The 104,886-nt window shown below is 40.5% G+C and overlaps 5 protein-coding genes across 8 annotated transcripts; 3 read left to right on the plus strand and 2 right to left on the minus strand.

Moving 5' to 3' along the window:
* Nucleotides 1–403: 403 nt before the first annotated feature.
* heca (hdc homolog, cell cycle regulator) lies at nt 404–21,583 on the plus strand. Its single transcript, XM_033647785.2, has 5 exons — nt 404–845; nt 5,687–6,749; nt 11,915–12,081; nt 18,505–18,659; nt 21,054–21,583. Exons 1-5 carry the CDS (start codon nt 704–706, stop codon nt 21,216–21,218), a joined length of 1,692 nt encoding a protein of 563 aa, XP_033503676.1. The 5' UTR covers nt 404–703; the 3' UTR covers nt 21,219–21,583.
* Nucleotides 21,516–30,887, minus strand: mtif3 (mitochondrial translational initiation factor 3). The gene is made up of 4 exons (XM_033648100.2): nt 30,740–30,887; nt 29,193–29,652; nt 25,059–25,210; nt 21,516–24,853 (listed from the first exon to the last, which is right to left on the minus strand). The coding sequence occupies exons 2-4, from the start codon at nt 29,647–29,649 to the stop codon at nt 24,608–24,610; spliced, it is 855 nt and encodes a 284-aa protein (XP_033503991.2). The 5' UTR covers nt 29,650–29,652; nt 30,740–30,887; the 3' UTR covers nt 21,516–24,607.
* Nucleotides 30,888–31,909: 1,022 nt separating this feature from the next.
* LOC117270542 (adhesion G protein-coupled receptor G3-like) lies at nt 31,910–68,552 on the plus strand. 3 transcript variants are annotated; one of them, XM_033648210.2, is made up of 22 exons: nt 31,911–32,442; nt 33,178–33,364; nt 34,331–34,472; nt 34,557–34,655; nt 34,836–34,958; nt 38,293–38,340; nt 38,451–38,594; nt 38,696–38,728; nt 40,644–40,676; nt 41,781–41,861; nt 42,059–42,206; nt 46,618–46,777; nt 48,528–48,659; nt 48,763–48,873; nt 48,981–49,017; nt 51,684–51,784; nt 51,988–52,109; nt 60,186–60,454; nt 60,547–60,640; nt 60,717–60,991; nt 63,820–67,758; nt 68,191–68,552. In XM_033648210.2, exons 4-21 carry the CDS (start codon nt 34,601–34,603, stop codon nt 63,999–64,001), a joined length of 2,148 nt encoding a protein of 715 aa, XP_033504101.1. In that variant the 5' UTR covers nt 31,911–32,442; nt 33,178–33,364; nt 34,331–34,472; nt 34,557–34,600; the 3' UTR covers nt 64,002–67,758; nt 68,191–68,552. The 3 variants fall into 3 exon arrangements, with proteins under 3 accessions (XP_078030040.1, XP_033504101.1, XP_078030039.1); XM_078173913.1 differs by having other exon boundaries at nt 38,296–38,340; XM_078173914.1 differs by lacking the exon at nt 38,696–38,728 and having other exon boundaries at nt 31,910–32,442.
* knstrn (kinetochore localized astrin (SPAG5) binding protein) lies at nt 67,524–70,947 on the minus strand. Its single transcript, XM_078173915.1, has 8 exons — nt 70,848–70,947; nt 70,063–70,126; nt 69,825–69,960; nt 69,095–69,124; nt 68,905–69,004; nt 68,696–68,810; nt 68,548–68,609; nt 67,524–68,259 (listed from the first exon to the last, which is right to left on the minus strand). Exons 2-8 carry the CDS (start codon nt 70,082–70,084, stop codon nt 68,176–68,178), a joined length of 549 nt encoding a protein of 182 aa, XP_078030041.1. The 5' UTR covers nt 70,085–70,126; nt 70,848–70,947; the 3' UTR covers nt 67,524–68,175.
* A 124-nt stretch (nt 70,948–71,071) lies between these two features.
* knl1 (kinetochore scaffold 1) lies at nt 71,072–92,993 on the plus strand. Of its 2 annotated transcripts, none has more exons than XM_033649088.2 (32): nt 71,072–71,312; nt 72,525–72,559; nt 72,761–72,797; nt 72,902–72,961; nt 73,140–73,222; nt 73,309–73,355; nt 73,444–73,465; nt 73,613–73,653; nt 73,756–73,808; nt 73,995–74,766; nt 76,034–76,086; nt 76,659–77,268; nt 77,710–77,762; nt 78,016–78,661; nt 78,865–78,914; nt 79,460–81,718; nt 85,005–85,134; nt 85,243–85,301; nt 85,391–85,489; nt 85,568–85,683; nt 87,800–87,890; nt 87,988–88,104; nt 88,194–88,281; nt 88,415–88,477; nt 88,578–88,617; nt 88,721–88,825; nt 89,092–89,192; nt 89,288–89,353; nt 89,639–89,748; nt 91,786–91,907; nt 92,272–92,397; nt 92,601–92,993. In XM_033649088.2, the coding sequence occupies exons 2-32, from the start codon at nt 72,531–72,533 to the stop codon at nt 92,695–92,697; spliced, it is 6,345 nt and encodes a 2,114-aa protein (XP_033504979.2). In that variant the 5' UTR covers nt 71,072–71,312; nt 72,525–72,530; the 3' UTR covers nt 92,698–92,993. The 2 variants fall into 2 exon arrangements, with proteins under 2 accessions (XP_033504979.2, XP_033504980.2); XM_033649089.2 differs by having other exon boundaries at nt 71,072–71,199.
* Nucleotides 92,994–104,886: the final 11,893 nt, after the last annotated feature.

Genomic DNA, 104,886 nt, shown 5'->3' on the forward strand with positions numbered 1-104,886 from the left:
TCATTGTCTGTTTTTCTCCTTAAGTTGACGGCTTCTTGACCTCTCCTTACACATTTTTTTTTTTTTAACCAATTGGATTTTATGCAGTTTTAGGTGTGTGCAAATAAATAAAATAAAATAAAACAAAACAAATTAGAAAAAAAAATAGAATAATAAAATAATTCGGCTCATGATAATAAATAAATAAATAAATAAAAACGGAACATTGAACACTGAAGGTATTTAAATCTGGAGAAATTTCAGCGGGTTGCAGACATCAGTCCTCACTGCTAGACACCACTTTCTCTCCCTAAATCTCACACAACGGACCTTTAAATAGTGAAGCTGTAAAGTTCGAGCTTTCCCACAGCACATGAACGCAGCGTAAATCATCGACGGCCAATGCGGGGGGCGGGGTCCCCGTGACGTCAGGGGGTGGAAGAAAACAGCAGAGCAGGAATCAAAACAAGAGACGGACACGCCTTCGTTGTTAAAGGTTACAGCAGCTTATTCTTCATAACTGCTGCTGTCAGGGCTGCACAAAACCCCGCGTGTCGTGCACGAGGACACCCAAAAAACAACAACAACAACAACACAAAGGGGGAAAACACTGCAAACAAAACAAAGCACCTCTGCAGAAATGGAGTCCACAGAAATGTCAGACAGCGTTGACAGCAGCCGCTGATAGAGGTCGAAAATAACACTGACATCCGAATCGTGTACAATGCCCAACCAGAAGAACAACAAGGGCAAGAAAAGCAAACGCACTAACAGTAGCGGAGATGAGCAGGAAAATGGAGCCTGTGCGGCCGCAACAGGAGGCGCGGCCGCGGCGGCTGCTGCACCCAGACACGAGCGCTCGAGTGGTAAGAGAGAGGAAACGGACACAGATGTAGAAGTTTGGTGATGCTGCCTTCCTGCCAGGGGAGAAGCTCTGCTCTGTCTTGTCTCTGCGACTGTGACATGCATGCACTGCGACGTTGCAAATGGCTCTAACCCCCCCCCCCCTCTCCACTTGTCTCCACTCACCGTGCCAAAGTTCGATTCAAAAACGTATCAATTTCATGGTTACTTGATTATCGGCACATATTGTCTGCACTGGTCGATCACGACTTGAGGCCTTGCATGAATGGGTTTTGTTTGGTCGCTTATGTGAAGCTGCATGTAGCTTGCACTCATCTGCATTGAAATCTCGGTTTGTGTAACTGTTTACAGTGATTTTGAGAGCCACTGTGGTTTGTTTTAGTGCAGGAAGATTGTGGGTAGAGCAGGCAAACAAGTTGAATTATTACAGAAACGAGTGTTGCTTGGCGTGTGGGACGCTAGCCGAATTGAAGAGCGCTAAATTTTATTTCATAATCAATCTTTAGTCTTGTTTTAATGCATCTTAGTTTCACAAGATAAGCTAGAAATCTCTAAATTGCCAGATTTATGAATGGGCTTTGGCGCGTCGAGCTGGTCAGGGGAAAACAGCAATAACACCGACTAAAATGGTACTCCTTGAAGTCAAATGCAGCCTCAGTGAGTCTTAATGACACAATGCAGCACTTTCTTTGAATGCCATCACACCCACGGTAATGGTCGATGGCTGCTACATGTGGTGTGTAGGCTACAAAGCAGGCCTGTCTTTTTCCTGAAGCGCACCTTGTCCATAGTTTTGGGTTGTGGCCTTCCTCAAGGGTAATACTGACACCTCACCGCTTGTCTGCGCACTCAAGTTCAACTTCATCCCACACAGACTAACAGCAGCTAGGGGAAAAGTTACCATGCACTCTTAAATGTGGTACACATGTGGTTTGATGCAGACTTGGATTTGGAGAAACAGCAGAACCAATAAGTGTTTGCACTTTAGATAATAGTGGTATTATATGTTCTGAGTCACTTTATTTCATTGTTATAACACTTAAACTATGAACTTACAATACCTATGTTGCACCTGAGAGGTAGAAAAAGCACTAATTTTGTATATTTATTTTTCCAAATAGTTAAGCATACTTTTTTTTAGTAATTAGAGTTGATATTCAGATGCTTAAAGCTGAAACAATTAATCTATTAATCGAGCTACTAATCTTTAAACGCAAAAATGCCAAACATCAAAGGTTTTTAGCATCTCAAATATAAAGATTTGATGCTTATTCTTGTCTTAAATTATAACAAAATTATATTATCTTTAGGTTTTGGGACTATCAGTCAGACAAGGACAAAGACTAACCTCCTGAGACCCTGTGTCCTCATATGAGGACATCACATTTAGGTTTGCGCAACCTTATACTTGATTCTGCTTAACTTAGACCTGTTGTCCTCGTCCGTGGACACTTTTTGTGCCATCTAGTGGCAGTAAGGGCACAATACACTATTCCATGTAAAAACAAGATGACAGCCATCTCTGCCAAGTCTGTCCGCAGCCGATTCCGACAAAGTCCAAAACCTGATCACATTTTATGGTTTATTTATGATTAATAATGTTTGTAGTTTGATATGGAAACAAATTTGACCAGTTTTAGCAACAGTAACAAGCTAAGACACTGTTAATTTGGAAGCACTTGTTTGAGGACATTAGACTAATTATCGTCTCGTTTGAGGACATTAGACTAATTATCGTCTTGTTTGAGGACATTGGGACTTTATTATCGTCTCGTTTGCGGGAATTAGACTAATTATCGTCTTGTTTGAGGACATTGGGACTTTATTATCGTCTCGTTTGCGGGAATTAGACTAATTATCGTCTTGTTTGAGGACATTGAGACTTTATTATCGTCTCATTTGAGGACATTGGGACTTTAATATCGTCTCGTTTGAGGACATTAGACTAATTATGGTCTTGTTTGAGGACATTGGGACTTTATTATCGTCTCGTTTGAGGACATTAGACTAATTATCATCTCGTTTGAGGACACTGGGACTTTATTATCGTCTCGTTTGAGGACATTAGACTAATTATGGTCTTGTTTGAGGACATTGGGACTTTATTATCGTCTCGTTTGAGGACATTAGACTAATTATCATCTCGTTTGAGGACATTGGGACTTTATTATCGTCTCGTTTGAGGACATTAGACTAATTATGGTCTTGTTTGAGGACATTGGGACTTTATTATCATCTTGTTTGAGGACATTGGGACTTTATTATCGTCTCGTTTGAGGACATTAGACTAATTATCGTCTCGTTTGAGGACATTGGGACTTTATTATCGTCTCGTTTGAGGACATTAGACTAATTATCGTCTCGTTTGAGGACATTGGGACTTTATTATGGCCTCGTTTGAGAACATTAGACTAATTATCATCTCGTTTGAGGACATTGGGACTTTATTATGGCCTCGTTTGAGAACATTAGACTAATTATCATCTCGTTTGAGGACATTGGGACTTTATTATCGTCTTGTTTGAGGACATTGTGATTTTATTATCGTCTCGTTTGCGGGAATTAGACTAATTATCATCTCGTTTGAGGACATTGGGACTTTATTATCGTTGACAATGTTTAGTTTTTTATACTTATCTTCCTACTGATCCCCATAGCTAGGAGAAATTAAAAAAGCATACCAAGCAAAAGTTCACATCTCGGGAGGATGAATTATATTAACCAGAAATCCATAGATTAATCAAGAAAATAATCAACAGATGATGATGATTATAATAATAAACTTTATTAATAAAGCACTTTTCATGGCAAAGTTACAAACTGCTTTACATTGGTTGATCCCGGAGTTAAAACAATGTGGAATTCAAGCAATTAAAATCAGGCAATTCTAAGGAATACAAAGAATGATAAAAGTAAAATAAAGATAAAATACCATCGCTGAAGCAGATAAGCAAAGTTGGTAACCAAACAATCAGAGTAATACAAAATAAAAGTACAATAACTGATGACAACACAAGATAATCAGTTGAGACATATATAATAGCTGGATGCTGGCTCACAGGGGAGCAGCATCTCAACATCTGATAAATCTGTAGTTGTAGCCTTTAACCGAATGTATATGTATTACCTTAAAATAAGTAAAGTGTATTGTTAAGTCACCTTAATCTCACTATTATTCAACACTAGGTTTCTGTGCGTATTTGTCTCTACTGTGTGGTGACTAGAGGGAGAGAAAGAGAAAAATAAAACCACGCTGACACTGAGTGTACAGGAAAAGGAAGGAGGAAACTATCCCCCACACACACACACCCACAGTGTATTATCATGAGCTACTTCTTGTAGAGACTGTGTGCCCACATTTACTTGATTCACATCCAGACTTGACAGTTGGCAGAGCTTGAATAGAGGCGCTCACAGGCTTGGATGGCCTAGTTGAATTTCATAAATCGACGGCGATGAGACAGCGAGGACACTGAAATCACTCTTTGAATGTTTTCACGTCATGTTATGCTGTTTATATGATGTAACGTATGGTGGAGAGACTGCTTTAATGTCACCACTGTCTCAGACAAAACAACAAAAATGCTTGTTATTGAGTCTTTAATGTGAGAATGTCTTTGTCTTATGTTATAGTAGATTGATTATCTTTGAGTTTGGGGCATTTGACGTCACCTTGGGCTCCAGGTATCTCTCCAGGTATCTCAAGGTATCTCTCCAGGTATCTCAAGGTGACGTTAATGTCCAAAACTCAAAGGGAGTGAAGCAAGCAATTGATTAACCTACAATGAAAATAATCATTAGTTGCAGCCTTAAATTGAATAACTTTGGGGTTTGGACTTAGAAAATTAGCAATTTAAAGAGATTACCTGGTTTCTTTTGTCATATTTTTTGGCATCTTACAGAGCAAATGATTAACTGATTAATGAAAAATGAAATCGAAAAACATTTAGCGAGCTAGCTTCCCTGATATCTACAGGTAGTGTGTTCCATAGATTTGGGGCGTAATTGTACAAAGGCCGCATCCCTGATCTTCGTTCGGCTGTTGCTGGGAACCTCCAATAAACCACCAGCAGATGATCGCAGTGTTCTTGGAGGCAAATAGTTAACAAGGGAGTTAATGATGTAGCTAAGTCCCAGCCCATGTAGGGCTTTGTATACAAGGAGGAGGACCTTAAAATCAATTCTGATTGTAACAGGAAGTCAGTGCAGAGCAGCTCAGACTGGCCTGATGTGCTCTCTCCTCTTGGTTCTGGTTAATAGCCGAGCTGCAGAGCTTTGAATGAGGTGAAGTCTCTCAGTGGCGTTTTTTGGGAGGACAGTAATAAGTGTGTTATAGTAGTCTAGTCGACATCTTTTTCATTTAGAAATGGTCATACTTTGGCGATGTTTCTGAGGTGGAAAAATTATGTTTTCGTCACCTTCTTAATGTGGGACTTGAAGCTTAGATCTGAATCAAGGATCACACCAAGACTTGTCACTTGCAGAGTTTAATTCCCCAAATTATTAAGCAGCAGTTCTCTTTTTGTTAGAGATGTACTGTCGTGTGTCATCCGTGTAGATATTGAAACAAACATTGTGTTCTCGAATGATGTCACCAAGTGGCAGCATGTACAGTGAGAATAGTAAGGGACCAAGGCAGCTCCCTTGTGCAACCCCAAAACAGAGGTCATGTTTCTCAGACACATGACTGACGTAAAACTTCCTCCCTTTAATGTATGTTCTCAACCACTGTAACACACAGTCAACTTTTCAAAAAAATAAGTTAATAAATCTGACTTTTGTGGGAACTTGTGGTGACAACACAATAGAATCATCCCCTCTCCTCTTGTCTTTACACATCCAGAGGTCCAGTGTGCGACCCCTCTGGGCTGCAGCTTGGCCCGTCCCATCGACCTGGAGAAGGACGACTACCAGCGGGTGCTCTGCAACAATGAGCTCTGCCCTTACGGCAACTGGATGCACCTGCAGTGTTTCTACGAGTGGGAGAGCTCCATCCTCGTCCAGTTCAACTGCATCGGCCGCGCGCGCTCCTGGAACGAGAAGCAGTGCCGGCAGAACATGTGGACCAAGAAGGGCTACGATCTGGCCTTCAGGTTCTGCTCCTGCCGCTGCGGCCAGGGCCACTTAAAGAAAGACACCGACTGGTATCAGGTGAAACGTATGCAGGATGAGCGCAAGAAGAAGCCATCTGAGAGGAGCACAGGCAGGAATGGGTCCGGTGGAGGTGCTTCAGGATCAGGGGACGGGCTTTTTGAGGAGCCCAAGAGAAGTAAACCACCAGGAGCATCAGGAGGAGGTAAACTACCCCACAGAGCCTCTAGTCAGGAGTTACCTCGGAGACAATCAGTGGACCGTCAGAACTCTACAGAGAGAGGAGCAGCAGCAGCAGGAGGAGCAGTAGGTGGAGGACCCCCTGCAGGAGGACCCTTTTCTCTGGGGCCTCCTCAGAAGTCTCCATGTGACTCCCCAGGACAATCTCCCCCAACTGGTTTCACTTTCTCCCCCACTGCTGCCCTCGGAGCAGGATCTGGAGGGGCAGGATTGCGAGGTTCCCGTCAGCTAGGAGAGTTCCTCAAATCAGCCGTCCACATGGACCCGCAGAGGAAACACTTGCTGGTCGGGGGAGCTCTGGGTCGGGGCGGCGGCTGCTCGATGGGAGCATCCAGCGGTGGAGCTCACCTCGACCCCGGATCTGTAATTCCCCTGCCGCTGTCCTTCGCCCTACCACTTCACCACCGGCTCACCTCCGGCAGTGTGGGCGATGGCACCCACTCCCACCCAGTGCAGTTCCTGAGGAGGCTGGACCTCTCAGAGCTCCTCACCCACATCCCTCGACATAAACTCAACACCTACCACGTCCGCATGGAGGATGATGCCCAGGCAGGCCAGGGAGAAGAGCTGCGCAGGTACACGGTGAAACATGTTTCCCCTCTGCCTTCATATGTAAACTTAAAGGGACAGTTCACCCCAAAATCAAAAATACATATTTCTCCTCTTACCTGTAGTGCTGTTTATCAATCTAGATTGTTTTGGTGTGAGTTGCAGAGTGTTGCAGATATCAGCCGTAGAGATGTCTACCTTATCTTGAATATAATGGAACTAGATGACACTTGGCTTGTGGTGCTCAAAGCCCCAGAAACTCAACAGCAATGTCTCTTTCCAGAAATCATGACCAAGTTACTCAAGATAATCCACAGATCTTGTTGTGAACAGTTTCATGTAGGAAATATTTTCCTTCTACTATACACCTGCCAACTGTATCACTGCACAGAGGGAAGCGTGCATCTACTCATGGACAAGAGGCTCATAGACATTAATTAATGGCGTCCTTCTCAGCTGAGCTTTAACGCTAGGTAGCTCAGTGTTTTTACGTGAGCTAGCAGGATGCAAGCTTCCTTCAAGGTGGTATTACAGTTGGCAGGTAGGTCTTTTGAAAAAAAAATTGTTCCTACATGGATCTTATCACCGCCACTTTGAGTACCACAAGCCGAGTGCCATCTAGTTCCATTATAGTGGAGAGAAGGGAGACATCTCTACGGTCATATTGACCAACACTCGGCAACTCACACCAGAATAATCCAGACTGATAAATAGCACTACAGGTAAGTTTGAAAAAAAAGTTTGACAAGCATAAGATATGAAGTTTAATCAACAACTGTTCAGTTGAACTGACAAAGTTACAGATATTCTTAAATTTTGGGAGTCAGTTTTGACATTAAGAACTTATTGACGTGGCTGCTGGAGCTACTTTTCCACTTCATAGAGTGTTAACCTTGTTGAACTATAACTGGAGTGAAGGCTGAACTCCATACTAACCATCATGGATCACATTGTTTTTATAATTATGAAAAGAAACGACATGACTTAAAGGGATAGTGCACCCAAAAATGAAAATTCAGCCATTATCTTCACCCATATGCCGATGGAGGCTCAGCTGAGTCCTCACAACACTTACGGAGATCCCAGGGGAGAGGGGGTAGCAACACAACTCCACCTAATGCAGGCTGATGGCACCCCAGATTCAAACGTCCAAAAACACATAATTGAAACCACAAAATATCTCCATACTGCTCGTCCGTAGTGATCCAAGTGTCCTGAAGCCCCGACATAAAAAGTTGTCTGGAAAAACATCATTTAAACTCTATTTTTAGCCTCATTGGAGGTATTGGAGATATGTTGTGGTTTCAATTATGTGTTTGTGGACGTTTGACTCTGGGGCGCCCTAAGCCTCCATTAGGTGGAGTTGTGTTGCTACCCCCTCTCCCCTGGGATCTCCGCAAGGGATGTGAGGACTCTAAAACTTCATCTGAGCCTCCATCGGCATATGGGTGAGTAGATAATGGCTGAATTTTCGTTTTTGGGTGCACTATCCCTTGAACATGAATTAAAGACACAAAGTAGGATTCCATCATGTTTATGTCAAACCACAAAATAGAGGCATCTGTGGAGAGTTTTAACACTCAAACAATGCATGCTGGGGAGTCTACTAAATCATCAGGTGTCATTAGAAAAACTAAATGTAATGAGCTGAGTGAACTCTGAGCAGTACATTTTTTTAACTCATTTCAAGCCAAAAGACTTTATTTGATCAATATAATGTTAGAAAACAGCACAAATGCCAGTCACATTTTGTGTGAACCCAAGGTGTCCTATTCAAAGAGTTTATTTTGTCCAACCAACAGTCCAGAACAACTCATGTTAATAAGTAATAATGTCCTGTAGTCATCTACCAAGAAAAAAAGTTTTAAGTTGAATTAACTTGAAATGAAGTAAAATATAAAGACAGATTGATTCTACCTAATTCCTGTATGACTCACAGTGTGCAACCTCTGGGACATCTGATTGTTATTCTTGGTTAAAAAAAAAAACAGCGTAGTCTTACTGTAGCTTATAGTGTAGTTGGTTTGTTGTTATAAAACCAGATTCTTTGTCACAGTAATTGTCAAATATCTGATAAATACATATGTGTTACCTAGTAACATAAACTTAGAGATTAAATATATTTAGCTTACAATTAGAGGTTGACCGATTCATCGGGGCACCGATAGTGGCAGATAGCTGTAACCTCCGCTTGTCACGTGGGTATGGCGGTAAGGCTTTTGCACGGAGTACCCCACATGCAAATACAAGGTAATGTGTGCTTTAGATAATTTCTATGATTTAAATGAAAGTTAACTAATGTAGGACGGCTTTATTTCTTTATTAGGGGCATAATACAGTTGTTATAAAGCTGTTTATAGCAATGACAAACAAATCCAGTTTATTTAGTAGCTGTGTGGGTATACGCGTTGATGGCTGATTGTATTTTACTGCGTGTGCCTGTTACAACTTGTTTGGCTTGTTCAAAGGTGGTCTCTCGTAGCCCACACTGTTATGTTGTGTTCTTTATAAGTGTGTTATAGCAGCGGTGTCTCACAGTCACAGGGGTGTCTGTGTTGATTTGTGCACCTGGCCTATGATTTGTGTCCAGGTGTTCAGGTTCATGACATAATTCTGGTAGCATTGATTATTACTTTTAAATGAATTTCATGGTGTATGTTGTTAGTAGCAGTCGCTAAAATTTCATCGGCAGATCAATCGGCTCCAAACTATCATTATTATATCGGCCGTTAAAAATCCACTATTGGTCGACCTCTACTTACAATTGTAAGAGAGCAATCAGTTCATTCTGAAAAATGATTGACTCTGAAGTTTTTCAGAATCACACTCTTCGTTCAGCTGCTGTTTCAATACCATATATGCTTAAATTAAAACAGTGAGGTAAGGAAAGTTTATTTAAATGCCGTGCATAAAGCATAAAAGGCATTAAGACATATAGAAGAAACACAAAGCCGTATTAAAAGGGATATATTTGTATGCATTTAGAATACTAAAAGTAAAATTCAATATAATATAATGTCAAGCACAAACTGGAGAAGGACACACAGACTCTGATAAAAGTTCAGGGTCTTAAATCAGGCTCAGGTCAGTACTTGGGTTATCAGTGACACAGGCAAAGGTATCCAGTTCGACAGACGAAAAGGGTGAACAGGCAAAATTGGTATAAAACACACTAAGAAGTAACACTAGGAAAACACTGGAACTCTCACTCAAAAGTAAAAACAATCTGACAACAAAGGAGGAGAAGACAGGGCCTGAAATAACTAAGACAAGGGTGACAATACCCCCTTTTCCATCGCAGGAACTTTTATCAATTACCCAGAATTATGAAAAACCTCCGCGTTTCCACCGAAATTACCTGGGTAAAAAACTTACCCTCAACCCCAAATTTACCCTGGAAAAAGTACCTAGTAGGTGGGTAGGACTTTTCAGATTACCTGGAATTCTTGAGGGGTGGGGCCTTTTGCTGAAGAGCGCTGATCGGTGGAACACACACTTGCAGCGTTCCGCACTTCCTGGTACGGGCAGCCGCGGCAAGCTTTATTTAATTTCTACAAGCTTCACTTCGTTTGTGTTTTGATTAAGGATGGGTACCGAAACCCGGTACTGAATTAGCTCCGGAACTAAATTAAGACCGTAGTGTTGATCAGCGCTAACGGTATCTACACACACCGATGCGACACGATAACCGGTGAACAGCCGAGCGGCCGCAGCGGAAACAAAGTGAAGATAACTTGAAAATGACTCGAGCTTTGGCAGCTACACTCGTTACTGTAGGTGACATTACACCTTAGCAAGTCAGAAGCCAATGCTTTATCAATACATGTGTTCAGTAAGCATGAACATGTAAACATGTAGACAGAGATATGCTCGTCCACAGTCTCTCATCCACCGACACTAACGATATGTCTTACACAAGGACAGCACGCTAGTTCAGTTGATAGCGAATTGTTACCAATAAGCTAAAATGACAGCTGTCTGTATGTAGACTAACTTAGTTTGACACTTATCTTAAAATACTTTTAAACTTAGCTGCTGGCTGAGACAAACAGCCCCAACTCTCTACACCAGCATGTAACCAGCCAAGCTGGCGGAGCCAAATACAGGGCACACGCCAAATCATCTACGTCATCACGCTAATTTGAATAAATTTTCCGCAACTTTGAGGTGCGGTGGAAACGCAAACCACACAGATTACAAGGAATTCTTTTACCCAGGTAAATAAATTCTTGGTAATAAAAGTTCCTGGAAATGTTGGTGGAAAAGGGGCTATTGAGACAGGTGAAACACATCAGGGAAGGGCAAGTAATCACAAAGGAGGGAAACTTGACAGGACGTGGGATCTAAAACAAGACAAGACTGTCTGTGCTTTCCAATACCCATACTACCATACTGTATAGAATGTCAGAAAAAGATTGAGTTAGTCCCAATACATAGTATGTCAAATGCAGTATGTCAAAAACACCAGGATGTTTTACTACAGAATAGAATAACTGTCTGCCGCTCAAACATCACCTTGAAGCGTATTCTTGTGTGTTTAAATGCTAACTTTGAGCTCTGTTGCTCATAATATCAGATACCAGATGACAATGAAAATGTGCAGAATTTAAAAACAAACTTCCACATTTGTAGCAAAACTGTTGTCAAAAGATGGTGCAGCTATTTGGACCATCGTTTTTATTTGTGTTAAGTTTATATTCGTGGCAGCAACCACAATCATAGTGGCTTTGATGCTGCGAAAAGCCAAGCAGAATAATGGGATGAACTTGGACACCTTACTATTTACGTTATGAACATTATAGAAAAAATGCAAGAAGCGTAGCTATGAATACTTGACTCCATTTTATAAATCAAACCAGTACCTAACATATAAATCCTGAATAATCAGAGCTAAGTAAATGTTGGACTTACATTTGCCTGGTGGACACAAACATGACTTCTCCACACAGTGTCTCATTAGACATAAAAACTATGATTACAAAGAGACATTTTTATGCACTCATGTTGTCTGTGACTTGATATTTATTGGCAGTAATGAGCTGTGATCCAAATTAGGAGCTACTTACAAGATTGATTCTTAATTAAGTACAACTCAGCTTGTTTATAAAGACAGCTCTGATGAAACCATACCAAAGGAAAACCATGCAACACATAAACCTGCCATGTTGTTTGTATCCATGTTGTCCTGCAGGTTCATCCTGTCAGCCCTCAGTGCGAGCCAGAGAAACGTGGTCAACTGTGCGCTGTGCCACAGAGCGCTGCCAGTGTTTGAACAGTTTCCTCTGGTGGACGGGACTCTGTTTCTCAGCCCTTCACGCCACGACGAGATAGAATACGACGTCCCCTGCCACCTTCAAGGTCAGACCTGCTTTCAAGATCATGGCGTGAGACACAAACACTTAAATGTGTGGGGTTAACATAGCTCAAAATAGTGCTAATATTTTTCACATTTGATTCACAAATGGTAAATGGACTGCACTTTTATTGAGCCTTTCTAGTCTTCTGACCACTCAAAACGCTTTTTTACACACAGACACATTCATCCATTCACACACACACACAAGGTGCCACCTGCTACTCAGTAACCATTCACATGCTGTCACACACTGATAGAACAGCCATCAGAGGCAATATGGGGTTCAGTATCTTGCCCAAGGATACTTCGACATGCGGAATGGAGGAGCTGGGGATCAAACCCCTGGTCTCTGAAGTTACGCACTTTCATTTATCCCACGATAATGCTGTGAAAAGTGGGGGGAAAAGTTAGTACTGTCTACAGATAAGAGCAAGAGGGTGGAATAACCTATTAAACAAAGAAATATCTACTGTAAAACACATTCCAACATATTAAGGCCTGTCTCAATTAGAGGCCTGGTCTGGTTGCCAAGCAGGTACCAGGTACTGTAATCCTCGGGTGCCATAAAACAAGTTATCATAACTCTATCTCTGTCTCTAGTGGGGTTTCCATCCAAATGTATTGAAATTTTTGAGCGAATTTTATGAAAATGCGCAAAAGAAAATGCGAATTTATGCCCGTTTCCATTCGTTATTTTTTTGTGATTATTGGGAGTCAAGAGGAAGAGCAGTAGGTAGTGCTTCTCGTGAAAAATGAACAAAATAAAAACACCCCCGTAGAAGAGTGCGCCATGAGATGACGTCACAAGAGAGCGTCTTATGCCCACTGTAAACAACAACACACCAACTGACACTCAACAACTGACCATGGACAGATTCCTGATAAACCTGTCGACTCTTGGGAGAACTCTGGTTAGCATTTTGTCAGCGTTCACAGCGTACCTAACCATCTTGAAGAAGAGACAACAAAGAAGAAGTTTAATATTAAGAGTACTGTCGGAAATAGCTGGAAGGAGACCACCGCGTCATTCTCCGACTTTTGGGAAGTAACGTTAGTTGTCCAGCAGCATTTCGCTCACGAACTCTGGCTGAAACATTTCCGTATGTCAAAGGCCACATTTGAGGATCTGTGTGCCGGTACGTCATCGTTTATTCACAAAACCTGTTTCCATAGCAAAAAGTTGCATTTTCCTTTTATTGATACGCTGACAAATCCAACCCCTCCGAGCGTAAAAACGTTTTTGCGAATTTTCGGCCTTTTTTCGAATTTCTGGTGTTTCCATTCAAGTTTTTTTTTTTTCTGCAATTTTTGAAAATACGAATAAAAATAGGTGGATGGAAACCCCACTTCTGATGCCCTGTATGTCAGAGCTAGATCCTATTAATGATTCATAATAAATGTTTTTCAAAGCCTAATTTTTAAACAAGTAATATTCATACTGGTTTAAATAAACAGTTTCATCGTATTTCCCATCCAACAGTTTTGTGTGAAAGGAATTAAAGGCCTCTCCCTAATATAGGCCTGTTGATTTCAGTGATTTAAGTAAATAATAGCCTGGGCTACTAATTGAAGTTATACAGTATTTGGGGCGTTGGTGGCTTAGTGGTAGAGCAGGCGCCCCATGTACAAGGCTGTTGCCGCAGCGGCCCGGGTTCCAATCCAGCTTGTGGCCCTTTGCTGCATGTCATCCCCCTCTCTCTCTCCCCCTTTCACGCTTACCTGTCCTGTCCATTAAAGGCAAAATGGCCAAAAAAATATCTTTAAAAAAAGAAGTTATACAGTATTTGAAGATATTATTCACAAATCTCTCTCTCTGTCTCAAACTCAGATCAAACTATAATACTAGGCAGTGCTGATCAAATATAGACAAATATTCTGTTATTGTATTGTCTATTTCTCACCTAAAATGTTTTCAGAAACATATTTTAGTGCACTGTTTGGCTGTATTTCGAGAGTTTGTGAACAGGAAGTGAGGGCCGTACTGTTTCCTGCATAGTGAAAACAGAGACTGAAAAAACTTAGATCAAACAGTAAAACTAAGCAGTGCTGATAAAATATGAACCAAGATTCTGTTACTGCTTTGCCTATTACTCACCTAAAATGTTTTCAGAAACATATTTTCGCTCACTGTTTCACTGTAGTTCGAGACTGTTTATTACCAGCTAGCTGCCATATTGTTTCCTGCATCAAAACGGCCACCAGCAGGAGTGTTTATTGGTCTGGTGCATCTCAGTGTTTTCCGGTTGGTGTAGGTTTTTTACCTCTTGAGCAAAAACAAATGCTGCAGGTTTTCTCTGGTCATTTTTTGAAGACCATCTTTCCAGCAGTGAAATACTTCCGATGAAAACCAGCAGAAACACATGAAGCCAGTCGTGTTACCAAGCTCTGAATCTCCAGGACCGCTTGTAGTCAGAAAAAAAATTGCACATTTACAGAGCTGCAACCATTAATATTTAATTTGCTCAATTATGTATTCACTCTCTATTTAAAATGTCCAAGCTTTGCTTTCTTTAAAGACAGATTATGACTAGTTAATCCATCAATAAGCCCAGTTCGTACTGTGTTTATAGACATAAAAGGTTTTCTGCTGGCTTCTGCACAGTCCAGCATGAATGTGAATTAGCACAGCGGCCGCATGAAGCTTCTTTGATGTGCCGGCCCACGAGCTTTAATATGTATGGTCCTTGATATGCATCAGTGTGAAAGGATTATTTATTCAGTTTGTCATGTTATTGTGCGGCAGGCAGAATATAAATGTTGGCCAAAGAGAAACGGTTGACACTGTACAGTTAAAAAATGACGTCATGTCAATTTGTTTATTTAAAAGTAGCTGACAGTTAGGACCTTTTTTCCCTTAAGAAGGTGGAGTTTGGAGAAAATAGACGTGGAAATGCACGTGGGTTTTTACAACACAAGTTCACTGAAACACACCAGAACACCCGAATCATGACTCTCTGTGTGAGTGGCTCTGAACTCATTCGTGTTTACAGTGTTACGTGGATTATAAACTGCATTGTATTCCCTCCATAGCTTCAGTTTGATGAGGTTTGAGTGAAGCTGCAATGATTAATTATTTAGTTGACTTTTAATGCCAACTATTTTGGTAATCAAATAATTGATTTAGTCATTTTTAAGCTAAAAAACCCCAAACATGTTGGTGACATGCTTCTTAACTGTGAGAATTCAACGCTTTTAATTGTCAAACATGATTGTAAACCAAATAGTTTTGGATTTTGGAATGAGCTACACAGGGCATGCTTCACTGTTTCCTGACATTTCATTCACAAAATGATTAATTGATGATGAAAATAATCGTTAGTTGCAGCCCCTAGTTTAAGGCTCTGCTTGGGTAGCATAGATTTAAAACTAACACGCTAAATAAAATGACCTGCAACTGTTTTCCAAGTGTGGCTTTGTTTGTATTCACACAGAATTCGTACAGAGCTGGGAAAGTTTCATTTCTGGACATGCCAGGCTCTTCTTGTAGGAAGTGAAACCACATTATGGTAATCAGTCATAGTCAACTTTTATTTGTGGACAGGCTTGCTGACTGTCCATCAGCTCAGTCACCCAGGCTGCTGTGGTCTGTAACTGTATGACAGCATTGGGGCTTTTCCATGGACACTTTTGGCCACACCACGTCAAACCATGCCGCATTGATTTCCATTTCCATTTCCAGTTCATAACCCGAGATAGATGATCTCCAGAGTCAGGCCAAAGATCACGCAATCACTTCCAAGCAGGTTGTGGTGACATCAGGAGGGCTTCGTCATCATAATTCAGAAAATAATGAAATAATGCAACTAGAGAAACCGTCAGAAGTTCTAGCTTTAGACTGAGATAATTAAATAATTTAAATCACTGTGCTGCCCAAATACCCCTTTTCCACCAACATGGAACTGGTTCTGTTCTGGTTCTGTTACCTAATTTTGAACTGTTTGGAACATTTCCAAAAAAAAGTGGTTCAGAACCAGAAAAGTTTGTTCTCAGCTGGAACCAGAAAATATGAGGTCTTGATCTAAAGTGCGAACTGTGATGACATCAGTGGGCGTATCATATACAGACTGGAGAGAAAGGATGGAGAAGGCAACATTTGAAAAGTCAAGTGAGAAATCATCAGAAAAAATCGAGTGTGCAGTGGTCTTATTAATAGTTGGTCCTTGCTTGTTTTTTGGGTAAAAACAAATATCTGTGAAGCGCAGAGGAGCTCAGCGGTTAGAGTGGGGGTTCCATGTATAAAGGCATTGTCCTTGCTGCAGTGGCTGTGGGTTTGATTCCATCCTGGAGCCCTTTGCTGTGTATCATCCCCAGGCTAAAAGGCAAAAAAGCCAAAAGAATAATCTTTAAAAAAATATATATATCTGTAATAACAGAAGTTAAGTAAAGTTTGCAGGTAAAAAATGTAATCCGCCATTTTGCTTCTGCTGTTTACTTCCAATGTGCAGTGTGCAACGTCTTCCATTGATACATCCTTGATTATAATGGTTCCACTCAAAACTGATCGAAATGCAGGCTGGTCCACGAGATAGTACCAAGGTTCTCCAAGAACCCTGAACATAACTGGCTCAAGAACCAGAGCTAGTTTGGTGAAAAGGGGTAAAACTCTACTATGAGCAAGTTTTATGATTGAATTTTCATCGTAAATCAATCAATACACCTAAATGTCAACTGGTTACACTCCGTTTCCATCTTTAGTGTTACATTTAGTCCACTTTAACCAGTTTCCATGGGGTAGGGGGATTTGATTTTCCCTAACCTAGCCCTAAAGACCAATGTCTAACGTCAGTTTGAGTCCACACTTATGTGAAGCCATACCAATGTACTTGTTTTGAGGAACTTTTAACAGTGGAGCAAGTAAAACAAACTACGATGTCAGGCAATATTGAGAAGATGTCAGTTTAGAACAGCCTTGATAGCAGTGTTTATCCATTACTATCTATTACCCCTCATAGATTCTGGTGCACTGCTTGACAACATCTTGACAACAGTGTCCTTCCTGCACGTGGTGCTAATTGTCGAATGAGTCGTCCGGTGGCGTTCATTGGTTTTTCTTTATTTCAACCAAGAAACTGCTGTTTCATATCATGATGCCAGATGCCAGATGCCAGAAGATAATTCATTGGAGTGAGCGGCTTCAAATGTCTAGTCCCAGGAAAGATTTGATCTAAAGGGGCTTAAAAACTGAAAATGAATTTCAACTGGATTACGCAGCTGTGAATATTCCATTCCCTCACTTGGAGAAAAAAGCAGCAAAGCGTTGTTCTGGTGCGCTCCAGCAGCACTACACCGACAAACTGAGACAATGCAAGCAAGATGGAGGAGATGGGCATCTGGTGTGTGCTCAAGCAGTGCCGAGAGAAAATTAAAAACCCCGTCAACAGTAAGACAAAGTTGACGTTCAGATGGGGTTCACAAACACAAACATGTCATATATCTTAAAAACACATCTTCAGGTGGGTAGCCCTGTGTAGAGCTGTGTATGGAGATGCACCGAGTCAGATTCAGGTCAAGCCATGTGTATGGAAAAAGGCTGCATGATAATGGGCCAAAGATGCAATAAGAAGTTTAGGTAACACTTTACTTGAAGGTATCTACATAAGAGTGACATGACACTGTCATAACTATGACATGACACGGTCATGAACCTGTCATGAACATTATGTACATGTCATTAACGTTTATGACTGTTGTCATTAAGTGTCATTCGGTTTTTGTAATGACAAGTTGACACTGTTTGGGTTGTCTTGATTATGACAACTAAAGTGACATTACCAGAAGTTGTCTTTGTCATGACAAGTTGACATTGTTTGGGTTGTCTTGATTATGACAACTTGACATTAATCAAAGTGACATTACCAGAAGATGTCTTTGTCATGACAAGTTGACATTAAATTTGTTTGGGATGTCCTTATTATGACAACTTGACATTAACCAGGATGACATTACCAGAGGATGTATCTGTCATAACAACTTGACATTAACAAGAAATGCACCTCTTTTTGTGTTTGTGACAAGTTGACATAATGATTATTATTGTTTTGACAGATACATCTTCTGGTAATGTCATCCTGGTTAATGTCAAGTTGTCATTATAAGGACATCCCAAACAAATTTAATGTCAACTTGTCATGACAAAGACAACTTCTGGTAATGTCACTTTGATTTATGTCAAGCTGTCATAATCAAGACAACCCAAACTATGTCAACTTGTCATTACAAAAACCTAATGACACTTAATGACAGCAGTCATAAACGTTTATGACATGTACATAATGTTTATGACAAGTTCATGACAGTGTCATGTTATAGTTATGACAGTGTCATGTCACCCTTATGTAGATACCTTCAAGTAAAGTGTTACCAAAGTGTATTGATTCTACACTCTGACTTGTTAATCAGTAACTGTATTTCTTTATTTCTAACAGGCAGGTTAATGCACCTCTACGCCATCTGTGTGGACTGTCTAGAAGGCGTCCACAAGATTGTCTGCATCAAGTGCAAATCACGCTGGGACGGGAGCTGGCACCAACTGGGCACCATGTACACCTACGATATACTGGCTGCTTCACCCTGTTGCCAGGTAGGGACACTGATGAGCACACTACCATAAATAAGGTATATTCACTTTCCAGGAGAGCAGTTGTTTGTCAGACAATGCATAAAATGTTTATTTTTTTTCCCTTATCCAAAAAAGCTGCGTACAAGGCCAATGAAAATGAATATTCCACTAATGGTTGGTCCTGTTTATATGCAGCCGTGTATGCTCTGATTGAAATGCCCTAACATGGTGTCTGTCATGTTTAAATATAGAAAAGTGGATCGGCTGTCCAGGTATTTTTAACAGTTTCCACTGGTGCCAGACTTGTTTGACCGTGTGAACACAACCTCCTTCTGTCATTCAGTCAACCCCCTTCTTGAAACAGTTGACTGAATGATATTTGCTCATATTCAAAAACCTGTTGATATCCAAGCCTGTCATAATGTTTAAAAGTAGGTGTGTTTGTCCTTCTGACCAGAAATGTGGGCTTTTGTTTTGGTCATGCATCTCTACCTCGCAGCCTTGCAAACTGTTGGCTAGGTTTGTGTACAGCGTATGAATGACAACACACGCGGCCCTCACAGTCCCTCAATCTAAACATCATTAAAAATCTGTGGATAGACCTCAAAAGAGCAGCATTCTCACAGAGCTAGAAGCCTTTCGCAGTTAGAATGGGTGAAAGTCCCCCAAACAAGAATTGAAAAGCATTTAGATGCTATTATATTTGCCAAAGGGGGCACTACTGAGTACTGACCATGCAGAGTGCCCAAACTTTTGCTTCAGGCCATTTTCCAGTTTTGGTATTTTGAAACTGTTAACGATTGAAATTAAAAAAAACTTATCTTGCTTACAGTATTGAAGAAATGTGTCATCTTTAACTTCATGCCTTTTGGAAATAAGTTCATCGACAACTTAACCCTTTGAAACCTGACAGCAAATGATTTCTTTCAAAAACATCAGAAGACGGCAGCGAGCAACGAAAGAAGAAATGGCCAAAAAAAGTGCAAGAAATTAGTAAAAACATTTTTTTAAAAACAAGAAAATTAGTTTAAAAATAAATAAAATAAAGTTAAGATTAAAAAATGACTTGGAAATTCTGTGACATAATTTTTAAATGTAATAATATTACTACTACTAAATGCAGTAAATGTGTAATTTATGAATTGTTTGCAATTTGTGTGACATTTCTTAACAAGTTGCTCATTGCCTTTTCCCCCATGTTTTGGAAATAAATTGCAGCAGTTAGCTCAGGGTTCAGAGGTTTAATGGTGCGTTCGTTTTGTACTCGGAGTTCGGAAGTCGGAAGTGGGAATGACGTCACCTCCGAGTTGACAACAGTTTTTGCAGTCTAGTTGACAACGGTGGACAAGTCGGAAAAAACATGGACAATACCGTTCTACCTTTGGACTAGCTGTAGCCACTGTTAGCAATACCAGTTGATAACAACGCTCTGTGTGGTTTTTTGCACATATAGACAGCGTAGCAACATGCCCACGGATAAAAATTGAACAGTACTATGGGTATGGCTGATGTAATGTAAAACAGATAAGATAAAATTGCTATAAACAGTACTTTAGCAGTGTTTACTCACTATGTATGTGACCGGCAGCCATCTTGAATTTGTAAGTCGGGGCTAATGCGGTTGCTCCAAGTTTCCGTGTTGGAAATCCCATCTCAGGGTGCGTTCAAGTTTAAACTTCCGACTGGGAACTGGGAATTTTCGACCTCCGAGTACAAAACGAATGCACCAAGAATACTTGTGAAAGGCGCCTGAAAGTAGCACAAGAAAAGTGATGTCGCTGCACGTCTCGAGGGTTAATTAACCACTCACAGTAAACGAAATTTTGACCAGGGGTGCCAAAACTTTTGCATGCTGCTGCATTCCAAAAAGGCTGCATACATGTCCAAAGAGTGCTACTAAAACCCAAATAATACAAAGCCTGAGAGAGAGAGGGGATGAAGAGAAGGAGAGAAGGCGCTCAGTGTGTCGTAGGAGATCCCCCGGCACACAATGTTGCCATATGACTAAAAGCTATAAACACTAAAACAGTTGTCATGGTGCTCAAATTTTAGTTTCCAGTAAGTAGATGCCAATTAAGCGTTTTACAAAATAAGTGTGAGGACAATGAAGAAAACCCCCTTGAGTTATAGATGTTCCTTAAACAGTCAGAAACATTCCTTGTTCTGCTTTTAGTTTAAACGTCTCACTTTCTGTGGCTTGAGCCAATGGATATAAAGTTGCTCCAGGCTCAAGTTTGAACTTAAGAGCAGCTGGTGCAACTCAGGTACAGGGTCGTTACTGATTCACTAGTGTGCTGTTGATTTTGAGTTGATTATTTTGTCCCACATGATCAACTTCCATGCTCAAATCGTGCAGTTTTAATCCAACGTCCTGTTGATTGACCTGCGTCCCCTCTCGCCCCTGTGTGTCCTCAGGCTCGCCTCAACTGTAAGCACTGCGGGAAGCCGGTGGTGGACGTTCGAGTCGGGATGCAGTATTTCTCCGAGTACAGCAACGTCCAGCAGTGCCCTCACTGCGGCAACCTGGACTATCACTTTGTCAAACCTTTCTCCTCCTACAAAGTACTCGAGGCTTATTGACAAATGCTGTTTATGCAGGCTAGTTAAGCTGCTTCTGTTCTCTTTTTTTCTAACACAATCTAGGAAAGAGTTTATTTTTGGGGGCCTTAAGGTGATTTTATGTTTTCAAGTTCTCTTTCTTTTGGTTTCTTTTTTTATGTATAGAAAAAAGTTATGACTATAGTTAATAAAAAAATAAAAAGTTCCAAGACAGTATATCTCTGCTGTTAGAGAAAGGTGTTGATAAAGTGTGGAACTGACACATCAGTCAAGCAAACACATTTATCTGTGACAAGTGAATGTATCTGTATGCCAAAATTTGCTTTTATTTTTTATTTTTTACCAAAACGTAAAGATGAATCTCAAATAAAAGCAGAGACAGATAAGAGCTGGCGTTGGCTTGTTATCTTCATCCCATTTAAAACACTTTTCACAGCATTGTTGACAAGAGTGACCGCCTCCTCGGTGCAGTTTTGACACATAATTGTGAAAATCATCATCAAGCTATTTATTGATCAAGTATGTCCTGCAGATCCGTCAGAGTCATTATCAGTGTGTGTTGGAGAGAAAAACAGCCTTGTGTTCATCACATTTTGGGTACAAAAATGGTTTCACATGTGGGGACTCACCTCCCATCTAAGCACACAAATTAAAGGAAATAGCTGAATAAATGAAAAGAGAAACAACGAATGCAGATGCTTCCATATAGGAGTACTGCATCATATACTTAAGCAGTTAATTTCCTCACATACTCTGTGGCATGTGCAAAATGCTGTTAAAGCTGTAGTTAAAGGTAGGTTCATTCATTCATTTGGAGTCTATTCCAGCTGACATTGGGTGAGAGGCAGGGTACACCCTGGACAGGTCACCAGACTATCACAGGGCTGACACATAGAGACAGACAACCATTCACACTCACATTCACACTTACGGACAATTTAGAGTCACCAATTAACCTGCATGTCTTTGGACTGTGGGAGGAAGCTGGAGTACCCAGAGAAAACCCAGGCTGACAAGGTGAGAACATGAAGGCTCCATGCAGAGGGGCTCCCCCACCCTGGGTTTGAACCAGGAACCCTCTTGCTGTGAGGCAACAATGCTAACCACTGCATTGCCATGCTGCCAAAAGGTAGGTGATTTTTACAAAAATTAGTCTTTGCCATTGTTACGCCCCACCCTTAGGCGGCCCTATGGGGTGAACAAAACTCCAAACACTGAGCCAATAATAACCACATGAACACCTTTAAAACAATCAAATCCATGGGACTTCTTAGAATGAAAACAAGCAGACAAGACAACAAAAATCCCACGGTGAGAGGCAGCAGGACCAGGAGTCCCCACACCAGAGCCTCTCCCCTCTGCTGCTGGCGCAGGAGCTCTTCAACACCTCCTCCATGCCAGGTGTGCTGCACCTCGTTAGGTAATGCAGCACACCTGAGCAGGGAAAGGGAACAGCAGCACAGAGCACACATACAGCCCTAACAGCCATATCTAGTGAAACTGTCATTATATTCAAACAGTAGTACATATGGCAGATAATCTGTGACAAAAAATCATGTCCCTCCATGTAGTGCTTCTAATGGCAAGAATTGCCAGAATGTACTGCTGAATGAAAACAACCAATCAGTTGAGGAGTCTCTAACACAGCGGTCAATCATGTGAATCACTGCTTTAATAACTGCAGCTAGACTGTTAACCTCACAGCACTGATCATATATGAATCAAGATTCTGTTACTGCGTTGCCTATTTCTTGTTGCTGTTTCCAGAAACATATTTTAGTGCACTGTATAGCTGTAAAATGAGAAAGTTGGTCAGGCAGGTGAGCAGTGTTTGGTACATTAGTAGACTGTTTCCAACATTGCAGCTGGGTCACCAGCATTCTCATTTTACAGCTAAACAGTGCACTAAAAATGTTTCTGAACACATTTGAGACCAGAAACAGGCAGTGCAGTAACAGAATCTTGGTTCATGTTTGATTAGTGCTGCCTAGTTTGACAGATTGACAGCAGTTTACAAACAGTTACTGACTTGTTTTCAAGTGCAGTGGATTCTGCAAATGCCATTAGAAGCACTATAAGGAGGAGTATAACTGTCTGAATATAATGACAGTTTCATCAAATATGACGAAAGAAAGTTACCAGCTGTAGCGGGGTGTCTACAGGTATCAGACACAGTTAAATTTAATATTTTTAAGACCCTTGTAAGACACCTTATAACCAAATTTAGGACAGACTTTTGGACAAATCATGTTTTACTTATTTAAGCATAGCAGGTAAGTAGTATCCATGTGGTCTTGTGCAGGGTAAGTGTTATGGTTATTAGAGTTAGTTAAGTCAATCTGCATTCTGCCAACAGGTAAATGCAAGTAAACAACAGTATTTTAGTTTTGTTTTTTTTAAATATTTGTAACATTAGAAATGTGGACTTTTACATTGAAAGGTTTCACTCATTTTCACAAGAAGAAATTAAAACATGAATAAATGAAATTAGATAAAATACTTATTGAAGTTAAGACCTCAGAAATTCAAATTTAAGACTATTTGATGACTTTTTACATTTTTGACATTTTATGATTTTTTTTTTTTAGGACTAGTAGGCACCCTGTGTAGTTTTAAGGCCCAGCTGACCTCAATTTTGGATCAAGATGGCAAAAGGAAAAAATCTGACTGACTCAAATCTAAATGATTAAACATTTTTGTCGTTAATGGTTTGGTCTCTTCAGTCCATTAGAGGTCACCACATGTGGAGAATCTGTAACAAGGAGCATTAAAACTGTTGTGGAGGATCATGGTGGCCCAACACCTCACTAAGATACTGTTATTTTTTTCCTTTGTCACCAATTTGTATTTTAAGGATAAGATAAGGATAATGATTGGGGTAAGGCATGTGACAGTTCTAGTTACGGTTAGGTAAAGCTCCAGAGGAATAAATGCAAGTCAGTAAAATGTCCTCATGTGTTTTGTTTTTAGTGGAGAGATGACAGGTAACATGGTGCACCCCAAGTGTGTGTTTTTAGGGATGAAACCTTTGGATGGTGACCTGCACTTACCAAATAAAATTCAGTCATAACTAGGGCCTGTGACAGTGAAAATAAAAGCAACTAGCTAGCCAGTTATTCAGCTGATTATTGGCTGTGATATTTCAGAGTACAGATGTATTAAAAGTGAATACAGTGTTAAAATGAAAACTTCCCTCTGCACATGCAAAACATTTTGGTACCAGTGTAGCTGTGCCAGCTTTGAATCCTTCAGAGGACTGATGGTTAGCTCCTTCTGCTGGATGCATCAAGCTCTGTTAAATACCTACACAATACACTATGAGTAGAGTCTGCTGAAGGACTTTACACCAAACTGTGACATTTATGCACAGACGTCAATTCGTTTTTTGAGAATGTTTTATTTCCATCAGATCACTGCTGTATAGGCCCATCTGTCGTGTCCGTGTCGCTATCAGGAGATGTTTTGCTCTCGGTGGCTGTCGGATTTGAGTCAGCAGACTGCGAAGCTGCAGCCTCTTTTTTCATTTTCAACTGTTCTTTTGCTGAAGGTGGTCGGATGATGCACATGGCCGCTTGACCCTCTTGTATGAGTTTTGGCGTGGCGACAAACCCCACTGTCACCTCCAATTGTTGCACAATCTGCTCCAGAGCTTGGTCCTATGGGGAAAAAAACCACACACACAGATGTTTCAGATTTACTGTGTACATGTGTGAGGACATTTTGGGGGGAATAAGCTGTGAAGGTAAAAGTCAACAGAGCTGTTTGGGAAAATGACATCAAGGGAAGATGACAAGACAGAAAGAGTTAAGAGTCAGAGCTTGACTGAACATGGTGTTGTGCAAGGGTTTGTTCTGTTCTCACCAGGTTGTCTGCAGGTGTCCAGCGTCGTGATCGCAGAGTGATTCTAACATGGTTCTTCTTCTCCAGCCAACTCTCCACTTGTTTTAGCTTGGTGGAGAGGTCATGAGCTGCAATGCCGGATGAAAAGCTGACCTCTTTCACCTGCACAGGGGCTGTGGAGACAATACATATGCTACGGCTGTGTTTCACATACTGTGTGACCATTTTTAGACCTACTTCACAGAGTTACTGGGCCTTGTTTTGAAGGAACAGTGTGAAGGATTTAGGGGGATATATTGGCAGAAAAAAAATAATGTTATAGGTATATTTTCTTACTTGAAAATAAGAAATGCTGTGTTTTTGTTAACTTAGAATGAACCTTTTACATGTACGCTGGGAGTGGGTCCCAGTCCACACAGATTGCCATGTTGCACTGCCATGTTTTTTAACTAGCCCAGACCAAACAAAAACTGGCTCTAGATAGGGCTATTCACGCTTTCACGTTGCTCACTGTAGTAACTGTAGCAAGGGCATCGGAAAAACTGATTTTTGTTTATTTTTATGAGAAACTGCTTTCTTCTGTGTTTTTACCAGTTTAAATCAGCAGGTCCATTTGTTTTGGAGAGGAGACCTGTGTGGATAATTCAGCTCATGGTGAAAACCTCCTGAACATCTGGATCTTAAAGGGATAGTGCACTCAAAAATGAAAATTCAGCCATTATCTACTCACCCATATGCCGAGGGAGGCTCAGGTTAAGTTTTAGGGTCCTCACATCACTTGCGGAGATCCAAGGGGAGAGGGGGTAGCAACACAACTCCACCTAATGGAGGCTGACGGTACCCCAGATTCAAATGCCAAAAACACATAATTGAAACCACAAAATATCTCCATACTGCTCGTCCGTAGTGATCCAAGTGTCCTGAAGCCCCGACATAAAAAGTTGTCTGGAAAAATGTCATTTGAACTCTGTTTTTAGCCTCATTGTAGCCTGTAGCTCTAACCGCCTCTCTGTGCACCGCGCTCACATGTGCGCGCGAGACCAGCGAAAGCGCGTGAACACACATGAACGTGGTGCCCATGTCTCGCGGTCTCGTGAGACGTTTTTCCAGACAACATTTTATGTCGGGGCTTCAGGACACTTGGATCACTATGGACGAGCAGTATGAAGATATTTGGTGGTTTCAATTATGTGTTTTTGGATTTGAATCTGGGGCGCCGTAAGCCTCCATTAGGTGGAGTTGTGTTGCTACCCCCTCTCCCCGTGGATCTCCGCAAGTGATGTGAGGACTCTAAAACTTCACCTGAGCCTCCATCGGCATATGGGTGAGTAGATAATGGCTGAATTTTCATTTTTGGGTGCACTATCCCTTTAAGTTATCAAAGAAAAATGGTGAGAACACCTTAGCAAGCGCTGGGGTAACAGCCCATCTCTGACAAGCCTAATGGCATCAGAGAAACACTGATTTGTATAATAAAACTGCTTTATTCAGTATCTTTACTGGTTTAAATCAACTGGTCAAATTTTTTTGGAGAGGAAGAGACCTGTGCAGATAATTTGGCTCCTGGTGAAAACCTCCTGACTAATGAACACTAAAGGATAACCAACTGAGGCATTTCAGATGGTTGCAATTTGCAATCCTGACCACTAGATGCCACTAAATCCCCCTAAATCTTACACACTGTTCCTTTATGAAACATTTTGACTAGACTACAGATGGACATCATTTAATCAGTACCTCTAATTTCCAGAGGAAAATAATTAGTACACTCAACAGAACAACAAACGTACAGGTACAAAGGTACACAAATGCAGCTTCAGTTGTCATGGTTTTAATAAACTGATATCCCCTGAGATTAAAACTAGCTCCCAAACTGTGTACATTTATCAACAGCTGGATGAATGTGGTTTTTAGTGCTTTTTAACGATCGAGACATTCAGGAGGTTTTTACACCTGGTGATTTCAACCGGTAAAAACACTGACTGAAGCAGTTTCACATTAATAAATAAGTGTTTTTCTGATTCTGCTCATCGGAGGGGGTCTGCTGACTACAGTGGCTGACACAAAAAACGCCAATGGCCTTATCTAGAGCCAATGTTTGGTTTGTCCGTTCTGGGCTACTGTAGAAACAGCTAATTAAAAGGTAGGGAAAACACAACGATTCTTATTTTCTGGTGCTTAAACACACAGGAAATCACACCTATTATCCCAATAATTCTACACTAGACACTGGACCTTTAAATCACAACTTTTTTGGCCTGTTACCTTTTGAAACAAAATAAAGTTAACCTGCAAAGTAGCTGTGAGCATTTCACACAAAAAGTGATTTTCACCTTCTCAGATTGCTGGATTTAACACTGTCACTGAACATGTGAAAATCAAAGATATGAGAAATATAATCTGTCATCTTTTCCTCACTTGTTTACCATCTTAAGACCCCTTAAAGAGATCCTAACCCCCAGGTTGAGAGCCACTATATTAATATACAGTACAGGCCAAAAGTTTGGACACACCTTCTCATTCAATGCGTTTTCTTTATTTTCATGACTATTTACATTGTAGATTCTCACTGAAGGCATCAAAACTATGAATGAACACATGTGGAGTTATGTACTTAACAAAAAAAGGTGAAATAACTGAAAACATGTTTTATATTCTAGTTTCTTCAAAATAGCCACCCTTTGCTCTGATTACTGCTTTGCACACTCTTGGCATTCTCTCCATGAGCTTCAAGAGGTAGTCACCTGAAATGGTTTTCCAACAGTCTTGAAGGAGTTCCCAGAGGTGTTTAGCACTTGTTGGCCCCTTTGCCTTCACTCTGCGGTCCAGCTCACCCCAAACCATCTGGATTGGGTTCAGGTCCAGTGACTGTGGAGGCCAGGTCATCTGCCGCAGCACTCCATCACTCTCCTTCTTGGTCAAATAGCCCTTACACAGCCTGGAGGTGTGTTTGGGGTCATTGTCCTGTTGAAAAATAAATGATCGTCCAACTAAACACAAACCGGATGGGATGGCATGTCGCTGCAGGATGCTGTGGTAGCCATGCTGGTTCAGTGTGCCTTCAATTTTGAATAAATCCCCAACAGTGTCACCAGCAAAACACCCCCACACCATCACACCTCCTTCTCCATGCTTCACAGTGGGAACCAGGCATGTGGAATCCATCCGTTCACCTTTTCTGCGTCTCACAAAGACACGGCGGTTGGAACCAAAGATCTCAAATTTGGACTCATCAGACCAAAGCACAGATTTCCACTGGTCTAATGTCCATTCCTTGTGTTTCTTGGCCCAAACAAATCTCTTCTGCTTGTTGCCTCTCCTTAGCAGTGGTTTCCTAGCAGCTATTTGACCATGAAGGCCTGATTGGCGCAGTCTCCTCTTAACAGTTGTTCTAGAGATGGGTCTGCTGCTAGAACTCTGTGTGGCATTCATCTGGTCTCTGATCTGAGCTGCTGTTAACTTGCGATTTCTGAGGCTGGTGACTCGGATGAACTTATCCTCAGAAGCAGAGGTAACTCTTGGTCTTCCTTTCCTGGGTCGGTCCTCATGTGTGCCAGTTTCGTTGTAGCGCTTGATGGTTTTTGCGACTCCACTTGGGGACACATTTAAAGTTTTTGCAATTTTCCGGACTGACTGACCTTCATTTCTTAAAGTAATGATGGCCACTCGTTTTTCTTTAGTTAGCTGATTGGTTCTTGCCATAATATGAATTTTAACAGTTGTCCAATAGGGCTGTCGGCTGTGTATTAACCTGACTTCTGCACAACACAACTGATGGTCCCAACCCCATTGATAAAGCAAGAAATTCCACTAATTAACCCTGATAAGGCACACCTGTGAAGTGGAAACCATTTCAGGTGACTACCTCTCGAAGCTCATGGAGAGAATGCCAAGAGTGTGCAAAGCAGTAATCAGAGCAAAGGGTGGCTATTTTGAAGAAACTAGAATATAAAACATGTTTTCAGTTATTTCACCTTTTTTTGTTAAGTACATAACTCCACATGTGTTCATTCATAGTTTTGATGCCTTCAGTGAGAATCTACAATGTAAATAGTCATTAAAATAAAGAAAACGCATTGAATGAGAAGGTGTGTCCAAACTTTTGGCCTGTACTGTATATGGCCTGATTAGGGTCCCTGCCAGGACACCACATACCTGGTTTTGCTTTCTGCTTCTCCCGCAGTTTCATCTTCTCTTCATGGATCTGTTTGCCGCTCATCAGCTTGTAGACGGGAGGATCTTTGCTTCCACTGAGCAGCACCAATTTGAGACCCTGCGTGTCCATCATTCTGATAACATTTGCACGGTGCATGATGCCCAGGTTCTCGCCTGTCTCACTAATCACCTGTATCTCACGCTGTGGGATGCTGTGGCCAACGTGGCTGAGTGTGGCATGACCTCTGGGATCCTGCTTTTTTTTCTTTGGTGGCAGAGTCTCTTTTGTGTCATCTACAGCAGTAGAGAATGGAGAACATCTCCAGGAGGAAGTGATGATGTTGGATCTTCCGCTGCATATGGTAAATCTAGATGCTGGTGTCCAGCAGGCACGGCTGTCACCACATGCAGCTCTCAATGCGTGGCTTAGCACCCACCTGAGACAACCTACAGACATTTCCTAGATAAGAAAAGAGAGGGGACAATTTACTTAGCAGGCGTTTAACACAGCTCTGTTTGCTCACCATCAGTGTATGAGAATGTTGTGTATTTTAGGTTCATCAGATATAATGTGGCTGACGCATACATACGGTTGCTTTCCTTATATTTTCTCTTGCCTCTGTAGGTAATGTAAATAATGTCTTGTAAGGCCATATGTGAGTTTTATTTATTTTTCATCTAACTCTACAGGTTAGGCAGATCTGATAACACAAAAAAATAATTCATGAATGTTCAGTTAAATGGCATCTCTCCATCCCTAGCAACAGTACAAACACAATGCATCGACAGTCAGTTCATACAGTTGCGAAATAGTTTTCCAGTTTCCTCAGCACCCCGTCCAGCCAGCCTCCGTTAAAAAAGCGACCAATTAAAGTTTGCCTTATTTATTTGTCACTGCACACGTCACAAACATCACAAATAAGACATTTTTCAAACCCTCAGGGTACACTGCGGTATTCGGGATACTATATGCTTATTTAAAGACTTAGTTTTGGAAGTTTTACACACATTTACCTCTCACAGAAGTTGGTTCATCTGGCATTATGACAAGCGTCCGCAGATAAAATACTCAGGTGGTTAACCACTAGAAGTAGGTTGCAAAGCTACCATTTAATTAAAAAAACACCAGTAATGTTATGCCGAATTGACAAGCGGACCTTACTTATTAGTAAAATGCCTCGCAATGAATGCACCGTGTCGCACTTGGTTTTAAATTAACGGAGGAACGCTAAAATGTGAGATTTTCGATGGCAGTCTGGAGTTAACCGAGGGAGCTGTTTATCGTCATGTTGGTTTATTAGAGTCGGCCTTACATTATGGAAACAGTGTTATTTGAATAAGTGAGATTTCAATGTCATTGCCACTTAAAACAAGTTGTCCTAGACGTGTTAACTTGTTCTTACATTAACGTTAACGTTACACACAAAACGAAGTCCTGGGTTAAAACATGAATGCAGGCACAAATGCTCCAATACGCGATAAAAAGTAAATATCGCCAGTCAGTAAATTCCCTAAATGTGTCTTGTGTTTTTGTGCTTTTTACTCACTGTAGCTCAATGTCGTTATTTCACGCTCTCTGCAGGGTGACTGTTTGCTGTACCTTCTTCCGCCATGTTCTTCTTTGTTTAATTTAATTTGTGTCACAGCGGATGCAAAAGTCACGATGCCGCCATCTTGTGTACAAAAGCAGAAGTCGCCATTACTCCATCAGAGGGTCAGGGGATAATGGAGGTTAAATAAATTTAACTAGTAGTTTGATTAATGGTCAAATTCGTGGCTATGTAGGTGCTAACTGTTCACCAGCTAGGACTAGCTACAACTTCGTTAGCTTTGTCTGAATGCTGTGTGGTGCAGGTAGCAAACATACAGCGGGTTTATTAGAGGTTTTTCACTCAAATAATAAATGAGAGTGAACCAAAACAGTAGCGTAATATCGTGAATGTAAAACAATAACCTGTAAGATGGTTAAACACTCGGGTTTGTCCTACACCCGCAGCCAGTTAGCTTATCTTAGCTTAGCATAAAGGCTAGCTAGGAACAGGAGTAAACGGCTAGCCTGGCTCCATTCAAAGTGAGCCTTGTGTGAATAACACTAAAAAAAATCTTTTTATTTGTTCCACAATGGCAACATTTAGTAAGTAAAAAGTAAATTATAGCATAGTTCATAATAATAATTTGTAAATTGCACCATGTACTTATTGTCTTATTATCACTGACTAGTGTGACGGCTAATTTAACATCAATATGGTCAAATGAAGATATTGAAAATTAGCTGTTGATGCTCACTTCCAAGCAAAGCTTTTTCTGTTCATCATTATGAATTAAGACCCCATGTACATTTCTGTTAAATTGTATTGCTGAAGTCAGCCCACAATTCATACAAAATAAAGCCGCCTTTCCTCACTGTCACAACAACCCTCTCCCTCCAGCATCCTCCCTTAATCCCCTCTCACCAAATTTCACAAAAAGTCAAAAATTCACTAAATAAATTTCCCACAAGTAAAAAGAGGCTTTAGGTCTAAAATTCATTAAAAACTGTCCCCTATAGCCCCACAAACAGTCTGATGAACGCATCTTTTGATTCAGGCTGGTACAACTAACAAAATCCAGCTAGTCCATTAATATTTCTATAGTTGATTATTGTTCTGCACACACGAAGAGGCTGGGAACCACTAATGTAGAGCATAAAGAGCACATGCGATGGTTTTCTATTTATTATCAAAGTCTTTCAGCACTGTCCCAATCACACAAAGCATATTTGAGTGAATGCGACAAAATTAGATACAAGATAACCAAGCTATGATTAGCTGTGTAATCAATTGTTTGTAACAGTCATCTGACTTTTTCTCAGCTGTCTGAACGCCAAGCAGGGTTCACAACCCGATCTTAATTTTATGCACATTATATGAAGGTATAGTTCATCTATTTGTAGCAGGATGAAGTGCTCTCCCATGGGTGAGTGTGCTGCGTTGCTCTCCCCTACCTTATTAGCCAATCCGCACCTGAGGCCACCTTATTTAGGGAGGCAGTGTCCATCTCGCCTTCCTCTTGCTCTTTGGCTCTGAGGCCCACCCACATCCAGGTCGCCTCACTTCCTCCTCTTCGCCATCGCCTGTGCAGACGTCCGACGGGCGGACGCTGCGCCTGTGGGGTTGGCTCGCCGGTAATCTGCCATTCAATGCGCTATTGGTCAGCCGCGTTTGCCACTGCCGCTGGGAGACCTGAAGTGCTCCGACCCTCTCCAGTGTGTGTGCGTCATCGACGCTGCCTGATCGATGTTAATTGATATGCGGTGTGACGCTGTCTGAAGACCCGCTGCTGCTTTGCTGCATGTTTTGCTTAGTGCGCTGCTCGCATCACTCCTGTGCTGGCTTTAATCTGCTGGGCTCTGCACGTGCTTGCTGTATGCGTATGGCTGGGCTGGATGGGATGTTCTGTGCCCACCGACAGAACTTCTTCCCCCCTATTAGCTCCTCTTTCTTTTGCCTCAGCCCTGATGCAGCATGTGTTGGTTTTGATTTTCTTATGTTGGATTAATTCTTGTTGTTTTGGTTTTGTTTAATCAGATCTTATTTTCTTTTCAGATTAGTAATTAATTACCTTTGATGGACTGTAGCTCCTTTTTTTTTTTTTCTCTCTTACATTAGGATTACTTTGTGATTTGTTTGGTCAAGGTGCCTGAGTTTTGTAAATTCTGGTAGCGGGACTTTCATCATTTGATTTATTTTGTGTATAAATGTTATTCCTAGTAAATCATTTGTTTTTCTTTTGTTAGCTTATTTTGTTAACCATTAAATTGAGTTATTTTTGGCAGCTACAGTGACTATTTTGTTAAGTTGGTTAATGTGTAACCTTGGTTGCTGCCTATCTTTAAGTCTCATTTATTTATTTGGTTATTTTGCTTATTGGGTTGTTTTGTTTGCTTTGCTTGCTTGTTTTGGAGTTATCCCCTTCTTTAATATTTTCTTTTTCTTGTTTTTTTCAGGTGCTGGAAGCTTACGGTGGCAGTCCTGGTGTCCTGGTAGTGGGGTTCCCCCTTTTCTTTTGGTGTGTGTGTGTGCGGTGCGACCCCTCCTCAGTTATTTGGTTTTGGTGTTTGGGTGACACGAGCAAGTGGGGTGCTTTTCTCCCTGGGTTCCTTCACCTCCCCGTTCTCCTAGTCTCCCCCACTGGTAAGCTCCAGCCCTGTTTGTGCATTTCTTTCTGTTAAAGAGCCACATGCAAGGCTTCTTTTAATATATGTTGGTTTTATGAAATTTTGTAATAAAAAAAATATATATATATTTTTATAACTGGAACCACGTCTCCTGCTCCTTAAGTAAAACGAACCTGAGTGCCTTGGCATTAGCTCCAATAAGGTAAAACAAAACTATTTCCTGGGGTGAAATTCCCAAGGTGGCATTGTCTGGTTTGGTTGGTCATTCCCTAATACTTAAACCTCCCACTCGTATGCTGATCACCACATATTAAATCATCACAATCTTGGTAACATCAAATATGAGTCAGCTGAAGATAAAGTCAGGAACCACAGCTCCGCAGCATGTCAAAAATGCATTTTTATTTATGTTTTTGAAACCACTGAACTATCACAGACGCTGTTTTGAATACTTTCTCAGGAGAGATTGTTATCAATGTGATAGCGTGACAGCTGTGGAAAATGCAGTTACAACACTTTACAGGTGTGCAGGCCAAGTTGAGGTCAAAATGAAGGCCGAGGTCGGAGATGGGTTTGGTCTGGCCACAGGCACCGGAAATAGGGGAGTAGGAAGATGGGAAGGGGCCATTACTGTATGCAAGCCCATTCCTTACACGTTTTCTAAGTCTGATTATATTAATTACTTTTTGTGGCCCAGTCAGTGTTTAAATATTTAACTTAATGATTTAGATGTAAACTTTCTTCACTCTTTACAATGAAACTTTGCTCTTTGGCATTTACCACTTACACTTATGGCAGTCTTGTCTGAAAAATGATCAGGTATTCTTGGGGAGTTATTTGGTATTTACACATTTAATATAACTTTCTTACAACAAATATGCACACAAGCTACTGTACATCAAACCCACAACCAAATTCATTCCTTGAATTCACCGAGGCATGATGTTGCTTTGCATAGGAAAATGACATTTTGTTTTTTCAGGAACTCTGAATTTGCAAAACAAAATACTTGCAGCGGGCTGCCATGCAAAGTCAGGCGACAACATATCCATGTAGAGAAAGGCTCAGTTGCGTCCGTTTACTGCTGACGTTCGGTGCTTTGACTTTACTTCAGCCAGAGAAAGGTAAGAATTAAAATCCTTTTGGCCGATAATTCATATGGAGAGAAAAAAAAAGTATTTGAAATGATACTTATTCATCTACTGTAGCAGTGAATGGATCACACAACAAGACTTAATGCCATCAAACAAACATGAGCTGGATGACTTGGATTTTGTTTGTGAGCCTTCTTTGGATTTATTCTGTTTGTAAGTAAACACAGTCTCATAATGTTGAAGTCTAGTAGCCAGTATCACATTGTATTATTCTCCTTTAGCATGAAAACAGAGACCTGAAAAAGTCCTAAGATCTACCTTGGTTAATATAAGGTCTGAAGGTGTGAAGAATATGGTACTTTTTGTTTAATGTGTTATCTGATTTGATTAAAGGTATTTCAGACGCTGAAAAATGCCCTCAAAAATATAAAAAACTCAAATGTGTGAAGCAGCAGAAGACAAGTCTTGTCATTGGTGATGACTTCAGAGGCTTCTTCAATGGAGGCAGGAATCAGAGTGAGTCAAAACTATGACAAACTTTTTAAATACAGTTGTTGTTGATTATTGTTAGAGAGCAAAACATCATGCTAAGTGTGCGAGGAAGGGTGCACCTTTTAAGGATTTAATTGGTAACCTGTATGCAGGGAGGGAAAGCGAGAATGATTCCACTCAAATATACCACCTGAACACAGAGTATCAGTTATCCGAGTAAATTGTTTAGGGCCACTTATATAATGTTTTAGCTTCTTGGAATTTCAGAAAATAAGATGTCCATTTATTTTTTTGCTAAAATGATCCAGCCTGTTGTAATCTATGTGCACATTTGGTATGCTAGAAACAGTCCTTTCTTACACCACCTTTGAATGCACACAAATTCAATCATGTACTTTATGAGGCAACCTTTAACATAACCGTCTTTCACACGAAAAACATCCTTAAAAATATATCTTTTTTTATTTCCCCTTCAAACAGCTGTACTTATTCAAGTTTCTCACCAAAAGTTAAGGGGAGCGGGGCTGGGGGCCAAGGGGTGGCAGGAACCCAGAAAAAATGCCTGAGGCTTTGTAGTTATGTTGTTATGACCTTATGTAATATTTTAAAATAATAGTAGTAATAGTGTTAGCAAAAAATAGTAGAAGATAAACATTTTGATTTTTTTTTCTTCACCCATTTGTGGCGCCCTGATTAGTGGTGCCATATAGGGGAGAAAAGTTAGAACGATTTCAAGGGCCCTGACTGACAGGGGCCCCAGAAATAGGTAAAAATGAATATAAAATTATTAAACCATCATCATTAAGAATTTTTCTTTTCAATAGTAATAAAATTAATGATCTCTTTGTTTTTACTTGTTTTTGGCAGTAAAAATTAAATATCCCCATTGACCAAAAAGTAAACATCCATATTGACTGACCACCCCCCTGCATCTGCATGAAATGGTTTGGTCCTGCCTTAGCACACTGATGGTGATGGTGCCTAGTAGCAATCAGCAGTTGCACTAGAACGCTATAGTCCTCATCATGCTACCTGGTACTAAAAAAAAAATCTGGTTTTCACAAAAGGAAAGAGAAAGGAGAGAGATGAGAGGCAAAAGAAAGGGTGTCAATGTGTGAGCCAGTGTTTCTCCAAGAAAGGTGGGTAGCATGGGCGTGGTAGTGGGGGGAAAAGTGGACCTGACTACCCAGGGCCCGAGTAGGGAGAGGGGCCCATGAAAATCCTGACTTTTTTTTTTTTTTTTGTGGTGTTTTTATTTCGAATGAATTGGGCACTGCAATTAATTGGTGTCATAATTTATTTCAAATATATTGATAACATCAACTGAGAGAATGAACTTTATGTCACAGTCCTCCCACATATTGGACATTCTGGGGGCCCCCTCTTGGAGGCGCAAAATGGTTTAGTCCGCCTGACAGCGACCGGCGACAAGTGTAACGTCAGTGAGCCCAGATTGAATGACCTGGGGGCTAGACATCATGCTGCCCAAAAAGCATAAATAAGGGTATCAAAAGAAGCAAGAGAGGAAAGAAAAAGAAAGAAGGCAGAATGAGGGGAGGCAGCTGTTGACTGCTTTCTTTCCCAAAGGTGAACCGAGTTTGCTTGTTATGCAAAGTCCAATTAAAGTTAACATAGTCCACTCCAGACAGCTGCTGCTGATGTTTGTATGCTCACGTGAAGTCTTTAGCTTAGCTAGTTGCCAACCAGGCTGCTTGGGGCTGTAAGTATAAAGACAATTATGATTTTTGCCATACATTTTTGCTATATATATATGTATATATATATATATATATATATATATATATATATATATATATATATATATATATATATATATATATATATATATATATATGTATATATATGTATATATATATAGAGAGAGAGAGAGAGAGAGAAAGAAACATAGAAAAACAATTAGCTATTCCTCTCAATCTGGCTGAAAAATGGCTTAAAACATTTTTGCCTCTGCAACTTGCTGACCATGATGAATACTGTGTGTTATAGCAAATAATTAGGCTAGTCTAAGCATCAGTTGTAGGAAAGCATATCTGATGTTTACTTCACGTTGTACTTTTAATGAACATATTTGCAACCTTTCACATTATCTTTGTACTTGTTCTAAATGGTAGATGCCTCTTGTGGATTATTACCAGTTATGACTGTTTGGTTGACAGCCTTAGAGCTCAGCCCATAGCAACACAAAAATGCGCCCCATTTAAAAGACAATCTGTCAACATAATAAGCAATGCTTGGCTGTATGTTTCATTATTTTCAGCAGTTTATCTTGGACTGAAATGGCTCTAGAAATATAAAGTGAGCTTGCTTTAAAAAGTAGGTTGGGTTATTTGTATGTTAAGAGGCTAATACCAATTCTTTATTCTTGTAGATGTAGAGAGTTCTGCATCAGATGCTGAAGGCAAGGAATGGTGTAGCTTAAAACCCTATTTATGCTTTTTTATTTTAAATAAATACCCCTTTTTTTTCTTTTTCTTTTTTTTTTTTTTTTTGCTCACGCGCCTCGTGCACTGGCATGGATAGGGGCCCACTGACATTGAGAGTGTACAGGGTCCAGAATTTGGTGCTACGCCCCTGTCCCTTGTCTCTTTTCCCTGTTTATTTGGCTTAGCTATCAGTCAATATGTAGAGTCTATCCAATAGCTACTTTTACATTTTAAAAAATGTTTTCATCTTTGTCACCATGGATAATGTTTAGCTTTAAGCTAGATCAGGCCAGTTTGTTCATAATTGCTAGCAGTTAATGTTATTCTTACTTTCTTGTTCTTTCCTTTGTATATTATGAATCTGATCACTTCGGCCACTCATCCACAATTTGAAGGGCATGCCATAATTATATAATGTAACTTCTATGTTGTGATATGCTTTGTTTTAGTGTGTGTGTTGCTCAGAATTGCCTAATTTTGCCTTAAATTGCCCGGCCCCAACCATTGCTGCACAGCAGCTATAATTTTTATTACATTTCAGTATATTGATATATATTTATTTAGTATATGATCTTACCTGGTGGTTCAATACTATTATTATTGTTGTACATTTCAAACTATGTCACTACTGGCCACTCAGTGGACACAGGGTGTTAAATAATCCTTTGACATGCTGAAATCTACATTTTTTTAGCTTGCTATAGGCATTTTGTTTTAGCCATCAGTTGCATATTATGGCGCCTTTTGTTCCTCCCCCTGGTGGGTGTGGTTGTCAGAGTAAAGCAAGTAAGTAGGTAGTTTTTAATTTAATCATTTGAGTAACTCTGGTTTTGGATTACTGCTGTAAAAGTATGCAAGAGATGTAATATGAAATGACTACGTGACATGAAAAGACTGCTTTCTCTGCCTCTCAGCAGGAATGGGTTGCATCGTATTTCTAAGGAAAAACCAAACTGAACAACGTGAGTATCACCGACTTAACACGGAATATTGGATTTTTGTTTACACGTTTACATCGGCATTTCAGCAGAATAGAAACGATACTGACGGTATTTCTGTTTTTAATTAACAGAAGGTTTGAAATGGGGGTGGCCTCAAATGATGGCAAAAGATGGTTCTTATCTACTGCTTATCTCACAATGGCATATCAAGAACAAACTGCAACTGCATGTGCTGGAGGGGAAGCACTGCAACTCCACATCATGTAACGGCACAGGTGTGTGTGTGTGTGTGTGTGTGTGTGTGTTCTACCTTAAAGTCACAAAGATAAAAGTTGATAATAAGTTTGTGTTAATATGAATTTCTCTTATAATTCAGATTCAGCGTGTGTCTTCCATCACACTCTGACAGGTAAACTCATTTTTTACTGTTACAGTACCGAAGCACTGCAACCAGTGCTTAATTTGAGCCGGGACGTACTGGAACATATACCAGGATCTTTTCAGAAAAGGCCCTGGTGCGTTCCGGAACTAATTTGCATGGGTCTAGAACTTTTCACATCTAAAACCTACACACAGTATTGGCTGATGTCACTAGTGTTGCAGGGTGGAGTACCGTAGTACAACGGTGCCTCACGTACCACTACTGTGGGATAAGTTCAAAGTCCAATCACAAGAGTGTCCATGCGCCGTCCAATAACGGCGCGCGCTGGCCACCTGGCACTCAGTATGCTGCTGTAGTGGTTTGTTTTCCAGACATGTGAGTATCTTTGAGCAGTTATTATTTATTGATTTTTACTTGTCGGCAGTGATTTGTTTTCCACAGAGCTCTACGTGTGAGTATTTTACTCGCATTTGCGACTAAAATAGTTTTGTGCGAGCAAAATAAATCATTCAGCATGCTGTACGAGTACAGATTTCAACCAGCAGCAGAAACGAAAGGCAAATCCTCCTGGTTGTGGGTTGAACGGGGGTCACAGACAGGAACACGGCAGTCAAATAGCCTACGGCGGCTCCGCAGCGCAAGATAATGGTTTACCGGCGACAGAGAAGTCTGACTCCAGGTCCAGTAGCCTAATTTCCTCTTTCGTTGGTGTCATGACTGCCCAGTAGTACCTGGACAACCGAGCCATGGCGGCACACAGGTATGTGGTGTGTCAGAGGAGAAACAAGCCGTTCACATTTCTCTCTTTGTGGCAGGTAACGGTCCACAAACCTCACCGCACTGAAGGGACTGTTCTTTACTTATGAAGGGACCAGGGGCGGGCTGGCCATAGGGAGGTTCGGGAGTATTCCCAAACGGCACGTCTGTTCCAGTCCGAACCGGCCGGTGGACGCAACGTTTTTTTACCCCATAAAACGCAGCCGCGTTTGAGCGCAGCAGCCTGCCCTTGCAGCAGCAGGTGGCAGTGGCACAGAGTGGAACGTCAGACTGGGTCCATCTAATATTTTGCATATTAAAGGGGGGATACGAGCGGTTAGCAAGCACTGCCTATATGGCCCTATCATCCCAGACGGGTCGGGCCGGCCCGACAAACCTGACCGGACCCACGGGTTCAGGCCGAAAAAATATGCAAATGACTCGGGTCGGGTCGGGCCTCAGGCTTCCTTTTTTTCAGGCAGACAATTAGCCTAATGCTGGTGTGTCGGCTGCATCGGGTCTGGGCTTAAAAAGCCACAGGCCGGGTTGGGTCGGGTTGTAATTTTCAGGCCCATTGACAACTCTTGTTTGTGTTTTTGGATGTGTTCAGGGCACATAGAACATTAAAGGTAGCCTATCAGCAATGTTACACCATACGTGCATAAATCATTAATCTGCTTTATCAATTAAAAATAAAATCCATACTGGCTGACCAGAAAAATGCACAAATTTCTTTATTGCAAAAGAAAACATAGCCTATTTCAGGAGAGAGTCTGTGTTCAAAGTTAAAAAGATATTTGAATATATAGGCTATACATCCTGTTTTCCTGTTCTGTTTCTACATTAATATATGGACCGTTTCATTGCTATTCTGTTGCTAGGGCAACAACTTTGGTCCCTGTTTACTTCCTGTCAGCTTCTGCATTAACATACATTCAAACAGGAAATATAAAGGGACCCATGTAGAATGTTTATGTTGTCCGGTTTGAAACGGTCTATAGCCATTTTTACGAGCTCAAGAAAAATACATTAAAGTGAGTAATTCATTTACAGTGTGTGTGTGTGTGTGTGTGTGTGTGTGTGTGTGTGTGTGTGTTAAAAAGTAAAACAAAAGTTCTACCTTAAAGTCACAAAGATAAAAGTTGATAATAAGTTTTTGTTAATATGAATTTCTCTTATAATTCAGATTCAGCGTGTGTCTTCAATCACACTCTGACAGGTAAACTCATTTTTTACTGTCAAGTTTGGGAAAAAAAAATGATAACAGAGGTAATGAAATATAATTATATTTGTAGTAATGCAAGAAATTGAAAACAAATAGGCATTGATAAATCAAGTCCCTTTTAATTATGTAATTTAATATTAGTCAGAGATGGGCATAAATACATCAAAACGTACCTTGTTACAAATTACAAATACTCAAATGTATCAAAATAAAATACAAAATACTGCTATGAGAAAATGTTTTTAATTAAAATACAAGTAATTTTTAATTTGATGATACACAAAATACATTTCATACAAACTGATACTATCACATTTTAGGCATTCAGTAGCTTCAATATGGGCCTGACCTTAATGCCCCTACACTGAAAAAATGAGCTCTGCCAATTTCCTACATCACAGCCCTGAGCAGAGTGACTGTCCACCACTGACCAATCAACGGACTGCAGTGTTCACAGCTCCATCTTTTAGTACCAGATCTGTGTGCTACGTACCCCAACAGAGGGGGGACTGAGAATGGGGACAGTACGGAATGGTCCCATTGGTACCATTCACAACTTTTCACAGTGGAAACAGAGAAAAAGCATACTGAACTGAACTGTACCGGACCGTACTGCTCGGTGGAAAGAGGGCTTTATTATAAGGTATATTATAGTTACTTACCCCCAAAATCCCACCCCACTTGTTGATAAAAATATTTTAAAAAAACTAAAAATTCACAATATAATATGTCATAAAAAGTAAAGTAAAATAAAAAATTCTCTTAACTTGTGAGTTTAGCGTTTAGGTTTCTAAGAATTTTTCCTGGGGGTAATTCCCCTCGAAACTCACAGAAGGTGAGCGCAAAATACAAATTACAAAATACTCATTCAAATATGTATTATAAATGCATTTACTGAATTATTGTCCATCTCTGATATAATACTATTAAACAGTTTAAAACAATTTAGAAGGAAATTATTCACGATTATTTTCCAGTCATCTCTCTTCAACAGTTTGATATACTCTGACATTATTTTACATTAACTTTCTGAATATTGTATAGCTTTCTCCCACTTGGCTTTTATTTATTTTTTTTACTGTGTTTATTCGTTACTAGATTCTTGCCAGATTCGATGTGTGGATACAGGCACCATATGTAATGGATATAGTTACAGTGATAAGATCTGCAGTGAAATGGGTGAGTTCCCTTCAGACAAGCAAAGAATGAATGTGAAAATGTTTCTCCTGCAGCTCTCCAAACTTCTATTTTTTACACAACATAATGCATGCTGTGGACTCTGGCTCAAACTGTTACATACTGCCGTATATTTTACCTCACAGATGCTAGTTAATGCTTGAGATAAAGCTCCTTTCCTTATATTTTTTTGTTTCCAGGGGTCAAAGACAGTTACATCATCAACATCACAGCAACAAACAACAACTGTATCAACTGCAATGACCCAGTGAAAAAGCCTGAGCAGAAAATTACGTGTAATGCAACAATTATAACTGAAGGAGAAAAAGTCGACGCTACCAAAGCTTCGTAAGACATGCTCCATGGATTTATTAAGATACAGCTGAGAATTTTTGGGGGTGGGGGGATCTTTTATTTGTTTTCTTGCAGAGAGTGAGATGAGAAGATTGAAAATTGCTGTGAGGTTGATCACAGAGATGGGAAGATTGAAAGCACCGTCAAACCACCGACTTCACATTTTTAATTGAGCACAAATTAAGAATACAAGATACAGTGTGTTCAAGGTCTAGTGTTCGGGATGTAGAGGCAGAAATGGAATATGATAGAATATTTTCTTTAGTGTATGATCATCAAAGTAAAATTTATGAGCCATTTATATCTACATAGGGAGCGGGTCTTTGAATGTGAGATAGTCATGTCCACTACAGTAGTCCAGAACGGACAAACCAGTTCCATCTGTGTGTGAGAGTGTTAGGCCCAAGCCTAGTGAGTCAGGTTGGGCCCGATCATGCTCGCGCAGGGAATCAGACTTCTTGTTAGCAGTGTTAATTTTGTTGATGAAAACTAACAAAAAAAATGTAGTCAGCAGCCGTTTTTTTTTTTTTTTACGAAAACGAGACAATGATGAGCTAAAAACAGATCTTGAAAATAGATCTACCACCCTGTGGATGGTAGAGCTGCTCAATAGATTTGTGGAGTTCGTTAGTTGCAGCGGTGGCTGTTAGCAGCTCTGCCTGTTAGCTGCTGAATGGCAGCGGAGCAAGCAGCCACTGGCCACCGGACGTCATAGCTGGTCCACGTGGGACTCCACTCAGTTCAGACTCTGGCAGGTTTATGGATTGATTCTGTTTGACAGGCAGATAGGAGGCTCCGTTGTCAGTGAGTGTAGCTGTGTTGTACAGATTAGTTGAAAGATAAGAAAAACATATAGAAAACATATTGAATAAGAGTAACGACTGAAATGTCATGAATTTTCATCTACTAAAACCTTTTGAGTTTTTGTCAACCAACTAATAAGCATTTTCATCTCAAGACTAAGGCCTCTAGTTTTACCGGGCGAGGCGGAGGCGCAGCGCACATGCACTTCGCCAACTGTGTGTGGCCAGGCGGATTTTGCAGTTTGGCACATCGTGCACGCTGGCGCAGCTACTCCCCTTTCCCACCTCCGTCCCTCCTACCTGCGCAAGTCGGAAAGAGGGAGGAGAAAAGGTGTGGAGTGGGTTTTACACACATCACACCAATCAAATGAGCCCCTCTCCTCGTCCTTAAATGCGCCGCACGAAGGCGTAATGAGAGTTTACTCAATTCGCCATGGCAGAAGAGAGCAGCAGCGTCAGACGGCCAAACTTCTCCCAGGAGGAAACTGATGTTTTGGTCCGGGAGGTCTGCTCGCAGTGTCCGAATATACGGAACTGCGAGCAGACCTCCATGGGCTGATGATGCAAAGGTAGCCTGGGAGGAGGTCACCACAATTGTAAATCAATGTTGCGTTTCTCTCGTGCGCGCACTCTCTCTCTTTCTCTCTCGCAGTCTCACTCTGTTTCTTTTCTTTTGACTTTTCTAAGATGACAGATGCTGAATATATACTCCCTATCTGATGCTGTGGCTGTTTGTGGTTGGCTGAGAGGAATGTGAACTCATTAGTTTACAGCTGTGTTAATCAAATCAGGTTGGGTTTCCATTACGCGTGCCAAACGTGCCAAACGGTGCCAATCCCCTTTGATCTGACATCAAATGTGACGGGACAGTCGATATAGAGATACATTTATGTGCTGATTGCAGATAGTTGCATTGAATAGTGGTTTTTGTGGCTATTTATTGCATTGTTAATGTGCCTGATATTCTGGAAACCTGCCTGTGAGGTTTTGGTGATGTGTGTGCACTGTCCGCCGGTCAGCCGAACTTCCCCTACACCGGCTGCGCTCCCCCTGCGCTGACAGTAGACGTGGTTTCAGCTGGCGAGCTTTTAGCGCACCTTCGGCGAAGCCTTTTGGATTGAACTGGCACTGCGCCAAGCTGGATCTGTCAACACCTCCCCCTGCTGCGCCACCAAACCCATCTCAGCGCACCTCGGTCTGCCAAACTACCAAACTGAGCGTGCCTCGGGTTGCGCTGCTCGAAACTAGCTCTGCGCGGGGTTCGCCACCCTGCGCAACCCTGCGTTGCGCTGGGAAACTAGAGCCCTAAGACTAAATCTAAAACAGCTGTCAAAATTAACACTGCTGGTTAGAATACCATCTGTGACGATTGTATTGGATAGGAAGACTCCTCTGTTGACAATTCAGCTCCCAGTAAAAACCTGTGAACCTCTGAACAATTAACAGTGAAGGAGTTCTAACCAGGAGAAATTTCAGCTGGTCGCACTCTGCAATCCTCAGTGCTAGATACCACTAGATCTCCTACATCTTACACACTGAACTTTGATTTGTAAACTTCAGAGGTGCTAAAAGGCAGATTTAAAAACAGAAAAAAACAAAACAAAACTTTGAACAGTGCTCAGCTAGCTGTTTCCCCATGCTTCCAGTCTTTGAGCTAAGCTAAGCTAATCACCTTCCAGCTTAAAGGGATAGTTCAACATTTTGGCAAATTCGCCTATTGCCATAATCCCTATAGTCATTTGAGTAGGTACATTACCTTTAATTGTCAGTGCGTGCTGTTCTGAGATCGGTGGGGCAGAGCTGCCCGCTGAAATGGAGGTGAATGGTACAGGTCCCTCTCTCCCTCAAAACTAATCAAATACACCATCAAATGACTCCAAAACGCTCTAGTGGACAACACATGGCTTGCGCATTCCCCACGCTATGAAATAATAATTTAATATTACGAGACAGAGTTGTTTTGAAGCCAAATGCAGAGCCGGAACTACATTCCAGACATACAGTACTTGCTGGGCGGAGTGATTTCAAACAGCGTATGTTTAGTGCAGTTACTCCCGTCATCAGTACAACAAGTTTGTTGAGAAGAAGCCAGAATATACAGAGGAAGAGTTACAGGTTTTGGAAGAAGAGAGCAAGAAGAGAGGTTGAGGCTGCCGAGCAACCAGGGGCTGCAGGGAGACCCAGAGCCGGTGGTGTAAATGTGGGGCTTACTGGACACTTTATTAGGTACACCTGTGCAATATAAATATAGAGTACGTCTCAAAATAATCACCGGAACACGGGGAGAACATGCTAACTCCACACTCATAAATCACCACAACTCCTGAAGGAACAACAACATAAAATGTTCCCTAGCAGTCTGTTTATTATGATTTATTATCCATAACATAACCACAACAACATTTGCATTTTAGCCTTATTTACCATGCTTGGGTTGTAGGCTAATGTTACTCAACATGGAGGTAATGTTACAGCAGAGAGATTGCTGAGCAAATACACAACGATCACTTACCACGTCGCTTGTTTTGTGATGCCGACAGATGGTATGGCAGTGTCTTTCAAGAAAAGCGTTTGAACCATTCCTGAGCTTCTGCGCTCCATCCTTTCAGCATAGTCCTCCAGTAAAAAATGGCTGGAGCTAACAAACATTTTCCGGACCATTTCCACAGGCGTGTTGGGGTCGATGTCCAGCACAAATAGCCATTGTTTCATCCTGTCCGTATTACTGGTTGGAACTACGTGAAACTTCACTTTGCTCCATGTCTTCGGCTTGTTACGGCAACCTTTTACAATACATATGTAAACCATGATTTACAACAACACTCTGTAAACTTTCCTCAAACCTTCTGCTGCGTCCAGCTGATGATACCGCAAATGGCTACAAGCAATAACAACGGCACTGTCTCAGCTGTGCACTGTGTCACTCCGCCCAGTGGTTTACTCAAGAAAGTAGTTCCGAGTATTTGCTTCATGTGTCGTAATCTTACTTAATTATACATTATTATTTCATAGCGTGGGGAATGCGCAAGCCATGTGTTGTCCACTAGAGCGTTTTGGAGTCATTTGATGGTGTATTTGATTAGTTTTGAGGGAGAGAGGGACCTGTACCGTTCACCTCCATTTCAGCGGGCAGCTCTGTCCCCACCGATCTCAGAACAGCACGCACTGACAATTTAAGGTAATGTACCTACTCATATGACTATAGGGATTACGGCAATAGGCGAATTTGCCAAAATGTTGAACTATCCCTTTAAGCTCCATACAAGTCTGTAATAGTTCAAACTATTCCTTTAAACATTGAAATTAAAACATGGGAAATGTTTTTGGCTATTTAGAAATGTTTACCATAATGTAATGTGTATATTTTCAGGCTTTGATCTTAAAGAAATACTAATTTCTTGCATGCCTAATATACAAACAGATTGATTTATTATTTGACTGATTGATAAATAAACAATCAAAATATAATTTTGAGGGGGAAGTATTCCTTTAAAAAGTGTATATAGAAAAACTTTTTTAAAAATATATCAAAGCATAGACTATTGATTTGTAGACAATAAACCGCATATCTAAGGCGTGAATCTTTATCTGTCCGTCAATAGTGAAGTCATGAACTCAATGCCCAACCTCGTTGCCAACATCAAGACTTCAGCTGAGGTGACTGTGGGAAAAGGACTTAAAGGTGTTATAGTGACACAAAGAGATCCTGAGGAAGTAGACCAAGTTCTCTTTGCCTATGAGTCTCTACATGACAGCATAAGTGTGAGTGCATTTTTTTTTATTTGGTCGTCATACATGTGCTATGTTGTAACATTGTCATTCCAGACTTCAGAATAACAGTATGCGATGATTATTGCCAATCGCCAGAATAAATGTTGGCTGGTAGCTTTCTGCAAACTGTGGTTATGTTACATTGTATGTTTCATATGTAGCGAATATGATGAAACGTTACATTTCTTTGCATTTCAGTTTTTCTTGTGAGAACTCTGTGGTTACATGTGGTTAGGTTAAAGCAAGGACCCTGTTTTAGAATTCTTTTGGGTTGAGGTATAAAAACCACTTAGCTATGATTAGGAAAAGATCATGTTTTTGCTTAAAATGCCAAAGACCGAATCACTCGGTGCCTCTGAAAGTCAAGGAAGGACCTTAAACAGTTTTATTTCAAGGAGGCTACATCATCGAATCCCAATCAAAGATCTGTTCCAATGTCAACGCTCCTTCAATTTCTACCAAGGACCGAATCCTTTAGAGAATTTTCAAGGATGCATGTGTGTATCCTCAGCAGGCATTAAGTACCCACAAATCTTTGTGCATGATTTGCCAGAATTGAAGGCTGGGCCTCTTAAATGACACACACATGGTTACTCGCTAGCCTGGTCCGATATGTGTTCGCCAAATGCTCGGAAGGTGTGCTTGCCTAGCCTCTGAAGGCCCCGACTTGGAAGGAGCTGTCCTACCAAGGAAGCACCCTTTGAGAAGCACTGACTGTGACATTGCGCTAACAACAACAATCACTCCTTGACATACAACTGGCGATTGATTCAAATTGCGGACATATGGGAAATCAAACTTGTTGATTTCTGTTGTCATTTTCAGCTCTAACTGTTACGTTTAAAGATATATAGTTCAACATGGTGGTCCGACCTATCTGATGTTTCTGTTGTATTTATTTTATGTACTGTGTTGCTTTGCTAGTGTCTTTGATAAACAAAATCCACAGGCATGGAAGCTAAGCAATGTAGTGCTCATGGTGGGGACCACAGCAAAACTAATTTTAGCCACCTAAAAGACTCAAAAAATCAATGTTGGTTTAAGTGTACGCTATAATTGGAATATTTTCTCCTCTTTACCTTACGCACTAAGTGATTGAGGCAGTGGTAGACCATCAACTTCTGAGATATTAGCTTTAGTTCTGTTAAAAAGAGCAGTCTGACGGTAAGTTAAAGTGGTGAAAATATTCTAAATATTGTTTATACTTCTACTCCCTTTTTTAGGTGGCTAAAAATGAACCAGCTGAGGTAGTGTGTGCTCAGCGCTGTTTTATTTTATATACGTAACATGAGTATTTTCTACCCATAAATTATTTGAACAAACATTGTTACATCACACCATCCACCATCCTCTCCTACAAATGTAATATATCCGTGGTTTGCAGAAACATACGCCAACATTTTCTTCCGGTGACTTGTCTGTTATCCCAGCCAACTGCTAACTTGAGAATGATGAAGTGAGTGGTCTATATGAACTATATGGCATCCAGCCATGCATGTCTCTCATTTGGAAATAATTTAGTTTTGTTCAACACATTCTCTTATTTGCCTTCTTTCCAAAAGTGAAAGCATCAAAACCCAATCTAGCATAGGAGGGAGACTGCTCGGTAATTTCCTACATGCTACGTAATTTTCTGGATTAAAACTGGACCCTGTTAAAGTGACTATAGTTTCACAATTCTGTAGACCTTAAAGCAGCAATGTGCACTATTTTGAAAACAGACTTGTGCTCTCCCCTGCAGATTATAGACAGCGAAGATGCTCTGGCTACGTTTCAAAGATCTGTCGTTGTGCCCAAAGAAGCATTTGAAAAAATTCAGAGTCAGAATGTCAGCGTGCCATTTGCAGTTATTTTCCGGTTCAACAATCTCACGGTAAGGAAAAATATCTCAATTTCACCTTTGCTTACAAAGTAAATGCACCTTACATATGTGATCATGTTACTATTTTGTAGTGCTATTTATCCTTTTCTTCTAGGATGAGTCGAACAGCACTATTTTAAATGATGAGGTTTTAGCAGTGTCGATGGCAACTGAAATCACCAATCTTACAGACAAAATAAGGCTGAATTTTCACAACGTCATATACGTAAGTAAAAAAAACAAAAACAAAAAAAAAGTATTATTTGTGCTTTTTGAGTATGTTTATCCATCAAAGAACACAACTTTAATGCAGTCCTGTTGTCTTGTTTACAGGACGGAACTCCATCTTGTCAATCATGGAACGGTGAAGGTATTTTTTCCCATTTGCTGATTTTTATGTTGAGAACTTATATTTAATTTTGTATGTATCTTCACCACTTGTAAGTGATGGGGAACTCTTTATATCATTTAAGTGTCATTTTATGTTTTGGATATTTTTTGTTCTTTTTTTAATTCTTTATTTTTTGGACAGTAGTTTATGTTACAAAACATATCAGGACAGACACAGTATAATTTCCCCTGCTGTTCAGATTTTTCAAAATGTAAGAACTTTGTACTGATGGGAAAGATCATGTATACACATAAGTGGGGGAAGACTTAAAAACAAAGAATGGCAGTCAATGAGGTTTGCAAGAATATAACAACATAACAGGGTAATTTATACAATACCAGCACAAACTCTGTCTGTAACAGTCTACTTATAACATAAATATAATTTACTGTAACGATTTGGTACAAAAGTGGGACTCAGTTGCAAAGGAAAACATAAAACACTAAGAACAATTTATCAAATCCAAATCTTACTCAAGAGGTCAAACACGTGAAGGCAGTCAGCAAAGGCAGAATAGTTCATTCAGGGAAATCACACAAAAAGCGAAGTCCATAAATCCAAGTGCAATCAAAAACCAAAGAATCAAACACAAGAAAAGGCTGGACAGCATGAACACACTAGGGCAACAATAGCCCCTTTTACACTGCCAGATTTTCCACCTATGTTGGGCCGTTTTGCCGGCAAGCTGCGAGCGTTTAGACACACAGAGCCGGATTTGTGAGTTGATCCAAGGTGCCCAATTTTCCGCCTCCTAGGGTAGTAATTTTGGTGGAACCCTTTAAAACAGACCGAGGCGGCCTTCCGCAATGGGAGGAGCTGTTGATGACGCCTACCTACTTTTGTCGCACGTGCGACCCACTGGCGGTGGATAAACAGGAAACAGCTGATAGCAGGAATTAGTGAGCAGCTAGTAGCAAGAGGGAAACGCAAACCTGACAGACACTGTAAAGACAAAGAGGCCATTAACCATCAGATGACAGGGACGGTGAAGAACGGGCTGATTTACGAGAGAATCGCTGCCTGACTAGGTGCGGCTTCCCTCCCACGTCACTGTTTACGTCACACGCTAAGCTACACATTTTGTTACTTGCTCACGCCCCCCATTGCCCCGAAAAAGGCACATTCTGTATAAACAAAAGTAGGAAGGCAGCATTTTGCCGCACTCCCCGATTTTGTTTTTATACTGCCAATGCTGAAAAAAGACTGATTGGGCTTTCCTGCACATTTGCACAACTCCTATCTAAAAAGGGCTAATGACAGTCTGGTGACTGGATTGGGGAAACACTGGGCTTTAAATACACAAGAGCTGATTACTAACGACTCACATGTGGGTGGAACAAGACACAGGTGAAACACGAGATAATTAACAAAGGTGGGAAAACTCAGGAAGTAAAAGAAACAAACACAATGAGAACATATTTCAAAATAAAACAGGAAGTGGACACAAACACATGAGCATAAACTTGACAGAATATCACAGTTTACGATATCTGTCCACTCTTGTATCATGGGGGAGTGCAGGAAGTAACCGGCGTCTTGTGAGGGCTTGTTTTTGCAAGCAGGCGTCGAAATATCAGACATATATTTATCAGGACACTTTTTGTCATAAAAATAATGTGTAATAATAATATTACAAGGTCAGCGTCATTTTGGTAATAGCCGGGCTTCTTCCAACAAGTATGAATGAAATCACATCACAAATCTGTACGTGCCTTTATGTTTCAATTATCAGTTTTAATGATAGTGAAAGGTGTTGTTAGGTTAAGGGAAAAAAAACAACATGGTTAGATGTAGGAAACCATCATGTTTTGGCATGTCACTGTAGTTAGAAAAACACCCCTTTTGGTGGTTTTGAGCCAGCATTGCATAGGTGTCAAGCCATACACCATCCCCTCCTCCTCCTTATTTGAAACATACACAGGTAATCTGAACTACGTCACATGTGTAAAACATACAGATATAACATATCCATGGTTTGAAGCAATGAAAAGTGACCTTTTATTTTGGCGACTGGGCTGTGCTGTGAAAGAACAGACCTATTCCACAGGTGTGAATAATGACATTAATGATGGTAGGATTCCATTTAGCTGCATCAGTTTCAGGGTCATTGAGAAGTTGGTTCACACTGTCAAGACTTACTGGAACACTTGATGCATTGTTGATGTTCCCAGTAACACCTGTGCTTTTTCTACCATGACATGTCAAAATGTCTGCTGTGAAAAAGCTTTAAAAACATACAAGGTGAACATTGTATAGGCACCATTATTAGGAAAATTAAATGTATTGTAGCGGCGATACACATCTACAAGTCTACAAAAAACGTTATCAAGCTTTCCTGGTTACTCTGCACACACTGCGGTGAAGCAGATGTGGTGCTTCAGTTTGTTTGGATGGACACTCTCTTTGCTGTGGAAACATGCCTCAGGCAGAGGCGTGCTGTGAATGGCTAATTTTAGGACATCTTTGACACTGTGAGTTTGTTCTCATAGCCAAATCAACTCATGGTATCACGTTCGGATTTTAGTGCACCTTAATGTACATCTGGGCGTGATATTCTAGTATTTTCCATGTTTGAAATGTAATACTCTCATGGAGTGTTGATGCTTAAATCTTCTTGTTTTTTATGCTCTGCTTCTGTCTTTTAGGGAGTCGACCAAACTGGACTGGTGACGGATGTGAGACGATAACACATGGAAACAACGTTACATGTGCCTGCTCGCATTTGACATTTTTTGCTATCTTATTGGTGCGTTTTACTTCCTTCGGAATATTTTTATGATACCCAGTAAAGTATAAATATTAGGACATTCCTCTGTGTGATCATCTTGATTACACTCTGTAGCTACCTCATTTTTAATAGTATTAATGAATTTCATCATAAACCATCCTCATAAACCGATGCCTGTGACAAAGTGCTTACAAGTGTTCTTTAATTTTTGTTCTTTGCAGGCCCCTCCTAATGTAACCATATCTAGTTCTGACCTGAGAAAACTCACTATCATCACCCAAATTGGCTGTGGCGTGTCCATGTTCTTCCTCGGCATAGTCCTCTTCATGCACTTCCTTCTGAGGTAATGATAACAGAAGTATGGCTCCGTAACTACTTTCAGATTAATAATTTTTAAAAAGAAACATAAAAAGGGGTTACCTTCATTTATATAAAAAAAAAATTAAACATGGGAATAATATCCCAGTGGATAATTACTAAATGATTTTTTTGTCAAGTAATCTATTTTTGTTGGCCTAAAATGAGTCAAAATTAGATGTACTGAGTCTGAAAATAGTAATATCCACCATGTGTAGGTTTTTATCAGCAGATTTTTTTTTAAATAAAACAAATACATGAATATCTTGAAATAAAAAGCCTAATTTGGGGCTTTTAAAGAGACAGTTCACAGACAGTTCAAAAGCAAAAACAGATATTTTTCCTCTGACCTGTAGTGCTTTTTATCAGTCTAGGTTGTTTTTGTGTGAGTTGCAGAGTGTTGGAGATATCGGCTGTAGAGATGTCTGCCTTCTCTCCACTGTAATGGAACTACTGTAGATGGCACTCAGCCTGTGGTGCTCAAAACGCCAAAAAAGTACATTTGAAAAACTCAACACCAATGTTTCTTTCCAAAAATTATGACCTGGTTACTCAAGATAATCCACAGACCTTGTTGTGAGCAGTTCAACTAAACTACACTCTCCAACTGCATCACAGTGCAGAAGGAAGCGTGCATCTACTGCTAGCTCACCTAGCACCACTGAGGTAGCTATTGTTACAGCTCAGCGGAGGAGGACGTCATTAATGTTTACGTCTCATGCCGTCACAAGTACGAGCCTGTCCTCCATGAGTAGATGCACGCTTCCTTCTGCGTGGTGATGTGGTTAGTAGTTGTAGTTCAGCAAAAAGAAAGTAGTTCCTACATAAAACTGCTCACAACAAGGTTAGGGATTATCTTGAGTAACCAGGTCATGATTTCTATAAAGAGACATTGATGTTGAGTTTTTCAAAAGTATTTTTCGCCACCACAAGCCGAGTGTCATCTAGTTCCATCAAATTGGAGAGAAGGCAGGCATCTTTACAGCCAATATCTTCAACACTTCACACCAAAACAATCTAGACTGATAAAAAGCACTACAGGTAGGAGGAAAAATATATATTTTTGATTTTGGGGTGAACTGTCCCTTTAAAACCCCCAAATTCCCACAGCATATGCTGAGATTATGGAAAAATCAAAGTATTCAGGTGATTTGCCAGCCAGGTTCTCTCATTACATACTCATCTTTCCTGTACAAAAAAAATAGAGAGAGAGGAATCTTAGTTTCAATCACAATAAGCAGAAACAGAGTGAACAATTGATAATTAAGGCAACTGGCATAAATCGATTTTCAGTTTCCACCATGTTGAACATTTCTATTTCAAATCACTGACATGAAGATATTTAACTTTTTATAAAACATCAGAGAGTGCCATAGTGTTAAACACTAAGGTACTATGATATAACCACGAAACTCTGGTCAGTAGCTGTGTTGTCCCACAGCAGGTAATGTAGTAGAAGTTAATGTAAATAAGCCTGCTCTCCAGAACAATAGAACACTGTGGTGGTTCATGAGAAATATGGAAATGTGTCATGCACCCAACGAATGCCACATGCATAGATAGAGCAGCATCCTTGTGGCCGTTATTGCACTTACATTTCCATTTAAACACTGTTTCCAGGGCAAATAATAATAGTAACAGAATAACAATATAAATATGCATAAACTGTAAATAAATATGACTTACATGACTAAAGAGTTTGCATTATATTCACATCATAAAAAACACTGGTTTTAGTGAAGGATAAATTTAAAGTGAAATTTGTTGAAAGGTGATTACATAACAAGATGTAAGTAATGAAGGAAAGTCAGTGTGTCTGCAGGTAATTTCAACTTTATAAATATTAGGCATTAAAAGTCATTACAAAGTTTTAAATTTAAATCTTAATTGCCACAAACATTTTATCTCAATTATTTTATCAGTCCCTTAATTTCTTTTTGTCAAAATGAGTCAAGCTCTTCAGTGTAAAAGTCCACATTTCTGATGTTACACATCTTTAACCTCCTGAGACCCTGTGTCCTCATATGTGGACATCACATTTTGGGTTTACTTGACCTTATACTTTAGTCTATATTAGTAAGACCTGTTGTCCTCGTTTGTGGACACTTTTTGTGCCATCTAGTGGTAGTAAGAGCACAATACACTAATCCATGTAAAAGCAAGATGGCAGCCATCTCTGCCAAGTCAGTCAGCATGATTAATAAAGTTTGTAGTTTGATATGGCAACAAATTTTAGCAACAGTAACAAGCTAAGACACTGTTAATTAGAAAGTACCCGTTTTAGGACATGGGACTGTATTATCATCTCGTTTGATGACACTGGGACTTATTTATCGTTGACGATGTTTAGGTTTTTATACTTATTGGGTCCCAATAATCCCAAATAGCTAGGAGAAATTAAAAATGCATAGGGGAGACTGGGGTAAGTTGAGCCAAAGGGTAAGTTGAGCCACCCCATGTTGCTCGGAAACCGTAAATAAAATTGAGCATGTGACCAAATATTTAGGAGGAAGGCATCATTTTATGGAGTCTGTGAAGGTAAGAACCACATGGGTTAAGTGGTTAGAGATTTATGTCCAAAAAAGCATTTTTCACTCATGAAAGTGAATTTAGTCTATCATAAGTTTCATGGGGATTGTGGTTAGACCAAAATAGATAATTTTTAATTTGTTTTATATATCAATCGTGGTATCTATTAACTACAAAATTAGGTAGTACAGCTAGCATGAAAGTGCACCATTTTAGCTGTGGGGGCTAATAAAGTCAGTATGGTAGCTATGGGGTAAGTTGAGCAATTTGAACAGGGTTAAGTTGAGCCGTAAGTTTCTGAGAAGAGGCAAAGCTGGATATGGTAAACCAAGCTTTACTTTCAAGGAGAAAGATGAGGGATTCTTCCCAAGAAGCGATGTAATCGCAAAACTCCCCAAACCTCAGAGTCCCAGCAGTTTGTATTCACCTGCAACCTGGACAGGTGGGATATTGAGTAAAGGGGCAGGTGAGATATGGATGGAAGGAGGGAGGGGGGTAGATGGAATGAGAGTAAGATGGAGGGAGGAGTTTAAAGAGGATGAAGGAGGCCCTCCTGTCAGCAAGGACACCAAACTAGGATTCACGTTTACGGATTTAGTTCAGTGTTTTCTTTCCAAAAACACAGCTGTTAAGATTCTCTTCCTAAGCGCCCTTTAAGGCATTCTCAGGCCTATGTTAAAATGTTTTAAAGTTGTTATATGCAATTATAATTTAAAAAAAGATTTGTACCTGTTGAATTGTGTATTATAAATAAAAAAAAAAAAAAACATGGATTTGAAGAACCGTCTTATTTAATTCAGTACAGACTGTATAACTGAAATATCTTAACCCAGGGAGGGAGAGAGGGGGAGGAGAGAAGGTGAGGTGGGAGGGAAGGAGGGAGATGGCTCAACTTACCCCACTCCTATGCTCAACTTACCCCAGACATGGGGTAAGTTGTGCCACGAGACCACTTTTTTTGGACATGCTATATTATCAAAACAGTTATGTTTACACTCATTCTGTTTGTTTGTAGGGATGCACAACATCCTGAAATATATGCACATATGTTAGTTAGCCACAAAACTATAATAGCCTTGATGTAGTGATCCTGAATATGAAAAGTGGCTCATCTTACCCCGGTCTCCCCTACCAAACAAAAGTTTGGGTCTCATGAGGTCAAACTTACCACTGAACCTAATTCTGTCTTTTTACTTTAGACTTTTACTTTAGACTTAGGCACTTACCTGTTGGTAAAATGTAGATTAACCCAAGTCAGTCTAATAACCATATATATCCTGCATCTCAAGTCTTCAACAGGGGGGCACGACGTGATTTTGCCAAGTAGGATATGCCCCTCAATCAACATCCCACATCGCATTCCAGGACACTGCCATCATCAGTGTGCTGCTCCTGTGCTTCTTTCAAAATTCCTTTGTGCTTCTTCAGAGCTAAGCTAGTTTTCCAAATTGAAGCTAGAACAACTGAACAAAATCCTCAGTAACAGTGAACAAAATCCATGTAAGCTACTGCAAGGTTAGCGAGTTAGCTTGCTAACTAGGAAGGCTATGCTAATGAGTAAACTTGCTGATAGACTATAAGATTAGCAAGTTAGCCTGCTAACTAGGTAGGCTATGCTAATAAGTAAACTTACTGCGACTATAACATTAGCGAGTTAGCTTGCTAACTAGGAAGGCTATGCTAATGAGTAAACTTGCTGATATACTATAAGATTAGCAAGTTAGCTTGCTAACTACATAGGCTATGCTAACAAGTAGGCTTACCAACTGGCTAAAATATTGTTCATTAACATTAAGGGCTCTAGTTTCACAGACCGGGCGAGGCAGGGGCACAGCACACCTGCGCTTCACCAGCTGGGTGTGGCCAGGCGGATTTTGCAAGTTTGGCACACCGTGCACGCTGGCGCAGCTACTTGTCTGTCCCACCTCCGTCCCTCCTACCTGCGCAAGTCGGAAAGAGGGAGGAGAGAAGGTGTGGAGTGGGTTTTACACACATCACACCAATCAAATGAGCCCCTCTCCTCGCCCTTAAATGCGCCGCACGAAGGCGTAATGAGAGTTTACTCAATTCGCCATGGCAGAAGAGAGTAGCAGTGTCAGACGGCCAAACTTCTCCCAGGAGGAAACTGATGTTTTGGTCGGGGAGGTCCAAGCTCGCAGTGTCCAAATATACGGAAGTGCGAGCAGACCCCCACGGGCTGATGAGGCAAAGGTAGCCTGGGAGGAGGTCACCACAATTGTAAATCAATGTTGCATTTCTCTCGTGCGCGCGCGCTCGCTCGTTCTCTCTCGCAGTCTCACTCTGTTTCTTTTCTTTTGACTTTTCTAAGATGACAGATGCTGAATATATACTCCCTATCTGATGCTGTGGCTGTTTGTGGTTGGCTGAGAGGAATGTGAACTCATTAGTTTGCAGCTGTGTTAATCAAATCAGGTTGGGTTTCCATTACGCGTGCCAAACGTGCCAAATGGTGCCAATCCCCTTTGATCTGACATCACATGTGACGGGACAGTTGATATAGAGACAAATTTATGTGCTGATTGCAGATAGTTGCATTGAATAGTGTTTTTTTGGCTATTTATTGCATCGTTAATGTGCCTGATATTCTGGAAACCTGCCTTTGAGGTTTTGGTGACGTGTGCGCACTGTCCGCCGGTCAGCCAAACTTTGGCTTACACCGGCTGCGCTCCCCCTGTGCTGATAGTAGACCTGGTTTCAGTTGGCGAGCTTTTAGCGCACCTTTGGCGAAGCCTTTTGGCACGAAACTGTCACTGCGCCAAGCTGGATCTGTCAACACCTCCTCCTGCTGCGCCGCCACACCCATCTCAGCGCACCTCGGTCTGCCAAACTACCAAACTGAGCGCGCCTCAGGTTGCACTGCTCGAAACTAGCTCTGCGCGGGGTTCGCCAGAGCTGCGCCTGGAAACTAGAGCCCTAAGAGTAACGATAATGTCATTTTGCAGTTGCAAAGACCTGCAAGGGACACATTTGACACATTGAATAATACTCTGGCCTATTGGCAAACTTACTTGCATAGCCAACCTAGTTAGCAAGCTAACTCGCGAATCTTGCTGTAGCTTACATGGTTTTTGTTCAGTGTTGCTGAAGATTGTGTTCAATTGTACTAACTTCAATTTGAAAAACTACCTTAGCTCTGATGATGAACAAAGGGATTTTGAAAGAAGCACAGGAGCAGCACACTAATGATGTGTACACCGATGATGGGCTGTGATTGGTTAACTGCAGTGTTGGTCCAGGAACATGTTCCTGGTCCAGGAACATAGGATGTCGATCCAGGGGCATGTCTTACTTGGCAAAATCATGTCGTGCCAACAGGGGTTCTGTGATCCCTAGGGTCCTTAGAGTTACTGCAAGGGGGCCACCAAATTATTAGTTGGTAGTTTAAGGTTGTTTTTTTTTTAAAGTTTTTTTAAAAAGTTAAAATGTGTCTGAAACTAAGTCAACAGGAATACAACATATTATTAGCAAAGATAAATCATAATCTGCCCCTACATATACTAACTTTTAAACTTACCTGCAATGCTTGAATAAAAATGTGTACAAAAATCAATATATTTCGTTTAAAAATGATCTTGAAAAGGTCCTTAAAGCATTAAATGTAGGTGTCTGATACCTGTAAAACTGTAAATCAATTTACAACGAAACAAAACAGAGAAAAGCAGCTAATTGTAATGTTTGAGAAGCTGAAACCAGTGAATGTTTGGCGATTTGGCCAGATATACAGTGGTGGAAAAAAGTTTTCGGACACCCTTAAAATTTTACACAATCTCAAATATTATCATGAAATATTTGTGGAAAAATCTTTTTTGTGTTTCAAAAGGTGTGGCTGCATTAGACAGATACAAACAAATACAAATTATATTTTTTTGTTTATTGTTTACAAGAAAAACTAACAAAACTAAATTCTTAACAGTTTCAATATGTCAGTTCTCAACATTGTCGCTATCAAAGTCAACAAATAACAGAGAATGTGTTCAAAACTGAACAAAAAATAAATAAACCATCACATCATCAAATTAATATTTAGTAGTCCTGCCATTGGCACGTAGTAGAGCTCTAATCCTGGCTGGCATGTTCCCCACGAGCCTTTCACACTGTTGAGGGGTAATCTTGTCCCATTCTTCTTGAATTACTGCTTTTAATTCTTCTAAATTCTTTGGTTTATGCTTTGAAACAGACCTTTTGATAATCCACCACAGATTTTCAATGGGGCTCATGTCCAGGGATTGAGCTGGCCACTCTAAGACCTGGATACTGTGCTCCTGCAGCCAAGTTCTACTGGCCTTGGATGTGTGGCAAGGGGCATTATCTTGTTGAAACATCCAGTTTTTACCTCGATGGAACAGTGCACGCGCAGAAGGGAGCATGTGGGTTTCGAGAATGGTACAATACTTGGTAGAGTTCAATGTGCCATCACAGACAGTGAGATGACCAACACCAGCAGCACTCATGCATCCCCAAACCATGATACTGCCTCCACCATGCTTGACAGTAGGTACTGTACATGCTGGAGATAATGCTTCGCCTGGCCTTCTGCATACCCTCACATTAGTAGGAGGAAGATAAAGCCAATTCCTGGCTATCCAGTTCTTGTGTGCCTGGGCCCAACGACGCCGGGCTAACCTCTGTCTCTCATTGATCAGGGGCTTCTTGATAGCCTTGTAGGACCTTAAGCCATGATCTAAAAGTCGGCCACGTACAGTGCGGGTGGAACACTGGACACCAGTTTGGTTTGACCACTGCTGCTGAAGCTCCTGTGATGTCATTCAGCAGATTTGCCTGCACATGCGGATCAGGATGCGGTCATTTCTTGCTGAAGAAACCCTTGGACGCCCAGATCTTGGTTTGTCTTCCAAGCTGTTGGTTTGTCTGTATTTCTGCAGAGTGTATCCAACTGCTGAAGGACTGCATCTGCACTTCCTGGCTATCTGGCGGCAGCTGTACCCTTCCTGGCTGAGAATCTTTATCTTCAGGCGTGTTTCCTGCGTTAGGTTCCTTGTTTTAGCCATTTTTGTGTCTGAAGAACTTTCAAATGTGCTGGCTTTATGTAGACACGAAGCTTGGCAACAAAAATTGTGTCTTTTAATAAAAAGAACGACCTTCATCACTGGTACCAAAATGACCCAATACTCAAAATTTCATATGTATTTTTATGGAACCAATCAATTTTAAGTTTTTAATGGCTTTTTTAGGATTTATTTAGTATTTTGGCTGTGACTGTACTAAAAGAAATTGCACTTGAAGACCTAAGAGTGATTCTTAATGCAATATTTCACAAATGCATGGGGTGTCCGAAAACTTTTTTCCACCACTCTATGAGTTAAACAATTTACTAATTATCAACTGAATATTCTGACAGTCACCTAATTGCATAGTTCTTTGTTCAAAATGTATTTAACTCCTTTACTAGACGGGGTAATAATGAAAAAAAATAACGATCTATCTATCCGCAGTCATAAAGTGCCCATACCCAAAAGACAAACATGACGTCTCTGTTTGTCTCTCCTCACAGGAGGACCAAAGCCAGTATAGCCACAAGGATTCTCATCCACCTGGTATCAGCCTTGTTCCTACTTAACTTAACTTTCCTGACCAACAACTACGTGGCCCAGCTGAAGAGCTCTGTGGGTTGTAAGATCATGGCCGCTCTCATGCACTACTTCATGTTGGCCACTTTCACTTGGTTTGCTGTGCAGGCCTTCCACATCTGCCAGCAGCTGTACATGGGGGGCAAAACTATAATCCGTCACTACATGATCAAAGTCTGCATCACCAGCTGGGGTGAGTCTGCATCATTGTTTTTTGCTTTTCTGTACCAGAGTACTGAGGCGACATTTGCAAGTCACTGGTTTATTTTCTGTCTCCATTTCCAGTACTACCGAGCATTGTTGGGATCGTCCTGCTCAGCATTGGGAAATATGGTGAACAAGCCATCCTCACCAGTGACTCCACAGAAAGCATTTCCATGTGAGTCTGTGGATGATAGAATTGCACATTAGAGCTACATTTCTTCTCCTTTACTGATACATCTTTCTGCTCCAAGGTGCTGGATAACAGACACTGAAGTCCACAGCATTGTCAACATAGGTTACTATGCTTTGGTCTTCATCTTCACCTTCATTACCTTCATCACCATCGTGTCCTGGCTCTGCTGTCTCAGGAGAGTGGGAGCTGGAACAGAGACAAGTGGCAAAAATATTGTAATCATCCTGGGACTGTGTTGCATGCTGGGTATCACATGGGGTTTTGCCTTCTTCGCCCACGGCATCCTCCGTATCCCTGCCTACTACATCTTCACGGTCCTCAATTCTTTCCAAGGTATCCACAACTGTGATAATAATCTTTAAGTTTATTGATCTGCTGCATTTTAAATAATGTAATTGCATCATATTTAAACTCACTGCTCATGTTGGTAGTATTCCTGCTGCTTTACTCACAGGATAAAGATGCTTCAAACAACAGATGAAATGGCTATGTGTAGTTTGAAGGGGGTTGCTTGTAGAGACAAAGTACAGGGAATTATCGCCCAAGCCCACATGACCCCACAGCTTTAATTTATACTGTTTTGGATGATTTTTACAGCTCCTATTAGCTTCACTTCCAGCTGTAGCAGGCAGCAGTTTTTTAGGGAAGTGCTCTGATAAATTTACTGGTCGCAACCTGCTCAAATCCAAACAGCAAAGAAAATAAGAGTCTAGATGGTGAACATATTGGAGCATTTAGCTGCTAAAAAGGCACATGTTTCCTCCAGGAGTGACCAAGCTAGAGGCCATCTTGCCATGGGATCACTATAGCCGTGATGTAGGGATCTGCGACTTAAGGCCCAGACACACCACACCAATATCAAAGAACTAGTGGTGATGAAGACCGACAGTTGCGGTGCCCTATGTCACTGGTGTCGTGGCCAAAAAGTTGCACTGAACACACCGCAAAGACTACAGCCAATCAGCAATCTTCTGTTTCTCTTCTTGTGCACTGAGCTTAACTGCCAATCAGAGCGATCATGGAGGCAATACGACAATAGAAAGCCAAACAGTAATGCTGATTTAAAGCAAGACAAAAATTCAGGTAAAATTAAATAAGATAAAATGCAAAAAAGAAAGAAGACAGATGATAATGAGAAATAGAGATAAAAACAATGAAAAAACATACCAGTAAATGTAAATACAATGTAAAGAATAAAAGCAACACACACACACACACACACACACACACACACACACACACACACACACACACAAAAAAATCATTGGATGTTGACATTATTCTCTTTAAGAGGCTGTGACACACTCATTTTATCAGCTAGCGTGAAGGTAGTGATATCTTGTTGAACTAGACAACATGAAGCACCTATTGGTATTGGCATAGCTTCTTGGGATGGGGGCTAAATAACCCTCCATGTTAAGCTAAATTTTGGTGAGGTCATTTTCTAAGGTGTCCCTTGGACTCTCACCTCAAGATATCTGAATGAAAATAGGTTCTATGGTACCCACAGATTTCTCCTCCAGTCACGGCAGTGACACAAATCTCACTCGTTTGACTTTTACCTAAAGCCCCGTTTCAAACACTTTCGGTATGGTACCTTTGGAACCGAAAGTAACCCTTCAGACATGGTACCTACTGTAGACCCTAGCGTTTCCACTGCAAACAGTACCTTTAAATGTGGGCAGGGTTGTTGTCCCTCACTGCTCTGTCCAGTACTCACTGTAGCCCCTTTTACACTGCCAGATTTTCTGTGAATGTTGGGCCGTTTTGCCTGCAAGCTGCGAGCGTTTAGACACACAGAGCCGGATTGGCGAACTGATCCGAGGGGCCCAATTTTGGACGGTTTAAACTTTCAGTTCAACAAAGCTACGACGGTTTAAACTTTCAGTTTAAACCGTCGTAGCTTTGGCTAAACTTTCAGTTTAAACCGACCGAGGCGGCCTTCCGTAAGGGGAGGGGCTGTTGAAGACTTGTGGGAGGAGCTGTTGATGACGCCAGCAGGAATGAGCAAGCAGCTAGTAGCAAGAGGGAAACACAAACCTGACAGACACTGTAAAGATGAGCATCTGGGGAGACAAGGAATTGCGCGCCCTCCTTGTCCTCGCAAACGAAGAGGCCATTAACCATCAGATGACAGGAACGGGCCAATCAAGAACGGGCCGACTTATGAGAGATTCGCTTAAGGACTGACCAGCCGCGGCTTCCCTCCCACGTCACTGGTTACGTCATACACTGAGCCACACGTTTTGTTACTTGCTCACGCCTCCCATTGCCCTGAAAAAGGCACATTCTGTATAAACAAAAGTAGGTAGTAGGCATTTTGCTGCACTCCCTGATTTTGTTTTTATACTGCCAATGCTGAAAAAAGACGGATTGGGCTTTCCTGCAAATCTGCACAATTCCTATTTAAAAAGGACTTGTATTTCCTCCTTTATCAGTGTGCACTTCGTTTATCATCCACAGAACGAGGCTGCACGCCGACATTTTCATAACAAAATAAAACAGGCTGCAGTGAGTTTCTCTCTCCATGGGATATTTTAAAATAGTGGGGTTGTGCATTTAGTCCTTCACATTCAAGCTTAGTGTTGCTGGAGCCCACAGGAACAATGCTCTGTGACGCTTCAACTCATTACTAAAAGTGTATGTCATCCAAGAGAGACAATAAAAACTAAAGTAATGGTCAAAGTTCTTAAAGTGAAGTGGATTCACATTGTCACCTCATGCACTGAGTAACATTACAAGTTAAAGCTCCACCTTAAAAGTTGCCAGCAGTCGGCCCAGTGAATTAAGTTATTTTTTTTCTCTGACTCCAGCTGCTGAAAGAGGCAGCAAAACGTCCTTTCATTTTTTAGTTACAGTTTACTAATAACATGAACCTCAAACAGGGCTTTAGTGTACCACTGTCGCACTGCGCCATCATGTTGCTGTAGCTTTGGCTAAAACATGGAATCATATTTTGCACTGAATGGCAATCTTCTACTACTCCACCATTACCTGCATAAAAACCTGAGAGGCAAGCTGAGGCAGCACATGTATAGATGACTGAGAATAAAACCCACCTACATGAGCAATGAGTGTAAAGCAGGAGATGAACCAAAAATATTTTACATTTCATGGGCTCAACTTGTCCTCATGAGTGACCATCTTTCTTCGCCTGTCAGGTTTGTTCCTGTTCATCTACTACTGGAAGACCAGCCACTCAAAAGAGGTAATGGGCGGCGTCAGTGATACTAACAGCTCAAGCAACACCAGCACTCTCAAAACCAGGGTGGACATCTTCGAGAACCCCTACAGCAACCTGCCAGAGAAGGAAAAGAAGCCTGGGAACACTGGTGGCGAGTAAAGAGTGGTGAAAAAGTCAGCTTGACTTAAAAACTACAAGCAAGTGCACATAAGTGGAAAGTATACGGATGTTTAACACTGCAATAGGCATCTTTATTTGACATATTCATTAACAGTTATCAGCATATAGGAAAATTACTTTAATACTACATTGTTAAGTTGTCTTTGGACCAGAACTGGGTTTGCAGTTTTATTCAGTGAAGATCACAGCATGCGGTTAAACCTTTTTTTTTTTTTTTTTTTTTCAAAAATATTTTATGTGTAGATTTTCAGATTTTAACACAAACAACACAAATACAGGTACAAATCACCCTCCCCACACCCACGGAAATGAACAGCAGCACCAACTATGGAATGAATGTCTGTACGTATGCATGTAGTACAAGTACACTGTTTGTCAAACCCATTATGAACAAATATCTGTACATACCTGCAAACGCGTCAGGCCATTCTGGATAAATAGGGCATGAATGGTTGCCAGAGCTGAGAGAAACACTGTACCTCACTCTCTCCATGTGTAACAAGCTGGTGATTTCTACCAGCCAGGTCTTAAAATAAGGCACGTCCTCAGTTTTCCAAAGAGTTGAAATATTCCTTTTTGCCACAACGATGGCATACTATACTATGACTTTATATGAAGATTTTTATGACATACTATACTATGACATTTTTTTGAAGATTTTTATGTCACACTATACTATGACTTTTATGAAAAAATCCACCCAGGATGGCAGAACGTAGGTCTGGTATAATATCACAGTTGTATACTTCTGAAAAACACTTAAAAGAGGTGGCCCAAGGTTCTGATTTACATATTGGGCAATATTGGCATACTATACTATGATGTTTTTTTTTTTTTTTTAAGATTTTTATGTCACACTATAATAATAATAATAATAATAATAATAATAAATTTTATTTCTGGGCGCCTTTCATGACACTAAAGGTCACCTTACAGAGTAAAATACAGAGCAAAATACAATAAAATACAAAGTACAAGATAATTCAACATTTAACAACAAACAAACAAATATCAGTTTAAAAAGCAAACAATACAAACATAAACAAAACATCTGTTCAGGCTTACCCACTCAAAGAGAGTAGGAAAGCCTGGTGAGTTTTCAGCCTGGATTTAAAGTATGGGAGTGATTCAATATTTCGCAGGTCAGGGGGGAGTGAATTCCAGAGTTGGAAGATGGCTGTGGTATGACTGGTGGATGGGATCCTAGTGATAATACAGGCGGTGGAATTCTGAACCATCTGCAGTTTATGGAGGATTTTCTGGGGGAGATGAAACAGGAGGGAGTTGCAGTAGTCACCAGTATGGCAGCGGCGTGAGGTGTGAGGGAGGGGCGTAGGCAGTTGATGTTGCGGAAATTAAAGTAGGCTTATGTTGTTAATGTGGGATGAGGAGGAAAGCGTGCTGTCGAGGATGACACCCAGACTCTTTACCTGAGGGGAGGGGAGGATGGAAGAATTGTCGATTGATATGGTGAAACTGTGGGCTTTGGCTAGAGTGGATTTAGTGCCGATTAGTAACATTTCTGTTTTATCACTGTTTAATTTGAGGAAATTGCATGTGAACCAGGACTTTATTTCATGAAGGCAGTCAGTAAGGAATGAGGGAGGGAGGGTGGAATCAGGTTTGGAGGAGATGTAGAGCTGGGTGTCATCCGCGTAATAATGGAAATTAATGTGGTTTTTGCTGAAAATGTGACCAAGGGGGAGTAAGTAGATGATGAATAACAGGGGCCCCAGGACATAGCCCCATACTATGACTTTTTATGACATACTATACTATGACATTTTTAGGAAGCTTTTTATGACATACTGTACTGTGACTTTTTATGAAGATTTTTATGTCACACTATTCACCTTATTTTTCACAGAAACACGGAGGCAAAACAGAACGCAGCCAGCTTCCGTTTTTTTGTGTGACACTTCCGGTCCAGCACTCTTGACCACTGTGTAAATGGGAATCGTCTTGTTGTTTACCTTGTTGAGTTTAGCTATATATATATCACATTTTTCATGTCACTATATCACCGTTTAGACTAATCTGATGTTTTTAAAGTCTATAAACACAATGACTGAGCAAACATTACTATTTCTGTGTGCACATTTTGTAATTAATAACATAGTTATCGTAGATTAGCTGGGCTAACCGTTAGCTGATAGCGTTAGCGGTTTTTCACTGATTCAGTTCTGCAGGTTCTCTGCTGGTACACTGGAGATGGGGATCAAGCAGTTTGTCTCACTCGGGGTAGATTGTGCTTTTTTGGTTCATAGTTTTTGATTAATGTGTGATTTATTCGCGTTTAGAGGTAATTATTTTTACCGGCAATTACGGGGTAACGGAAACGTGGGCACAGTTATCTATATAAAATACACAGACTAACTAACTAACTAACTGATTGACTAACATAAACAATTGAAAATTGAAAAAAATTAGCATGCACCGTTAGCTTCGGTAAGGGAAAGCGCCTGACCAGAAGTCACGCACAAAAACACGGAAGTTGATCACTATTTACTTCCGTGTTTGAAAATAAGGTGGATACTATGACTATGACAGAGGGGTAAAAGGAGTGAAGTTTAGCACAGGAGTAGTTTAGCCTGTGAAGCACTTTATATTGAATAAGCTGGAGCATTTGTGAATGTCTTTTAGGTAAGTTTCCCAGGTTTCATTGCCATCGAGATGCCAAGGTCCTTCTCCCAGGAGATGAGTCTGTTCAAGTCAGAGGTGTGACTCATAAGTGTATACAGTTCAATGGGGGTAGGGACTGACTTAAAATGTGGTATACTTGTGCGGATGTAATCTCTGATCCGGAGAGAACAGAAGAAATGCGAATTTGGAAGTGGGTACTTTTCTTTTAACTGATCGAAGGTGGCAAAGACTGAGGCCTCCCATGAGTTTAGGCTTGGACATATGTTTTTTTTGTGTTTGCATGTTCTCCCCGTGTCAGCGTGGGTTTTCTCTGGGTACTCCAGCTTCCTCCCACAGTCCAAAGACATGCATAATTGGTGACCCTAAATTGCCGTAGGTGTGAATGTGAGTGTGAATGGTTGTCTGTCTCTATGTGTCAGCCCTGTGATAGTCTGGTGACCTGTCCAGGGTGTACCCTGTCTCTCGCCCAATGTCAGCTGGGATAGGCTCCAGCACCCCTGTGACCCCCAACAAGATAAGCGGTTATGTTTTTTAGAAATACATTGAGCTTTAAATCCCCATACAAAAAGGATTAAATGTTTTTTTAACGCAACAACGAATTGTAACAAATTTTGACTGTGGCTATGAAGCATTTTTAATTACATTTTCAGGCCCCTGTGATCATCCACTCATATAAAATATATCTTGTGCCGTGGTTATACTCATAAAAATAAAGTTTCCTCTCAAACAGTACACTGGTAATTGTAAATGAGACGATATTCCTAAAACATTGTACATCCTGTTCGACCAATAAGAACTTGCTGTGTGTAAAAGCATGTCTTGACTGTTTGAAATATGAAGAGAGATGAGGAGCGCAAGGAAAATAAAAATCCTTTATTCAGTTTTAGTCACACTAACATTAAGAACACACATTACACATAAATACACGACTTTAAATTGGGAAACTGACTGTACACTTTTACAACAGGAGAGCTTCTGCCTCCTTGAGAGCTTGCTCCATTTCAGCAGCCTCCAGGGAAAAGTCCTTCCTCTCCTGCATCATATGTTCCCGTGCTTTAGCGAGTTCTGTCATCATTGTTTGGATTTCCTACAAGTGTACAAAATAAGGAACATTTTAAGTACACTCCAACTTCTTTCAAAGGTCCAGTGTGAAGGATGTAGAGGTATATATTGGCAGATATGGAATATAAGTATGTTTTCCTCTAGGGTATAAACGCCTGAAAATAAGAGGCGTGTTTTCGTTGCCCTTGAATGAGCTGTTTATATCTACACAGGGAGCGGATCCTCATCCATGGAGTCTGCCATGTTGCACTGCCATGTCTCTACAGTACTCCAGAATGTATAAAACAAACACTGACTCTAGATAGAGCCGTTCGCAGCAATTCTAACCAGGAGAAGTTTCAGCTAGTTGCAGTTTGCACTCCTCTCCACTAGATGCCACTAAATCCCCCTAAATCTCACACACTGTTCCTTTAAATCAGCTACAACGAATGCCAGAGTTTCATAGAGTTTAACTCGCCTCTAGCTGAGCACGTTGCTGTGATGCAGTATCTCCAAACGCTTTCAATTGATTCAGCAGATCTGTGGAGACACTCTGAAATAGAGACAAAGTTGTGTTAACCAGATAGCACTGCCTATAATAACCAAAATCCTGTAACCCTTAATGTGTAGGATACAAGTGAAGTGAATGGTTTAAAACGGGTAACATTTTTTTCCTCTCTTTTCTTTATTTGTATGATTATGTAGCATGAAACACGTGCACTTTTGCAGTTATTTGTTTGATTTAAATGTGTTTTGATTTGTTTGCTATAGCATATGATACATAAAAATACTGTACTGTAACTATTATAATATCAAGCAAGCTGAAATAAAATATATGTACCATAACTTCTCTTCTTTGATCTTCATTTTGTTGTGCAGCCTCTCCAACCTTTTCTCCTAAAACTAAAAAGAGATTTCATGTTATATTACAACTGACAACAACAGAAATTAGGCTGACACGAACATATTTTGAAAACTGGGAAAATCACCTGGGTCTACTTTGGCCGAGACGAGGAGCATGTGACAGTTCTTCAGGTCTTTCTTTACCTCTGCATTTTCCTTTTCAAGGTCACTGAACTGCAGCTCCATCTCAGCTACTCTTTGCTGCAGCATAATAAGCAAAGAAGTTCTGTACAATTGCAGCTGACAACAGACAAGTGAAATCCTACAAGCACTTTATCAAAATTGTCTTCTGTACCTGTGTCTCTGTGAGGTTTCTCTGCAGCTCCTCATTGGTCGCCATAAGATGCTGATTTTGCTCCTTGAGCTCTGCCTGTTGTCCATACCTGGTGGAGACTCTGTGGAGAGGTGCAACATAAAGTTGTGAGAAAAAAAATGGCTGAAGCCCACAGTATATTAAGGGATATGCGATATAATGTGTGACTTACCCTTTGTGAACTTTAGGAGCAACATTTTTCCTGGAAGACAAAAAAAAACAAAATAATTCAGTAGCTGTGAAGCAAACTAACAATTTGAATTGCTGGCCCTAGACCTGGAGGTCCTTCCTTCTTTTCACTTGGTTACAGTTGGTTGTTATAAACCACTAATGATGCACTTCCTTCCTTAATGAAGCTCATTTCTGGCCTATCTTTTAACAAGATTGTTGTACTGGGGGATTTCAGCATTAACTGGTTACAACACGTGTCTGATGAGTTAAGATCTTATTGTAATTCTTTATTCTTTATTATTCTCTATTTTCCAGATGGTTGAACCGCCCTTGTGTCAGACCTCACATAAGACAACCTGACAAATCTTTAATTGATTAATTTTAACAAGTAGTCCTCATTCGTCTGCTTCCATTTCTATTTCCAAGGTCAGGTGTATCTTAGCTGGTCTTTGTAATCATGTGTGGATGCTCTTTTTTTGCCTTTTTATGGTTCACTTCTAGTATACAGTAACATACTTTTTGTATCTCTAACCTATTTTGTATGTTATATTGCTTGTTTTAGAGCTGTACGTTTTTATTCTATGGGTTCCTCTGGTTAAATAAAAAAAAAATATATTGAGTGCCAGTTTGCCTAGGTGGATTTGTTAGGACTCTGTTACACGGTTTACCACATTTTTCTAAATCATAGCTTTTTTGTTTAACCTTTAAACTACTAATTAGCAATTTCTTACCGTTGCATGTTTTCTTTCTGAGGTTTAAGGATACCATCTGATTTTTGAGCAGTATTTGCTGTTGGATGTACAGCTGCTGTGTCTCTGGATTCAAGTTTATGACCCATTTTCTTCGTTTCTGCAGGTAACTGAACACCTGGAAAACATATAGGATTGTTCATCAGACACCAGCTTTGTTTGACTTTGTAAAATTAAAATACACTTTAATCACCAACAAAGTGCAAAGAAATCTCCTCACCTCTTGGGATTTTTGAAGACATTGCTGTATCTGCAATGAACTCAATATCAGCAATGACAGTCACCTGTAAGGAGAAATAATCTCATTAACTATCACTGAGTTATTGGCCTCGCGTCACCAGGCTCTTCACATAAAGTGAAGAATTCAGACAAAATTCAGAGTGAATAAATACCAGGCTCTTCACATTCACCGAATTCACCAAACTAAAAGTGTTCACCATAGTAATACTTTAAATTCTGGAGCACCATCGATTTGGGGTGATGAGGGGTGTAAGAAAATCGATTAACTTAATGGCTTGGGGCTTTTCTTGTAAATTATATTCTTTAAATTAAAAGTTTCACCGCATTTTTATTAGCTTGGTGCTTTTATTTTTACGGAAAGGCGCATCCATCGAATTCCGGATCCTGTCTCACTCGCCCTGGTTCTGTTTCCTTACCAAAACGGCCACTAACGGCCCCAGACAACTGAGTTATTACTGGAAATATTTACTGAACCAGCTGTGTAACTGTAATTTAACTGGGTAGAGTCTTTTGAAACATGTTATACGTGTGTGTACTACACAGATTAAACAGCCAAAGAATGGATTACATATTTGCTATTGCGCGGAACATAAAAATTGACAAATTTTGAATGGAGTTTGGTGCGATTGGCCAAATACAACAATCGGTGCTTGACTTCAAAAAAGTAACACGGTTAGCTTAGCTTAGCTTTAAGATAAGAGTTCGACATAGCTGAAATATACTAATATGTGGCATCTGGTTCAATAAGAAAACATCAAGGCCTACCTTTATGGATACGTTAAATGTGAGCTATATCAACAGTCTCCACCGAGAAACGGAGCCGCACGAATTTAAAAACACCCCGCCCTCTATGACAATTTCCGGTTTGATTACGTTATTTCCGGTACAAAGAAAACTACTTTTTTGCTATTTCTGGTCTTCAGCTAGTTTGTATTTCTTAGTTATTTCGGATCAGACGTCGTGTGTTTTCTAATATATCTGTTTATTTAACTTTACAGCTAAAACCAAAGCGTCGAAATCGAGAAAGCTGACGAACCCATATAAAAGGTGCACTGCACATGCGCGAAGGCGGCTAAATTCAAAACTGAAGACGTTAGCATGAGCGAGGCTCGTTGAGGTAAGCTGCAGCTAAAAATAGGCGACATGAAAACGATTTAAAGTGAGTTAAAAAGCTATAAGAAAAACGAAACTTTTTCAAAACACGAGGAACTGGCTCACAACAACTACAAGGTATGCGCTGTAATGTATCTTTAGTGTACAATTGTTTTTGCTAACATTTTGAATGGCCAGCTAGTAACGTTACGAACGTTAGCTTTTAGAGTGCACAAACGTTACAATGTATACTTTATAGCGTTTGCTAGCAAGGTCGGTAATCATCCGTTTGTTCTCTGTAATAAATGAAGAGAAATGCGAACCCATTAAGGATTTGGGGGAAATGGTGTTTTGTTGACAGCTAACGTGACATATTTGATATAATGCAGAACATAAATATTGACGGATTTTGACGCATCGGGCCCTGTTATGGATCAGTTTGAGACCCCTCCTCTATCAAAATGTCGGTGCAAGATTTCAAAAAACCTCGTTAACATATCAAACGTATAGTTAGACTTTAAAGGGAATATCAATATCCAACTAACTTCGCACTGTTTAGCTGATAATTTCAGCCCTGTGTCAGTTGCATCAATTATTGACCGCAGTATTATTTTCCAAACTAGATTACCCCGCAGTGAATGGTGTAACGTTATTATGATGAAGTTAAAACCCTAAATCGTTTTGCAGAAATGCATGTAACGTTAGTTTGTGTTCAGTGGCTATTTGCATGCCATAAATGTCATTTCATTTTGCACAGTTATCACATAGTAGGCTTATCATGGCTGCTGAAGAACAGTTTTTGTCAAATTGACACACTGCACCTAATCTGCCTGCTAATAGGGCTGCAACTAACGATTATTTTCATTGTCGACTAATCTGTCGATTATTTCTTCGATTAGTCGACTGATCATTTTATTGAAAAATGTGTTAAAATGTTGAAAAATATTGGTCTGTCTCTCCCAAACCCAAACATATGTCATCTGTTGTCTTGTTTCATACTCAAGCCAAAGAGTTTTAGTTCACCGTCATGGGAGAGTGTGTAAAGCTGCCAATATTTGAACGTAAGAAGCTGCAATAAGTACTTGTGGGGTACTTTTATAGTACTTTTCTATGACTCAAACCGATAAGTTGACTACTAAAATAGTCACCGGTTATTTGTAATAGTTGATTAGTCATTGATTAGTCGACTAATCGTTGCAGCCCCACCTGCTAATCCATCAAAACTATATGCTAATGCTTTAGTTAGAGATAAAGATAAGTCAGGCAAATGTTGCATGTATGTAACTGAAAATACCATGTCTTAGCAACTTAGCTTTAATAATATACTGCACTGTATTCCTTTGTTCACAGCTGAAAATGGAGCCTCTGGATCCTGCCAGGAATGAGTGAGTGAAAATTATGTTACTGTGAGAAAACATGCATGTGTGCTTTGTGCCTGAACCTCAGACAACAGACTACACATTACCTAAAGGCCTTCTTTAGACCTGGCATTATCATTTATTTGTCATATGACAGTATTCACATTAATGAACACCCTACATTCACATACACCAGATCTGAATACTGTTTAATGTTCTGTGTTGCAGTGAAGGCAGTGGATTCTCCAAGCGCCGCATTTCTTCAGTCAGTGCTACAATTCATTTTATGGACAAAGTATTTATACTTTTAGTGTTTTGTGAACAAATCATTCACCTTAACCATAACGTCTGCCATTTCTCTTTTTTAAGATTTTAAAGGCACCTCGGAAATCAATCAGATTCCCTGACCCCGAGCAACAGGAAAATGTGGTAACTGGATTGCTTGAAAAAACTTTGCCTGAGTGTTTGTATATAAAATTGGAGTAATTAAAGTTACACTCCAACTGTAAATGATATTTATAAGTATAAATTCTCATCCCAACAAGGATAAAATGGAGTGGTAATAACTTTGTTTATGGTTGTATATTTTACTTTTATTTTCTCTAAGGTGGAGTGTGTCAAACCAGTGGAAAAGAGGATTTCAAGAAGAGTCAGTTTTGCCCCTGCCGACGATGTTCTCGTGTTTACAAAGTGAGACACTGCTTTAAGAAAGAGTTAGGCTTAATTTCACACAAGGACACAGCGTTTCAACACTAATTTGTATTTTATCTTTACAGGGATGTAAAAAATGCCCGAAGTCCTTTACAAGACTTAATGACAACAAGTAAGTATGTAATGTATGTATGGGAATGTTACTTTCATTTTCATTACTTTGAGCAGCCTTGTAATATTTCTCCTTTGTGATTTCACAGCAGTAGCAGCCACACAAAATAGGTAAGGTGACTTCATCTACAATTTCAGCTGTTAACCTTGCTAGTAAGGACAAAACTGTTGATTTTAGATGCTAATATTTGATTTACAGTCTCACCAAACCAGTCGAAATTTTCTTTATTAACAACATACCTATTGAATGTTTAAAAGGGTCCAGGTGGCGGTCACTGATGGGATACAACAAATTACTGGTAAAGATATTCTATTTTTTAACATAAAACAACTATTTAAACATGCTCTTATTACTGTTAGAGTTTTAAGATGACTATCTAAATTAAATTCTTCAAATTTAGGAATGGAAACCCTGTTGAATGCGCCTCTACATGCTTCTCAACAAAGGGATAAGGTGAGCTTCAAGTGCTGTTGTGTTTCTTACCACTGTCACAGTCACAAAATGGTTGAATTGCTATGCTTATTTATTTATTTTTTTTGTATTATTATAATGCTTTATAATAATGGCCATCAGAGATTTTCATGTAAAACTTGATAACAAGTGACTGTTCATTGACATGAAGCTACTTATCTTCATCAGGTCACCTTTGATACTGGGGCTGACTTTGGAGAGAGAACAGTGATGTTTTCCACAGATGATGCATTCATGGACATGACCCACAGCCACACTATAAACATTGCCAATGATGCAGAATTACTTGCAGATATTTCCCTCCATAACTATGATGCTTTACCCACTAGAGGAGAGAAGACAGTGATGTTCACTGCGAATGATGGCTGCATTGATAAGATTCCGAGTGGTGGGTCAGTATCACTACCCACCAGCAGAAACATGGATTTAAGCGTAGAGAAAATAAACATTTCCTCATCTGTGCCTTCTTTCGATCCTGGGTTTGAAAACTTCCTCGCAAGTCTCTCTAAACCAAGTGGCCCCAGTGTTAACCCTGTGATCACCAGGATGACGCCTCCTGCTGGGCTGTCCTCTGAAGAAACAAGCTGCTCCCTGGCCCAGAATAAAACACAGAGGGCTGTCGTGGATAAAGAAAATCAGGCTCCAACTTCTGTTTCAGCTGTGATGGAGAAGTCATTAAATACATCCAGGAAGATTGGTGAATTATCTTATGGAAGTGCACTCTGTTCAAAAGACAACGTAAGCATGGATATGACTGAAGCTCATACAGGACGCATCCTGGGGTTGACTGATGATGATGATGATGATGACGATGACGTCTTTCAGTGTCTCATTCCCACACAAAAAATGCGCTCCCACCTTGACAACAGAGTGCCACAGACAGCAGAGAAGACCAAACAACAGCAGAGTGGTAAAACACCGGCATCATTCAACCCTAAAGGTATTAAATGTTCTATCGACTTTCTAATTAATTAATGGATTAAATGTTTCAATGCTAATGTACTTTTTGCTTTGAGTTAAAGGAATGGTTCATATTTTTTGATGTGGGGTTGTAAGAGGTCCTTATTCATAGTCAGTGTGTTACCTTATACCTACAATAGATGGCAGTTGATTGTGTTATTTTGTAACGAAAATCCAAAGTAATTCTTTAAAACACAGAAGTCACGCAATAAAACAAACAAACTAACCATTCGAAGCAACAGTAGACCAGCAGTTCCTGTGTTCTTTGAGGTAAAATTACTGTTTTTCTCAAAGGAGTTTTGTGGCAAGGTCTGGTGTGTAGGATTTAGTGGCATCTAGTGATGAGGGTACACATTGCAACCACATGAAGCTTCTCCCGAGTGCCAAGGGTGTAGGAGAACTACGGTGGCTGACGCAACAACACAAATGACCCTGTCTAGAAGGCCAAGAGTATTTGGTTTGTCCGTTCTGGGCTATTGTAGAAACAACATGGTGGACTCTGGGCGAGGACCTGCTGCTTATGTAGATATAAACAGCTCATTCCAAGGTAATGAAAATACAACAATTCTTGTTTTCAGGTGATGAAACACGAAATAAAACATAACTAACACTTTCTGCCAATATATCCCCCTAAATCCTACACACTGGATTTTTAAACTGATCTTGTTTTTGTTGATGGTTAACATACATTTTGCTGCTGCTCCCATCCACAGCAGTACATCACTAAATAAGCTTCCGTGGCAGTACTCCTCTTTTTCTCCAAACTTGAGGCGTGGTGCCCACCTTCTGCTGTGGTAATACACTGACTATGGAAAAGTACCTTATATAACCCCACTTCAAAGAATCCAAAATAATATGGTGGTTCCCAACTGATGGGTCGAGGAAAGAAAGTGGGTCACAAGTCCATTCTGAATGGGCCGCAAGTGACTCGCAAAAGTGTGTAAAAAAAAAAACCACTTTATTTTGAAGAACAGGGAATTTCTGCCACAGTTTCTATTTTGAAGTGCTGTTTCTTGCTGTAGAGTGAGTGAATAACAGATAGCTATTTTACAGAGATGGCAAACTAGCTGGATTATGTGGCCGTGAATATATCAAACTCTGTGGATCTTGAATTAATGACAAAGGAGAATTGTGGACCCTGTGGTCTGACCAGTTGGGAACCACTGCTTTATTACATGGCATTTTGTGTGATTTGGGGAACTTGGTAGTATTTCACAACTTCACAACTACTGTATTTCCAAATTTAGATATGACATCATTGAAGAATCCTCCTCTACATGCCTCTCTTCAAAAACACAAGGTGAGTTTTGTGAGAATGATTCTTCATAGTGTTGATGTTGAAAGTACAGCATGTATGTAAAATAATTAGCTGGGTTTTGGGCAGCGATGGAAGGTAAGTACTCAAGTACTGTTCTGAAGGTACAATTTTGAGGTACTTTACTTGACTGATTCCATTTTATGTTGCTTTATACTTCTACTCCAGCACATTTCAAAGCTTATTTCTCCACAACTGTGACTAGTTTCAGATTCCCATTATTATTATTATTATTATTATTATTATTATTACTACAAAGTATAAATCAACTGATAAATTATGATGTATCATTATAGATTAAGATATCCAGCAGTATATTAAGTAATTAAGATGGCTCCACTTTTATCAGCTACAACATTAATATACACATTAATGAATCATAGATTATCATCTAGTAATATGTAACATGTTATTCTGAACTTCTACTGTTCTGCTGTTTTTTTACTAAAGCTAAATTTCTGAGTCCTTCCACCACTGGATTTTGGAAAAACTCAGTTTAAGTAGATTTAAAAAAAAAACAAAAAACAAAACTCTAATGTCTTTTTTTTCTTCTTCAGGTCAACTTTGATGCAAAAGACGAATGCAGAGAGAAAACCATAATGTTCACAGCAGGTGACGAGTTTATGGATATGACTCAGTGTCACACAGTGAACATTTCCAGTGGTTCAGTAGCTCCTCCAAACCAAAACGTGGACATTTTTCCCACTCGTGAAAAAAGGGACAAAGCTTCATCTGCAACAATGCTTCAGGAAAGAAAACGTGAGACTTGTGGTGCCCCTGGCTCGTCAGCTCATGTGGATCCAGAATTTCAAAACTTCCTTTCAGCTCTCTTTAAGCCAAGTGCCTCCAGTGGTAATCCTCCTCCTCCTGCATCGTCCTCTCAGGAAGCTGTCAACACAAACAGCTCCCTGTCCCAGGTTAACAGTGATGGTGAAGAAAAGCGTGCACAAAATAAATCAAGGAGCTTTGGAGGATCATTAAATGTAGGGACAGTCTGTCCTGAAAATGACGTGAGCATGGATATGACCGAAGCTCAGACAGGCCGCATTACAGCACTTGCTGGCTCGGATGATCCTTTCCAGTTTCTTTTTCCCACGCAAGACATGTACTCCCAGGGTGACAGCCAGAAGAAGCAAGAGAAGACTTCAGGACAGAAGAACTGCACAGGTATGGAAACCACAGAATTCCACAATTTTTTACTTATATATTTTGACTCAAACGCAGACCAAATAATCAAGCAAGAGAGAAACCAAAATGAGACATTGAGATGACGAAATTGACAGTGTGAACTAAAACTAACAACTGAGAAACATTTTGTATTTTTCGGTTATGGGAGTGCTGATGATTTAAATACCTATATTTTAAGCATATTTAGGAATAAGGGCAACTAGAGAAGTGCCTTATTCACTGGAACTGTGCCTTACATGATTTCATGTGACAAATGAAATTGTGTGTGATAGTCCACTGTCAGCTTGGATAGGCTCCAAGACAAGAGGTTATGGATAATGAATGAATGAATTAATAAAAAATTAATTAAATTGGGGGTATCTGGGTGTGATTGCTTTTCCTAATTTGCTTTTTATTCAATTTTCTGTCTCCCTATAAAAGGCCTGGAAACCTCATCAAAGCCACTCTTGAAGACAAACATGCAAAGAAATCCGGTGAGCATACAGATCCACTTACTTTAACATTTTTATGCATCTATGTTTTGCAGAATGAATTATTTGACAGCAGCTGCATGTTTAAAATGTTAAAAGTTAAATTTCTTGAGCTGCTTTTGGTCTTTATTGTGGTATTATACATTGATTCATCTGAAAGAACTAAATTTGTCAAATTATTAGTCATTGAATTTACATCTTTCTGCTTAGAAAACTGTGGCATACTTTCTTTTTTGTTGTTTGTTGTGTCCCTCAGGCCAAGTTTGATGCTGAGGACGACTGCAGAGACAAAACTGTGAGGTTTACTGCGGATGATGCCTGTATGGATGTGACACAGAGTCACACTGTAAACATTGCCACTCATCTCAAGCTGCAGTCGCAACAAAATTCGGACCTTTTACCCACATGCGGAGAGAAAACAGTGAGGTTTACTGCAAACGACGCAGCAATGGATATGACCCAGTGCCTCACTGTAAATATCGCCAGTAGTTTAGTATCCGATTCAGTTCGTCCTGTGAAGAACCAAGAAGTCGAGACATCTGGTCTGCCCAGGAACAGACCGTCATCAGCACACAGGTTGGATCCACTATTTAATACGAGCCTCTCAAAACCAAGTGGCCCCGGTGTTAATCCTGTGATCGCAGGAGTCAAGCCTACAGCTGTGCAGTCCTTTAACATTAGGGACTCATTGAATGGAGGTACAGTCTGTCCAGAAGAGGATGTAACCATGGAAATGACTGAAGCTCAAACAGGCCGCATTCTAGCAATCACAGGTGCAGATGATCCTCTTCAGTGTCTTTTCCCCACAAAAGACATGTATCCCCAGAGTAGTAGTTTGAAGAAAGAAGAGATGACTTCACAACAGCAGCACAATGAAGCACTGGGATCATCTAACCGAAAAGGTATGGGAACGCCACCCCGTCCAAGTGTTTTTTGACTGAACTGTAGACCAAAAAATCATGAGTGAGACCTCTAACAACAAGGCAACAAAGAAAAGAGATTGTAATGTTATTCAGTTTAATAATCTTTAAATATTGTAATTGGGGTCTAATGGCTGTTTGTCTTTATGTTGGAATTGCTTCTTATTTCCCATCTCCACATTTAGGTATGGAAACCACATTGACCACCTCCTCAAAGACGAGGCTGCAAAGACAGGTGAGCTTAAACCTTTGCTTAATTTGATCTTTTACTGTACACATTCATTTTCTTAATGCATCACTACACATCCTGCTTGAATACTGCATCTTTAAACCAACATTGAAGCTGTGATATGTTTTGTATTAACAACTGATCAAATGTGTAGTGTGACAGGTGGTTCATAGAAATGAATTGTTCTATATGTGCTGGATGTGTAAATAGGGAATTGTCTGCCATAGCAACTTAATAAATTGATATATTGATGCTTTTGTCTTGATCCACTGACCCAGCGGTCATTAATAAAAACAATAAATTCAGTTTTAAGTGCTGTATAGTCCAAACATTTCTGTAACTTTCTGAAATCAACAGTCACACCCACTTCATGCAGTTATTGGTCAGCTGTGTCTTTGTAAGAAAGAAACCATGGTGAATTTCTCTCTCAAGCTCTCTTCATTCTGGACACTTTCTGGACATACTAGTTTCTTTACTTTAGAAAGGGGAAGCAGACTGTTTTTGTGGATGCTGACCAATTAAGGTTGACATATTTATTTTATCTCACTCAGGTCAAGTGTGATATTGAGGATGACTACAGAGAGAAAACTGTGAGGTTTACTGCTGACGATGCCGCCATGGATGTGACACGAAGTCACACTGTCAACATTGCCACTGATTTACACCTGCAGTCACACCAAAATGTGGATTTTTTACCTGCTTTTGGAGAGAAGACAGTGAGGTTCACTGCAAATGATGCAGCTATGGATGTGACAAGAAGTCACACTGCAATCATCGCCACCGATTTACAATTACAGTCACAACCGAATATGGACTTTTTACCTGCTTCTGGAGAGAGGACAGTGAGGTTCTCTGCAAATGATGCAGCCATGGATGTAACAAGAAGTCACACTGCAATTATTGCCACTGACTTGCAGCTACAGTCACAACCACATGTGGACTTTTTACCTGCTTGTGGAGAGAAAACCGTCAGATTCTCTGCAAGTGATGCAGCCATGGATGTGACAAGAAGTCACACTGCAATCATTTCTGCCGATTTTGATCCAAAGTCGCACCAAAATGTGGACTTTTTACCTGCTTTTGGAGAGAAGACAGTGAGGTTCACAGCAAATGATGCAGCCATGGATGTGACAAGAAGTCACACTGCAATTATTGCCACTGATTTACAACTGCCGTCACACCAAACTGTTGACTCTGTACCTGCTAGTGGAGAGAAGACAGTGAGGTTTACTGCAACTGATGCAGCTATGGATGTGACACGAAGTCACACTGCAATCATTGCCACTGGTTTCGATCCACAGTCACATCAAAATGTGGGCTATCTACCTGCTAGTGGGGAGAAAACAGTGAGGTTCACTGCAACTGATGCCGCCATGGATGTGACCCAATGCCTCACTGTAAACATTGCCACTGATTCTGTATCAGATTCACCTCTTCCACACCAAGATTCTCACATTTCATCCACGCATGAAAATATGGATGTTCCTTTATCTCCGAAGAGAACACATCGTCCCCGTAGAACCCGGTCTTCATCAGCAAACGCTTTGGATCTAGGATTTAAAAACTCCCAGTCTAGGACGAGTGGCCCCTTGGCTAATCCTGTGATCGCAGCAGTGGCTCCTGCCGCACCGTCCCCTCAAGAAACACTACATACAAATGGCTTCCTGGACCAACTTACAATCCAGAGGCCTGGTGTGGGTACTGAGAAGGAAGCTCCAGGTTTAGTTTCAGCTGTCCTGGAGAAGCCAGTAAATAAAACGATGACAGACGGTCCAGAGGAAGATGTAAGCATGGATATGACTGAAGCTCAAACAGGCCATATTTTGGAAGAAACATATACAGACGGGTCTCTTCAAGGCTTTTCTTCCACACAGGACTTGCACACTAATTCTGACCATTTGACAAAAACGGGAGCGAATTCACAACAGAGAAATGAAGCACTGGGATCATCCAACTCTGACGGTGTGGAAATCACAAACCTTCCGGATTCTCTTGACTCAGATGAAACTGACACCAGGGACCCTGAACCACAAAATCAAACTTTATCACAGAAGATGGAAAGTCCACCCAGTGCTGTTGATGATGTTGATGCGGCGCCTTCGCGGAAGTCTCGACGAGTGAGTTTAGCTGATCTTCAGTCAAAACTAAGGCGTTTGAGCCACATGATTAATACAGCTCCCGATGCTGTTCCTGTGGACAGCTGCACAGCATCTTTGCCTCAGCTGGAGCACGACATGGACAAGACCTCAAACGACAAAACCAAATCTCTACCTGTAAGAGAGCCTGAACCCGAAGTGGGTTTGGTTAACACTCAAGAAAATACACAAGCTCAGGGTCTTATGCAAGAAGAACAACCCTCTTCTACTGCATCTCCTTTCAAGTTAAAGACTAAAAAACTTATGTCAAGACTCTCAGTGGGAGGCTTTAAGGCAAAACTCCCCCGAAGAAGCAGGTCAGATGATTCAAAGAAGGTGAATTCTGTGGGGGAACATACAAGAACAGTAACTGTTATTGTTACTAATCACCTAAGCAACTTTGACCACGATGTCAGCGATATTTACGATGAAGAGCTTGGTAGCTATGAAGATATGTCAGAAACGCTGGACATAATGAGTCCTCAGAAAGCCACTGAAGAAGTGAGTGCTTCAAAGGAGTTCAATAAGGAGGAGCTTTTAGAAGACGATGTATTTGAGCAGGGCTTTAATAGTGCCGTTAATGGAAAAAAGAGACCTTTGCCAGAGGATGAAAACACCACAGAGAATGAGAAGAGGATGAAAAAATCCACTGACATGGTCGCTGACAGTGAAACGGTAAGTCAAATTTGAGTACTTTGAATTCTTAGATAATGGATTGGGTCTTTCTTTACCTTACTCGCTTTGAGATGCCTGATCTTATCTTCCTTATTTTACTATATTCATCATATTTTAGTAAGAAACCTCCCTGTTTCCTGACATGCTCCAGTTTTCATTTCCTGTCGCAAACTCAAAACTCCTCCATGTTTAGCTGTTACCATGATAATTTTGGACTGATGTACATTTCCACAGCACTGATTTCATCAGTATATAGCAGTGTCATGTTCACCAGTCTGCTGCAGTTATCCTCATCAATGGAGAGAGGCGGATAATTTTTTGACTGTTGGAATTATGTGAATTACATAACTTTGTCCAGGGCTCGACAGTGCAAGCGTTTCACTCGCATTTGCGACTAAAAATAGGCGTGTGTCAACTGTAAAAAATATTTAGGGGCACATGTGCGCATAAAAAAAAAACCAGCCGAAGCAGCCTATATTTTTGTCAATAAAAAAATATGATAATCTAACCGCAAATGTTGGAGGAACTCCAGCCGCCTTCCCTCTTCCCCGTGTGACACGGTTATGGGCGGTTTTCCAAGCCACTGTCAGCACAATGAATATAAGTCCCACTGTCGGCAGTGTGGAAATAAGTCAAAGTGTGGAGGAGACGAGGGACCGGGAAAAGCGGCGGACCTCCGGGGAAGCCTGTTCCGTTCTCCCCGCAGTTAGGGACCGTGCGCCACGGTACCGCTGCTGGGCAGGGTGGAAATAAGTCCTGCAGAGTTTCAGAGGACCTGGAGAATGTTTTAGGATAGTAATAACTAGGGGTGTAACGGTACACAAAAATCTCGGTTCGGTACATACGTCGGTACACAAGTCACGGTTCAGTTTTTTTCGGTACAGTAATGAAAAAAATAGACAACTATTAAATATCTTTTACCTATTGGTAACCTTATTAAAACATACCACCACAGCAGTTAACTCTTTTTACACAATTTTTGAATGAAAAAAATATATATAAAATCCTGCTTTTTCACATTGTTTGAATGAAAATAGAAATATAAAAGTGAAAAATAAAACCCTGCTGTTTTTTTAACACATTTTTTGTTTGAAAAATATAAATATAGATTTCTGCTTAAACAGTTTTACTCAATTAAAATTAAAAGTATAGTGCAGCTGGTCAGCTTTAAAGCCTGCTCAGATTCAGTTTTACTAGGAACTTACTTAGCTTTCCCACTTTGTTAAAGTGCAGTAAACAAAACATGCTTATATCTAAAGTGCAGCTTAAACAATTTTACTCAACTCCAATGGCGTTGATTATTTCTTTAGCGCGATGGTCAGGGAAACGCTCTTTCTTTTTAAACGACGACGATATCGTAGTTTGCACCAGATTGCTTTTTCTAGTCGTGCCGGTTGACGTTCAGACTCGGGTGGTGTCGCTTTAGATACGTTAGCATGTTAGACATGTTTCCAAGTACATACCCGACGGCTGTTCTGCAGTGTTGGCACACTGCTTTTGTCTTGTCCACTTGTTTATTTCCATCTTCGTATTTTACCCTGAAACCAAAGTGTTCCCAAACGGAGGACTTAAGGTTTGCGGGTGGGTCTTCAGGTTCGTCAGGCTCACTTGCCATGTTGTCAAAATGCGAGAATGCACTGCACAAAGTGAAAGTGGAGATTTACGGTTGGACTCGGTCCGTCACTCAATTATGTCCGTCGGGGAACTAGATATTTTAAATGGTTCGGCTCGCAAAAACGGAATTAAAATAAAACAAAATAAAATAAAATAATATCCTGCACCCAATAATTCGGTACAGGGTCGTGCCGAACCGAAAGTCGCGTACCGAATGGTTCGACACAAATACATGTACTGTTACGGCCCTAGTAATAACATTATATAAGATAATCATGTTGCAAAGATAACATATACATGTATGTATATATATATATATATATATATATATATATATATATATATATATATATATATATATATAAGATAACATTAAAGACAAAATTAAATTGCAATACTTTTTCAAAACTTGATGATTTTACCTTTCTGTACATTTTGTATACAAATTCATTAAATAATTTTGCTTGTAAATGTCTATTTGCATCACGTTTATTACAGAAAACACATTATTTGATCAATTTACATTGTGCCCCTAAAGTTTTTTGTGCGCTCCTTACTTTTTCAACTTAGGAGCACATGTGCTCCTTGGGAAAAAAGTTAGCGTCAAGCCCTGTTGTCAATTTTAAAATATAGATTTGCATGTCAAGAAAGCAGCAGTTGTCTGTTGTCGGTTGAGAGTAAAACCACTTGATGAACTAAATCTCTCGGCTTGCAAAATATGTCGCCAAGCTACGTTCCACACACAAATGTAAAGGTATCATACCTGATGTGTTTTATCCAGTGACTCCTATTCTCTTTATCAGCTGGGAAGCGAAATACCCCATTGCTCTTGTGATTACATGCTGATATAAAACTTCAGTGCAAGAAAAAGCTGTGACGTTACTTATGCAACTTCTGTAGTCTTTTTAATTGTGGATTTTCACAGTCTTATACTTTAATTTAACATTAAACTGCGACTTTGTTGACTTGCATAATTATCTTTTAAATTGACAAGCCTATATGTAATTTATGGCACAATACAAATAGGATAAACAATTGTCTCTCTCTATTAATTACTCTACATATTTGTTTTCTAAATAAAGTCCCATGGTGGTCCAACGGAAGGAGAGGGACGTCCCTTCTCTATGAGGGTTGCAAAATTGTTTCCAAGGGAATTAACAGGAAATAATGAGAATTAAGGGGAAATAAGAACAATACAATGGAAATATAGGGGTTATTTGTTCAGGCTGTGTTTACATGTAATATGCAGATGGACACAAAATTCTCAACAACAAAAAAACATTCCGTATCATCCCCCTCTAAAAATAGTTTTCCTCTCAGGCCTCCACACCTTTTTATCCCTATCTTTACGTGTATTTTCCCCTACCAAATAAGTTCACTGTAAGTTCATTTAAAGGTATGATTTATATGTATATAACTATTCCAATTTCCAAAAGATTTACCAGAATTTTACCAACCCTTTGCAACCCTACAGGATTCTTATTTAATAGTAAAACTGAGCACAGCAGATTGAGTATGACATGACTGTTGTTCTTATATAATGGTGATTCGTCTCTCTTCACTTGAATACTGACTTTAATATGAGAATTTACCATGTTTTATATTACAGTTTCTTAATATGGAGATTCTTCATTTGTTTTCTATTTCCCTCCTTTATTTTGTTTGTTTCCAGGGATTACCGTCTGATGATGTGGAGTGTGACGGGAACATCACTACAGCTCCAAGCATGACGACACAGACCACAGAATACTCCAACAACAGTCACACTGCCAGCATCAGATGTGAAGCCACATTTGAATCAAGTTAGTTATGGATTCACAAAAGTATCATTAAGATCCTTTTTTGATGATGTTTTCCTGACATAATTGTGACTCCCTAGATTCTCAATTCACTCCTATTTCTTTTTTCAGCTTTCAAGCAAAGCCTGTTTGAGTCCCAGCTTGAGGACTACACCAATGATGTATACAGGGTACATTGTTCACATATTTTATAAATAAATCTTTGAAATATTCATTTTTTTCATGCCACTTATTTATTGCATTCAATGTTTTATCACAGAAACTTGATGATGGCACCATTACAGTGTTGGAGTTCTTCAAACTCTTCAACATAGACTTTGTTATCCACAATCCACGGCAAAGTGTTCTTCCTGGCAGAGTAGGTTAATTTTCTATATAAGAATATATATAGTCAAATGTAGTGTTGTAACTTTTTATACTTCTTCTGTCTTTGCAGCTCTTGTCAGACACAGATCGCACACCAATGGATTTGTTGAAGGACAGGCACATCAGCTGGCCTAAACAGATGGTGTATGAGAAGAACGTCCTGAGCCTCACAGAGAAGGTGGAGGGGTATGTATGCTTATGATTGCATTATACATTCACGACTTACATTAAAAGTGTACACATAGACAAAGACTAATTTCCACCCTGGTGGACAAAAGAGATATAGTCTATTCTATTCTGTTTTAGTAGTTTGTCTCAGCCGTATAAATTTGTGTTCTTTCTTCCATGAGAGGTGTTCATGTCTTATGTTCAGCTGGTATGACCCCTTTAAAGTGAGATAGACAAGTGTTTGCTCCTCATGATGAAGTTAATGTTCATTGCACAGTGTAAAGACTATAGAACAAGGAACTCAACTTGCTTTGCCCAGAGGCCACTTTTGCAAAATGACACGAGGCCCGGGACCAGTTAATAAACAAACTTTAATACTATTTATCAGTGTATATAATTGATGAATTGCCTGTTTTCAGCCTCTCCATGTTTGCTGTCCTCACTCATTTTTGCCAAAAGGCAAACCCAGCCAAAAGCCCCTTTTACACTGCCAGATTTTCCACCTATGTTGGGCCGTTTTGCCGGCAAGCTGTGAGCTTTTAGACAAACAGAGCTGGATTGGCGAGTTGATCCAAGGTGCCCAATTTTCCACCTCGTAGGGTAGTCATATTGATGGAACCCTTTTACTTTAAACAGACCGAGGTGGCCTTCCGTAATGGGAGGGGCTGTTGAAGACTTGTGAAAGGAGCTGTTGATGACGCTGCACGTGCGAGCCACTGGCGGTGGATAAACAGGAAACAGCTGATAGCAGGAATTAGCGAGCAGCTAGTAGCAAGAGGGAAACGCAAACCTGACAGACACTGTAAAGATGAGCAACTGGAGAGACAAGGAATTGCGCACCCTCCTTGTCCTCGCAAACGAAGAGGCCATCAACCGTCAGATGATGGGAACAGTGAAGGACGGGCCGACTTAAAAGAGAATTGCCAAAGGACTGACCAGCCACGGCTTCCCTCCCATGTCATTGTTGTTTCACACGCTGAGCTACACGTTTTGTTACTTGCTCACGCCCCCCATTGCCCCGAAAAAGGCGCATTCTGTATAAACAAAAGTAGGCAGGCGGCATTTTGCCACACTCCCTGATTTTGCTTTTATACTGCCAATGCTGAAAGAAGACTGATTGGGCTTTCCTGCAAATTTGCACAATTCCTATCTAAAAAGGGCTACAGATACCCCGTGCAGGCCGGGTGTACGCAGGGGCATTTCCAGGATTTGAGGAGATTCGGGGCTGAGCCTGGACCGGACACTTTGTCCTGTGCAGTATGAATGTGAACATGACAGCAACTCAGTCAAAAGTTAACCCCTAAATTAACATCTAAAATAGATAAATTGCCTCTGAAATGTGGGGCACATTGAACCGTGCAGATTACCCCACAGAAATGATAGCACTTCATTTTAAAGTTAATAAAACAACATCTAAATTATAATTAAATTTCAGCTGAAAGGAGGCATTTTGCACCCTGCAGTATGAATGTAAACACTGCACATTGTCTGTCTCCAACTCACTTAAAGTTAACAAATAATATTACATCTCAAAAAAGATAAATTGCTGCTGAATTTATTTTTTAGATCAAAGTACTGCCAAACTGTGCTGGTTTTGTGAGAGGACATCTCTCGTACTTCCCACCATGCTGATTTAAAACTCCAGTCTGCTCGAGCATTACCGCGGGGAGGGGGACTTCTGTCTGACGGCTCTGTAGCACCCACTAGTGGTGGGCGGCTGCATGACAGTTAAGCTACCTCGTACATGAATAAAACCACGTCTAATCGTGCGCATCCCAAATTACTATCCCCAGCAGCGTAAATGGCAGACAGTGGAACAACCAAAGTATTTGTGGAAACTCTCCCCAGCAAACGAAAAAGAGCCCGGTTGCTAGGCGCTTAGTAAAATGAAAAGCAATGTTATTGTCTTTGCAACAGCATCACCAACAGTAATACACCTTGGAAATGCTTTTACCACTTAAAACTTGAGTGCCCTTAAAATCTTGGAGCTTGTTAAAAGCGGTATGTCTTATTTTGCGGTGTGCCAGACATGAAAATTTGATGTGGTTTAGGTAGACACTGTTAAAAAATGTTCATATGTGTTAAAGTTACACCTGAAGCTCAAACACAAGACTGTTTTTTGTTCCCTATACAGGTTGAAGGAGCGAATGAGGGACCTTGACAAACCACTGAAGATTGTTAATAGACCTTTGTGGGAAGAAGTGAGAAATTTTTCAGAGATGGAGGTATTAAGAGAATATTCATGTGGATGTAGCAGTAGGAGGAGTATCAATAGAGCATATTGCGTTATTCCTAACCCTCACTGTGTCTATGAATTCACAGCTTAAATCGTTTGGCGCAAAACTAAAAGAGAGAAATAACCTCTTCAGGAAGATGAGCAAAGTGCAGTCACATGAAATGAAGGAGGTCCTGTACTCAGATCTGGTGCAGGCTAATCTGGTGAGAGCCTTCATACAGAAACACTGAATTACAACATCAAGGGATCTTTTAAGAACATAGAGTGCAACTGATATGTTTCATCTTTTCAGGAGGAGCAGCAGAGGCTGGGAGGAAGAATTGAGGAAGCAGACGAAATGATAAAAAGCTTGGATGACTGTATTCGTGAAGTAGAAACAGGTATGGCTACTGTGGGAAAATGTCTCGTGGCTGTTCAGTTTACAGTGACACCTTTGCTGTATGAATGATAAAGGGACGGGCAGAGCAGAAGATGGAACTGATGTAACACCTCTGTTTTTTTACCTTCCTTTAGAGCTTGCTGCAGTCGAAGAAAAAGGCTCTGAGGACACTCCTGGTCTGAAATCACTTCAGGAAGGTAACCTGTAATACCTCTTAACTATTTTATTTATTTGCTTTTATGTGCTTGAATTAAATCATTTTTTAAATATTTTAACTAATTTATTTATATTTAACAGAAATGCAAAAAGTCACAGAAGCTTTGGCGGATAATGACCAGTGAGTTAAGAGTAGTAATAAGCAGATTCTTCATGATTAAATATTGTAAATATAAAAATGTTTTCTTCTTTCTATCTTATTGTTTTCTTTGTTCCTGCCACAGACAAATATCTGAGCTGGAGATCCAGAAGAAGCAGAACGCAAATAAACTGAACAGGCTGATAGCTGAGACGAGGAGCCTTGAGAGCCACATCAGCATGCTGAATTTGTCAGTTTCTGATTTTCTGAATTTTCATGGGTTTTTCAGACCTTAAGTTTTGCTTTCATAACACATAGGACACCATTTACAAAGAGCTGCTCACGCTGAAACTTGAACCACTTTCATTTACTATTTAAAAGTATATTTTATCTATTCCTCTCCTCAACTGCCAGGAAATAAGGCCATATATCTTGGCTTTTAAATACATAAATAAAATTTGGTTTTGTACACAAAGATATTAAAGTAAAGGCCGTTTTGCACATTTCTTACTTCAGGGTGAACGAATGGAAGTTTGGAGAGAAGACAGACAATTGCGCTGTCTACACCTTCCTCCACGAGACCTTGCATCTACAGCTGGTATATGAAAAACCCAATGGTAAGATTTTTTTGCATTGTTAAAATACAGCAAAGCTCAAGTTGTTTTTAGACAATTTTTTCCAGTGAAAAATATTTTCTTTATTGTTTTTGAAGGTAACGATGCTGATGGTCAATCTGAAAGAAAAATATCAGACATCAGATTCAAACGCCAACTTGATGGTGAGGGAAAAAAAAAAAATTCAATAAGTAGTATGTCATAGTGAGTGGTCCTTTGCTGTAAAATGTCAGCCTGTGACATGCATATTGTTTGTTTGGATTAACATGGGTCTCCATTCATGTCTGCTCTCATCTCACCTGTCTGAAAATTGTAGATGTCAAATTAATATTTCTTAGATCTTTGGTAGTTTCTCAGTGACTGTGAGGTCTTTATAATGAGGATACAGAACCTTGGGCATATTCTTGTAAATGGAAATAAGTAACTACTGTACTTTGTTTTCTAACTAGATGAGAAGTCGTGGGGCCACGCCTGCCTCGTTCACAAACTGCTCACTCAGTACATCGAGGGAGAAACTGACTGGGTGGAGAAGTATCCAACGAGTAGACATGTTCCAAAGGTAGGTGTGAATGAGGATTTTTTTTCCCCTATGATTTAGAGCTGGACGTGTGCAGCTGCATGTCATACTTGTCTTATTTATGGGGGCGACTGTGGCTCGGAGGTAGAGCGGGTCCGCATGTTGAAGCATCCTTCGGCATGATCCTCAACCCCAAATTGCTCCTTCTAGCTGTTCCATTGGTTAGTGAGAGCACGGGAATGGTTACTGAGTAGCAGGTGGCACCAGTATATGAATGTGTGTGAATGGGTGAATGTGACTCGTAGTGTAAAAGCGCTTGGAGTGGTAGGAAGACTAGAAAGGCGCTATACAAGTGCAGGTCTTTAAAGGGTAACTTCATTATTTTTCAACCTGGACCTTATTTTGCCATGTTTTCATGTCAAGTAACTAATGGGAACAACAACTTTTTAAATTGGTCCAGTATTGAGCAAGAGCGCTGCAACCGACAGCTGCAAAAAAGACTGCAATGTAACCACTCTGGACATATGCTGTCATTGTGGGTCCACTAAAAGTGCTTGATTTTGCCAGTAAAAGGAGATTTATGGTTGTGCACAGACCCTACGCGCATAGCCTACGCACGTCACTTATGCCATTGTGAGCATTTTTACTTCTGCGGTGGTGTGTCTGTATCACTCAGGTATACCTCCAAAACATTCGTCAGCAGCAGAGGTTTCTGTGAAGTGCTGTTAAATTTAGTTGATTCAAAACACACCCAAAACACGCATTAAACACGGCTTAATAGAGACAATTTGAAAAACAAGTACGCAAATTGGCTTCACTATAACTCGCAGCATTCACAGAAACACTTGTATTAATCTGGACACATTTCCCCCACAAATTCAACATGCTAGCATTATTAGCACAAGCCTATGGCATTTTACATTGTATAAATAAGCTTAGCAACTAGCGACCTTTTCCTCTTCTCATATAAAACCAGGGACAACGGCAACATTTAACAAAGGTAATGGCACACAGTTTGGTTCCATTACAACTCACAAGGTTCACTGACAAAACAACTGTCCTCTGCTAAACACGTTTTTTAAACAAATACAACATGCTAACATTATTAGCACAAGCCTATGGCGTTTTACATTGTATTGATTAGCCTAGCGGCCGGCGATCTTTCCCTCTTCTCATATGAAACCGGGATAAATCCCAAAGTATAAATCCCTGAGGGATAGATCACACACACGACTTAAAATGCTATTTTAGTGGAGGCTTTACTGTCTTCACAATTTATTGTGTCTTATCTGTGAAATACAAGTAAATACAAGCTCCATTTCCCCTGAGGGAAATCGTGTCAGCGACGCGTAGTTACAATTCTGGGGAGGTGCATGTTAGGCTATGGCGTAGGCTCCAAATCGACGTGGAGCCTAGGCATGATGGAACAGATCCCCACAGAGAGAGACCATTTTGTTTGACCAGAAACAGCCCCAAAATGACTGTCCCCAAACCCACCAGACTCCATTTAAATAAATAGTAATTTTACCATAGTAAAACACACTTGATTCAAAGTCAACAGAAAATGTAAAACTTGCAAAAAAATGTCTTGTTTTGTCTTTCCACTGTTTCAACAATCACCAACTCTGGTTTGGTTCAAATTAACCTTTAATTCACCCTGTTAAATCTGAAAACATGCCGGCTCTTTACACACTAAAATTACTGTTAATTCAAATGGAGTCTGGTGGGTTTGGTGATAGTGATTTCAGAGCTGTTTCTGATTAAACGATAAGGATCTTACTGTTTAATAAAAAACATTATCTCTGTAGGAATTGTTTTCATAAAGTTGTCAGACACTTACACACCAAAACATGAGAAAATAGGAGCCACGTTTAAAGATACCAAAGTTGCTCTTTATGTCAGTAGACCCATTTTCCGATGATTTATTTTACTCTGAGGATGCGAATAGTTGATACTGAGCTCATACTGAATATCTTGACATATTCTCTGTCAAATGCGTGTACTTGCCACAATGAAAATAAAATCCTAACACAGTTACTCTGAAACTTTAATTTGAGGCATTTTGTCTCTTGTGTGCAGCTGATGCATGACATTGGCCTGGTGGTGGGTCGCTGTCGTCTGCTGGGAGAGGAGCTGCGTCGGCTGGAAATGTGGGGGAGTCTACCGCTCGATATTGTCAACATCAGCTGTGTGGACACTCAGTAAGACGTCAAGCACATTTAAACCTATGAAAGATGGAGCTTTCAATATTTATTTATCATTTTTTAAGGTAGATGAATGGACATGGTTCCAATAAGTTACAAAGCCGACCAAGTGGCATCAGATTCTATTGTAAAATGATAACCACAGACACACTACTATAATATGATGGTATGGGGTAAATTGGCCTTAAGGAAATGTTACTTATGGGCCTTTAATTAAACACTTTGAATATTGATTTATTTATGTAAGCCGTCAAATTTTTCTTTAATAGGTTAACATATTTTTCATATTTCCAAAAATAGAGAAAAAGTTGATGTTAACACAAAGTAATCTCCATCATATAATATCCTTTTCTCCTTTTAGGGTGCACATTGTCTTCAGCAGTCTCAAGGCACTCTCCAAGTTTGAGGTGATCTTCTCTGTCACCTTGATGAACCACTTCTATGTCCTTCAAGTGCAGAGCTTCAAAAACGTGATCGGAAACACAACGTAAGTTTGACACTGATCGTAGGACAACTTTTAAATATGACAGGTAGTGCTCTCTTGGCTTTTTGGGAGGAGGGTAACGCACCTTAAGCGCTTAAACGACAATGTGTCGAGGGAGCAAATTGATATTGTGGCTCGGAATATCTAAGCTACATCACGCAGTTTCCTTGGACTCAGTTATATTTGATATTTTCATGTGTTTGCAGGATCCAGCAGATTGAAGACATTGTGGCGTCGTTCAGTCCAGGCAAGAACCTCCTGACAAAAATAGTCAAAAAGATTCATGAGAAGCTGCTTTGTTGAGAGCAGGAATATTGATTGATTAATCATTTGTAATTAAACTCTTGTAAAATATAGATGTTGAAAAATATAAAACCTTAAAATTTATTAACTGTCTTTTACTATGATCCAAAAAAAAATACAGTGTACAGCTTCCCAGTCTGATTTTTCTTCCATGGCGTGCAAGCAGTGATGGTTTCTCACTGTATTTTGTGTCTCATAATGCAGCTGCCCGTTTCTACTGTTTACATTGGAAAGAAAACCTGTAAAAAAAAAAAAAAAAAAAAAAAAGTACATTCATTAAAAGCTTTTGTTTAATACCTCTGTCTTCAGTGTTTGCTTCAATGTGCTTTCTGTCTTCAAAGATGATTAATGCACACATTAACATGCAGGTTAAACCATTTTAGTAATGTATCATCAATAACAAGGATCAGTTTGCAGAATGGGAAATCAAAATACAATGTGTTGTGACTAAAAGGCTTTGAGACTGGTATTACTGCCACTCACTCACGGGCTTTGATTTTTACGTACTTCTCAGAAATATTTAAAGGTTTACTCTGCAGAATTGACCCTTCACTAAGCCCTGCCCCCTTTGTGGTGGTCCGACAAATTGTCATAATAAGCGCTGAGCCCACACTGTAACTAACTGCACTCCCTGAAGACATATTATCATATTTTTGGAAAAATGAAACAGTGATTCCACAGTATACAGTCTGTTTGAAGGATATATCCAGGATGTCAAACTGACTCAGCAGCAACAACAGGTTAAAAAGACAAAGATAGTTAGAAGCTAAAGCCGAACTATAGGCTACAGATCACAGTGTCAAAGTGAACCACCACATCACTGCTGATCGACACACAAGACAATGAATATAAAGGGAAACTTTGCTGATATTGAACCAGCTGTGTGGCATCGCAGTGTGTGCAGATGAACGGTGTTTGGCTAACCCTACACTTTTTAGGGTCTGATTTTGGTTTTGGAACAGGGAAGAAACATATATCTTTTTCCAACCTCTCCACGTAACGAGTATCATTAATACATGACGTACCCCGGGTCAGTAACTGAAAATTGAAGGGTCAATTTTCAGTTACTGTTAACACACTCACCAGCGAACGTTAGCTGACCCCAGATTCTTTCTCCTCACTATATTTGCATTTTTCTCTGTGCTGTGTCTCTTGGATGCCTACTGCTTGTTTCCTTTTGCAGTAAGTCTTGATCTCACCTAAGCGCGTGAGGGTACACGCCCATAAACATCCCGAACACATAAAATAAGGAAATACAGAGTACATAATACATTATTGTAGGTCATGAGTGGAAAATGACGGGTTACTTTTGTAGTTGTTGTTTTTTTTTTTTTTTTTTTTAGAAAAATCCTGCATAGTGTACTTTTTAAAGTTTTATTGGGAGTGGCAGTAGTTCAGTCGTTAGGAACTAACCCAAGGGTTGCAGGTTCAAGTCCCTGTACGGCCCAAGTATGGAGTGTGGACTGTGACCTTGACCAAGGCACTGGACCCCTAACTGCTCAGGGTGCCTGTCCAAGGCAGCCTCCACTCGCTCTGACATCTCCATTTAATGCATGTATACATCCTGTTGGTGCATGTGTGTGTGTATTTCAGGTCTGTGTGTGTATGACAACAGAGCCAACAGGGATTATTAAAGTATTTCTTCTTAAATGCAGCGAGAAATTTAGCAAATAATCAACAATGTGTGAAAATGACTGCAGCTTTTTTACATAACATACTTTTACATTTTAGCACTGCTTGTGCTTGGTAAGAAATATGAGAACAGCTGAGACGTCAAACGTCATCTGGTACTTGAATTATCTACCCATTAATGTATCCATCTCAAAGGAGTTTCTGTTCATCACTCCAAATCCTGTACCCAAAACACAAGACCAAGAAAACGCTTTTTAGCTCATGTGGCACTGCAACATCGACACAGATCAGCTGAAATTTTACCTTTCTCATTTACACAGTCATTTAAAGCTTCACCTGCAGATGAGACATCAGAATCCACTCAGTGTCAAATGCTGTACTGAGGTTAGCCTTTAGAGGGCGCTATGAGCCTGTAAAATACATAATGTACTCCAGTGCTCACTTTGGTTTGTGACCTCTTAAAACAAAGCAGTGTGTCTACTTCTATGTCCCCTTTGTCACAGTAAATGTCCTCAGTGTGGATTTGACCTGTGAGCACTGGAACCAGGGTTTCTTTCCTGCTCAGATTGTTTCATTTGAAGGATTTTTGAGGCCTGAAATACCCAGTATTCTAGTCGGAAAAAAAATAGAGGTAAAACTAAAGAAAAAAGCTGATTTTATGCAACAAAAATATCGTTTTTCTTTTCTGATATGGTCTCTGAGATTCATCTTGGGAGCATTTTAGAATACCAATCATGACGAGAGGTAGACAACTTGAAACAGATTAAGTTAGACATGGCGCTTGGTGCATTTTTCTAAAGATGTCCTACATTTTAAAGCTAGCGGACGGCCTTGTAATCCTTCAGCAATGACCAGAGAGCAGCTGCAGCTCGGCATCAAACAAAGAAAACTCATCTGTGTAGCCTCTCTGTCTTTTGTTGAACCAAGATAAACCTGATGTTTGTATTTAGCTGCAGATCTTGCTGCTGTTCAAAGCCCCATTGGCAACAGCCCAAACATGACTGACATGGACAGTGTCCAGAGGCCATTCGAAAGGTCAAACAGCCAGAGACAAGCCTCTGGGAGGGCGGGCGGCGAGGGGGGTAGCGACTGTCCACTCCTGAAGCCCTGACGTCAAAGGTCAAAGTGGACTTTCCAAACCGTCACCCTCGAGTGAGCCGTCAGGGGACATGAGTTCCTCTGTCCCTCCCCCAGAAACAACGGCTGCTGTCAAACCAGATAGAGGACACACAGGGTGTCCAGGCGGGGGTTAAGTTTGGCCAAAGCGGCATTTGGGTCCCCTGACCTCAGCCTCGGGGTCAACTCCATTTCATTTCAATCGATCCACTGAGGGATTTTCATTATTTACAAATGTGAAACTGAATCATTCATTAGATCATAACAATACAGATAGGTATTTATAGGTTTTTATATCTCAGTGGAGCAAATTTAAAGCGATCGTCTCATTTTCAGCTTGTCAATGAATTTCTATAACATTCATCTTCGTAAATAGCGTGGTAGTTTGTGGATGAGTCATTGTCTTTGCCATTTTTCCTTTTTCCATTTCCTTTTTGTGTCAAGTAAGTGTGACAAAAATAAAAAAAATGAGAAAATTGTTTTTATGTTTTCTGACAGGGACACAAAAAAATCATGCAAGCCAAAGAAACAGCCAATTATCAATAGAAAATACTGACGTATTGAACAGACAAGAGGTTGAATGAAATGACCGAATCAGTGTGTCATTTCCTCTTGACATTAAATGCATCATCACTCACAAGAGGTGCAGTGAAACACCTTTCTGAATGACAAATGTAATTGGGATTTAGATGAAATTAGATGGCAACGCTCCAAATGTGTAATTCTGTAAAGTGGAACATTTGGCCCCGAGCAACCTGGTTCAAATCTGTTTATCCACAGATCCAGGAGCAGTATTTCACCCCAGTAACCTCATCAGTGTCTTCCTCTGACATCAGCAAGGAAGGAGAGCTTTTAGGTGCTGGGATTGGTTTTGGCGGATGCTTCAAGCAAGGGCGTAGGTTTGGTTTCAACATTGGGGGAACACATGAAATGGGGGGGGGGGGGGGGGGCGGGGCGTCACACGTAATTTCCTGTGTTCTGGTATATTTTTTAATATGCATATGCACTCATGTCATATAGTAACCCAGTGTTTCCCATACACTGACTTATCTAACTTTATTTCAGTGTAGAGTTGCACACCATGCATTCAATCAGCCCCTTCTTGCCCTGCTTTTTCTCTATCAGACCACACACTAGACAAGAATTAGCTAGCCACATCAGGGTCCCTCCATCTCACTCCCCCCAAAGCACCAGGTGTCACAGCAGGCTGGTGGCCAGCGGCAGCACTTGGTCTAACCTATGTAATGGCAGCAACAGAAAGTTGGCTAATGAGGTGGGAAGTTGTGGCTGTTCGGTCCCCCGGAGCTGGTTTTTGTGCTAGCTGGATTCCGATTGCTGTGGCTGCTTACTGTGGGTCCATCTCCAGAGCTGCAGCACACACTTCTCCAGGCAAGGTGGTCTATTGTGAGGTGGATGAGTGCGGCGGCTTGTGTGAGTGTGTGTTTTGATTGCTATTTCACCAAGTGGAGCCGCGCTCCTGTTTTGGTGTATGCATTACAGTGTAAATTAAGGCTTTCTGTTGTAGCATACACTGTGATTCAGGGCTCTTGTTAACTTTAGCTACATAAACTTGAAGCCGTAGCCATGAGCCTATGGTTCCTGTTAGCAGAAGGCTAAACTATTAGCAACATTTTCTCTCCATCTCTGAAACGCTTCGCTGATATTTGACACGTTTTGTGTCATTTATGGTCCGCCTTCCTTTTTTGGGTTGCTCTGCAGTGTAGGCCTTTTTTGCTAATGCTGGAATAGGAACTGTCTCTGCAGGATTCTCCGCCATTGAATCGGGCTTGCACTGAAGGGATGTGCACACATATCTGCTTTTGTAGAATGGCCAATAGGAACGCCTTCTATCTGAAATGATCTGATTGGCCAAGTTTCCCACCAGTTATATTTTCTAAAGCCATAAAACAGAGTCAAGAGGAGGTGTTATTATGGGATTTTTGCCCATCCATCCATCCATCCATCCATCCGTAACCACTCTGCTTACTCTGTAACCACTTATTCTATTCAGGGTCATGGGGGGCTGGAGCCTATCCCAGCTGACATTGGGTGAGAGGCGGGTACATCCTGGAAAGGTCTCCAGACTATCACAGGGCTGACATACAGAGACAGACAAGCTTTTGGACATAGTAGCAGTTCTGACAAAAGCCATCTTGGTGTGTATGAAAATGAGACTTTTTGCCCAATGAAGCTAAAATGAATCTGCCTCTCCCACCTTAAAGAAGGTCAGTGTTCAACAGAGAGCTCATTTGCAGTGAACCAGCAGCCGTTACTGTAACTGTAACCACAGACTGCCAACACCTCCAGTCTGCGGTAATTTGCCTCCATTGTCCCTCCCTTCCTCTGGCCTTGGTGGCCATGTTTGTTCATAGAACAACTGAGCCGTGTCTTATCATAATTATCTCACAGTGCTGCTGCGAGTCCAGCTGCGACAACTTCTCGCATACAGTTAGACAAAAATACAGGCAGTGCAGTTTAAACAAAGTGTTGGGTTTTACAGGAGGTCCAGAGGAAAGAAAACACAATGGATTTATTCTTGAGGCATTACTGTACATTCATAACACATAATACTTTCACTAAGAGCCTGAGAATGAGAATGAAACTGAATGGTACACTGGAGTTAAGGAAATGCTGTATGGAGGCCTACTGTTTATTCTAATGAGCCGCGCGCTACATAAGGTAGAAATAGTTCACAAAATGTGATCCTACTAGATTAATACTGTTGATTTTGATTAAAAAGAAAGTATTTCTTTTACAGAGTTATTGACATTATCAAGCTGTTATCAATTGTGATCCAACAGGCCAATCAGTGTTGCATAATAGGAGAAACCAGTGTCATCCTGTTAAGCCTAAATGCCACAGGTTGATATATTGTCTGATGTCAATAACATTGAGGATACATCTTTAAGTAATCATCTAAATGGGTATCAGGTCTAGAGAAGTGCAGACGTGGAGCAGCCCAGTCGCCGGAATAAAATGTTGGCACTGTACATTTCTGCAAACCACCGACATGTTACATTTGCACATTTCATACGTGTCATATTAACATTTCTAAAGTGACATATTTCAGATTACATATATATGTACTGAGTTTGATGATGTGACACCTTGCAGCAAAACGGGAACTGTAAGCCAAAACATGTTTTCCTAACCCCCTAACCCTAACCCCTAACCCTAACCCTAGGTGGTTTTTGTGCCTAAACCTAACCACACTTTACAAATGTAAAAAATGAAATTTACATATGGAACATATCTGTGGTCTGCAGAAATGTACAATGCCAATATTTATTCTGGCAATTGCGTTGGCTGGAGACAACAATAAATTAGTACCATGTGCATTTCCAAAAGCCTGTACGACTCCTCAGATTGTTTAAAGTCTAATACAATGGCAGAGAATCCTTCAGAAAAGTTGCTGTTCCAGCACCACTGCAAAGCACCCCCCCAAAAAAAGAAGACGGACTGAAAGAGAGTCTAACAAAAATAGAAATAAAACATGAGTGTATATTGGCAAAGCATTTCAGAGATGGATAGAAAATGTTGCAAATCGTTTTAGCCCTCTAAGTTTGTGTTTTTGTAGCCAGGGTTAGCTATAGCCTTGAATCACAGTGTGTCCCTGCCTCACTCCCCACCACTGCAGACCACATCGTTGGTAGGAGAGCGAGCAGCAGCTGATGGACCCCCACTCAGCAGCCACAGAAACCTCACTTCAGCCAGCAAAAGGCCCAACTCCAGAGGACCAATCAATGTCAAGAAACTTTCTGTGGTTGCCATGACATGGGTCAGTCCCAGCACTGACACTGGCCACCATCCAATTGTGATACCTAGCGCTGAGGAGTTGACGCTGGCTATATTTGAACCGTTACAGCCACTGATCAAAGGTCCATCTGCTGAGCTGCTGTCTGCTCTTTTCCTGGTGAGAAAGTACACAGTGGCGGGGAGCGAGGCGGAGAGTGAGGCGGAGCAACAGTTGTTTTGGCGAGCTAACTAATTCTTGTCACATTTGTGGTCTGATAAATAGAGAGAGAGAAAGAGAGAGAGCGAGAAAAGGAGGGACTGAGCAAATGAGTTGCGTGCAGCTCTACAATGAAACAAGATTAAATGAATAAGTGCTTGAGGGGTTTAGGACAACTCTAATATTACTTTGTGCCGTTGCATTACTATATGTTTAACACTTTACTCATGTGACAAAAAGTATGTTGTACTTTAATCTGCATGATAACCCCCCAAACTGCTTGAATGTTTGTGTCTCCACACAGTTGACCTGTTCACCACTCCCTCCCCTCACAACCACCCTGCCCTACGGTAAGCCCTCTGTAGGTTACCTTGTCAGGGAGCATTAGAGGGCATCTTAATTGGTCCTCCCTGGCAGGTAATTAGCTCTGATGGCATGTGCTGCCATGGTGATGCGAATGACAGGGAGACAGCCACATCCCACCCCTCACCCCAATCACCAACACACACACACACACAAGTAAAGGCTATGTGACCCAAGGAGTTGCCACATTCTCTGGTCATTCTTGGGAAAAGACAATAGAGGTCTGCCTCGTTAAAATAGGCTCCCTCTCTGCAGGGGGACGCAGCAGCTGTCCCACAGTGTCAAGCTTCAATGGTCCCACAAACCATCCAGTCCAGAGGTTCTCTTTTAAACTTTTGTTAGGACATATTACAACTCACTAGCAGGGAAATACAAAAGGGAGTAATAATTTAAATGTTCACTTAATCCTTGTGCTGCTGTATATATAGAGAGAATGTCACACAGCATTCAAAATTCTTGAAAAAGCTTTTATCAGAATCAGAATCTGGTTTATTGCTAAGTCTGTTTTCACATTCAAGGAATTTGCCTCAGTGTTTTGGTGCACAATAAACAAAGAAAAGAAAAAGCAAGTACTACAAAAATCACAGAATCGTAAATATTAGATATAAAAAATGCTGCCACATGACTGACCTTCAATGTTAAAATTATGTCAGTTGTTGTTTCAACATTAAACCAACATTGAAACAACATTTAATTCCGATGGTTGTAAAAAGGGCTAACAAAATTCTTGACATTTCAGAAAGATTCAATGTTGAGACAACATGTAAAGGTTAGGAAACAACATTGAAACAACACTGTGAAATCAACGTTGATTCATCTGTCAAAATTAAACATAAATCAACAGTGATTTAACCATGGTGTATGACATTGATTCAACAGTGAATAAACGCCAGCTGGGTAAAATAAAAAGAGCTGTGCAGCGTTTGAAACGTGAGGATGGAATATCCAAAATATTAACCAAAGAATGTGCAAATGTTCATAGTATAAAGTAAAAAGAATATGTGCAATTTAATAAAGTTTTTAGACAATAATCTAAAAACTGTGCGTTAATGTAATGTATTAAATCAGATGTGATGTGTCTTTCAACCTGATCATCAGAAAAAAATGCTGACATTGAAAGTTTCTGCAAACCAGGCCTACGTTACACTTTGAGGTTGTCATGTAGTGGATATGTTTTACTTTATGTTTCAACATTGCTGTGGTTCACATGTGGTTGGGTTTAGGAAAAGGTCAGGTTTTGGCTTAATGTACTCAGTTTTGGGGGCACAATCCAGGCCAACACATTCTCACTCGGATCTCATCACTTTTTGACATTTTGGTGACTTTCTGCGTCCTCGTACGACACCCAAGGTACCCTGAGTGCATTGGTTCTTGGACACAAACACCGCTCTCTTGGGTTAAAAGTCAATGTTTGTTGGACCCATTCATCACCTCTCTTGTCTGCTCAACTTGGACTTTCCCTGCCTTAACTTTTTATTTTGTCCCGCCACATTTACCTGAGGACGCCTTTTTTCATTGGTTTCTGATGCCAAAAGTCACTGCCCAAGCGTAGGATTTCAACGATTTCGGAGACTGGAATCTCCAGGCAGGAAAACAATGTCTTTTCATGGCGCCATGCTGAAAATCCAGTGACCAGTCCCTAAAAAACACCCATGTTTGGAAGCTAAAAAGCCGTAGAAAACAGAGCAACTCAATTTAAAGCCCGTGGTTATGTTGGTTGTTGGTTTCAAACAGTGGTTTACAGCTTGGCAGGTGGAGTCAGTTTAAATATTACGTCACTTATTGACTGTTATATGATGTATTATCTTGTGTTTGTGGGTGAAAAAATTGGGGTTTTTTTCAGACACTAACTCAAGATGTGCAAGTTGTCAATTATTCTCTATATAACTTCTCTGTCTAAAACCTACAGGTATCTGGCATATTATGAATAATGGTATTTCATTTAATTATGATTATATCATTGGGCTTTGAGGGCTTCAAACGTAAATTAATTTTAAAGAACTTGCTTTGTGCCCCCTGGTGCATCAATAAAACGTTTTAGACTGGGTCCAAACTATTCTCTGCCACAATAACTTCACTTAACTTCGGCTGAATTCCATTTCAGGTCTATTTGTATCCATGGAAGACAAACAAATACCAGGAACCCCAGCGAACAGAAAGCATTGTGGGCGAGTCGGCCATTCTCTGGTAGAATAATGATGACAAAACAGGAATTGTGACCTTGTTCGGGGGAACGTATCCTGGGGCACGACAGCAACATGGGAACAGAACAATAATAGCTTTTCCTAAAAATATAAGGGCCTGTCAGAGGAGGGTTTCCATTACAATGGCCTTCAGAGATGCATCTTGCAGAGCAGAAGGAGGAGGGGATTTCACTTATTTGAGGCCCTACCTGGAAGAGAAGTACTGACGAAGTTCACTGCCCAGCCACATGCCACACACCTGATCGTGTTCTTTAACTATATTTCATGCAGCTCTGTCTTTTGCAATGATCAAAAATTGCAATTATCAAAATTGCTAATAAACATTTTAATGAAGATAAAGGTGATATCTACAGCACTGTGATGTAGAACTGCAGACAATATCTGTAGAGCTATATTAAATCTTTTGGAGCAAGTCTTCCTGAGTAAACTGAAAGTTAACTGAAATTCGTTCAGGTTTCTTAGCAACAGGCAGGTCATGAAAATCTAGTCAAAAACATTTTTGCTTTCAAGTCAGTTCTTTAAAGAGTCAAGTCTCAGTTACGTAAATTCACAATAATGCAGGTCCAAGTCAAGTCCACATTTTTGTGCCTTGCATTAATCAACATTTTTGGGCCTTTGGGGGCAGTTTTTTTTTTTTTTTCAATAGCCGACAAAAAAAAAAATCAAAACTTGTATATATGTAAAATAATGACTGTAGGCTATTAAAACAATACTTGAATCATGTAGGCCAGAAATGATATTCAACAACATCATGATACAGAAATATATAGAAATACAGGCTGTAGAGTTTAATCAAAACGCATTGTATTATTATATAGGTTGCGCAGTGAAATGCCAAATATAAAGGTTAGAAAAGTATCTGAAAAACAACTAAAGACGATCTTCTGATGTAACTAATAGGCCTACTGGATTTATTTTTTCATAGCTTGGTCCTTTTTTACAAGCATCTCTGTATGTGAATGTCTGCAGCCTGTATGTTATACAGAAATTTTATTTTGCACACTCACTAAACAATCATGCGATTTATATCTCATTATCTGCAGGGCCAGATGAGCAGACAGAATATGACAGCAGTTGCAATGACTGTAATTGTTGCCTGAACATTTCCACGGTAATGAGTAAAAACAGTCTCGAGGGCTGTCTATCAGCGGCTTGTGGTCTCTGCCCTTGTAGATTTTCCGTGATGACGGTGAACTAATCACAGTATGTATGACTGAAGTCCGCAAGGGCTCAGTCCGCCAGGCCAGAGGGTGGATATTTAGATTCAGCCTTTAGAGCTCATCAATGATTCAGAGTCTGGTGTGGCATTGACTGCACATGGTTCTCAGTGTAGAGGTGGCTGAATTGCATTTAGCAGCTAACGGGCCTGACTCAGTAAACAGTGCTAACAACGACAACAGTGCTGACAGAGCTAATGGTGTTAGCTGGGGAGAAATCAAAGGGTGGGCGCTACACTAACGCAACCGTGCAGTCCAGATATCAGTGCAGAGTGGCAGTGATGAGCTAGCTAGCTAGTGTGATACACACACAGGGTCTCACATGCACTAACATGCACGCAGGGCCGGACCTGCTACCACAACAATGAAAAGAGAAGCTTGGATCATAACACACACACACACAGAGGGACTTCATTCTCTGCTCTGGACGCCACCACTCTCTATCTTTACATAGCAAATAGTTGTCTGCTGTTATAATAGTTAGGATTTTTTGGAGGCAGTCGTCCAACATGGAGGCTAGCAGCTTCTTTTTCCCATTGGAAATCACTGTCTGACATTAAGCTAAAACAGTGAAAATGTTCTGAACATAGTGTACACTTAAATTGATATTGGTCTTTTTAGACCTTATTTAGGTGGCTAAATACATTTTGTTGCTGACCCCTCTCCAGCAGTAGATTGCTTAGCTTCTGTGTCAGACTCCAGCCTGCTTCTCCAAAGTGGGGGCATGCGGACGGGTCCATGTCATTGGTATTTTGGGTCTTTTAAAAGTCGTATTAAAACATATATCTTTAACGTGTCACAATGTGACCACCTGCCTGGTCAGATTATGTGGAGCTTGATGACCCAGGTCATGTCACCATCATGTCTTACTGTCGTCATCATGCGTCCTCCATCAACTCCTCACACCTCAGCTACACCGCAGAGATGTCTGTGCTACGTTATCGGGCGCCCTTTTGACACAAGGCGCTATTTTGAAATCCAAACTCACATGGAAGGATACAGGAGCGTCTCCTGGACAAGACAAGTGGCGGCTGAACGTCCAGACTGCTGGACGGGTGGATACCGGCCATTTTGACCCACACCCCGAGCCCGCTAACAGAGGTACAGCAGCCACCTTGGCTAAGTGCATTCTCCAAGCCACTGGCCCAAATCCCTGCTTGACCCTGGCTGATAAACTATGCTATGGATAGACCACTGGAGAGTTTACCTTTAAAATAAGGATTTCCACAACAGCAAATGGTTCTTTGGGCTGCTATGATCTATGCTGGCATTATTATTAGTATTTCTTATCAGTCAATGCCTTTTTTCAGATTATTCAAAGTGTTTAGAGAGCTGACGAAGATAAATATTGCAGATCTAAAAGTCAAAAGTATTACATTTAAGAACTTCAATAATAAGTTGCTGATGTAAAGGGAGTATACAGTATGTGACTGATTGTTTACCAACAAGTTTAAAAGTATTAAACTGTGGTAAAATTGCTGTAAAAACAAAAGAACAGAAATGAAAGTGAGATTAGATCACAAGTTTTTCACAAATGAGACAGTAAAACTAAAAAGAAAAGACAGAGTAGGACAGACAGGAAGTGAAGGTTTGGGAGCTTCAGGAGGCTCCAGGTTCGGCGTTGAGCTAAGCACAGGGTTGTCTGGCCTGCGTCAGCTGCCTGCAGTCTGTAATTGGTTGTGACTGCGAGGACCCTGCACCCCAG

The sequence above is a fragment of the Epinephelus lanceolatus genome, chromosome 13, assembly GCF_041903045.1.
Source record: "Epinephelus lanceolatus isolate andai-2023 chromosome 13, ASM4190304v1, whole genome shotgun sequence".
NCBI lineage: Eukaryota > Metazoa > Chordata > Actinopteri > Perciformes > Serranidae > Epinephelus > Epinephelus lanceolatus.

Bases quoted from the DNA above. Each gene is read 5' to 3' on its own strand.
- LOC117270542 (XM_033648210.2), top strand. From the start codon at position 34,601: ATGAGCTGGATGACTTGGATTTTGTTTGTGAGCCTTCTTTGGATTTAT. The intron at 34,656-34,835 runs GTAAGTAAACAC...ATTTGATTAAAG, and splicing joins TCTTTGGATTTATTCTGTTT to GTATTTCAGACGCTGAAAAA. The intron at 51,785-51,987 runs GTGCGTTTTACT...TGTTCTTTGCAG, and splicing joins CATTTTTTGCTATCTTATTG to GCCCCTCCTAATGTAACCAT.
- knstrn (XM_078173915.1), bottom strand. From the start codon at position 70,084: ATGTCTTCAAAAATCCCAAGAG. The intron at 69,961-70,062 runs GTGAGGAGATTT...TATGTTTTCCAG, and splicing joins GTCTTCAAAAATCCCAAGAG to GTGTTCAGTTACCTGCAGAA. The intron at 69,125-69,824 runs GTAAGAAATTGC...TTTGTCTTCCAG, and splicing joins CAGAAAGAAAACATGCAACG to GAAAAATGTTGCTCCTAAAG.
- knl1 (XM_033649088.2), top strand. From the start codon at position 72,531: ATGGAGCCTCTGGATCCTGCCAGGAATGA. The intron at 73,809-73,994 runs GTGAGCTTCAAG...TATCTTCATCAG, and splicing joins CTTCTCAACAAAGGGATAAG to GTCACCTTTGATACTGGGGC. The intron at 81,719-85,004 runs GTAAGTCAAATT...GTTTGTTTCCAG, and splicing joins TGGTCGCTGACAGTGAAACG to GGATTACCGTCTGATGATGT.
- heca (XM_033647785.2), top strand. From the start codon at position 704: ATGCCCAACCAGAAGAACAACAAGGGCAAGAAAAGCAAACGCACTAAC. The intron at 6,750-11,914 runs GTACACGGTGAA...GTTGTCCTGCAG, and splicing joins CAGGGAGAAGAGCTGCGCAG to GTTCATCCTGTCAGCCCTCA. The intron at 12,082-18,504 runs GTCAGACCTGCT...TATTTCTAACAG, and splicing joins CGTCCCCTGCCACCTTCAAG to GCAGGTTAATGCACCTCTAC.
- mtif3 (XM_033648100.2), bottom strand. From the start codon at position 29,649: ATGTCTGTAGGTTGTCTCAGGTGGGTGCTAAGCCACGCATTGAGAGCT. The intron at 25,211-29,192 runs GTATGTGGTGTC...TTGTCTCCACAG, and splicing joins GAAGCAGAAAGCAAAACCAG to CCCCTGTGCAGGTGAAAGAG. The intron at 24,854-25,058 runs GTGAGAACAGAA...TTTTCCCCATAG, and splicing joins GGACACCTGCAGACAACCTG to GACCAAGCTCTGGAGCAGAT.